At 40.0% G+C, this 144,179-nt stretch overlaps 3 protein-coding genes across 6 annotated transcripts; 2 read left to right on the forward strand and 1 right to left on the reverse strand.

Moving 5' to 3' along the window:
- The first annotated feature begins 7,178 nt into the window (after nucleotides 1–7,178).
- On the forward strand, nucleotides 7,179–28,575 carry COX18 (cytochrome c oxidase assembly factor COX18). Its single transcript, XM_070726387.1, has 6 exons — nucleotides 7,179–8,638; nucleotides 9,376–9,476; nucleotides 10,414–10,577; nucleotides 17,715–17,836; nucleotides 23,263–23,370; nucleotides 25,655–28,575. The coding sequence occupies exons 1-6, from the start codon at nucleotides 8,297–8,299 to the stop codon at nucleotides 25,823–25,825; spliced, it is 1,008 nt and encodes a 335-aa protein (XP_070582488.1). The 5' UTR covers nucleotides 7,179–8,296; the 3' UTR covers nucleotides 25,826–28,575.
- Nucleotides 28,576–34,445: 5,870 nt separating this feature from the next.
- On the reverse strand, nucleotides 34,446–54,629 carry RPIA (ribose 5-phosphate isomerase A). Of its 3 annotated transcripts, XM_070729371.1 has the most exons (10): nucleotides 54,611–54,629; nucleotides 54,374–54,527; nucleotides 53,359–53,419; nucleotides 50,787–50,842; nucleotides 47,478–47,537; nucleotides 45,112–45,176; nucleotides 43,788–43,856; nucleotides 42,023–42,164; nucleotides 37,464–37,563; nucleotides 34,446–35,607 (listed from the first exon to the last, which is right to left on the reverse strand). In XM_070729371.1, exons 2-10 carry the CDS (start codon nucleotides 54,428–54,430, stop codon nucleotides 35,510–35,512), a joined length of 708 nt encoding a protein of 235 aa, XP_070585472.1. In that variant the 5' UTR covers nucleotides 54,431–54,527; nucleotides 54,611–54,629; the 3' UTR covers nucleotides 34,446–35,509. The 3 variants fall into 3 exon arrangements, with proteins under 3 accessions (XP_070585472.1, XP_070585470.1, XP_070585471.1); XM_070729369.1 differs by lacking the exon at nucleotides 54,611–54,629 and having other exon boundaries at nucleotides 54,374–54,575; XM_070729370.1 differs by lacking the exons at nucleotides 50,787–50,842; nucleotides 54,611–54,629 and having other exon boundaries at nucleotides 54,374–54,571.
- Nucleotides 54,630–56,598: 1,969 nt separating this feature from the next.
- On the forward strand, nucleotides 56,599–111,948 carry EIF2AK3 (eukaryotic translation initiation factor 2 alpha kinase 3). 2 transcript variants are annotated; one of them, XM_070729547.1, is made up of 17 exons: nucleotides 56,599–57,215; nucleotides 61,408–61,537; nucleotides 67,643–67,837; nucleotides 73,745–73,875; nucleotides 75,757–75,991; nucleotides 76,211–76,373; nucleotides 89,931–90,068; nucleotides 91,220–91,342; nucleotides 94,056–94,276; nucleotides 95,063–95,163; nucleotides 96,138–96,260; nucleotides 99,768–99,917; nucleotides 103,307–104,066; nucleotides 107,913–108,080; nucleotides 109,438–109,539; nucleotides 110,082–110,144; nucleotides 110,945–111,948. In XM_070729547.1, exons 1-17 carry the CDS (start codon nucleotides 56,911–56,913, stop codon nucleotides 111,119–111,121), a joined length of 3,285 nt encoding a protein of 1,094 aa, XP_070585648.1. In that variant the 5' UTR covers nucleotides 56,599–56,910; the 3' UTR covers nucleotides 111,122–111,948. The 2 variants fall into 2 exon arrangements, with proteins under 2 accessions (XP_070585648.1, XP_070585649.1); XM_070729548.1 differs by lacking the exon at nucleotides 61,408–61,537 and having other exon boundaries at nucleotides 57,157–57,215.
- Nucleotides 111,949–144,179: the final 32,231 nt, after the last annotated feature.

Raw genomic sequence — 144,179 nt, forward strand, 5'->3', positions numbered from 1 at the left:
CCTGCCATGCTCCGAAGGCCATATTAATCGCTGCTGTGTGAAACAGCCTTGTCACCTAGGGTAAGGAGCTAAGTCTCTTCCAATGCCTGCTGCTCCCTGAAACTGGGCAATGTATAGTGGCTTACTAATGTCTCCCCCTATCTGAATCCTTTCCTTGGACCATCCCTTGATCATTCTCCCTAGACTTAAGTAGCTTGATGCCTCCTGGAAGCCACAGTCTTTGGCCAGGAAAGCTAAACCTGCCATTCGGTTGGCCATTGCTGGGCCCCTAGCGAGCCACCCCTTGGAGAATTGAAATGGCGTATTTGAGGTAGCCGGGTTGTAGTTTACAGGGTGTCCAACCACAGTCGGGGTGCCTGTCCACACATCCTGCAAGCTTTCCCGGCCCTTAAATTTACCTAATATTGCTTTATAAACCATGCATAAGGGGGTACAGATTATTTAACTTAACGGTATACAAATAAAACTTTTTCTCATCTATTTCTTTTTCTCCCAATAACTGATATCTTGGCACACCCTAAAATACTATTCCCCAAAACAAAACATCAATATCTGATGAGGCAGAGTGAAATTCAGATAATGATCTATGTTATAATGCACTGGTTCTCAATCTTTTCTACACCATGGACCATCTTTAAAAACCTTTTGTGGCCATGGACAATGGCGCTGACTCCCAAGACTTAAGATTTAAATCATAATGTTTCTTCAAACCTTCATGGAGGACAACATCCACAGACCATACGTTGAGAATCATTCTTATAAGAAATTATATAATACATTGAATAAATGCTAACATCTTCGTGATTATTTAATGACATACCGGTACTTAAAACAGTGTTTTTGACATGGTCAGGTGTGCCGCGAGGCGGCTCGCCCCCCCCCCGCTATTGCCCGCCGCCGCCGCCGCTATTGGCACCCTCCCGCGGGAGGCCGGCAAAGGTTGCTTTGAAAGTCGGCCCCCTCGAGCCCATGGCTTCTCGTCGCTTCCCCGAAAGCTGCGCGTGTGTGTGCGCGCGCACCCCAAAATACCCCCGCGTGCACCCTTTTTCACGGCCGCGCGCTCCTCATCCCCCTGCCAGCCCGCGGGGGGGGCGGGGAGGCGCCGGCAGCAGAAGGGAAAGGAGCCGCGGCCACCCCTGCCTCTCCACGGTGCCTCCAGCCCCCTCGGCCTTTCGGCGCTGCCCCCCGCCCGCCCCCTCTCCTCCTCCGCTGTCTCCTGCCTTTCGGCATGGCTCCTCCCAGACCCGGAACGCACGCCCTGCCCGTCTCACCTTTGCCGAGAGCACTTTCGTCCCGGGCTCTCAGCAAGGGGGTTGCAGGAGAGACGGGGCAGGCGTTTTCTCAGCGGAGGCCAGCGAAGGTGATATTCAATGTCGGGGGCGCGCGGGCGGTTGCGTGCACTCCCTACCCCCCTGCTAGCCGCTCGGAATATTCAAAATAAGAAAAACCTTCGCCGGTGAAGGCTTTTCTTATTTTGAATATTCCGAGCGGCTAGCAGGGGGGTAGGGAGCGCGCGCAACCGCCCGGTCCCCCCCGACATTGAATATCACCTTCGCCAGCCTCCGCTGAGAAGAACGGAGAGAGAACGAGAGTGAGTGAGAGCAACAGACAGCAAGATAGAGAGAAAGTGAGAAAGAGAGAGAGAGAAAGGGGGGAGAGAAAGAGATAGCAAGAGAGAGAACAAGAGAGAGAAAGAGTGTGAGAAAGAAAACGAGAGAGAGAGAGAAAACAAGAGAGAGAAAGTGAGAAAAAGAGAGAGAAAGAGGGAGGGAGAGAAAGAGAGAGAGAGAAAGAACAAGAGAGAAAGAAAGAAAATAAGAGAGAAAAAGAGAGAGCAAGAGAGAAAGCAAGAGAGACAGATAGGGAGAGGAAAGGAGAGAGAGAAATGAGAACAAAAAGGGGAGAAAAAAGGAGAAATGATTGAGGCAGAGAATGAGAGGAGAGAGAAACAAAAGAGAGAGAGAGGAATGATTCTTGAATATCACCTTCGCCAGCCTCCGCTGAGAAGAACGGAGAGAGAACAAGAGTGAGTGAGAGCAACAGACAGCAAGATAGAGAGAAAGTGAGAAAGAGAGAGAAAGAGTGTGAGAAAGAAAACAAGAGAGAGAGAGAGAAAGCAAGAGAGAGAGAGAGAAAACAAGAGAGAGAAAGTGAGAAAAAGAGAGAGAAAGAGGGAGGGAGAGAAAGAGAGAGAGAAAGAACAAGAGAGAGAGAAAGAAAATAAGAGAAAAAGAGAGAGCAAGAGAGAGAGAAAGAAAGCAAGAGAGACAGATAGGGAGAGGAAAGGAGAGAGAGAAATGAGAACAAAAAGGGGAGAACAAAGGAGAAATGATTGAGGCAGAGAATGAGAGGAGAGAGAAACAAAAGAGAGAGAGAGGAGTGATTCTTGAAGCATATGGTAAAAAGCACCCAAATAATAATAAATGCCCCCCAGCCCACACCTGTTTTTGAAAAGAATAAAAGAGAAAAAAACCCAGCCCTCAACTGGTTTTGGAAATGGTTCCAGTGTGTATACACACACACACACATAAGGGGGGGAGAGAGACAGGGATGGAAAAAGAGGAGAAGTGAGAGGGAAAAGGAATGAGGGAAAAAGGGAGGAAGAGACAGAAATGACAAACATGAGAGAGAAAAGGGGGAAAGATAGGAGAAGTACCCAGAAATGAGATATAAATTTGAGTAGGGATGATTGATGATTGACTGTATTTATAAGGGGATGTTACATGGGATTGTATATACGAGGGGGTTATGTATGTATGTATGTATGTATGTATGTATGTATGTATGTATGTATTTATTTGATTTGTGTCATTTTGGTTGGTAGTGTGCCCCAGGATTTTGTAAATGTAAAAAATGTGCCACGGCTCAAAAAACGTTGAAAATCACTGCTCTAAAAGACTATGTTCATGTTATCCCTTGAATAAAGGACATAGTACTGTATATATAAAAACTTGGAAGGAAATATAAAAATATTTTTCAACTATTTTGCATAAATATTATGCATACACCTTTTTTATGCAGGTTTGCATCGATTACTGTATGCTGTATTTTCAATGTCTAATAAAGCACTCAAAAGAAACTTAGTTAAAATTGTTTTTCCATTACCTGGAATGATCATCACTGAATTAACTTATGATGCTAAAATTTGCCTTTCCTTTTGTGTTATTAATCAATATAATTTTCTTCAGTATATGCAGCAATTCACACTACAGTATATGCAGCAATTCAGACTACTGTAATGTTCTCTACATGGGGCTACCTTTTAAAAGTGTTCGGAAACTTCAGATCGTGCAGAATGCAGCTGCGAGAGCAATCATGGGCTTCCCTAAGTATGCCCATGTCACACCAACACTCCGCAGTCTGCATTGGTTGCTGATCGGTTTCCGGTCACAATTCAAAGTGTTGATTATGACCTATAAAGCCCTTCATGGCATCGGACCAGAATATCTCAGGACCGCCTTCTGCCGCACGAATCCCAGCGACCAATTAGGTCCCACAGAATTGGCCTTCTTTGGGTCCCGTTGACTAAACAATGCCGTTTGGTGGGATCCAGGGGAAGAGCCTTCTCTGTGGCAGCCCCGACCCTCTGGAACCAACTCTCCCTAGAGATCAGAGTTGCCCCCACTCTCCTTGCCTTTTGTAAGCTCCTTAAAACCCACCTATGTCATCAGGCATGGAGGAATTGAGATATTTCCTCCCCCTAGACTTATAAATTTTATGCATGGTATGTCTGTGTGTATGATTGGTTTCTTAAATAAGGTTTTTTTTAAATTAACTTAAATATTAGATTTGTTCATATTGTTTTATTGTTGTTGTTAGCCGCCCCGAGTCTGCGGAGAGGGGCGGCATACAAATCTAATAAATAAATAAAATATATAAATAAATACTTTTTACTAATACTGTCATTTCCTTAGTAATCGTCCATCTTATATTTAATATCCTATTAATATCCTCTTGCACTTTTTGCCAAAAGTTCTGCATCACTGGGCATTCCCAGAGCATATGCATAAACACGCATTTATCTTGGCGCCCATGCCAACAGATACCTTTAACGTTCTGCTGAAAATGTGCAAGATGAACGGGTGTGTAATACCACTAATATTTTCCTTCTCATTTCCCTAACTCTTGTATTCTTGATTTTCCTTATATTCTCTTCTGTATTTTCCATCTCTTGCACCTCTACTTTTATCTCATTTTGCCACTATTTAGTCAATCCTTGGATCACATCCTCGTCTGACTTCACTAACATCTTCTATACATATTGCTTGCTTGCGCCTTAGTACCCTCAGTTTTTTCTCTTATTATTTTCTCTAGCTCTATCTCCTCCCTAAATAGTGCTTCTTTATTCTCCCTTTCATTCAGACATTTACATATTGCATTTATTTGTAGCCATCTTCCCTTACCCAGCCATCATTCTATGATTTCTACTTGGCCTCCCATCCTTCTCATATAACTATTCTTAGTTATCCCTCTTGCCTTCAACTCTCCTATACCCCTATTTAAATTTATTTCATTATCTTTATTTATTACATAAATTGATGACATAGAAACATAGAAGATTGACGGCAGAAAAAAACCTCATTATCCATCTAGTCTGCCCTTATACTATTTTTTGTATTTTATTTTAGGATGGATCTATGTTTATCCCAGGCATGTTTAAATTCAGTTACTGTGGATTTACCAACCACGTCTGCTAGAAGTTTGTTCCAAGGATATACTACTCTTTCAGTAAAATAATATTTCTTCATGTTGCTTTTGATCTTTCCCCCAACTAACTTCAGATTGTGTCCCCTTGTTCTTGTGTTCACTTTCCTATTAAAAACATTTCCCTCCTGAACTTTATTTAACCCTTTGACATATTTAAATGTTTCAATCATGTCCCCCCTTTTCCTTCTGTCCTCCAGACTATACAGATTGAGTTCATTAAGTCTTTCCTGATATGTTTTATGCTTAAGACCTTCCACCATTCTTGTAGCCCGTCTTTGGACCCGTTCAATTTTGTCAATATTTTTTCGTAGGTGAGGTCTCCAGAACTGAACACAGTATTCCAAATGTGGTCTCACCAGTGCTCTATATCAGAGGTCCCCAACCGCCGGTCCGCGGACCGGGACCGGGCCGTTGGGGCTTTTCAGCCGGTCCGCGGCGCCAGGGCCCCCTCGGCCTTTCCGCACCACCAGCAGCGCTCCCCCCGCCAGCCAGCCAAGCCCCGCGCCCGCCGGAACCGGCTCCTCGCTCTCCCCCCGCCGCCCGCCGCGTTTGCAGGAGGTGGGGAGGGTTGGGCGGCCCGCCAAGGCCAGGAGGGACGCCGCTGCCCCCCCCCTTCCCTCTCTCCGCCCGCCGCTGCGCCTCCTTGACGCCGAGAGGAAATGCCGGCAAAGGCTTTCCTCAGCGGAGGCCGGCGAAGGTGATATTGAATGTCGGGGGAGAACGGGCGGCTGCACGCGCTCCCTATCTCCCTGCTAGCCCACTCGGAATATTCAAAATAAGAAAAACCTTTGCCAGCGAAGGCTTTTCTTATTTTGAATATTCCGAATGGGCTAGCAGGGGGATAGGGAGCGCGTGCAGCCGCCCGTTCTCCCCCGACATTCAATATCACCTTCGCCGGCCCCGCCTCTCCTGCAAACCCCCTTGCTGAGAGCCCGGGGCGAAAGTGCTCTCGCAAAGGTGAGGCGGGCAGGGCGTGCGCGCGTCATCGCTGAGAAGAACGGAGAGAGAACGAGAGTGAGTGAGAGCAACAGACAGCAAGATAGAGAGAAAGTGAGAAAGAGAGAGTGAGAAAGGGGGGGAGAGAAAGAGATAGCAAGAGAGAGAACAAGAGAGAGAAAGAGCGTGAGAAAGAAAACAAGAAAGAGTGAGAGAGAGAGAAAGCAAAAGAGACAGAAAGAAAACAAGAGAGAGAAAGTGAGAAGAAGAGAGAGAAAGAGGGGGAGAGAGAGAGAAAGAGAGAGGGGGGAGAGAGAGAAAGAGGGAGAGGGAGAAAGAGAGGGAGAGGGGGGAGAGATAGCAAGAGAGGGAGAGAGGGAAAGGGGGAGAGAGGGGGGAGAGAAAGAGAGAGGGAGAGAGAGAGAGGAGATAAAGGAAGAGGAGAGAGAGAAAGGAAGAGAAAGAAAGAAAGAGGGATAGAAAGAGAGAGAGTGAGAGATGCTCAGTGAGCCTTTCTTTGAAGTTGCCTTTCTTTCTTTCTCTTTCTTGCTTTCTTTCTTGCTCTTTTTCTTTCTCTCTTTTACCTTCCCTTCCTCTATTTCTTCTTTTCTTTCTCCTTCCTACCTTCTTCCCTTACTCTCCCCTTTCATAAGTTTCCTTGCTTCCTTCCTCTGTTCCTGTCCCTTCCCCCTTTCTTTCTTTCTTTCTTTCTTTCTTTCCTTCCTTTCCTCCCTCCATTTCTTGCTTTCCTTTTCCTTCCTCCCTTCTTTCCTCCCTCATTCCCTTCTTTCACTCCTTCCTCTCTTACTCTCCCCTTTCACACCTTTCCTTGCTTCCTTTGCACCCTTCTTTTGTTCCTGTCCCTTCCCTCTTTCCTTCCTTCCTTCCCACCCTCCGTCCATTCATTCACCCATTCCTCTCTTGATCGCCCCTTTTACGGCGCCGCTGACAGCTAGCTCCCCCCCCCCCCCACCGGGCCATGGAAAACTGGTCTAGCTTAAAGCCGGTCCCTGGTGCAAAAAAGGTTGGGGACCTCTGCTCTATATGGCCATTTGGTGGACCTGCCCACAAATAAATAAACTTTGGAATAAAATACATAATTGGATAGAGGAAATGACTTAAATTCTTATTTAAAAAAACCTGAAACATTTTTATTAGGCATTATGGATCAGAAGATGGGAAAGAAACAATACTATCTAATGTTACATATTTTGATAGCAGCTAGAATTTCAATAGCACAATATTGGAAAGTAAAGACCTCCCAGATGACTCAATGTTGAATAAAAAAAATTTGGACTGTGCTGAAGCTGACATGATGATGCATAAAATAAATAATAAAGAAGATTCCCAATATTATAAGACATGGAACGACTTTTACAAATGGTTAGAAGCAAGGAAAAAATAAAAATGAAATGTTTACATGGAATAGATAATATTTATGCAAAGAGGAATACATTTTTTATAATTATTAAATTTTTCAGGATAAATTATAAATGACGATATATTAGAAATGTTTTAATATACATATAATTGCTTGAAAGCGGTCGAAATCACAACAAAATACTGAATTGAGTGAATAACCAAAAATATTCTTTTTTTCATATTACCGTCTGTATTAGCCGTTATTATAAGATGTGTTTGATGGAGATGTACCAAATGATTAACCAATTGATACATTTTTTATTTTGTTGTTTGTTTAATTTGTTTTGTACATATGTATGTTGTATTTTCAATGTTTTGTTTTTGTGTTTTGTTTTTAATGTAAATAAATCAATAAAAATATATTTTTTTAAAAAAAATGAAAAGCAGGGAATAAATAACCTTAAACATCCAGATTATAATGGCAACAAAGGTTTATAAATAAAAATGTGCCTAGATCTATAAAGTTTTAAAAAGAGTTCTAACATTGCTATTCATTTGGAAATTATTATGGTTAAACTATTATAACACGATGTATATCTTTTTCTTTTCTGCTTACTTCTGTAATCAAAATGCACACAGGCATAGAAAATAAGGGCTTTTACATTTTAGAAATAGTAATAATTATAATCTAATGTGACTTTATGAAGGGATTCATTTCTTCCTTCTCGCTTATTACATACGATTTTCCTTGAGGATAACGTTCTGCAGTTTGGGGCTGATATAGAGAGGGGGGGTACTACATAATACTGTATACCGCAGAGAGAAAATCATTTTTTTTCTTTCTTGGATGACCTTCCCTGCAATGTCAGCCAGAGGCCTCTTTAAATTTCCCTTTGGAAAAAAATTGTCTTATTTTTGTCCTTTTTAAGAGAAACCCAATCTCTTATTTTGTTTAACTTAATTCTGCAGCCAAATACAATACAATAGCTCATTCTTCATCCAAAGTGACTCCATGTGCAAAAAAGGGGGGGGAGAGAAAAGGAATGCACAGATGCGCACCGCTGAAAACTAGCCGTCAACTATATAATCCTCCACTTCCGCTCACGCAAAGCTCTAAAGATGCCTTCAAAAACTGGAACTTTCAAAAACTACCGCCAGTGTTTCTCAAATCTTTAGGCACACTTTTAAAATGCGCGGGTTTCCATTCCTAGAATTACCCAGCTAGTCCAGCAGAGGCCTTGGCGTTAAAGCTGCTTTTCGTCTGAGGGCATGCGCATTCTTGGCCAGCAAGATGGCGTCTTTTGCTGGAGCTAGAATCGCTGTTAAGGTCGCCTTCGGGCTGCGCTCCCGTTCCTGCCTCGACGTCTTTTGCCGTTGTGGGGGAGCTCGACTGCTTTCTACCCCTGCGCCCGCCGGGGGGGTCGAAGAAAGCCACAGAGACCCTCCCTGGGCTGGGACCTGGTACGAGACGCTGTCTTCGTCGGTACCTGTCGCGACGGTAGAATCGGGGTTGATAGCTCTGCAGGTCGCATCCGGGCTCCCTTGGTGGTCCACGGTGTTGGCAGCTACCGCCATCCTGCGCACTGGCCTAACCCTTCCTCTCACCATCTTCCAGAAGCGCGTCGTCGCCCGCGTGAGTTCTAGAAGGAGGAGTTGCCGGTCAGCCTTCGCAAAGAGGGTTTCTCTTCTCTATAGAATTTGCACGTTTTTGACACCGGGTGATGGTGAATTGTGACAGCATATAAACAGTAAAATTTAGATGAGCAGTCCACATTCTGCTAAGACCTTTAATGTGCTTGTGAAAAAGGTGTGGAAGCACAAAGACCGTGGTGCCTGCATGACCATTAATCCAATTTGGGGGGCAGGGTTGCACCTATGTGGGCATCTTCAGCTTCTGAACTTATAGCGAATAGCATTCACTTTGTCTCATCTAGAAATAGTACCAGATACATGAAGTGATATGTATATACAGATGTGTTGAGATTTATGAAATCTATTTAGTTCAAATAAATTATGTAAGCAAGGTCTCATTAGTCTGAATAAATAGCCGTGTTCTTCCTTTTGTCACCCTTTTTTATTGTGCACAATATTTTTTCTTAGTGTATTCATCCTATTTGTCATTTACCAAAAGTCCTCTAATGCTTCTCATTTTGCCTGTTCATTATTTATACTTTATGATATACACTAAAACTCCCATTGTAAATGAAGATATTCTTAACATAAATTGCATGAAAAATGTCACATGTATAGTGTGGTGTTAACGTGCTGATTTAGAAACTAGAAGAGTGGGCAAAGTATATATCTTTAGAAGACAATATCTGAGAAAATGTGTACTCTATATAATTAAGACTCCTGTGTCTTTTCAGCTAGTTAGAAAAATTGCAGCCTGAAATTGAACAATTAGCCAGACAGCTCCGTTATGAAGTTTCAGTTTCTGCAAAGCAGTACGGTTGGTCTGAAAAACAGGCTAGGTAAGATGTCTATAATAATCACAATAAAATACCAATATATGTTCGTAAGTATTTCATTGGTTTGGTTATCTGAGAGACAAACATTTGTAAGATGCTATGGTATTTGTACAGTAATTCTACTGTAGGTGTCTGGGTTTTGGCTTCCTTTTCTATGTTTTTCTTTCAGCTATTTGTATATTTTCTGATTAGCATTTCATAGAGAATCTAAGTGAACTGTTACTTCTGATCTTATCTCTTTTATTCAAAATATTTTCTTTACACTTCCATTAACTATTTCCAGATATGACATACAATGAACAAAATTTATTTGATGCATTTATTTTCCCAGTTTTTCTGCCAAACAGTTCTCAGAGTCACTCCCATATCAATTACAATTAAAGAATGCAACCCGTTTTCAGGTATACAATATAGAAAGCATCTCTTTTAAGAAAAAGAGGATGAGAAATGAAGAATAAATAAATTTAGTGTCCAGATTTTACAATATCTATTCTTAGTATGATGATCATGAATAAAAATTGAATATCATTACTTCTCTGAATAATTTAAATCTTAGGGGCTTTTTACTGTCACCCTTAAAATGTTTAAAAGCAGGTGGCCATAATGTTATTGAATGAGATCCTACAACTTATTAAAAATGCTGAATAGAATAGACTACAACTGAAAATCAAATGTTTTCCACAGGAGTTACATTTTCAAAAAATAGCCCAAAATTAACAGTTAAAATTCAACAAGGAATAGCTTTAATATAATGTGCTATTCTTTCTTACCTTAGAAATACTGCTAAATTCTAATTCTAAATAATCTCCTTATTGCAACATTTAAAGTCAAAGTAGATTTGACTTGTTATGTACTGAAATTCTGCTAAATTCAATAGAGGTAGCCATTTTAATTCTTGGTCTGCTCTGTTAATCTATCTTTTATTTGTCTTTCCATCCAGGGCATGCTACAGGAAAAATATAAAAAGAATAGTTTCAGAGTTATATATTCGAGATAATTGTCACCCTTTCAAGACAACCCTGATCATATGGGTACAACTTCCAGTATGGGTCTTTGTTTCTGTAGCTTTACGTAATTTAAGTATTGGTAGAGGAGATTCTGAAGGTAAATGTTGTTGTTTTTTTTGGAAAATCTCTATTAATTTTTCTTATATCATTCCCATCACATATTATTTTGAATTACAGATTATACATGTTCTCAGTTAATATTCTGACAGTAAGTTTTGACCGGTTTCATTTCGTTATATACATTGTATTTCATATTTTTAAATTCTAAAATCTATTACTTTCATTAATTTTTCACGGTAACTGTAGGTCGTTTCAATTGTACTGTTGTTTCATATTATGTTGGTTTTATGTTCTCTTTTGAACCCATTCATGCCATTTTTGCCATGTTCTTTTTGATTCTATTATTTTATTTCCCTTAATTGAGTTCGTGAATTCGTCCATCTCTAAACAGGCATATATCTTATCTATAATTAAATCTTCCGTTGGTATCTGATCACTTTTCCAGAGTTGTGCTATCGCAATTCTCGTGGCGGTGTTTATATGTGTTGTGAGGAGCATTGTTTGTTTTGAATAATGTTTTCTCCAAACTCCTAAAAGCATAGCTTCCGGTGTGAGTTCTATTTCCTCTTTCGTAATCTCTGTGAGCCAAGTATGAGTTATTGTCCAAATTTTTTGTATCATGGGGCAGGACCACCACATATGGAAAAACGTACCTCTTTCCTTTTTACACTTCCAACGCGAGTCTGATAATGTTGGGTGGATCTTTGCTAATCTCGCCGGTGGGAGGTACCATCTGTAGAACAATTTGTAATAGTTTTCCTTATATGCTGCCGAAAGGGTTATTTTGGATATTGTGGTCCATGTTCTTTCCCAGTCGGCAATATGGATCGCGTGTTGCAGATTTTTTCCCCACGCTATCATTGGTGTTTTGGTCGTATCTTTTATTCTTTCCTGTTCCAAAAGTATTTGGTATATTCTGATTATTTGTTTGTTTTCATTTCCTATCAGAATCTTATCTAATGGGTTCATAGATTTTTGAATACCGGGTGTTTGATTGTCTTTTTTAAATCTGGATTCTATTTGGGCGTATGTCCACCAATCCATTTTATGATTTAATCTTTCCAGTTCTTGTCTAGATTTGAGTTCCCCGTTTGGGTGTAATATATCTCTGTACTGGATGGTTTTGGCTATGTTGATCAAATTTGGGTAGATGATGGCTTCCATAGTGGAAAGCCATCTTGGAATTTTGTCGTAGTGTTTATTTTTAATTTCGTACCAGGTTTTTAGTAGTGATTTACGGATCAAGTGCCTGTCAAATATAGTTTGTTTTTGCAATTTATCTTTCCATAAATGCGCATGCCAGCCTGTTTGTAAGTCATGGCCTTTTAATACAAGTATTCTCTTATTTTTTAAATTAATCCACTCTTTTATCCAAATTAGGCTTGCCGCTTTATAGTATAATTTTAGATCTGGGAGCCCCAGGCCTCCTCTAATTCTATTATCTTGGAGATACACATATTTTATTCTTGGCCTTTTGTTTTGCCAGATGAATTTGGAGATGATTTTATTGATTTCTTTAAAAAAGTTTGGTTCCAAGTTAATCGGAGCTGTCTGAAAAAGATATAAAAATTTGGGAAGAATATCCATTTTTATTACAGATATTCTGCCTAACATTGATATTTGTAGGTCTTTCCATTTCTCTAAATTTTTTTTGGTATCTTGCAATAATTTGTCATAATTGTCTTTTTTAAGTGTAATTGTTTTGTTTGTTAATATTAATCCTAAGTACTTCATTTTTTTTGTAGTTTGGAGTTTAGTAGTTTCTTCTAATTTCCTAATTTGTCGTATACTCATGTTTTTTGTCATTAACATTGTTTTCTGTTTATTTATTTTTAGACCTGCAAATTCCCCAAAATTTTCAATTTCTTTAATTAGCTCTGGGCCAGAGCTGGTTGGTTCTTCTAAAAAGAACACCAAGTCGTCCGCGTATGCCTGTAATTTATATTCTTCTTTTTTAATTTTAATTCCTTGTATATTTTTATTATTTCTTATCTTATTTAGTAGTAGTTCCTGTGTCAGTATAAATAATAAGGGTGACATTGGGCAGCCTTGGCGGACTCCTTTTTCTATCAAAATTGTTTTTGTAGTGTCTCCGTTTATTATTGCTCTGGCCTTTTGGGTGGTATATATATTTTTGATAATGTTTTCAAATCTGTTACCTAATTTTAATTCTCTAATTAACTCATTTAAGTATTGCCAATTAACATTATTAAATGCCTTCTGGGCATCCAGGAAGACAAGAGCTATTTGCTTTCCTGGATGGGCTTCACCATATTCTAAGACGTCTAAAACTGTCCTGGTGCAGTTGAAAATTTGTCTGGAGGGTAGAAAACCATTTTGGTCTGTGTTGATGATTTTATTTAATATTTCTTTTATTCTGTCTGCTAAGATTACCATAAAGATCTTATAATCCGCGTTAAGCAGAGAAATTGGTCTGTAGTTTTTTATTTTCTGTTTGTCTAACCCCTCCTTTGGTATCATCGTTATGTATGATTCTCTCCAGGATTCTGGAATTTTGGCTTGTTCTAATATTTCATTGTATATCTCCAGTAATATGGGTTCAAATAGATCTTTATTTCCTTTATAGAATTCCCCCGGGAGTCCATCCGGCCCTGGGGTTTTATTGTTTTTTTGTTTTTTTAATGCTAGTTGAATTTCTTGTAAAGTAATTTTTTCATTTAAAATTTGTTTATCGAGTTCTTCAATTTGTATGGTATTATTTTCTTGTATGTATTTAGTAATTTTTACCATTTCGATTGGTTCTTCTTTATATAGGTTGTTGTAATAATCTTGTATTATTTCCTTTTTCTGTTGTTCCATGTGTTGTATTGTTCCGTCTTTATCCTCTAATTGATAAATTAATTTTTCGCTTCTCATTTTTTTGATTTTCTGCGCAAGCCATCTACCTGGTTTGTTAGCTGTTTCAAAGTATTTTTGTTTCGTTTGTTTTAAATTTCTAATAAATTCTTGCTGTTCTAATATATTTATTTTGGATTTAGCTTCCCTTAGTGATATTTGTGTCTGTTTGTTAGTTGGGTTTTGTTGAAGAGTTTTTTCCAGCTTGGCTATTTTATTTACGTAGTGATTATATTCTGCCTTCTCTTCTTTTTGTTTTTTAGCTGTATATGATATAGTAACTCCCCTAGTATATGCTTTCAGTGTGTCCCATAGTATTTGAGTTGAGGTGGGTTGTTTCTTATTTTCCTCTAGAAATAATTTTATTTCTTTGTTTAGCATTTCTGTATATTTTTCATCTCGAAGTAGGTTTGTATTTAATGACCATCTTCTAAATTCTTTCTTTTCCCCCTGCCAAGTGATTGTTATTGGGTTATGGTCAGCCCACGTATTTGGTTCTATGTCAACAGATTTTATTTTTTTGTGCATATTCTTACTTAGCCATACCATATCTATCCTAGAGAAAGAGTTGTGTGGGGCAGAGTAGAATATAAATTGTTTTTCATTTGGATGTATTAATCTCCACATATCTACCAGATCTAGTTCATCCGTCATTTTCTCAAATGTGGTTGGTAGTGTGGCTCTTTTTATTTTACTCTTGGTTTCTATTTTGTAGTCCAGTTTTTGGTTCACTATTCCGTTATAGTCTCCTATTATATATATATTTGTTTGGTTAAATTGTAATAATATTTCATGTATTTTTTTATAAAATTGTTTCAATTCATGATTTGGTGCATATATATTTACTAATAATATTTTCTCTCCTTTGATTTCTACTTCTACTATAATATATCTTCCTTTTGGGTCAGTTTTTATCTCTCTTGGGTTTAATTCTTTTTTCACATATGTGGCTACCCTTCTTTTCTTTTCTTTTTCATCTAGAGAAGTGTATAGCTCTCCCAATTTGGTGTATTCTAAATATTTTTTGTGTGCAAGTTTGATATGTACTTCTTGTAGACATATTATCTGTGCTTTCTGTTTCAGGAGTTTGGAGAAAACCTTTTTTCTTTTCTGGTTGTTGTTGAGTCCATTTATATTTATTGAAATTAGTTTAGTTCCCAGTGGCATTTAGCTTTGAATGGGTAGAAAGAGAATATATAAACAAGAATAAAAGAAAGAGGGCTTTTCCTTCTTGGTTGTTTTTAGTTCCTTTTGTTTGTTTGTTTCTATTTGTCTACTGCTGCTGCTGTTTGAGATCTGGTCTTAGCCCCTTCTTCCTTTTCTCTTTCTTCCCCCGTCTCCCCCGTCCTTCCACCTGTTTGTCAATTTCAATTTCTTCTTCTTTACTAGATTCTAATCTCTCCCCGCTCTCTAACTCTATCTCAGTATTAACCAATTGTTCGTATATTTCTTGTGCTTTTTCAAGGGAGTCCACTTTAACTCTTCTGCCCTCAATATTATCATCATCCCTTCGGGATTAATCCATCTAAATGTGATTTCTTTTTTGTTTAGGACAGAGGCTAGTGTCTTATAATCTCTCCTTCTCTCTCTTACCTTTCTAGGAATTAGCTTTAATATATTTAATTCTTTACCCTTATATGTCATTTTCCTTCCTCTAGATATTGCATATACTCTGTCTCTCATGATCCTTCTGGCGAATCTCAGGTGGATCTCCCTCGGGAGTTGGTGTTTTCGGGCGTAATTAGTGTTAATTCTGTATATTTCATCCAGTTCACTTATTACCTCTTCCCGACTGGTTTGTAATATTCCTGAAATTATGGTTATCATAATCTCCCCTAAGTTTTCATTCTCTGTCTCTATCACATTTTTAAATCTTAAAAAATAAGAAGATCGTTCCAACTCCAGCTGAATCAGGGAGTTTTCGAGTTCCTTATGGGATTCCTTAAGTTTTTGGTCTACCTGTTCAATTTTTTTCTCACTCTGTTCTATTTTCTCTTCCACCTGTATAATTTTTTGTTCATTTTTCTGTGTTGCAAGTTGCACTGTTTCCAGTCTGTTTTCTAACCTAAGGATATCAGTTTTTAACTCTAGGTGGTTATTGGTAATAAGTTCTTGTAATTTCAGCATTGCTTCTTGCATAACTGTCAATGTTTTATTCATATTTTGCATTAGTGAGGAACTTTCTTTCTCTTTTTCTTTCTCTGGATTTAACATATCATCTATTTGTCTTTGTGATGCTGAAGAAGCTAAAGATACTGTATTTGCAGGTGTGGCTGGGGTTGTTTTTTTACCACCTCTGGGCTGGTAATTGGCCATTTATTTTATGATCTGGTTTTGCTTTTCTAAAATATTATATATTCTATTCCATATGACCATAGAAAATATTTATGCACTTTAAAAGTTCTATTACTTTTCTTACAAATGTTAACGTTTTTTACAAGGATACAAATCTTAATTGAATGTAAAATTCTATAATAGTTAATTAATGACTTAATAACTATTTAGTATATTAAATATATCTAAATATCTAAATATAAGTATATCTAAGTATCAGTGTAGTTATAAACAATTAATCTATTAACAATTAATCTAAATATATCTAAGAATCAAGGAAATTATAAACAATTAATATTTTTATGCTATATATATATATATATATATATATATATATATATATATAAAAGTAACACTATATCTATAAGGCTATGTCTAAATCTATACTTATGTAATATCTATGCTATTAATCTATTAATACAGACTTCTATTTTATAGTTTATCTAAACTCTTAATAAATGTAAATGTTTTGTAGTACTGCTTTAAATTATTATGTTTTCTAAAATTCTTTTCTCAGTGACTTACTTTTGTAAAAAAATATTTCTTTTCGGGCTTTATAACATTTTGCTTTTATAGTCCTCTAAACAGTTTACAGAATCAGCATATTGCCCACAACAATCTTGGTCCTCATTTTATCCACCTTAGAAGTATGGAAGGCTGAGTCAACCTTGAGCCAGTGGTGAAATTTGAACTGCTGAACTACAGCTAGCAGTTAGCTGAAATAATCTGCAGTGCTGCACTCTAGCCACTGTGCCACCCTGGTTCATTAAGATTTATTTAGCTTTGCCATTAAATAATTTTTATTCTGAACTTGATTACAGCAAGTATGATTAATTAAAGTTGTATGTCAATTACTGGGTAGTTCACAATAGTCAAATAAAAACATTATAATAAAATAGCAAGTATGATAGATGAAATCTCACTCTTCTTCACTCTAACCAAAGGTTGGTGAAGAGCCAGATTTTCACCAGCCTTCTGAACAACAGCAGAGAGGGGGCATCTAAATATTTCCAGAGTATAGACAATAATATCTGTTCTGCATTCAGGAGCTGGGAGTTCAGGCAGACTCCCAAGTTGTATAGTGCAGTACCGGAGAGAAGTATTAATAATACTTATTAACAACATATTTTTTCAAGTGTTAGTGCATTAGAGTAAAACAATAAGAATTAATCAGCAAAAGCTATTCATTGAATATTATTGACATTTTTTTAAAACCTGGTGCAGCAGAGAGCTTTTCAGAGTGAGCCAATTTGGTGTAGTGGTTAAAGCCTCAGACTCAAAACTGGGAGGACTGGGAGTTCTAATCTCAGTGTGGTTGCAAAGATAGCATGGTAACCTTGAACCAGTCACTTTCTCTCAGTCCTGGGAAGCAGGCAATGGCAAACTACTCCAGAAACCTTGTCAAGAAAACTTCAGGAACTTGTCCAGGCACACATCAGGATCAACACTGATTCAAAAATACTTCCTACCGGTATATGGGCATGAAAATAGGTTGACTCTCAACTCAAACCACCTTAAAGGGGTGTCATTGTGAGAAAGTAGGAGGCAAGAGTAATTATAATTACTCTGTGTGTGAGAGAGAGAGGGAACGAGGCAGGAAGATGAACAACCAGAGATCCAATAATAAATGTCTGTGTCATGTGGCCTACTTATCTTTGAAGCTGCTGAATAATATTTAATATACAAAGCATGTAAGCATAATTATCAGTGAAGTTGTGTAATTTAAAAATCTGACTTTAAAGGAAAAATTGCAATTACTTCTCAACTATTACTTTAGCTTAACCCATTGGTAGATCTAGCTCTAGTGTTTATACATCTAGTTTAGTAGCAGAAAGTCAATATCCAGAATTTGCTTTGCTAGCCCTTTTTACAAAATCTGCTAACAATCATTCCTAGTTTAAATTCACTATCTATTTAATACTAATGTTCTAAAGTATTTGCCATATTTAGAATAAATTATATGCCAATTGTTTGTTTTCAACAGGGCTTTTAATTCAGGAGCAGTTTTCTACAGGAGGCTTACTCTGGTTTAAGGATCTCACTTTACCTGACTCAACTTGGATTTTGCCAATCACTCTTGGACTTCTCAATCTACTGATAGTAGAGGTATTAAGTCTATTGTAAAATCATTGAGTGGATTAGAAGCTGTTTTACACCAAGTTACACAATAGCTTGTAATTTATTTATTCTGTCTATGTAATTCTAATTTAATACAGACTCCCCACAGTTTTCAAAAAACTAGACAAGAAATATTGAAAATAAGCACAATGCCCACAGATAGTACATATAAAATTGGAAACAACCATTTATTAAACAAGTTACAAAGTGCATAGAGGAAAATGCTAAATAAAGTTAGGGCTTGTATTTGCACTCCTATCTTTCAGACCTTGGTGAAATGTCAAGTGCTATCCCAGGAGCACTTTTATATTTATTTTCACTTGGAAATTGGGTGTGTTTGCTTAATTTCAATAATTCCGGACAATATGAATGTTATAAACAAGTGCAATGATGGTGAATGCTGCTGACTATATTGTAATTTTAAGATTCAGATAGCGCCTAAGACATATACATAATGTATTATGCATGACTCAATGATTCTGGGCTACTCATAAAAATCAAATTACAATAAAATTAACCAAATATAAACAAAATAAAGATAGATTATGGCAAGTGTACTGAAACTGTGTGAGAGAATACTTAATAGTATCCATAATTGGATCAAATCAGGTCCTAGTTTTATTATTTTACCTACTATAATAATTCATAGTGTCCCCTCATTTGGTTTTTGTTCACTAGGTATGGGTGTCAATCATTTTAAAATTGGATTGTCACAATGGAAGTTTAAGGATCTGAGTGATATACATAATGCAAAGAACAGTTGATAAGTATTGCAAAATTAGCAAAAGAAATAGTTTGAATTCAAACAAGTGTTCAGCTATCTAGAACTCCCACAGATATATGGTATAATGGCAGGCAATTTATTTTAAATGCACATGAATCTCAGATAATTTGGTTTGATGGAATTCACATCATTTATTTTTTATTTAGAAACAGAAACATGGAAGACTGATGGCAGAAAAAGACCTCATGATCCATCTAGTCTGCCCTTATACTATTTTTTGTATTTTATCTTAGGATGGATATACAGTGATCCCCCAAGTTTCGCGATCTCGATCATTGCTAAACGCTATATCGCGATTTTTCCACCCGATGACGTCACTCCCTTCCTTTCTCATCTTTCTTTCTCTCTCTCGCTTCTTCCTCTCTCACACTCTCTTCCTCCCTCTCTCATCTCTTTCTTTCCTTCTCTCTCTTTCTCTATCTCTCCCCGTCTTGCTCTCGAGCGGCAAGCGAGCAGCCGGGCGGGCGGGCGAACGGGCAAGCGGCAAGCGAGCAGCCGGGCGGGCAGGCGAACGGGCAAGCGGCAAGCGAGCGGCCGGGCGAGCGGGTGACGGGCAAGCGGCAAGCGATCTTGGGGTTTCCCCTTTGCCTGGGCGGCGGGAAGACCCAGGGAAGGTTCCTTCGGCCGCCCACCAGCTGATCTGCTCGGCAGCGCGGCAGCAGCGAGGAGCCGAAGATGGGGTTTCCCCGTTGCCTGGGCAACGGGGAAACCCCATCTTCGGCTCCTCGCTGCTGCTGCGCTGCAAGCGAGCGGCAAGCGAGCAGCCGGGCGGGCGGGCGAACGGGCAAGCGGCAAGCGAGCAGCCGGGCGGGCGGGCGAACGGGCAAGCGGCAAGCGAGCGGCCGGGTGAGCGGGTGACGGGCAAGCGGAAAGCGATCTTGGGGTTTCCCCTTTGCCTGGGCGGCGGGAAGACCCAGGGAAGGTTCCTTCGGCCGCCCACCAGCTGATCTGCTCGGCAGCGCGGCAGCAGCGAGGAGCCGAAGATGGGGTTTCCCCGTTGCCTGGGCAACGGGGAAACCCCATCTTCGGCTCCTCGCTGCTGCCGCGCTGCCGAGCAGATCAGCTGGTGGGCGGCCGAAGGAACCTTCCCTGGGTCTTTCCCGGGTCTTCCCCGCCGCCCACACGCAAACTCCACCATCTGCGCATGTGCGGCCATGGAAAAAGGGGCGCGCATGCGCAGATGGTGTTTTTACTTCCGCACCACTACATCCCGAAATATCGATTATCGCGAGGGGTCTTGGAACGGAACCCTCGCGATAATCGGGGGATCACTGTATGTTTATTCCAGGCATGTTTAAATTCAGTTACTGTGGATTTACCAACCACGTCTGCTGGAAGTTTGTTCCAAGGATCTACTACTCTTTCAGTAAAATAATATTTTCTCATGTTGCTTTTGATCTTTCCCCCAACTAACTTCAGATTGTGTCCCCTTGTTCTTGTGTTCACTTTCCTATTAAAAACAATACCCTCCTGAACCTTATTTAACCCTTTGACATATTTAAATGTTTCCGATCATGTCCCCCTTTTCCTTCTGTCCTCCAGACTATACAGATTGAGTTCATTAAGTCTTTCCTGATACGTTTTATGCTTAAGACCTTCCACCATTCTTGTAGCCTGCCTTTGGACCCGTTTAATTTTGTCAATATCTTTTTATAGATGAGGTCTCCAGAACTGAACACAGTATTCCAAATGTGCACTCACCAGCGCTCTATATAGCGGGATCACAATCTTCCTCTTCCTGCTTGTTATACCTCTAGCTATGCAGCCAAGCATCCCACTTGCTTTTCCTACCGCCCGACCACACTGCTCACCCATTTTGAGACTGTCAGAAATCACTACCCTAAATCCTTCTCTTCTGAAGTTTTTGCTAACACAGAACTGCCAATACATTACTCAGATTGAAGATTCCTTTTCCCCAAGTGCATTATTTTACATTTGGAAACATTAAACTGCAGTTTCCATTGCTTTGACCATTTATCTAGTAAAGCTAAATCATTTACCATATTACAAATGCCTCCAGGAATATCAACCCTATTGCACACTTTATAGTCATCGGCAAATAGGCAAACCTTCCCTACCAAATCTTCCCCTATGTCACTCAGAAACATATTAAAAAGAATAGGACCCAGAACAGACTCTTGTGGCACACCGCTTGTAACCTGTCTCTGCTCAGAATACTCGCCATTAACAATAACTCTCTGATGTCTATGCTTCAGTCAGCTGCAAATCCACTGAACTATCCAGGGATTAAGTCCAATCTTCACTAATTTATCTATCAGCTCTTTATGTGGAACCGTATCAAAGGCTTTGCTGAAGTGCAGATAGGCAATATCCATGGCACCACCTTCATCCAACACCTTTGTGACATAGTCAAAGAAATCAATGAGATTAGTCTGACATGATTTGCCTTCAGTAAAGCCATGCTGATTTGGGTCCAATAAGTTATTGTTTTTTAGATGCTGATTTATCCTCTTTTTGAGTAGAGTCTCCATCATTTTAACTATAACTGATGTCAAGCTAACTGGCCTGTAGTTACCAGCTTTTTCTCTACTGCCCTTCTTGTGGATAGGGATTTAATATATTAACATAACAAACTACTTGGCTATGGGTGGTGCACAAGAATAAAAACAGATAAGGGAAGACCAAGCCAGCAAAAAACAAAAGATTGCTTTATTTCTAATAACAAAGCATTGAGACTCACCTAATACTACCGGTAAAAGAGGAAGGGATTTTTGCTAGTGCTGCTGACTATATTGTAGTTTTAAGATTGGTTCGTTGGTTTATGGAATTCACTTTCAGAAAAGGTTGTGACAGCTGTCAGGATTAGACAGATTCATGGATGCCAAGTATATCGGTGGTTATTGAAACGGATGTCCATGTGCCGCCTCTATGTTGGTTGAGGCAGGCAGGATTCCTTTGAGTACCATTTGTTGGGGGCCAAGGGAAAGGGAGTATCTTGCCTTCTCTTTCTGCTCAAGGTCCCCATGGACAATTGGTGGGCCACTGTGTGACACAGAATGCTGGACTTGATGGGCTTTGGCCTGATTCAGCATGGCTCTTATTTAATTTAATTTAATTTATTAGATTTGTATGCCGCCCCTCTCTGAGACTCGGAACGGCTCACAACAATTAAAAACATCATATACAAATCCAATATTAAAATAGTTTTAAAAACCCCTATTAAAAACAATCATACAACCCAAACACACCATACATACTCAAGACAGCTCAGGAAATGTCAATTCCTCCATGCCTGGCGACATAGATGAGTTTTTAAAAGTTTACAAAAGGTAATGTTCTTATGTTCTTAAGATTCAGATAGCATCTAAGACATAGACAATTAATTAAGAGACTTATTTACTCTAAACCCATATCTAACTATATACTAGATTTTTCTCTTATGTTTTTCTTTCAGATATATGATGCTATCAAGTTAGGAATAGAAGAAGTAACTTCTTTTTAAAAAGTAAATTCTCATAAACCAAGAGCTTTTTATCCCTCCAAGGACGATAGTAGAGTCTGACAATGCAGTTAATGAAACTTCTTCACTGTTATTTGAAAGAAAAGCCAATTTCTATCTTTATAGAAGAAGAAGTTACATCAAAAACCTTAAGCAACACCTATATTTATTGACATGATCTCAACCATGTCAGGCTATATTTTAAAAAAACAGGCTTCAAACTTTTTAATTTTTTAAAAAAATAAGGTATACAACTTTCTGTATCTCATGAAAGCATATTTATAATTCCTGTAAAAAAATGATGCCTATGAGAGCAATCTAATGAAAGACTCTTAATTTCTTTCTTTTTATTTAAATTGTGATAATAACTTACCTGGAATTTACCTGCAGAAGGTGGACTCATATTGACTTGTCCTTGTCACTTATCTCGGTAGTGAAAGGTTTAGTATAAATAAGTTGTTTATTTCCAGATCTCATAGACAAAATTTATCTTAATTTCCAGAGCAGATTGTATGTAAATAGTTGATTTAAATAGCCAGATGATTGCCTATGTAAATTTAATTTGTATACATGCAGTCCATTTCTCATGTGGTTATATTAGGAACTGATTTGGTATGTATGGATATAATTGACAATGGTTATATTTGGTATGTATGGATATAATTGACAATGGTTTATCCATCATGTAGAAATTAACCTTGAGTTCTTAGTCTGAAATAGCCCAGACATTCCAGATCAAAATAATAATTGGCATAAACAAGATAGCCTATTGTGAGACTTCAGAACAAGCGATAAAAAATTCATTCACAGAATACAGAGTAATTTCTTCCCAAAGAAAAATTGTTTAAATTGTTAGCAGGTGTAGTTTTATATGTGCTGAGTAGTTTGATATAAAGAATGTTACTGAGCATATTGGGAAATCTAAAATGTTAATTTTGTGAAAGAACTATTTCTATCATTGTGTTTAATTATCAAAATCTCTCATTCTTGACTTGTAATTCCCTGTCATAAGGCCCTTCATCACATTGCGGAATACTATGAATGTAAAAACTCAACTGTATCAGGTGATAAAATTTAAATATGGAAATAATCAGCTAATTTGTCTAGAACATAATTCAGTAAATATAATTTTAACTGATACTTCTTACTGTTTCTAATTTGCCTTTCTAGATTTTTAGTTTAAGAAAAACTGAACCATCTCGGTTTTGGAAATATGCTACCAACTTTTTTCGAGTGGTCTCTCTGCTAATGATCCCCATTGCGTCAAATGTTCCATCAGTAAGTTTGTTAGCACAGTATATTATTAGCTGCAAAAGTTTTTGCTTCCATTGAACAATCTGATCTGGATGTTCAATGTTGGGAACCCTGGGGAATCTCATTAACAATATTGTTTTTCCTTTGCAAAACCAGCAGTTTGGCAGTTTGATTCCCATTGGCTCAAGGTTGCCTCAGCCTTGGGAGCAATATATTGATTTTGTAAATTGCTTAGAGAGGGCTGTAAAGCACTATGAAGTGGTATATAAATCTAAGTGCTATTGCTATTTTAGTTTGGTATTGCTAGCTTACAAATACTTACAGTGCTGTTTCCTACATTGTGTGATGGCTAGTGGGGATTTAAATTCAAATGTTCCTCTCACTAAATCACATTTTCTATTTACTAAACCCAATGTCCAATTAAGTGTTCTATGTCAGTGTTTCCCAACCTTTTTTGAGCCGCGGCACATTATTCATATTTTCAAAATCCTGGGGAACATTGAAAGGGCGGGGGGGGGGGGGCGGGCTAAAGAAAAGTTTGGACAAAAAACCCCTCTCTCTTCCTCCCTTTCACTCTATTTCTCCCTCTTTCTCTCTTTTCCTTCCTTCCCTTTCTCTCTCCATCCCTCTTTCTTTCTTCCTCTCTTTTTTGCTCTCTTTCTCTCTCCCTCCTACCCTTCCTCTATGTCTTTCTCTCTCCCTTGCTCTCTCTCTCTCTTTCACTGTCTCTCTTGCTATCTCTTTCTTGCTTTTTTCTCTCTTTCTTGCTCTCTCTCTCTCTTTCACTGTCTCTTGCTATATGTCTCTTTCTTTCTCTTTGCCTCTCTTGCTATCTCTCTTTCTCTCTCTCTGTCTCTCTTGCTATGTCTCTCTTTCTTTCTCTTTCTCTCTCTCTCTGCCTCTCTTGCTAAGTCTCTCTTTTTCTCTTGCTATGTCTCTCTTTCTTTTTCTCTCTCTGCCTCTCTTGCTATGTCTCTCTTTCTCTTTCTCTATCTCTCTTTCTCTGCCTCTCTTGCTATGTCTCTCTTTCTCTCTCTCTCTGCCTCTCTTATATGTCTCTCTTTCTTTCTCTCTCTCTCTCAGCTGACTGCAAGCGGGAGCCCTGACGGTGGCAGCTGGACGTGCTGCTGGACACCGTATATGCCAGGCCCGCAGCGCCAGCATGTACGACGTCCAGCAGCACGTCCAACCGCCACCATCAGGGCTCCCGCTTGCAGTCAGCTGAGAGAGAGAGAGAGAGAGCTCCCTCTCGCTGCCGCCTGGAGCTCCCTCTCGCCGCCGCCATCTCCCCGCGACTGCCTGCGGCCGCTGCAGCCACCCACCCCCCGCTCCCACCGCCTGTGCCCTCCCGCCGGGCCACAAAGGACACTTGCCGCCGACGCCAGGGAAGCTCCAGCTGGGCGGGGCGCTGCCGGTGCCTCCGTCCTGGGGCTCCCACTCGCAGCTGTCCCCTGGCTCCTGCCTGATGCCGCGGTTTCTGGCGCTCTCCTGCTGGGCCCCAAAGAAGGAAGGCGGGAAAAAGGCGCGAAGAATGGAGCTCTCCTTCTTCCTGCCTTCCTTCTTTGGGGCCCAGCAGGAGAGCGCCGAAAACCGCGGCATCGAGCAGGAGCCGGGGACAGCTGCGAGCGGGAGCTCCAGGTCGGCACTGGCAGCGCCCCGCCCACCGGCAGCGCCCCGCTTCGCGGCACACCTGGCCATGTCTCGCGGCACACTAGTTGGGAAACGCTGTTCTATGTGTCAGAAACATAGAACAAACATAAGGAAATCATCTAAAATAACACATTAAATCTTGCTGCACATTATTGATGCATATTCTTTTGCCATATAAATGATTTACTTGGAAGAATGTCTTTTTGAGTCAGTCAAGGTAGGATCTAATGTTCATATAAGCTGATTGGTGATAAATAGTTGTGACTTATAATGCTACATAGGAACTCTACAAAAAACAATCTGATATAAATCAGTAATTTTAAATGCTGTGTGTAAACAATGGAGCTCAGTTTTTAAGATGGCTTCCTATGTGGAAATTGCTGGATATTTCAGCCAGACATTCTAAATAGGATATCATGGAACCATGGGTGTTCACTATTCTTCATCCTAATATAAAGCTAAAATTGGAGGGATATAGTACCTTTTTGATCATTCCTAGAATTCCTAGGAAGAAAATGGGATAACACATTATTCAACCTTTTTTTTTTAATTTGTGGATATTTTTTAATGAGATGATGTGACTTGTTGGCAGCAGTACTACTTTTATTCACTTTGTTAAAATTAGTATGTCCTTTTTCCTTTTCTTCTTTTATTTCAGGTACTAGCTTTGTACTGGGTAGCTTCCAGCTTCATGGGCCTTTCACATAACCTTCTACTGCGCTCTCCTGCTTTCTGTAAATTATGCCGTCTCCCTTGGACCAAGTCTGATTCAGATACTCCATACAAAGACATTGCTGCTGCTTTGTATATGAAATATTTCTTTAAGTGAAATACATCTCTGTATTTGAACCAAATGATTTTTTACTATATTAAATTGTATTAGGAAGCTAACTTTGTTGAGTAGAGAAACTTTATATGTCCCCTGCAGATAATTTTTATCAGCAAGTAGGAGACAACAACTTTGAAAAAAATACTAGCTTTCAATTGTGTATGTTTTTAATTTATGTGGAATTTCTGAAATCTTTTTTCTGAAAAATCATTTCTCGTCCGCCAAGGTAATGTAATTGTTTTAATATTATGTATTATTGTTTGTTTCTTAATCATTTGGCAGCTTAAAATACAAACATATTTTTCAGTATGCATATAATATATTCATAAAACCATAAACTGGTTTTCAGATATTTAAGAAGTGTGTTATGAGAGAGAAAAACTCACATCCTAGGTGAGACCCTGACATGTACACTCACATAGGGAGATATCCAGTTGCCAAATAGAAAAGAATTTTAGGGACGGGAATTAACAGTGAAGCTACAAGTAGTCTCCATTCAGAGGATTTCATTGCAATTGACCTTGATTTTGTCCAGACATCCTCTAGAAAACAGTAAGTTTCTTGCACCCACATTAGTCTAGATGACGTGGTTAAATATATATCAATTTTACTTTTATAACAACTATGATGATTTACCTCATTGTATTTAAGAAACATTTATTTAAGTATTTTAGCAGCGGGATATAAATATGCAATTGGAAATCTGAGAATTGGGGAAGACATTATATAAAGGTTTGTATATATCTAAGTTTAAAGAAGACAGATATTTCTTGAGCTACCTTTTTGTTTTCTAACAATGCCAATGATTAACTTGTGATAATTGCCCAGTATCTCTGGCTTTGCACTTTTAGAAACAGCTCTTTTAAGTATGGTTATATTGTTTTAACTGTTCATATACCAATCACCATTTATGTAGAAGAATCTAATGGAACTTTCATTATATTAGCAATGAATGTAAATTTCTAATCATGGGATACATTTTTCAATTTTAAGGAAAAGAAATTTCAACAGCCAAAAACCATTATCCAATCTGCATTAAACAGAAAAATTAAGTGGCATATAACACCTGCTAAATTAGCCAAAATAGACAGGAAATTTACTCCCAAATGCTGGAAGTGCAAAATAGAATTTGGTTCATATTATCATCTATGGTGGAAATGTGATTGGCAAAACTTTTTTGGGAAAAATCTGAAGCTGGTTAAAAGAAATTTTAGGAATCAATATAGAGAAAACCCTGGAATGTTTTCTATTAGCAATACTTCATCAAAAACTAGAAAAAAGTCAGTTAAATTTGGTCATACACATAACGGCAGCCAGGCTGACATACTGGAAAAATGAAATGGTAACACAGGAGGAGGAGATAATAGAGAAAATCACATCATGTGCAGAGATGGACAAACTAGAAATAAAAAACAAGGAAGACTCCGAATTTTATAAATGTTGGGATATGTTTTATTGCTGGTTAGAAAAAAGGTTAAAGTGACCAATGTACATGTAAACTAATAACTATAAAGAGCAATTGCCTGGTGAAAAATTGTATAATGGAAAAATAGAGATTTAAGATTACTTATATAAATTATGGTTATTGTTCTTTTTTTCAAAAGTATTCAACAAATATTTAAAAGAGACATGTAATGTATATATAGTTAGAACCGTTATGCAGATTTGCTTCACATTCATCCAATTTTCTTTTTAAACGTTTTTGTTTTGTAAAAGAAAAACTAAAGTCATCATTTAGCTCTGTATAAACAAGGGGAAATGAATTAGCCCAATACTTTAAAAACCCAGTTATTGATCTGGAACTTTGAAAATGGCATTAGATACATTTCATTCACAAAGAAGGTATATCCAGAATACCTGCTGTTGTGGTGAACATGTTCTTCCATCCTTTTTTGGCTTGTGTGGAATTTAATGCCTTTTGGATGTATTTCTAATTTTCCTATTAAACATCCCTTCACACATATTGAAATAGACAAATGTAACTGGTACAGAGTGTTAAAACATTTTCCAATGACTTGATCAGACTCATGATCAATTCAGCACAATGAATTAACAATTATGGCATAGTGAGGCATATTGTGATGCTTCATCGTAAAAAGGTTTCCCCATTCAAAACGAAGCAGCTAGGATTGTTCCACACTATTCAACATCACAGATACAGCATCAACAAAGCTTTCACTGTACCATAAAGAATTTAACTTCTGGAGATGGATGAAAATACTGCTGTGGCTAAGTTTGCGAAAGCTGATTTATATAGCGGTGTTTAAAAGTTTGTGAATCTTTTTGAGTGTTCAACATTCCTGCATAAATTTGATCTGAACTATGATTTGCACACAAGTCCTAAAACAAAATATTTTTGTTGTTTACTACTTTTTATGTGCAGCTTTTGGTTTGATTACTATTTTATGTATATAAATACGTAATGTATATAAATATATAGTATAAAATGCCAAAATGTCATTTGCATTCAGTGGCAGTGTCTTCTAATTTTAATATAGAAAGCTAAACACTTACAATTGTTTTTGTTAAACATTTCATTACCCAGGTTATAAAACTTCCCATAGTAAAAGTTTTGCTATGTCTCCTGACTATTATCCATTGCAATGGATATTAACTTCTATATTTGCTTATATAGTCTCCATCTATTTGGAACCATATTTATTTTATTTATGTTTATGTGTTTATATCCCACCTTATATTGTTTTTATAAATAACAATGGTATTTATTAAAATTGTTTGCTACCCATTTCACCATGAAGTGAACATATTACCCCTTCCTCTTCTATTTTTCTCACAATCCTGAACATATTACCCCTTCCTCTTCTATTTTTCTCACAATCCTGTGATATGAGTTGAGCTGAGAGCAACTTGCTCAATGTCACCCAGCCAGCATTCATGCCTAAGGAGATATTAGTTTCTTAATTTCTAATTTGGTGCCTTAACCATTAGACTAACTGGCTCTCAAAGAGTGACATTATAACATACTTGTTTCAACCACCCCAAGATTTCACAAACTGTGACAATCCTTTCTGAGGCCTGAAAGATGTCTCTGGTGAATATTTGCCACTATTCTACTGAATTAATAGTCACTGCTATTGCAAACAACTGAATAACACTGCCCACTAAAATTAGCTGTCCTTGTATATCACAGAACTGCAGCCATTGAATTTCATTATGGATTGGTCCCTTGATTTTTGTAAGAAAATATTGTATTACTTTGGTGATATGCTTGCAAATTTTAATTGGTTGCTAGAGATTGACACAGCTGTGCAGTTCTTACTTTGATATAATGCAGCACAAAAACTAATCTGGAAAATTTGTTAAAAGTTTCTTCACAAAAACTTCCTTTTATATCTTCCAGCAAAGTTATTGATTATAATTGGGGAGTGTCTTCAGCATTTCAACATCAAAAGAGAAGAGCAATTTTTATATTGTGAGTTGGAATGTGGAGCACAGTGCATTTAAGTGTAAACAATGATGATCACACATTCTCTGAAATTTACAAATTTTCATTTAATGCAGTTATGCATAAATATGTATCTTATGACATGCTGCTCTCTTAAAAATGCATTAGTGAATTTGTATTCAATTACAAAAAATAATCCATTCAAATAAATTGCTACAATAATGGAGCACCATGAAATGTATTCCTCAATAGGAAAAAAAGCTTTGATTTCTTGGAGTATCAATGCTAGAGCCATAATTTCCACAATACTCAATGATTAATTGAAGTGAATGGTGTGCATGGCTGTGGATCCAGAAAGCCTATGCTTTGAATTTGAGCCTTTCTCCCCACTTGACCCTTAACCTTCTAGATACCGAGACAGCTTACTGACAGCATTACTTGATCAGCCCATGGCTGAAATATTAACTCAATATAATTAATGTTCCTGACTCAGGACGTCATGGATGACTTCACTCAATGGCTTCATATATATGTTAAAATGGAACAGGCAAGAATCTAGATCAGGGGTGTCAAACTATTCATTGAAGGCTGCATCAAGGTTGCGCTTGACCTTGGAGGGGGCAGGTTAGATGTGGCAATCTCAACATCACTTGTGTCGGGGCACTCTGCTAGTGAAAAGGGGCTCCCAATCTCCATTTTGGCTGTGACAGCTCCAGCAACCCTCTGCCAGCGAAAACAGCTTGAGAGTCCTACCTATGGTCCTTGCAGCTATTTTCAGATTGTGATGACCTCCAACCATTTTCCAGTGAAAGCAGCTCAGAAAGGCCAAATACAGTGGTACCTCTACTAATGAACTTAATTCGTTCTGTGACCAGATTCGTAAGTAGAAAAGTTCATAAGAGACAATTTTTCCCATAGGAATCAATGTAAAAGCGAATAATGCGTGCAAACCAATTGGGAAAATCCAAAACTTTAAGGCTTTTTTAAAAGAGCGGCCACTGGAGGAAGCAGCAGGCAAGGTTATTTTGGAAGAGAGATCAGGCAGAGAACGTAGCAGTCAAGGGGCAATTTGAAAGCGATTGGGCAGAGAACACTGCAGCAGGCAAGGGGCATTTTGGAAGCAAGATCGGGCAGAGAACGTAGCAGCAGGCAAGGGGCATTTTGAAGAGAGATCGGGCAGAGAACGTAGCAGCAGGCAAGGGGCATTTTGAAGAGAGATCGGGCAGAGAAGGTAGCAGCAGGCAAGGGGCATTTTTGAAGAGGTCGGGCAGAGAATGTAGCAGCAAGCCAGGGGCAATTTGAAGAGAGATTGGACATAGAGATTGGGTGGCTGCGAAGAGCTCCTTGGACTCGCTTCAAAGTGCCCCTTGCCTGCTGCTACGTTCTTTGCCCAATCTCGCTTCCAAAATGCCCCATACCCGCTACTACATTCGCCACCCATTCTCTCTTCTCCAACGCCTTCGTGCTATGTCATGACGGTAGTAGAAGGGATGGGGGGGGTGGAGACCCTGCACAGCAAAGCCTGGCTCCAGTTCTCTTGCAATCATCAGAGCCTACAAACTTAAAAGCGCTTGTTTGGGCTGCTGCTTGCAGCAGCAGCAGCTGAAAGAGAAGCAAGGGTGCGTAAGTTGAAAATGGTTTGTGAGAAGAGGCAAAAAAACCCATGAATACCCAGTTCATATCTCAAAACGTTTGTACATAGAGGCGTTCGTAAGCAGAGGTACCACTGTACAGTCCTCCTTAGCTATGCTTTTGCTACCAGAGGCATTGTGGATCAGTCCATCGCGGTTTCCAGGGTAGCCCTGCGGGCCAGATGTGGCTCCCAGGCCTTGAGTTTGACAGCCCTGGTCTAGAGCCTTGTGGCACTCAATATGGAGTGAGTGTGCCAAATTCAGTCTCTCATCTCTTCAACATCAATTGAAACTGATGCTGGAGAAAGACATTAAGTACAGTGACTCCCAGATCTAATCCCTATAGGCAGGAAGAATACCATGGCTGATACTTATCTAAAACCACTAAGATCAAGAGCCAGCAAAATCCTGGCTCCATGATTTTATCCAAAACCCTAACCAGAGCCATCTTAGTCCTATGTACTGGCCTGACACCTGTTTGAAAGAGCTTATCAGAATCCAGAATTTTTGAAGCTGTAACCGAATCACTTTCTCAATGACACAGAGAAAAAGTTGTCCAGTGGATACAGTGATGGTTTCTTGAGGAGGGGACAAATCATTCCCTCCCTTAAAGGTGGAAAGGGCATGAATCCTATTAACAAGCCACAAGGGGTATGAATTCACGAATTAACAATCCTGAACGTTCTGCCCACCTACTTAGAAATAAAAGCCACAAAATGTTTTTAATTATTTTTTATCTGTTATAATAAAAAAATGAAATGAAAAACAATTGTAGGGTTAAAATGTATTAAAAATGCAGGAAAATAACTTTTTTGAATTGGGTGCATTAAAAGAATGAAGAACTAAGGATGATCTAACACTTCCATATCTTATTTGTGATATATTCCTAACAATATCAAGCTATTAGAGTAGGATGATGGAGAAAGGAATACCTCTTGAGTTATCCCTCATAACATTTTTTTAAGAAAATCAACATATAATCACATGGCTGGCATTCCAGTACAGTGGAACCCCGACATACGAGCAGCTCTACTTACGAGCTACTCGAGATACGAGCTGGGAGAGTAGAGAAATTTTTGTTCGACTCACGAGCTTCCATTCGGGATACGAGCCGAGAAGAGCCGGCCTGGCTTGCTTTGCTTCCGAGCTGATGCAGAGCCGAATAAAGCGTCACGCCCCTCTGACGCTTTCGGCGGCTTCCGAAGCGATGCTGGGCTCTTTTGCCGCCAAAAGCGTCAGGGGGGCGTGACGCTTTATTTCTCCGAAGCAAAGCAAGCCAGGCCGGCTCTTCTCAGTACAATATCCAGCTCTTGGTGAGTCCTTGGCTTCTGCTGGGGGTGCAGAAGCGGGCGGGGGGGGGCGGCAAAAAAAAAACGCCCGGACAAGCACTTGCTGCGAGGCGGGCAGGGGGGGGGGGCAAAAAAAACACCCGGACAAGCACTTGCTGCAAGAGGCGGGCGGGGGGGGGGCGGCAAAAAAAACTCCCGGACAAGCACTTGCTGCGAGGCGGGCGGGGGGGGGGCAAAAAAAACGCCCGGACAAGAACTTGCTGCGAGAGGCGGGCGGGGGGGGGGCGGCAAAAAAACCGGGGCACTTTCGCTGCGAGTGGCGGGAAAAAATAAGCAACAAAAAATAAGCGGCTTTTCCGCTGCCTCCTAAAGCGGGGAAGTTCGCCAGGAGGCAGCAGAAAAGCCGCGCGTGTCTTTTAAAACATCGGAGCCGGCATGGGGAGGCTCTCAATCAACCCCCGAGTCCGGGTTCGGGGCTCGGAGGCTGATTAAAAGCCTCCCCGTGCCGGCTCTGATGTTTTAAAACACACGCGCGGCGTTTCCGCTGCCTCCTACAGCGGGGAAGTTCGCCAGGAGGCAGCAGAAAAGCCGCGCGTGTCTTTTAAAACATCGGAGCCAGCATGGGGAGGCTCTCAATCAACCCCCGAGTCCGGGTTTGGGGCTCGGAGGCTGATTAAAAGCCTCCCCGTGCCGGCTCTGATGTTTTAAAACACACGCGCGGCGTTTCCGCTGCCTCCTACAGCGGGGGCGTGTGTTTTAAAACATCGGAGCCGGCATGGGGAGGCTCTCAATCAACCCCCGAGTCCGGGTTTGGGGCTCGGAGGCTGATTAAAAGCCTCCCCGTGCCGGCTCTGATGTTTTAAAACACACGCGCGGCGTTTCCGCTGCCTCCTACAGCGGGGGCGTGTGTTTTAAAACATCGGAGCCGGCATGGGGAGGCTCTCAATCAACCCCCGAGTCCGGGTTTGGGGCTCGGAGGCTGATTAAAAGCCTCCCCGTGCCGGCTCTGATGTTTTAAAACACACGCGCGGCGTTTCCGCTGCCTCCTACAGCGGGGGCGTGTGTTTTAAAACATCGGAGCCGGCATGGGGAGGCTCTCAATCAACCCCCGAGTCCGGGTTTGGGGCTCGGAGGCTGATTAAAAGCCTCCCCGTGCCGGCTCTGATGTTTTAAAACACACGCGCGGCGTTTCCGCTGCCTCCTACAGCGGGGGCGTGTGTTTTAAAACATCGGAGCCGGCATGGGGAGGCTCTCAATCAACCCCCGAGTCCGGGTTTGGGGCTCGGAGGCTGATTAAAAGCCTCCCCGTGCCGGCTCTGATGTTTTAAAACACACGCGCGGCGTTTCCGCTGCCTCCTACAGCGGGGGCGTGTGTTTTAAAACATCGGAGCCGGCATGGGGAGGCTCTCAATCAACCCCCGAGTCCGGGTTTGGGGCTCGGAGGCTGATTAAAAGCCTCCCCGTGCCGGCTCTGATGTTTTAAAACACACGCGCGGCTTTTCCGCTGCCTCCTACAGCGGGGGCGTGTGTTTTAAAACATCGGAGCCGGCATGGGGAGGCTCTCAATCAACCCCCGAGTCCGGGTTTGGGGCTCGGAGGCTGATTAAAAGCCTCCCCGTGCCGGCTCTGATGTTTTAAAACACACGCGCGGCGTTTCCGCTGCCTCCTAAAGCGGGGGCGTGTGTTTTAAAACATCGGAGCCGGCACGGGGAGGCTTTTAATCAGCCTCCGAGCCCCAAACCCGGACTCGGGGGTTGATTGAGAGCCTCCCCATGCCGGCTCCGATGTTTTAAAACACACGCCCCCGCTGTAGGAGGCAGCGGAAACGCCGCGCGTGTGTTTTAAAACATCAGAGCCGGCACGGGGAGGCTTTTAATCAGCCTCCGAGCCCCAAACCCGGACTCGGGGGTTGATTGAGAGCCTCCCCATGCTGGCTCCGATGTTTTAAAACACACGCCCCCGCTGTAGGAGGCAGCGGAAACGCCGCGCGTGTGTTTTAAAACATCAGAGCCGGCACGGGGAGGCTTTTAATCAGCCTCCGAGCCCCGAACCCGGACTCGGGGGTTGATTGAGAGCCTCCCCATGCCGGCTCCGATGTTTTAAAAGACACGCGCGGCTTTTCTGCTGCCTCCTGGCGAACTTCCCCGCTTCAGCCGACGTCTTTTCCCCTCAGCCCTCGGGCTTGCACGCATTAATCGCTTTTACATTGTTTCCTATGGGAAACAATGTTTCGACATACGAGCTGTTCGACGTGCGAGCCTCCTTCCGGAACCAATTAAACTCGTAAGTCGGGGTTCCACTGTACTTTATTTAAATGCTACAACAGATGAAGTATCAAGTCATGTTTATGATCAGGCAATCCATTAAGGAATAAAGTATGACTCAATTATGTCACTTATTCTTGCTACATTTATAGTTCATTCAACAAGATTCTAATTTTATCTGTTTAGTTACAGCATCTGCATTAACATGCAAAGATTAACAATTCTCAGCTCTTAATAAGAATTGAACCCCAAAACAGGTCCATAAATAACTGTTTGGTTCCAAGACTGGAATCTTGCTACTAGGAATAAATAATGGAGTACTGAATTTAAACATTAAAATTGTGACTGATAAATACATTGTTCGTATTGGTTTAGCAATCTTTGTGGCAAGACTTCTTCCAAGCTGTTTTGGAAACAGTTGAAAATGTGGCTTCCCCACAGTGTTGATATAAATGAATTCAACTCACTATTGACTGGTGCCAGTGACACTGGCTAGAACAATCTAGTCAGGGTCTATTTTTTACACATTAATTATGGCAACATGTGAACAATTAAGGAGATGCAAAATATAGTAAGTCAATTCTAAGCAGAAATAAAAATTTAACTTAGATTACAAAAATCACCTGAAAAATTAGTTGCATTGTAAAGAATATAACAAAACATTATCTAATTAAAAATGATGATTAAAATGATATTAAAGGCATAAAATATAGAACCAAGAAGATTTCTAGCTGAATACAGCCCTTTCACATAAATATATCTTGCGTTTTTTGGATTGAACCATATCACATATTTTATTTACTTTCTTCCCTCATAATGCACTGTAATCAAAATATTCCAATACTGCACAAAGTAACTTTTTTTGTAAATTATTTATATATAAAAAAATAAAAAGTTTGGAACATTCAAAATGATGATCACTTTTTAAAAAAGGTACATTAAAAATAGATTTGAAGATGACATTCCCTGGACCTTTTTATTCCATTCATTGAGATCCAGACTGAATGCTTTAAGGCAAGTTGCCAGGCTGACATCAGGACGATAATTTTTCAGAAGAGCAAGATAGCAGAGTAGAACTGTGTAATTGTAAGAAGTCAGTGAACTGGCTTCTCACGTACACTAATAGAACCATCTTCCATGCCGAAGTAAACACGCTCTGCCATATTGATGAACAGACCTGTTTCCACCACTCCTAAAACAGAAAAGCTCAATTACTTTTAATTACTGTATTACTAAAATGCTGCACAGTAATTAATATATCTTAAGAATGATATAAAATCAACTGAGATGAAATACAGTGATACCTCGTCTTACAAACGCCTCGTCATACAAACTTTTCGAGATACAAACCCGGGGTTTAAGATTTTTTTGCCTCTTCTTACAAACTATTTTCACCTTACAAACCCACCGCCGCCGCTGGGATGCCCTGCCTCTGGACTTCTGTTGCCAGTGAAGCACCTGTTTTTGCGCTGCTGGGATTCCCCTGAGGCTCCCCACCATGGGAAACCCCACCTCTGGACTTCTGTGTTTTTGTGATGCTGCAGGGGAATCCCAGCAGGGAATCCCAGCAGCGCAAAAACAGGTGCTTCGCTGGCAACGGAAGTCCGGAGGTGGGGTTTCCCAGCGAGGGGAGCCTCAGTGAAATCGCAGCATCGCAAAAACACAGAAGTCCGGAGGTGGGATTTCGAGGACTCGGTGTTTTTACAATACTGCGATTTCACTGATGCTCCCTTCACTGGGAAACCCCACCTCCGGACTTCCGTTGCCAGCAAAGCGCTCATTTTTACGATGCAATATTGCAAAAACACAGAAGTCCAGAGGTGGGGTTTCCCATGGATGGGAGCCTCAAGGGAATCCCAGCCTCGCAAAAACGGGCGCTTCAGCTGGCAAAAGGGGTGAATTTTGGGCTTGCACGCATTAATCGCTTTTCCATTGATTCCTATGGGAAACATTGTTTCGTCTTACAAACTTTTCACGTTAAGAACCTCGTCCCGGAACCAATTAAGTTTGTAAGACAAGATATCACTGTATACTGTAAGCTTCAAAAATGAAAATCCTATATTAAAACACTACATATACCAGGGTAGCATTTCTTATCTCAAGAATTAAGTTGTGTAGACTTCAACTCCCAGAATTCCAAACCGTTACCCCTTGAAGTTGCTGAGTTTGAGAAGTACTGTACCCAGAGGAACTTCTTTTCTACTTGTCTTGGGTGTTCAACAGTCAGAAAGGAGAAGAGTCAAGACAATACATTTCTCTCTTTCAGTAGAGTGCATTGTGAAATCATAGGAGCAAAAGCAAAGTTGATATTTGCCACTATCCTTTTTTTCTATGTAGCTCACTAATTTTTTGACAGGAAAAAAGAAGCAAAAGAAACAAGAAGAACTGGAACCTCGAACTATGAGCAAGAGAAGCCAGATATGGGAGTTGCGAAGATTTCTGATGTCTATTTGAAAATTATGTATGTTATTCACACATTACATGTAATCATGTCTATGTTAGTCATATAAGGATAAGCACAATTAAGTTTTATGCCATGCAACATCCAAACAGTAGACACAGAACATCTAGCAATAAACAGGTTCCCTTACTGCCCAAGTACTTATGAACATCCATAAGGGATCATTTCATAATTATTTAATTCATATTGTAAAAACTATACAACAGCTTTGTCCTATACCAATTATGACTTCAGACATAAGCAAACTGAGAAAATGAGGAAAAATGCTAAATTTTGCATTGCTGACATGACTTATTTTGGTGAAACAATACTGCCACCCGCAGATGCAATACTGTTTATAAATCCTTTATAATGTGCCTTCCGTTGTTTGTTATAATTTGAAAAAAAATCATTTTTTTCTATCAGATTGATATAGGGTTTAGAGAACTAACCCAAAAGATTAAATTTAATCTTTCAAAGTTTCAATTTTGCTCCAGTCTTAACACATTGAACACATAAGGAGTTTGCTTTTAAAAGTACTACAATAATTCAGAGACCTACAAATTAATCCTCTACAGTATTAAATTCAAATGTTGTATGAAGGCTACCTGGTATCATCTTGATTGCGACATTCACTTCATTCCAATTATGAATTTTATCAAATTTCCAGTCCAATAAAAAATTCCCATTGTCTGTCACCACAGGACCCTAACAAGCAAAAGGTAAAAATATTATGCACAAGTTGTTGTTTTTTCCTGAGCTATAAATCCTATCAGACACATTTAAAGTGATCTGCATGTGAATATTTATCTAAAGAGGGTTAACCTGCAAAAGTCATATGCAGATTTGTTAATGTAGTGCTGGGTTGTCAAACTCGCATCATCATGTGACGTATTGGGACGTTCGCTAAACTGGACATGGGTGTGGTCAGTGTTGACTAATATGTTGACTAATATCAATATCAACTTTATTTGATTAGTCAACCGACCATATCAAAGCAAGAAAAAGGACCACATCGGTCATCATAAAACTGTGACTGGTTAAAATACAGTAAAATTGGCTAAAATAGAGGGAATTTGAATAAATAATAAGTTAAAATGCAGTATAATAAGCTAAAATTGAGTAGTAAAACATGAGAATATAACTCGTGCAAAGGATTATATTAAACAAAACTAAGATACTGATATAAAATATTCTTAAGTAAGTTCATCTCCTTTGCATGCCACCCCAATATGTTCTATAAAACGTATTCTCATCTGTACAGCCCTGACTATAAACTTAGCGGTTCTAGAAACTACATATATATTTGTACCCTGAAGAAAAAATGATAATTGTTTATTACAGTCCCAGTATATGATTTTGTCAAGTAGGGGCTGTAAATACTGAGGTCTTACTGAAGAGTATAGTTTACAATTGAGTAGCACATGTGCAATGTCTTCTATTTCTGGTGCACCGCAAATGCATGTTCTCTCAAAATATGGTACTTGGTGGAATCGTCCGTATCTAACCATAGAATCTAACTGCTCAAATCTTGCTCTAGTGAGTGCTGTTCTATGGCATTGGGTCAGACCCATTGTCAGATATTTTTCTAGTTGAAAGGCTCTTTTGTTCTTGGCTAACCATTTCAGTGACCTGCACTTAGAAAGTACCTCCATATCAATTTGTGCATTAACATCTAAAACTCTTTGTTTAAATATTTCCTTGGCCTGATGTCCAGCTGAAAGCAGGTGTTGCATTGAGAAACCGAGATATAGGGTGCTTTGAGAGAGCTGGTTGACCCATGTAGTGGGTTTGGGTGGGCCCATCTGTTCTTCTAAGCACATTTTTGGGAGTCTGTCAGGTTCCATTGGGAGAATCCTCCACCAATAGTTGAAGACTTTAATAACTGTTAAACTGTAGATGGAATGGATGCCAGTTTCAGCTCTTACTGCTGCTGGACATGGGTGTGGTCAGTGCGGGATGCATCCTACCCACAAGTGTGACAGCCCTGATGTAGTGTAACTCCTAGGCAAAAAACAACAGATTGAAAAGCTAATACACAGAATAAGAATAACTATCCTCTTTGCTTATCAGAGTAACAGAGTAGGAAGGGGCTCTGGAGGTCTTCTAGTCCAATTCCCTGATCTACCGGTGATAGTAAGTGGCATGCAGGATCCTCTCTGCAGGCACACAAGCCATTGACCAGCTCAGCTCCATTGCACATGTATAAGTGCCTCCCACCAGCCAGCTGATTTTGGGATTAGAAAAGCTCATGCTTTCTCCTCACTTTCTGCAGCCCATGCTTTCCCAGATCTCTGGAGACTCCACCTCAGTGCTGTTGTTTGGGCACACACTGCTTCCCACTCCCAGCTCCATTTGGGGAAAGAGGCTTCCCCCCACCATTCCAGATCTGTTTGGGGATGGGAGACTTCTCTTCTCTTCTTCTGTTATTTTGGGATGTGAGGCCAAAATGGGGGGGGGGGGGTTGCGCGTGCAGGGGGCAGGACATGCAGGAGGGGCATTTCATTATGTGTGTGGGCATTTGCGCACATGCCACAGTGCGTGCACACTTTTCAGCACCTGAGGAGAAAAAAGGTTTGCCATCCCTGCCAGCATTCCCTCTAAGCTGCGCTATGCGCTATAGCGCACAAAATTTGAGACCTCCGCACAGGAAATTCCAATTCTAGCGCAGAGGTCTCAAATCTCTTTTTCCCCGGCAGATTCTATCGCCAGTAGCCAGAAAAACTTGGAAGCCACAAAGAAGAAAGCTCAACTTACGGTCTCACAACTTTTTGCTGAGGGTGCGAAGAGCAAAAAGTTGCAAGACCGGAAGCTGAGCTTCCTTCTTTCTGGCTTCCACGTTTTCTGGCCACTGGCGATAGAATTAACACATCCGCTGTTCTGTGCTTGGAGGCGGGCGGGCGGGCGGAGCAATATTTGCGCCAGGTGGAAAACTCTATCCGCTCCTTCCCGGTAGCAGCTGGCCTGGCGAAGAGAGAGGACTCGATCCCAGCCTGGCGTTCGCCCCTGTGCCACCAATGGAGCGACTGAGATGCTCTGCTTCTGCCTCTGGGTTGGTGCTGCCTCAGAAGCAGGTGAGGCAGCGTGGGTGCCTGCCACCGACAGAGAGACAGAGAAAGCGAGAGAGAGCGCAACAGAGAGAGAGAGAGAAAGAAAGAGGGAGGGAGAAAGAGTGAGAAAGAAAGCAAGAGAGAGAGAAAAAGGAGAGGAAGGGAGAGAAAGAGAGAGAAATGAGAGAAAAAAGGGGAGAAAAAAGAGAAATGAGAAAATGATTGAGGCAGAGAATGAGAGGAAAGAGAGAGAAACAAAAGAGAAGTGACTTTTGATTTAAAGCATATGGTAAAAAGCACCCAAAGAATAAGAGAGAAAAAACCTCCAGCCCTCACCTGTTTCTGGAAATGGTTCAAGAGTTCACACATACTATAATACAGTACTATGATAAATATTTAAGAAATGAAGATTTTAAAGCATGAATTTATTAATAGTGGTGTTTTTGGTTTTGCTGGTTGTTTTAGTTTTAATAGCAATAGATTTTGGTTTTGTTTTATTATTAATTTCTTTTAATAAAAAATAAGGGATTCCCCCCCCCCCCCATTAATTAGGAAAAAGTTGTATAAGGGTTTTTTGTTTCTTTTAAGAAGAATGTATAAGAAGGAGGAGTAGGCATTACGGCCTATCTGGATTTATAAGAGGATAATGATATTAATTGAAATATAACATAACAAAATAACATAATGGGAAGGGACCTTATTCTGCCCCAGCACCGAACCCCAAATAATTACGCAACAAGTTGTCTTGGGTGACATCTGTGCTCAGGCATGAAAAAGTGCCACTCAGACACTATACTTTTCCACCCACACCGAAAAAAAATTAGAGGGAACATTGATCCCTGCCCTACACCATTCTGGACCTTTGGCTGTCCAATTCCTTCTTAAAAACCTCCGGTAATGGAGCATTCACAATTTCTGGAGGCGAGCTGTTCCATTGGTTAATTGTTCTCACTGACAGGAAATTTCTCTTTGGTTCTAGGTTGTTTCTCTTCTTGATTAGTTTCCATCCATTGTTTCTTGCCCTATCTTCAGGTACGTTGGAAACCCCCCTTTTTTTGTGAAAGCCCTTCAAAGATTGCAACACCCCTATCATAACACTGCTGGTCCTTTCTTTCACTAAATTAGACATACCCAATTCCACAGTTCTTTATATGTCTTTTTGGCACCAGAGAAATTGTTTATCTATTTTTTCAGGCCTTTCAACAGTTTTAGTTCTTATATTTTTGAATGACAATCATATTCTGTTAATGTCTATTTACATTAAAGTTTGATTTTATATTTTTATGTTTTTATTATGTATGGTGTTATTTAGATTATATTTTACTATGTCTTCCTAAAGAATTTGGCCATTGCACAAATTAAACATTTCAAAAATAAAATATCTGAAGGGCATTGAGGTGGCATAGGCTGGTTAAAATTATTCCTAAGATAAAATTCTTGAACTTGGGGAAGTTACAATAGGCTTTTGGTTCCTCAAGAGAATCAACTTTACTTTTTATAGTTGTGGTGTTCCTGCATGATATATTTTGAAGAGAATACATCACTTGCTAGGCATACTACTGTTGCTCAGTTCCCTGTCTTCATTTTCAAAAGTCAAGATGCTATATCCTAGGGGTAGGCAAAGTTGGCTCTTCTATGACATGTGGATTTCAACTCCCAGATTTCCTGAGCTAGCATGATTGGCTCAGGGACTCTGGAAGTTGAAGTCTACAAGTAATAGAAGAGCCAACTTTGCCTACCCATGCTATATCCCTTTCTGCAAATGGAAAGGTTGGAACAATTATCTTGGTCTGAGATCTTTGAAATGTGCTAGTAGAAGCCAGCTAGGAGTGAATACAGTATTTTAAAATTCAATCTCAAGGTTTACAATAAGTGAAAAAACTGGAAGAATAAATATACTATGTGGTAACACTCAATAAATGAAGATCTATGCAAGTATAGATAGCTTCAAGTAGAGCTTTTCCTTGTTTGGCCCATCCTGAATCTCTGCAAAGCTAGTAATTTATTAACAGCAAAGGTTTACCTATCCACCTACTCTGAAAAAGGGGAAAAAAATCAGTAATTGTTTCTGTGCACCAGAACTGTACAAATTATCCACTTCTTAAATATATACCTACAGCTTTATTGACAGCCATTCTCAACTCTGTAACACCTCCATATTTATTGGTCAGAAGCTTAGTGATTGGCACATATGCCATTGGGATGACTTCAATAGGAATCCCCTTCTTCCACTGTTCTCCAAGGTTTTTAGACTTTTTTCTGCAGGAATATGGGTTAAAGGAAGGTGTACATTAATATTATGATCGTAATAACAGCAGGAGTCTGCAAACAAGCTTCAACTTGCTGAGATATCCTGACTCTACTTCTGAAAGCCAGAAAATACAGTAGTCCCTCGCTATACCGCACTTCACCTACTGCGGCACGGGTTTTCAAGAAATATTAATGAGAAAAATCATTCGCGGATCTTCGCTGCTTCGCGGGTTTCTGAGGAAGTCGATCGGCAGATTTAAACAGCCCGCCGAACTCGATCGGCAGGTTTTTCAAAAAATATATATCTAAAATTGTAAATACTGTATTTAAATACTGTTTCTAAAATAAATACTGTGTGGGAAGGGTTTATAAACACTTAAAACAATGAAAACTTACCAAACAATTACAATATAAATACTGAAATAAGTACTATCAGTCGATAAATTCCCCATCGCGGATTTCACCTATCGCGGCCGGGTCTGGAACGTAACACCAGCGATAGGTGAGGGACTACTGTACTGCCTTTAAATAGTACCAACAAATAGAAAGACAAATGCTCAACAGATGATAGATACAATTTCATATTTGTGCAAAACAACATGTCAGCACGAGAACATTTTACATACATAATAAATATGCATGCTTTTATATTGACTATGTTAATATAAAGTATAACGAAGGTCCAATGGCACTTTCAATATACAACCAATCCTAGCATTTATAACATTTGCAGGATCACAATAGGAGCATTTGGCAACTATCTCTCACTTACAAACAGTTGTAGCATCCTGCAATCATCTGATTTCCATCTGTGATCTTCCCAGACAGCTTCCAACAAGCAAACTCAACGGGGAAGCGGAAAGTTACAAGTCACAGTCACTTGATGTCTCACTTAATGATCATGACAAAAAGGGGTTTTTAAACTGGCTCCAGTTATGTAAAGCCTTACTTAATAATTGCACTGCTTAGCAATTTTCCAGTCCAATTGTGATAAGTTGAGTAACTACCAGTAAATGAGATATAATATATACATGTATTTTTGGAGTTATATTTAAGCTCCGGTACTTTTAGAGACCACCAGGAAAAGAGGATATGACTGGCTTCATCCTATATAGGGACCAGTTCAGATGTATATGTATCGAGGCAAGTCTGACATGGCCTAATTGAGAAGAAAATCAACAGAGTACGACCACCTGGTGGTTATAGAAAGTAAAAATACCACATAGGATATACCCAGTGAAGGGCTACCAAACTTTTTACCACCACACTGTGGGCATGGCTTATGCAGGACAGCCTGAATTTTCTTTCCACATCTTTCAGTGCAAATTGGGTGCTCTGAGGGTGGAGCTCCATTTTCGCTACCCCACTGTGTTCCCCCCACCCCGGTCCGGGCAGTAGCCCACCCTTGGATATACCCTATGTAACAATAAGAATTTTACATGCAAATCCTGTTAAAACTTCATACAGGGGGATATAACATAATGCAACATTTCAACCCACAACAGCTTAAGCAAAACTAGACTGGATATTCTATTTTGATATAAATTAATATGAAAACTATTATGAATAATACAGCCCCTTCTGTAGCTTCTTAAAGCAGAAACCACAACAAGGAGTGCTAAATAGTTTTACCTGTAATCAGCAACAACTATGAAGCTTTTTGCACAACCAGCCACTATCTTCTCCTGCGTCAGACAACCCCTGAAGAATAAAAGAACAGCTTGCAAGCCCACACAAACTAAATGGGTTCTAAATTTAAATCCAAACATATTTTATTTTCCTTCATTCACAAGTCATATTAATTCATCATAACATTCACAAAAAGAGAAACAATCACTGAAACCAAATAATAGATTGCATGTAAAACAAGATTAATACATAAAGATGCTTTAATACAATAGGCGACCCCATTAAAAGAAAAGATAATATTTACAAACATAAATATATTTCCACTTAAATTCTGCTGGAGTCAATAGAGATTACTGAGCTGTGCACCTGACATATATTTGTATAATGTGACTTTTTCCCTAAATTTACTCTAATTCTTAATGTTTAAAGATGAACACTGGAAATTGTGTGAGATACAGTTATCTTTAAAAAATTAAATTCTATGCAAATATTTCTGTAAATCTTTTCTCGTTTTAAAGTAAAATAACTTTTCATGCTACTTTCCATCTCATAGCAGCTGAAAGAAATGCTTCAAATTGCTGCTGCTTTGTAGATGTCATTTTAGAACTTTGTTTATAGACATCAGAACAAAAATGCTGATATTTGCAGAAGTTTTATTGGGAGGTGGCAAAACTGGTTACATTTTCAAGTATTCATTTTATTTCAAAATCTGCAGAAAGGGTTGTAATCACACAATGTCAACACATACTGGAATCAGTTGTTTTGATGTCTGCCTTGTCTCAGAAAAGATTTGGTCAGACCTGGGTGTGCCCTGGGATAAGACAATTTTCTTGCATCATTTTTCTCATTCTTTCAATAATCCAGTAAGAGCCGCACGTCAGCAGTAGAACATAGATCCCTTACAACAGCCTTACACATTAATATTTCCCAACTTGTTTGTTTTAATTATATACTCTATGTATCCCTTAAGCAAATATTACAGATTACCTTCAGGAATGAGACATTTAACTTATAAAGCTATATATTTTATCTTTAAGATCAAAACCAATATACACTGCTCAAAAAAATAAAGGGAACACTTAAACAACACAATATAACTCCAAGTAAATCAAACTTCTATGAAATCAAACTGTCCACTTAGGAAGCAACACTGGTTTTCAATTAATTTCACATGCTGTTGTGCACATTCAACTTTGTACAGAACAAATGAGAATAAGAACATTTCATTCATTCAGATCTAGGATGTGTTATTTGAGTGTTCCCTTTATTTATCTACTTATCTATCTTGTACTTTTATGAATGAATACAGAAATAAAATTATTCTTACCCTCCTCCTTTGATAAGACTGAGGTCTGAGTCAACCTCATCAGCTCCATCAATAGCAACATTCAACTACACACAAAAAAAGAACAATTTGTAATACATTTCACAAACACTTCTACTATGAGATCTTTGCAGATTTTTCATTAAGGCAACCCTTTAAATTTGCTTGTCACAGATTTTTTAAAAATTGTATGTGCGCATGTATATATGTATGTATGTCTTGGCATAGTCTGGTAAAGTTGATAGAATCCTGGTGACGTTCTGACCAGGTCCCACTAGTCATCTTCAGGCTGGTGCTTTCGGCTTTGTGCTTGGGCAAACAAAGCGTGGTCTGAGCTGCCGCCCCTCTATAAACCTCATTGAAACGCCACCAGGATTCTATCAACTTCACATGGGAAAAGATCCGAATATGCCAAGACCTACATACCTATACCATGAAAATCTACAAGTAATAGCCAGGCACAATCTTGTTGAATGATTTGCCAGGCCTAAAAGAAAGTAATTCTAGAGTATCAGTTACACCAATTGAGAAACAGGTTCAAGAACATCTAAGAAGAACAGTAAAGCAGAAGTATTATGACAGGCAACAATATGAGAAAGCTACATTAAAATAATAACTGATATTTAAAGAGCAGGCGGTTAGGAAGACCTCTTTATATGGTTCTAAAATGAAAATAATAGGTTCCAGAGAGTCTACCCAAGAATTTTTTTTTTATAAAGGTACATTGTGAAGTTGTTTCATTGGCACATACCTGGTACATTCATTGGGTGGAATGCTTCTGGTTTGGGAGTACTGGTAGCAGCAGCAGCAGCGCAAAGCCCTGCCTACCACCATTTTCTTTTTTAAGCCTCTGCACATGCATAAAGCTTTCTGCACATGTGCAAAGAGTGAAAAAATGTGTGTGAGACGATAGGGTACACACGAGCAAAGGAAACAAATTGTGCCTTTCTGAACTGTTAGGTAGATTTCACCGCTGCATGTATCTGGTTGGAAAGAGTTGTCATCCATGAAAACCTTCCAATGATGACCTTACCCATCCTATCATATGCTGTGACTAGAACTCCTAGTACAGTGGTACCTTGGTTCTCGAACGCTTTGGTTCTCGTACATTTCGGATACCGAACAAAATTTTCTGCAAAAATTTGCTTCGGTATCTGAACAAAAATTCAGATACCGAACAGCCACAGAAAATTTTGTTTATTATCCGAAATACTACAAGATCTGAGGGGACGGGGTGAGACGGAATGGGAGTCGGAATCCGACACTCCCATCCTGGCCGCCCACTTAACAGCCTCCCAGTCTCTAGTCTAAGCGCTCCAAGCTGTAGGAAGGGTGGGGGCGGCTGCAATACCAGCAGCTTCGGGGGGGCTCCTTTCCTCAGTGGTTCATCTTGTTACCTGTAGGCAGCTGCACCAACTTTCTCCGTGACGGCGGTGGCTTTCCTTCAAGCAGCAGCAGCGCCGGGAACATCAGCGGCTTCCCTTCCTCATGTGATGTTCCCGTCGTCGCGGAGAAAGTTGGTGCAGCTGCCTAAAGGTACAAGACAAACCACTGAGGAAAGGAGCCCCCCCCCCCCCGAAACTGCTGGTATTGCAGCCGCCCCCACCCTTCCTACAACTTAATATATAAAATATTACAATTTCTTTCCACTTTACAAGTATTAAGAGTGGGCCTTCTCCGGGTCCCGTCAACGAAACAATGTCGTTTGGCGGGACCCAGGGGAAGAGCCTTCTCTGTGGCGGCCCCGGCCCTCTGGAACCAACTCCCCCCAGAGATCAGAATTGCCCCCATCCTCCTCGCCTTTTATAAGCTCCTTAAAACCCACCTCTGCCGTCAGGCATGGGGGAACTGAGATATTCTTTCCCCATGGGCCTCTACAGTTTATGCATAATATGTCTGTATGTATGTATGTCTGGTTTTTATAATAAGGGGTTTTTAGTTGTTTTATTATTGGATTGCTACATGCTACATACAAATTAATAAATAAATAAATAAATAAATAAATAAATACATGCTGTTTTTATTACTGTTGTTAGCCGCCCCGAGTCCACAGAGAGGGGCGGCATACAAATCCAATAAATAATAATAATAATAATAATAATAATAATAATAATTATGGAGTGGTATATAAGTCTAAATGCTAATGCTATATTTATGTACAAAGTTGTAAATGTTGGTTGAGTCATGGGGTGAGGGAAAACAAGTTATCTTTGAATTAGTTTTGGTCTGACACAGAATCAAGATTTTAAATATTCTTCTATTTTCTTTCCTTCATGCTGATGATTAAATCCACACTAAAATGACTAAAAAGCATTAACTGAGAATTGGACAATGGGAGAAAGAATATACAAATAACCCAACCAACTTACCTCAGGATGTCTGTCCAAGTCACTTAAGGTTAAGCCATTTTGCAGAATCAACTGACGTGCCTACAGGGAAATAAAAGGCAATATTATTTCTCTATATTTACATGTTTCAAACATCTTATTTTTATTCCTATTTTAAAACTGTTTTTAAACCGTCATAGTCTATGGCCAATAAAGAGATTCACTCATAGAATCAAAAACAACAAAACTGCATGTACAGGCATGGGAATACACATATGCATTAGTTGCCATAAAGATTGGTGGGACAATTAAGAGTCAATAATCCTACCAAAACCTATCCCTATAGGTCTTTCCGTTGATGTTGCAGCGAAAAAGGCTGGAAAATAGTAGACCTTCGCTGGGCTCCATGAAATGTAACCCACAACTATTTGCTGGGAGATTCTACAGCAGTGATGTGAACCTTTTTTCCCTTGGATGCCGAAAAAGCATGGGCACGTGCTATCGCATATGCACGAGTGCCCACACACATAATTAAATGCCTGGGGAGGGAAAAACAGCTTCTCTACCCCCCCCCAGAGGCACCCTGGCCTGTTTCCCAACTTCCGGTGGGCTCGTGTTTCTCCCTCCCCAGGCTCCAAAGGCTTCCCTGGAGCCAAGGGAGGGTAAAAATGCCCTCCCCCATCTCCCAGAGGCTCTCTGGGAGCCAAAAATGTCCTCCCAGAGGCTCTGTGTGAGCCAAAAATCAGCTGGTTGACACACACATGCACGTTGGAGCCGACCTAGGGCCTCACGTGCCAGCAGATATGGCTCCGCGTGCTACCTGTGGCACCAGTGCCATAGGTTTGCTATCACTACCCTATGGGATTAAACCTCCATGCAGGGGAGGTGAAGAAAGGAGAGGCACTTCATAGATCCTGAGGAATTCACAATTTCCTCACTGATCCGAAGAAAGCTCTCCTGAACAGCAGCAGGGATGATGGTCATTTTTTTTATCAGTCATAAGCTGGAACAACTGTGACACTAAGATCTTGTGCTGGAACAGTATGTGGACAGAGCAGTGAAACTGGGTGATAAAATTTCCAACTTCTACCTTAGAGACTTAATCTAAGTTTTAAAAGAATGAGCTTCAAACATTAAAAAATCAGCAATTAGATTTATGGAGAAAGATTAAAGACTAAAACTAAAGAGAAAGATTAAAGGTTAGACTAAGAAGCAAAAGAAAAACCTAAAGGATGATTTAAAATATAGAAAGCTTGGAAAAGACAAATACATTGACTATTGTATCAGCCGAAAAGTGACCTTTGGGAGAAACTGCTTTTCTAAATCCAATCTCTAAGCCCTCTGATTGGATGACAATCGGCTGTTTTTTTTCTTTTACACATTGTTGAAGGTTGGAATAGGGAGCATAGGAGACACCTGCTGGAAGAAGATTGCTGTAACATACAGAATTTAAAGCATAGTGAAGAGAGAAAGTAAACAACACCTGGAAACTACTTGACCTTGATTTTATCTTAACAGGCAATTTGGATGCTTGGAAATCTTTATTGAGTTATTTGAATACAGTATTTATAAAGCAAAGCAAAAACACTAAATATTAAAACTTTATTGGAACTGCATATTGAAAAGTAGACTTAAAAGATTTGAAGAAGTCCAGTGGACTAAGTTGGATCTGGACCATCAACAACATGTGACAGATCATTTTATAAACCAAAAGAAGAAAAATAACAGAAGGAAAAATGATAGATAAGACTTTAAACTTTGGATAATTGGTAACGTGGGATTTAGAAAATATAAAGACCAAAAAAATTACAAATTTATAGCATTTAAAGAATAGAAAATTAGGGGACTTGGAGGAATAATCTTGGGATTGACCAACCTTTACTAAGAATAGATTTTTTCCTGGAGTCTTTCGATATTGGGATTTCAGAGGTGTATTAGCTTGTTACAAAATGACTCAGCAGGAGGTAATAAAGTTTTATGAAGAAATGTTAGAAATAATGAATTATAAAAAATTACTAAAAATTGATGGGAATATTTAAAGATAAAGACATGAAAGTAGAAGACTTTCACAACGAGATGATCGGACTGTTCAAAGATAAAGAAGCGAGTACAGAAGATCCTCAACAAATAGGAAAAGATGAACAAAATATTCAGAAGACAGGTGAGAAATCAAAAGGAGTGGTGGAGGAGACAAACTTAAATAAGCTACAGGGAAACAAAAATAATGAAAAGATAATAAAAATAAAGATTAAGAATCCAATAGCTAACTATGTAAGAGCTTCCAATAACAGAGAGAGGAAAAAAGGAAGTTTTACCCCAAATAATGAAAAGGTTATGAATGGGCATCCAAACAATGCAGTAGGATAATAAAAGAGAAATGTAAAAGAATTACCAAAAAACCAATAAATGGTGGGATTCAAAAAAGGATGAGAGATGACAGACAGCGATACAATATTTTATAATACTGGGGTGATATTAAAAATTAGTATAAACAAATAGAAGTATAACAATTTGGAAAAACAGTAACATACAGAAGAAAGTGATAAAGAATCATTTAGAGAGATTAGTACTGTTTAAAGATAAATAGATGAATATGGAAGAACCCCAATAAGTGAGTGGGAAAGTATAAATTGGAAAAATAGTATTAGACATATTGATTTATAAAAGAGTATTTTATAACTAAGAGTTTATTAAGGTTAGAAGTTGGAAGACAAAAACTATGTATACGTAACTGAATTATTATTAACACTGTGTAAAAATGTATAGACACAATCATTACACTGTCCACAAAACATATTGATTGTTAAAGGGAAACTAAAAATAAAACATATGCAAGAGAAAAAGACCCATGCACATAGAGGAAGAGTGTCAAACTGGCAGCCTATGGGCCAGATTCATCACACGCAGGCCACGTCCACCTTGGCTTAAAAAAGGCAAAAAGTCACATGATGCAATCAAGTTTGACATGTGATATAGATTAATTGATCTGTGCGCGATCTACCTGAAGTTTCTGTTTGGGAGACAGAGATGATAATTGCTGATCCAAGAATCCACCAACCTCTCTTAATACTTTCAATTAAGTTTGACAAGGGCCTCCAACTGTGGAATTTCCCTTTCTCTTCAGTACTCTATAAATTTTCCTTCCTGACCCACTACAGAAGAGTGTGTAAGCGACAGAGAGAGCTAAGGACAAAGAAGATGGATGGGATAGCTAGACAAGACTTAGATCATAGGTCTGCTCAAAAGTCAGTCCCTGTGAATTCAATGCAGTTTACAAATCTGAACTGGAATTTCCAAGATGAGAACCGCAAGTGATATACTATCAATAAATTGTTAAAAGGAAGAATTTACCTGAAAAGAGGTAGGTATACAAACTATGTTGAGATTCTCTTTTTTGACTCTCTCAGCTGTAGAAGAAAAATTACTAGATTTACTAAAGATTTAAACCATTAACAATAATCCATACCAATAGATCTCTACTTAAAGGTCTCCATTTAAAAATGCCCAGTACCAGGCTTCATTTTTTTATTTATATCTTGCTACATTAGACAAGAATCCCTGATCAACAGATGGAATAATGAGGAACATATATAAAGCACTTTCAAACAGATACTTAGGTAAGATCAGGTTCTTTGAGATACAGAGACCTGATGAATTTAAAATAGCAGCAAAGGTTATAAGGTACATTTTCTTGTTGTCTGCCCTCCCTTCTTTTCCTCACCCCCTCCCCGGCATCACACACACACACATACACCCTTCTCAATTGAATTGTCAGGAACTAGGTCAGGAGTCAGCAATCTGCGGCTCCTTCATCCCTCTGCTATGGCTCTGTTGCTCAAAATAAGCATCACAACTGCCAATGTGCAACACCCGCCAGTACATGATTTATTGAGCTTTTACTGTAGGCCAACATAGATAAACCCAAGGACATAAAAGTTTCAGAAGAAAAACAATTCAACTACATATGCTAGTTTTGTGGCCGCTCAAGAAATAGTCAAGCACAGGAAGGGTTTGTGGGGGTTTTTCTGTGGGAAATGGGTCCAAATGGCTCTTTTTAGTGTTTAAGGTTGCCCTATATTAGGTAGAAAGCATCATGCCTGGTAACTGTAGATGGAATTGATGATATTTGTGTGCTCAGGTCCAACCTCCTTTGGCTGCTTCAGGTGATTCTTCTTCTTAGACTCCTTAAGGGACCATTTCCTTCTTACCTACCTCCCTAAAGAGAACTTTTAGATAAGATTCCCGATGTTTGTCCTCTGATGTCCCTATATTACATTGTAATTGGCCCCATCACTTATTGTTAGGAAGAATCTCAAAATAGCTCTATTTTGGTAGGTATTTGAGCTCTGGTGGTCTGTGCATGGTTTCCTCTTTTTTGTTTCTTAATTTTATTCTTATTGCTATGTGTTATATGACAATGGAGGAAAGTTATCTAATGTAATCATAAAGACAACGTAAGTGGAAATTATTATTAAATTTCAGAAGCCACAGAAAAAAGCTGAAATAAACTTTTTCCTTATACTAAGAAATATTTTTTCAATTGTGACATTTTGTCAAAATTAATTTAATCAAATATTTTATCAGGAAGTTGGTTCCCTGGTCCTTCTATTCCTGTAAATTCATTCTATAGATAGTGCTTGAGAAATGTTAGCAATTAGGCGTAGGGTTGCCAATGTTAGCATGCGGTAGTCAAATGTGATGTCTTATGTCCACATCTTTGAGCGTCCCAGATAAGGAGTGTCTGGGGGCCATGGGTGGGGAGGCCAGAGAAGGGCATATGCAGGCTGCATAATTATGGGAGGCCAGGGAAAGATCAAGAAGGATGGAGCAGATCATGCACAAGTCATGGGAGACTGGGGGAGAGCCTAGGATGACTGGCACAGGCTGTATGCAGACAGGGGAGAGGGGTGTTGCAGGCAGGAGCAACTTACTGGAGCAACTTGTAACCTTTTCTGTAGCTTCCCCATGCAAATGCCAGTCATGTGACGAATAGTTGCAATGTTTTAATAGCAACCTGGGCATCTGAGCACTTGGATCACAATAATGTGACAGCAGAGATACTATAACGGCCAGAACTTTTAGTGTATCTGATCCATTTTAAGTAATATTATTAATTAAAATTTTTGAAATGAAAAAAAATCTCCAACAATCCTGTAAGTTAGTACAGTATTAGAACAATAACTATCCCATGCAGTAATAATCCAAAAAAGGTCCGAGGAATAACAACTGGAGATTCCAAACTTTCACTACTTACATACGGTCATGTATGAAGAACACTGTAAGTATGATTTTAACAGCAGTGTGGTGCAGTAGTTGTGGATTGGATCCATCTATCCTCCACTAAGTATACTTACATCTGGGCTACTCATTCTCAGTCTAACAACTTCACAGAGTTGTTGCTGTGGAGAAAAATGCCTGAAGAAAGAAGTTCTATGTATATTGCCTTGAATGAAAGGCAGGATAGAAGTCAATTTAATGAAGTATAAACAGGAAAGTTTACTATTCTGAGATCATCTTCAAGAATTCTTTCAAAGCAGGTAATCCAACTGTTTGAATAAGCAAAACAATACTGGTAGGCTTCCACTTACAACAGTTCATTTAGTGACTATTTAAAGTTACAATAGCCCTGAAAAATGTGACATGACATTTTTTTTACAATTTTGACCTATGTAGCATCCCCATGGTCATGCAGGTCACATGATCAGCTTTTACAACCTTTTGACAAGAAAGTTAATGGGGAAGCCAGATTCCCTTAACTATTCGGTTGATAGCTTATCAACCGCAACAATTCACTTAACAATTGTGGAAAGGTCATAAAATGGAGCAAAACTCACTTAACAACAGAAATGATGGGTTGTAAGTTGAAGATCACCTCTAAATACTTATGGCAAAAAAAAAAAAAGAGAGAAGCAGTAATACTTACACAATTTATGTACAGCATGAACAATTGTAGATCCACTTCCAATTCCAAGGACATGATTAGTCTACAAAGGAGCATAAATATTTCAACACAGAAACTGTATTAAACGGCATAAACAGTAGAAAATTTTTAAAACAGTTTTAGTCTGGCTTCTAAATGAGACACAAGCATGTTTCTTATAGGCATATAATATACTGGTTCAGTATAAAAATTCCTCTGTGAACATTCAGGAGGCCAAAAAAAGAATAAACACCAAACCCAAATTTCTGTAAAAGTAAAATAATATCTGAACAGTTGATTAATTAGTTAATTGGATTATATTATGTATTGTATATTTTATATACTGTGAGCCGCCCCGAGTCCTCAGAGAGGGGCGGCATAGAAATCCAATCAATCAATCAATCAATCAATACATACATACATACATACATACGTAAATAAATAAATAAAACTGGTTACAATTTAATCTAATATGTATAGTAATTTGTCTGATAACTGTGTGTGTGCCAAAACATTTTCAAACAATTGTTTTTTTATATAATTGTGCTTTGTGCATTACAAATAAAGCAACATGTGAAGAGTTTGATCAATAACTTATTACTTAATAAGTATCCACAGATTGGAATAATAATACAGTACAATACAATTTAATTTGCAAGGATAATAACTCAAATTACAACTCCAGAAAGATCTAGGGCCATTTTTAGAGCAAATGGAACCACCTAACTAATAATAAGGATCAAAATCCATCAGAGAGTAAGAACTACAAAATCCAATTCCAGACCTTTGCAGGTTGATCTGTTCAGAAGTCTTCAACCAACTTCAGAACAAGTAGCAGTTGTTGTTCGATACCCGTAAGAAAGGGAAAAAAAGCACGCATTTTGGTCTGGGGGGGGGGAGTAATTGCGCTCATCTACAAACGTCAGAATCAGATTGTATAACACTTATTCGATAAAGGCGAAAGTTCCAAAAACAATAGTGAAGAGAAACGTACTCCGTTGTAAAATCCGCTCCTTACCTGCACGTGATTGTTCACCGCAGCCCAGGCGGCCAGCTTTTTGGCTTCTTCGGTCATGTTCTTGCCCCCGTGGCTGCTTCTCGACAACCTCGGCTTCAGCACGCGCCCCTTCTGCAGAACCCTCGACTCGATTCTTCCTTCCGCTGACAACGTCCTATAGAGAAAAGTGAGAGGCTCCGTGCTGTGCCGCATGACGCTGACCCCGCCCGGCAGCCGCCTCTCTCTCTCCCCCCCCACCTCTTGCGATTGCCCCGAAGCACCACCCCGGGACAGTTCGCGATTAAGGCTGCCTGACAAACGCCTACTTCCTTCACTCCTTACGTAAAATTTAGACTACCCCTTACAGCAGTACTGTACATGTATTTCCCAACCATGGCCACTTGAAGATATTTGGACTTCAACTCCCAGAATTCCCCAGCCAGCATTTGCTGGCTGGGGAATTCTGGGAGTTGAAGTCCAGATATCTCCAAGTGGCCAAGGTTGGGAAACACTGCCTTACAGAATTGAGCGTACGTAGTGCGAATTGCATGAGATACTCCCCCCCCCCACCGCCCGCCAAGAAGGGCTGCATCCCAGCATTCAGTTGTTTGGAACGCAAAAACAAGAGATGTATTTCAGTCACAATGAGTATCAGCTGCTAACACGGTTGATAATTTATTATCAATAATGTATTCATACACTTTTTAAAAATACCTTTTTGCCAGATATGAATATATCAAACGTCGCTTCATGTCCGACACCTCTACAATGAAATGTCTTCAATAATTTGGGGGTCGAGGAGATCTCTACATCTCGTGCAAATTTGACCTCTAAAATCCTTCTCTTGGGTTGCGATTTCTGTGATCGGAAATCATTTCTATAAGGAGAAATATTGCTTATATATATATATAGTCCATATAGACAGAGCTTTATTTCAATCTGGGATGAGGGACTGAATTTTTAGGAATGGAATGGAATGAAATGTCCTTTAAATACACAAGAATATAAATCCATGTGTCTCTAGGAGTGGACAGAGATGTGATGGCACATAATTTGTATTCCCTTCTCACATTAGTTCTGGAGTAATGTATTGCGTTTTAACTGTGTGTGTATGTGTAAACGAATGTGTATTTCATACGGCAAAATTACGAGGTGCTATTTATCTTTTTTGAAGGCGGCACAATTATCTCATGTTTATTCATCAAAGATACTGGGTGTAAAACATTTTAACCAAGGGAGAGGAATGCACTACTAAAGACCATCACTGCTGCTATGATTCAAATCGTAGGCAGCAAGGTTGTTTTTAACCTCTTAGGTGTTCCGGTGCTTCACAGGTGCCAATTCAATCCAGTCCTCTATAAAAAAACCCGATAGACTCGGCATCTGGAAAAGCGTCATAGTCATAACATTGGATGAAACCACTGCAGCAGTGTTTCCCAACCTTGGCAACTTGAAGCTATCTGGATTTCAGCTCCCAGAATTCTCCAGCCAGCAAATGCTGGCTGGGGAATTCTGGGAATTTAAGTCCAAATAGCTTCAAGTTGCCAAGGTTGGGAAACACTGCACTACAGGCAGCAATTGAACGAGTCTGGTTCTCCACAAGACCCCCTTGCAAATAAGCTCCAAAAACAAACAAAAATAAGGCATCTGTAAAATAAATAAATATATATAGTATACACATTACAGATGCCTTATTTTTGTTTGTTTTTGGACCTTATATAATATATATTGTTTCATATATATGAAACAATCGATGCAGCATTTAAATGTATCCCCTGGGCATTTCCCAACTCGTTCTGTGGTGCGTCCAGATCAGGTCCGGTTGAACTCGGATCCTCTTTCCTATGTAGAATTAAATTTCTATAAACAGAAATACATATGAACGGTTAAATGTTATGTCGCGGACATTTTTACCGTCTGCAACCCCCATATGATGATTACACAGCCGCTGCTGCCCCTCCCCCCCAGCCCTGCGCTCTGGAGAATACCGACAACACTCAAAATCGGCCACGTAGAAAGCATCGTCGTTGCCCAATCAAGTGGGAAAGGAAAAGAGCAACAACCAATCCCTGCATTCCACCAGCTACTTCCACGTTCTCCAATCAAGAGCGGAAGTCAATCCGCAAAAGTAGTGTTGTTGTTTGATCCAATCATGGAAACCTTAGAGACACGAACCTTTTTATTGGCGGGCAGAAGCCAGAAAGCGTCATTTTCATTGGTTCTGCTTACATGCAGACAACTATCATGTGTTCAACCCCTTTCCCTTCAAAGAGAAAGAAACCCCTCCAAAGTCTGGATAGATAAAATAGCAAAAACTCTGTTAAGTCAAGCAAACTACTAGATTTGTGTACAAGCGCGCCGTTATGTAGCTAACGAGAGACGGGGTTGGTAAACTAATAAAGGAAGTTAGGTTGCAGTTTGCGCATGTGCACTTAATTTCTCAACTGAGGGAAGGAGATTGAATCTTCCTCGGTGGCCATTGGAAGGAGCTGCCTGAAGCCAGGTTGCAGTTTATGCCGTAACGACGTCTTTGAGGCGAGTGGAGGGAGGGCCCCTCCATGCCAGGGCCGCGAGGCCCAAGAGTTCGGCCTGCTCCTTCCGCTGCCATCCTTCGTAACGCCGCCGCCCTGCTGCTCTTCTGGATTTTTTTGCCGCTCTGCGTCCCTCTGAGGGAAGCGGCGGCGTTTTCGGATGCTAATGGCCGGCCCGGATTAGGGCTCAATGGCGCTGCAGCCGCAGCGCTTCCAGCAGTCGGCGATGTGATTGTGGAAGACGATGAGGCCAGTGGCGTGGCCCAGGCCGCATCCTCTGGGGAACAGGAGGAAGAAGCAATGGAGGCTCCCACCCGAAGCGGCAGTTTCAGGTGAGGTGGAAAAGAATTTGGGGTGGGGGTGGGGTTTATGTGAATCTTGTTCTGCGGTTCCCTGGAACCCGCCTTTTCCAACCCGTTGCTTTCTAATGCGGACTTTCTAATGACATGGGAAGATGTCATGTGGACTCAGAAGTGTGGGAGGTGTTGCCAACAATATTTTCGAAGAACCAAGGTCTTTCTCTGGATCCATGGTTCCCAACATGGGACCCACGCCCCACGGGGGGCAATTTCATTTTTCATGGGGGCAATTGGAACCTTGTTTGAACCTAATTAATGGCCTTTTAGGCTTCCTCCGCGTGAGTAATTCACTTTTTGAATAATAACAATTATATGTCATGGGGGGGAGGCCTCGGGATTTTAGAGATGCTTAGATGTGGGGTCCACTGCTCTAGATACACACATGCTTGGTGTTCTACGTTAGCATCCACTGAGATTGCAGTAAGTAAATTGCCCTATGAGCTGCTCCTTAAACCATTTAACATTTGTATAGGGTCACTAATATATCTATTTCATTTCTTCCATGATATAATGTCTATACATAGAGAAAATTGGAATGGAATGCATTTTTTTTGTCATTTTACTCTTCATTCCTTTTTTTTCATGTCAAACTGAGTGTTTTTCTTACTATTGGTCAGCTTTTTGAATATGCAGGGACTAGCAGGTAGAAAAGTGCTATGGGTAATAATTATGCATGTGATTTGCAGTGAATGAATTTTACTGTTTCCTGAGATTTTATAATTTCCTTCCCTCCCTCTTTAAAGTGCCAATTTAGATGAAAGGATCTGCATCTGTTTATACAAGACTCTGGCTCCAAACAGGAATCTATTACTATTCTGTAAAAAATTATTTTGGAGCAACAACTATTAAAATGATATTCAATAACAATAAAATGGATTTTAAGGTTATTTGTGCTGCTATCTGCAAGAACAGAAACAGTATTTAGTAAATCATCTTATTGAAACAGAATATTGTTTCACTCAGCTCAGAAAAGTCAACTGGTAGTAATTATTTATCAAATCTTTCTGAAGGTATCAGAAGTTTTTTAGATTCAAAGCTCTGCCAGTTTCAAAATCCATTGTCATTTGCCATGCTGATTGGGACTGCTGAAGTTAAAATGTGGAAGTTTCTAAATTTCTAAAAACTTATTTATGGGAACATTTAAAATATAATTCCATGGAATAATAGTTTTGATTAAATGGGTTTCCAAATAAAAATTTTAACAAAATTCTGAGGCTGAGAAATACTATGGTATACTGTAATTATATTAAACGTGTCACCTAATATTTTATGGTTAGAGATGGCCTATTGGTTGATTTCCATATGTTTCAAAACTGCTGCCTTTGGGGAAAAGCAAAATATTCAAAATAACTTTGATGTGACCTAATAATGTAGGAATACAGTGTGATATTCTTTCTGGGGTGTATTTAAGCTGACACTACTATTATGTTAATTGCAGTTCTTAGCAGAGATTGGTAATTTCTCAGTTTAGTTACATTTTGCTGTTTATAGTTTTCATGTATTTAGAATTTGCAGAATTCCTTCTGCACTACAGAATTAGTATTGAATTAGTACAGTTAGTACAGAATTCCTTCTTTCTGTTAACAGTATTAGAAAAATTCACTTTGATAGAGTTGCAGAAAATTAAATGGTTCTCTTTTCAACTGCTACATTTTTTCTGGTCTTGATCTTCTGCCTCACATTGTTATTTGGAATACTGTGTATTCAAAAAATGTTACGAATGTGTGTGCATTCACTCTTTAAAAACAGTTCATACTAATAGACCTTAACAATGGGTCCCTTAGTGACTATTCAAAGTAACAACAGATTCAAGATAATGTATATCCCCGAAAATAATACCAAGTCTTTTATTTTTTAAGCACTTAAGCACCAAAATAAGCACTTGGGCTTATTTTTGGGGCGGTCATATTATTTACATGTACAAAAGGCAGCAAGCCCACCAGCCCCACCCACTCCATCCCACCATCTGCTTGCCTGTGGCTGCAATGACCCAACTTCTGAACGCACCCTGGCCTCTGTCTGCCTTGCTGGCTGTCGGTCAAATAGCTGATTGTAGCATCATAGAGGCTCTTCACCTTCCTGATAGCACTGTTTTTGGTTGTCCTCCTGGGCTACTCCTGCCTGATGTGGAGCGAGTTGTCCCAGATCTATGATCTCCACAATGCCTCCCTGCTGCTGCCTCACACAGCCAGTATGAGGCGAGGAGCTGAAGAGCACCAGGGACAGCTCTTAGCTGGAGCCTGAAGCACTGAGTAGACTTTCAGGAAGGTGCTTTGCAGCCTGAAGGTGGCAGCAGGTGAAGTAGCTTGGCTCTACCAGTGGCCACTGGCAAAGGGCTCTGTCAGGCTGGCAACAGAGTGGGTGGCCCTGTGCCTCCCCTTGCTGCTGGTGCCATGCTGTCATGTTTTTGAAAATAAATACAAATTAAATCCTGCAATCTCTTGCTGCCGTGCAAACACGAGCAAAGGCAATAGCAGGTGCGCTTTTTCAGTTCAAAAACATGCTGGGATGTGATCTGAATAAAACCCAGATTGATTTGCTGTTGAAATGCCTTTTGGTTATTTTCTGAAGAAAGGGTGGATCTTCTCTGCATTTCGGCGCCTTTTGCAAGGCAAGAAGCGGACAAGTCCTTTTTAAAATTTTTGATGTGCTAGCTGCTTGTTTGTAGCAACTGGGAACGCTGTGGATGACACCAGCAGCCGGTTGAGGCTTGCTTCTCCCCCCACTCTTTTCTACTCTCCTTCAGCCCAGCCTATTAAACAGTGCCAATTCTGTCATTAGGTGACGACCTCCTCTCACTGTGATTTGTGACTTCTTGCCATCTTTCCCATTGACTTTGTTAATGGGAAGTTGGCTGGGAAGATTGTAAACACTTAATACTTTCACCCAATTCAAGCCATTTCCAGTTTGGTCTTTCCAAGTTCTGAGCCTTAGTTCTTCCAAGATAATGATCACTTTCAGAGATCACTGAGTCAAAAGCGGCTGGCCTTCTCTTGCCCTTTGAAAACTGCATCCACTTCAACTTCCTACACCTCCTATCTCTCCCCATTTCTGCTCTTTTGGCCATTCTGCACAGCACAAGTGAGATGAACATGCCACTATATTCTGCTGCAATCTATCTGCTACCACCACTGTCCTCAATCTAACTTCCTCCTTGACTTCTATAAATGCAGCTGTCATTGTCTTCTTCCTTGACCTCAGCATCTATCATGTCTAATCTACACTGAGCTTGCTACTGTCTCCTCTCCTTGGTGTCCACCACTCCAGGAGTGCTTTCCATGACCCTAGGAGGAGCAGGCTAAGACTGTTAATGTGGGTTGGGCTTATCAGGAGTCCAACTGCAGGGGAAAGGGATGAAAGTCAGAGGTGAGTCTATCACTGACAGTCCAGCGGAGAGAAGGGGAAGCAGATGCAAAGGAGGAGAAAGATGTGCTGAGAAGTAAAGGGGCAAAGTCTGCTGGGGCTGGCATTTGATTTTGCACATCCCCTGTCCATTGAAGTTTGAGTCATAAAGTCTAGCAGATATATTTGAAATTAAACTATGAATGCTCTATTGTACCATAAATACACTGTGATGTACTGTATTTTATGAATAATGCACAAATCTTGATTCTTGCTCTGATTACTTTATCCTCGGAAACAATATGATTAGAATTGTCTTATAATTGTTCAAATAAATTATTTTCTTATGGTATGATTAATAAAATACTAAATTAATAAACTAACATTAATTCTAAACCATTGGAAGTTGCTATCTAGGAAATAAACCTTGAGTACTGCAAACTAGTAGAAAGCACAGAATAACATTAGCATCTAATTTTCATGAATTAAATATGTGATTAAGGCACTAGGGGAAAAAAAATGTCCATTAAGAAAATTGCCACATCCAATTTGTAGCTTTCCATAATTACATGTAGGCTTTTGAAGTTACAAAATGATCCCAAATTAATTTATATGATTGTCAACATTTTTAAGCATCAGTCTGATTTTAGTGGGCAATATCACTGATACTATTGCTTTTTAATTTTTTAAGGGAAAGAAAAAGTTAAGAAGATGACAATAAATCGGAGGAAAAAATAGCTTAATAAATTGAAAAATTGGTTCCAAATTGTTGTTAGGTATATCTTGGATTTTTTGTTCTTATGAACATATTTTTTATTTACAGATCATTAATAATTATAAGTACTTTGGATGGACGGATTGCTGCTTTAGATCCAGAAAACAGTGGTAGAAAACAGTGGGATCTGGACGTGGGATCAGGTTCTCTTGTTTCATCTAGTCTTAGTAAACCAGAGGTAAGATTAGTGTATTTAAATCACTGGTTTTTAGAATTTATAGGGAGGGGTTAATTACACTGTGATATTTTTTTTGCCTCTGTGTTAGTTGGAAGTACCAGTAATGCTGGGAATGTAGATCTCATAGCTAAAAATTCTTGATTGGAAATCTGATAAAATATGCAGGATTGCATGAGAGGTGCAAGGGGAGCAAACAATTTATGGAAGCAATCCCTTCTTTGAGCAGGATCAGGCATAGGAGAGATTACCTACAAAAATCACTTGCCCTCTCCCTTTCCCAGAGCAGAGAGATTGGAGTAGAAAAGATGTCAAGGGAGTAATACAAGTTGTTTCTGCAATGTGCCTGCAGCTCCTAGTCCTGGTCTTCCAACACAATCCCATTGTTTTCAATATGCGGTAAAACAACTATTTATTCCCTGACAATTCCTTTCTCTCCATTCTTTTTTCAAGTGGAAGATGGGAAGAAAAAAGAACAGGTCAGGTGCATGACAACATTATAATGTTTATAATTATAATGGTGATTGCATCACTAAAAGATGCTGTGAATATTGTAAATTGGCTGTAAAGTGATTTTTTCCAGCTTGTTCATAACTTTAAATGAAAAGTAGTTGTTAAGCAAGGAATTAGACAGTGAATTAAGCAAGCTCTGATGCTGTAAATCTGATCTGCTCCAATTTTCTTGATAGTTTGCAAATACTTGTTAAAAAGATATACTGTATGTTTTAACAAACTTTTAAATTGCAAGTCCTCATTTTTATATGAAATATAAGTTATCACTTTTTGTGGAGCTTATTTGGCAAACTTGAAGATAACTTTGCATAATTTGATACTAATATTAATTATGAATTTTCCTTTTATTGACATTGAATAAATTAATATATGCAAGAACTTAAACATAACTTAAATTCCATGGATTAGAATAACTGCATTTATTCTTGCAATAGGAGATGAGGTAATGTTTAAGGACAGATGGAAAGAGGATAATGTTATTTCCATAACTAGTCACCCGTCCTTGCTGATTCCCACATTAGCTCTGTAACACTAATTTATATTAAACAGGAGTAACAGTATTCTTTTCATTTTTAATCTAGATTTCAAGAATTCATAATAAATTTTCAGAGTATGTATGACCAATTGTAACTTTTAAAATTTTTTACAATGAACATTATCAGAAACTTACATGGAACCAATTTGGAGTTCTTTCAAAACTTTATTAAAGTGATTGTGGAAACATAATGTTACACTTAGTCTGTGTGTTGGATATCAAGGTGAATGCCATGATATCTAATCTTGCTTTTCTTAAGAAATATGTGAAAAGATTAAAAGTACTTACAAGCAGGATATGCTTAGATATCCTAATATTTAATGATAATCTTAACCTTAATTAACATCCTTAATGATAATCAGTAATCAGTTTTAAAAATAAACTCTTAATATTTATGCAGTATAAAGTTGTTGTTTTTTTGTATTAAAACTCTTCAGATTTCTTTCTTGACCTCTGCCATTTTGCTTCCTCAGTGGTTCTAATCTTTCCTATTTTAAAATATTGGTTGGGTGATCTGACATTTTTGTGTTTAATTAATTGGTATCAGAATTTTTGTTGCTAAGATTTAGAATGATAAAATATGATGTCATGTGACTGCATCACTTAGCAATGCAATATTGTTATTAAGGATGAAGGGGCAGAATCCCAGGTGAGTGGGTGAAAAAGTGGCAGTTGCTTGACTGTTTCTAACTTCACACCAGTTTTCCCATTGTCTATACTTATGGAAAGCCAGCAAAGAATATCACACCTGCAATCACTTGGCTGAAGCTTTTTGTAATATATGAAATCCCGGAAGGATTTATTGACTTTTGTAAATTTCCTTGATATAGTGCTGTAACCTTGAACAGCTGCTGGATGAATGACTGTAATTTAAAGTTTACCTGTAGAGATACTTATTTTGTAGCATGTTCATTTTTAAGACCTCTGTAGTTTCAGTGAAAAGATATATGCACATACAATGGAATCACGAATATTGCTTGCATGTATTAAAGCATTTAATAATTTTTTTCATCTACCTTTTAAAACTTGCTTTACTTAACAATTAAGTTACATTAATTATTTAGCTTATAGCATTCCTTTCCCAAGTTTGAATTACTGTATTTTTCGGAGTATAAGATGCATCTTAGTTTTGGGGGAGGAAAACAAGGGAAAAAAATTATGCCTCTGCCTCCCAGGAATTTGCCATCCAGCAAACACTACAGATGATATACAGTGTTTGCTGTGTATTTCTGTGCATGTGTAGCTTGACCCATAGAAATAGCAAAGAATTGGAAAAATGTACTTTATTTATTTATTTATTATTTATTTATTTATTTATTTATTTATTGAATTTGTATGCCACTTTATGGCAATATATTAATGCCAGAATGTTTTCTTTAATGTAGTCATACTAACTCCTCCCAATTATTTAAATAGATCTACTCCAAACATGACTAAGTCAGGGTTTAACTAAGCTGCCTTATCTTAATACTAAAACAGGACACTGTTACATTTCAAATTACAGATCTTTAAAATTGATGTGGCTCTCTGGAAATATACATTATTCTCTGCTATTTAAAAGAAGATTCAATAGCACCGGGCCTCTTCAGATTAAGCATTTATTTTAAAATGCTTCTTAATTTTGTTAAGTTTTCTAGAACAATAATCAAGCAGTCTTTAAAAAATGACTAATAATTTGAAACCTCTATAGATATTCTATAATTATTGACTTACCTCTTTGTATCCAGGTTTAGCAGTCTGATTAGCACAAGAAAATAAATGTTTGCCTCTACCTCCCAGCAATTTTCAGTTTTAGCACCTGGCCTGCATGCAGCCTCCTGAATCAATTTAGGCTTGGGAGGCTGATAATCACTTGTGCTAATCAGGCTCTGTTTTGCTGCAAGGAGGTAAATTGCTAGGAAGCAGAGGCCAACGGGTGGAGGTGGGTGGGTGAGGCTACATTCTGTGTATAAGATGCATCCAAGCTTTCACCCTTTTGGGGGGAAAGGTACATCTTATATTCTGAAAAGTACGGTATTTAGATGTTTCATATTTCATTACAACTGTTGCTTCTGTGCCATGCTAAAAATCTTTCATTAGGTAAATGAGATGGTCCCATGCACATAAGTTAATCACAAATAGTTATATCATTATCTATCCTTGGAATTCTGTTGCTTTTATGCTACTTTTGTCTAGGATGAAATTTAGTATCTATAATTTGTTGCATAGGTTTCTTATGATTCATGCTCATACTTCTGCCAGATTTTGTTCCATGTATTACTGAATTACATGTGGCTTTTTAAAAAATCTTTTAGAGCAAGACCTTTCCATGTCTTTGATCCAAAATGCAGTGGATGTCTTGTCTAAGAGCAGCACATTGATTCTTTTTTCTTTGAAAGAGAATGGCTGAGATCTAAGTATTTTGACAAACTGTTCTGTATCTTGCTGCAGGGGCTTATACATTTTATTTTTGAATAACAGGCCCACAAATTAGATATTTGTAATTTGAAAGTGTATTTTAAATCACATATTTTAGCCTTGAATGTGATTTGTAGAAAGACATGGGGTCTGCTATTTTGAAATGCAATAACAAAATCCCAAGTGTACACATATTCAGTTTTGTGTAAGAAACACTTCCTTTGGTGAGAGGATATTTTAGTTTATTCAAAGAAAATTAAAATACTAAACACCAAAATATTTTAAAAGAACAAAATAATTTTGAAAAACAGCAAAAAAGACATTAAAAAGAAAATGTAAGGATATAATACAGCAATGTTGGTTTCCTACGACTTGCATAACAGGCCAAAAGAATGTTAAAATACTAAATCTATTTACAAATTATTAGCCTAGGATTTGTAAACCATATTACAATAAAATATTTAACAAAAAACAATCATGAAATATTATATAAAAATCTAAAGTAGTAAAATAATGTGAACAATAATAAGAGAAAGACAAGATTGAAATTATAAAACACTGTTAACAAACTTTATCATAATCAACTTATTGAAAATTTACCACAGTTTCAATCCCAAATCATTCCTCTTTCCACAAGAAAGTCTTCCTGTTCCATTCTTTTTCTCATAGCCAAGATCAGTAATGGTGAACCTTTTTCTGTGGACTTCTTCTAAGGGAGCACTTATTGCAGCCACCGGGGAAGTAGCAGTGTGAGAATTACTGGTACCAGGCATGAAGGGGTGGGGTTAGCAGGAACAGCAGGCTAGGGTGTCCCTATCTCTCTGCCACAGATTTTTTTCCCCCAGACCAACTCCAAGCAAGCATTGCACAAACTTCTGCAGCTCTTGCGCCATTGCCTGCACTGCTTGCTTGGAGTTGACCTAGAAAGGAAAAAACACAGCCAAATTAGGCCAGACTCGCCCTATGCAGGTCCCTCTGAACGAGTCTCCCTATGGTAGCCTCCTGCTGAACCCAATAGTAATCACTCACCCAAAAGGAGACTGCCCCCTGAGCTCTTCTGAGCCTCGACTCCTCCCTACTTGGAACTGCTTTCCCTCCACCAGTAGTAGAACTCAGCCCTGCCAACTTCTTCACTGCACCCGCCACACAAGTCCCTAGGGCTGTGGCGATTGCCACCTTCCTTTTGCCATTGTTTCTCTCCCTCCCCGCCAGAGGCTTTTTTCCTTTCTAGGCCAACTCCAAACAAGCAGAGTACAAACTTCAGCAACTCTCTTGCTCCCCCCCTGCACCCAGATAATGCCCAGTGGCCCCAGGTAGCGACATCTTGTGCAGAGCTGGTAACAGCATGCAGATAAATGCTTTTTGTGTCCCCAGCTTGTTCATGAGGAAAGAAAAGGCGCTCGGAAGAGATCAGAGGGCAGATTCCTTTGGTTGGGTGATCACTGTTGGGCTGCGGGAAGGCTGTGTAGGGAAACTCGTTCAGAAAGACCTGGATGGGGTGAATCCTGCCTAATTCAGCTGTGATTTTTTTTCCTTTCCTGACCAGCTCCAAGCAAGTGGTACAGGTGGTAGCACAAGAACTGCTTAAGTTTGTGCACCATTTGCTTGGAGTTGGTCTGGAAAGGAAGCTAACCTCTGGTGGGGAGGGATGGAAATGGTGGCCAAAGAAAGACGGCGACAGCTAGCGCCCTGGGGACCCATGTGGCTGGTGGAATGAGCCATAAGTCTATGCTTGAGGTGGTAGGGTCCGAGAGCACTGCCGTCGGCTGGGGAATGGCAGCTCCCAGCAAGGAGTAGCCCAGCAATGGGGTCATCTGCACAGGCAGCCCGCCATACCACCCTGCCCTCACCAGCTGCTGATCCACTGGTGTTCCGAACCACCTGCGGCCACATAAAAACCTTCCGCAGGCAGGGCAGGAGACAAGCCTCAACTTACCTTGCTCTGCTTCCTGAGGAAGCAACCACAGTGATCCTCATACCAGACTAGCTGGGCTGTGTGCATGTGCACTCTGGAAACAAGATCATCTTTCTGGAATGTGTGTATGCAATGAGCAGCTGCTTTTCTGGCTTTTGGCACACTCGTGCAAATGAAAACCTACTGGCAAAGATACCAGAACCCAGAAGAGCAATGGGCAGTGGCTCCACTTGTCACTTCCAGCACGTGTGCTATAAGTTCACTATTATGGGCCTACATCATGTATATAATTACAGTTCACAATACCTCCCATTCCCAGGAAATCGTTTATGATTTTCTAGCAAATCTAAAATTATTTAAATCTCTTTTAAAAAGTGATGAGGCACATTTATAATCTATTGTTATAACTTAACATGCTTTAAAACATTGATTTACATCAAAATTAAGTTTTCAGTCCTTAGATGGTTTATTGAGAAAAGAGCATGTAAAATAGTGAAATAATCTGGCTGAGATAGACACAGATAAACAAGTTAGCTTGGAAGTCAATCTATGATTTCTGTCATAGAATGTAGTTACTCTGAAAAGGAACATGGATCAATGCACAGTTGTGGATATGTATTGGTTAAATAATGTTATGAGTCATTGTGGCATTTTTCTATTGATCTGGATTGTATTTGATTTTAAATCTTTGTGATCATCATTCTTTTTTATTTATTAAAATGTATACTTCTGTTTTAATATTTTGTAGGTATTTGGTAATAAAATGATAATTCCCTCCTTGGATGGAGATCTTTTCCAGTGGGATCGTGATAGAGAGAGCATTGAGGCTGTTCCATTCACTGTTGAATCACTTCTGGAATCATCCTACAGATTTGGGGATGATGTTGTTCTGGTTGGAGGAAAGTCCCGAACAACATATGGACTGAGTTCATGTTCAGGAAAGGTAAAATAATAACAGCTTTGGCAACAGAGTTTTGACATTTAATTTTTATGGGTTTTTAAGATTGTTTTGAAGTACCGTATTTTTCAGTGTACAAGATGACGTTTTTACCCCCCAAAAGAGGGTCAAAAACTGGGTGTTTCCTATATACCGAATGCTGTACCTGGAGAGGGGGAAGGGAGCTGGCGGGACAGCAGTAATAGCCGCAATTGGTGGCAACAGACAGCTGATTGGTGGTATTCCAGGAGATTGATCCAACCGCCAGTCAGAAAGGAAGAAGGAAGGGGGAGATAGTGAAGTTAGTGATCAAAATGGCAGCTCCACCGGAGAAAATGCCAGGCTTAATTTCCAGTGCCTGGAGTGGAGGTTAGTGTGCTCTAATCAGCCTCTGACGACAGCACCGTAGAGGAGCAGTGGGGGAGGGGAGCACCCCCGAGGTGGAGAAGAATGAAAGGCTTTTGGGGAATGCTCCCCCCCCCCCCCCACGATCAGCCGTTCAGACTTCAACTCCTATTCCTGAGCTAGCATGATTGGAGGAGGAATTCTGGGAGTTGGTCCATAAGTCTTAAAGTTGTCAAGTTTGAAGTTTGTAAAAATTGTCCATGGTTGTAAAAGGTATACATGTTTGTAAAAAATATTCTGCTACACTGGTATTTTATTAAATAATATATTACTGCACCATTTGGTTCAGAATATACTTTTTTTCTCCGGTACTGAAAGAGTGGGTCCAGCAATCACATGGGGTTGCTCGCTGTCCAATCCGCATAGGACCGAGCCTAGTCTTTAAAAATCCTGCTGGATCCACCCCTTCCTCAGAATTCGCTCGGTCCTGCAATTTGGCAGGACATGTGGTGGCTCGATCCTCTCAATAACACCTTCCCTCTTTGTTCCTTCTCAATCTCAGCTAAGTACAATTTGCAATTGCCTTTACTTTTAAGCTTGCCTTGTTTGCGCCAGCCTTACTGGGCTCGGTGCCAAGGGAGAAGCCGCGGTGCAGCTACAGCCGTGAATTTTGCAATTGCCTTGCTCGCACTGCTGCTGGATTGTATTTACGATAAATCGGCTAGGATTTACCGGCAAGCTAAAATTAGAGAACAAAAGGATTCCTTTTTCCTCCGGTGGTGTGGGACACTTTAACAAGCGCTCTTGTCTGTCTCCTGGACTTTAGTCACCCCTCCTTTTTACAAAAATGGTGGAGTGGTTTATTTCTGGTGCGAAGGCCCTTAGCGCCCAGTAATTACAGCACTTGCGGATCGCCCATGCGCGTCCCGCCTGGCACCATCAAGTCCACTGCGTGGCCTTGGAGTAGGCTGTGAGACCCTCAGGCTTTTTCTCCCTGGCTAGGCCTCCAAACCAGTGTGCCTTGGTTTACTATTTTAAATTAGTGAGGCCTGCCCCTCTGTACTCACTGGCACAAACTCTGGTACCATCCAGATTGCCTTTGAGCTGCAGACGCTGCTGGGCCTAGGAGCTTGGGCCCCCTTCCTCTTGGGAACGTTGACCATTATAGCTTCTCCCACCATTTTGGCTCAATTTAATTTAATTTGTTCAGGACATGACTTCGTTTCCCAAGAGAGGCACTTCTTCTAAGGGTCCCAGAGAGGTTAGGCCTACTGGCGATGAAATTGACACCATCCCCCAGGCCTCTTCCTCCTCTTCCTCGGGAGCTCCTCCAATGGCTAGACCCACCAGGACTGAGAAGAGACAGGACCAAACTCTTCAAAAGATTCATGAGAGATTGGCTAAACATTTAAAAATGCAGGCCCAAGTGCACATTAGCCCCTCTGACCCTCCAGAGGCTTTTAAATTGCCTCCCTCTGATGTCCCTGTGCTTTCTCTTGATGAGCCAAACCTAAACAGACCCCAACCTAACCTATGGGGCTTAGGTCCAGAGGAGCCAAATATTATGATGGAAGATCCCTCCAAGCCAGATCCAGTCCAGGCCTTCAGGGTATCTCCCTCACTACCTATTACTATTACTAACCTACCTCCAGAGCTTCAAACTATGTATTCTGCTTGATCTCAAGCCATTGATGCCAAGCTCTCGGCTATCAATGTGCCTCCTCACTCTTGTCCCCCTTCACGCGCCCCTAGGCCCGTGAGTTCCTTTTCAACCTACAGAATTCCAGTTCAAGAAGACTCGGATTCCTCTCAGGATGAGAATGATGATATGGACATAGAGGACAAGGATGACCCTTTCCAATGCCTGTCAGAGGATGAGGAATCACAGATCAAGATTCCATCTCCTGCTGCAATATTTTCTTTCCAACTCTTCAAATCTCTTCTATTCAAAGCAAGAGTTGCCCCAGGCTTAGCTGGCCAGGATAAACCATCTGATCCTTCTACAGCTCCACCTGAGGAGAATCTGCCATATTTTATAGAGGAACAGGAAGACAATGAGGTCATCCCCATGCCAAAACTGTTCAAAGATGCTTTGCTCAAACAGTGGGACCATCCATCTTATGGTTTCAATCCCACATCTAAAGACAAGATGTTATGTAAGCTTTCTCCATGTTATTAAGACCTTCTTGTCTATCCTAAAGCTGACAAACCAGTAAAGATTCTACATTCTGCGGCTGCTATGCCTGGTGAAGCAGAAGTATTAAACCCCAAGACAAATGTTTAGAGCAAATTCTCAAAAAGTGTTTCTTCATGGATACCTGGGCTATTAAAAGTGCAGCAGCAGCATCATTCTTTTCTAGAGCCATTCTCTTGTGGCTTCAACAGCTCTAGCAGCATATTCCCCCTGATGATCTTCAGGGTCAACAGGACTTCAATAAAGTTTTTGCAGCAGCCCAATATGTAGCTGACACTACCTTGCAATCATCAAGATTTGCTGCAAAGTCGCTAGCGGCCTCAACAACAGCCAGAAGATTTCTATGGCTTCGCCCCTGGCAGGCGGGAGTGAGGCAGAAATGGCAGCTTGCCATGGGTCCTTTGAAGTGCGACCTTTTATTTGGCGACCTCTTGGACCCCCTTCTCACAGAGAATGCTAACAAAAAGAAAGTTTTGGGGCCCACCAACAAGAAGACCATCAAACCTCAGCCCTTTCGATGTCCCAATCGTCAACAAGATCAGGGCTTCACCTTCCAGAGGAACTCTACTGGGAAGGATGGTGTCTTGCATTGGCATTATCCCATGGGTTCGCCTCTACGCCAGGGATCTCCAATGGCTTCTGTTACCGTTCCAGAGATCGGGGAACAGCAATTCGGCACGCCTCATCATCATTCTGACCACAGTATTAAGGTCCCTTACGTGGTGGACTTCCTCCACTCTGGACAAGGGATCTCCCTTCAGAAGTTCAGAACAATTCACCATCACCACGGATACCAGCCTGACGGACTGGGGGGCCCATGCTCAAGGTTTGATAGCCCAAGGCACGTGGTCAGCGGAGGAGTCATCCAGACCCATCGACTCGCTGGAATTGAGAGCAGTGTGGTTAACCCTCAAACAATTCAAATCACACATCATCAATCAACATGTCCTGATTTTCACGTACAATACAGCTTCAAAGAGCCATATCTGCAGACAAGGGGGTACCATGTCCAAGGCCCTGATGAGGGAAGCCCTGAAACTGGGTCTCTGAGCAGAAAGACATCTTCAGTCCTTATGGGCCAACCACATCTCGGGAGTTCTCAATGTGCAGGCAGACTGGCTCTCCCGGTCAACTCTGGATCCAGGAGAGTGGAGCCTCCATCCGGTTCTATTCCAACAGATCTGCCTCAGATTCAGTCCCCCATCGCTAGACCTATTTGCGACCGCAACCAACACTCAACTCCCTCGATTCTATTCCAGGTTTCCATCCCTGTGAGCGGAGGCAACAAATGCACTCGGAACTCCTTGGCCTCGTGAGCTGCTTTACGCCTTCCCTCCAATACCAATTCTCTCAGATGTGATCCACAAGATCATCCTCGAGAAGGCCCAGGTGATTCTGATAGCCCCTCACTGGCCTCGCCGGCCCTGGGTCGCAAACCTGCAATGTCTGTCCGTCCAGGGCCCCTGGCAATTCCCCATTTTGGAGGATATGTTGCAGCAGGGGGCCTCTCACCATCCAGACCTGGACCTCATCGCTTGGCTATTATCTGGCGCGACCTAGACCTTCGGGGTTACGATCCAGACATGATAGAAGTAATCCTCAAATCCAGAAGAGTTTCTACTAACAGGATCTACGACCATACCTGGTCCAAGTTTCACCAGTGGTGCACAGAGGAAGATCAATCACCCCTGTGTATTCCCATTCACAGAATTGTATCTTTCCTTATGAAAGGCTTTCATCAAAGCCTCTCAACCAGAACCATTCGCCGTCATCTAGCGGCCTTATCTTCGGTCCTAGCAGGGTCTTGCAGACAACCAGTCTGTTCTTTCCCGGAAATCCAAGAATTCCTAAGAGGCATCTCAAACCTCAGGCCTCCCACAGTTCACAGATACTCGTCCTGGGACTTACCACGGGTTCTGCACTCCCTCACCTAGCGCCATACGAACTCCTAAGGTCAGCATCCTTCAGGTACCTATCTTACAAGGTAGCCTTTCTGGTGGTAATAACATCTGCCTGACGCATCTCAGAAATGGCAGCCCTCTCCATTCGACAGGATCTACGCCAGTTCCATATAGACAAAGTACTTCTGCGCCTGGACCCCACCTTTCTACCAAAAGTCAGTTCCATGTTCCACAGATCCCAGGACATTGTGTTGCCTTCATTCTGTTCCAATCAGAACCATCATCTTGCGCTCAGATGGGCCACTCTAGACCTCACCAGAGCTCTACGAATCTATATCCAACGGACGAGACCTGTTCAGAGGTCTGAAGCTTTATTCGTAGTCTACCATCCCAGATCCCTGGGATCCAAGGCATCCTCAACCGTATTAGGTCATTGGATCCGAGGGACAATCTCAATGGCTTATGAGTCAGCTTCCCTCAGCGTACCAAGAGGTATCACGGCACATTCCACAAGAAGTGCAGCCACATCTGCCGCATGGGCAACTCAAACTCCATTGGAGGAAGTCTGCAAAGCAGCTCCTTGGGCCTCTCCAAACTCTTTCATAAGGCACTACAAAATTGACTCTTACGCTTCAGCGGATGCTGCCTTCGGCAGAAGAGTCCTCCAATCCGTTATCTCTCACGATAGCGAACTAATCCCTCCCTAGGGACTCATTGGGTATGTCCCACGTGACTGTTGGACACGCTCTTTCAGTACAGAGAATAGGAGTTGATTGCTTACCTGAATGCCTCTTCTCGTATGCTGAGCGGATACAGCAGTCACTTCCCTCCCTAATTTCTTTCTAACCATGGTTATATCTTTTAACCTGTTTCTTCCTATCAAGAGAGTAGAGCATTATTTGAGCCACCACCTTTGAGCCTAAGTCTACGGATTCGCGAATTCTGGGGAAGGGGCAGATCCAGCAGGCTTTTTAATGACTAGGCTCGGTCCTATGCGGATTGGACAGCGAGCAACCCCACGTGACTGCTGTACCCGCTCAGCGTACGAGAAGAGGCGTTCAGGTAAGCAATCAACACCTATTCTAGTTTTCCACCTCTAAAATCTAGGTTTGTCTTATATTCTGAAAAATACGGTAGTTTATAGCCAGCCTATCTAGCTTGCCTTTTGCCAGTTTCAGTCATATTAGAAATTGCAGGTTAAATTTATTTCATATAATTCAGTAACTACCAATATGATTTGTATTAAAAACACAAAATATTTTCTCTCAAATGTATTGAGGCATGTGTACGTGAGTGCTTTAATTTTAGAATTTTCTTCAAATGAAGTTCCATTTATGTAATACTTGGGGAATACATTTTTATTTTTTGAATTGAATTATAAAAATGGAATAGAACATGATTTCTACTTTATTAATAAAAATATCAACAATGAAGGGAAAGCCTGTTGAATTAAATATTTCCTTCTGGCCCCAGGTAAAATATATATGTTCAGCAATAGGCTGTCGTCGCTGGGATGATGATGGGCTAGAGCAGGAAGATATTCTTCTTCTCCATAGAACTCAGAAAACTGTTCGTGCTGTTGGGCCCCGCAGCGGCAATGAAAAGTATGTATAATGTAGTAGTAAGTCTTAATTAATTAATCTTTTCTGTGATTTCTGCCCATGATATACTTCCATCTCAAGGTCAGTATAGATAGTCCTTGACTTATGACCACAGTTGGGGCCAAAATTTCTGTTGCTAAGCAATACAATTGTTAAATGAATGTTGCCCTATTTCATGCTGAAGTTGTTAAATTAGTAGCATAACTGTTAAGTGAACCTGACTTCCACATTGACTTCACTTGTTAGAAAGTTGCAAAAGGTGATTACATTACTCTGGGACACTGCAACCATCATAAATGCATGCCAGTTGCCAAGTGTCTGAATTTTGATCACATCACCGTAGTGCCATTGTAACTTCAAATGATCATTAAATGAATGGTTGTAAATCATGGATTATCTATATTGGATATAGATAATCTGCAATTATCTAAAAGATACTTAGTTCTGGCCCATGGGGCCATCGTGGAAACAGTGAAGGACTGGGCCTCTGCCAGTTCTCGGGAGAACTGCACGCGGCCTTTCTGAGCTCCGTTTTCAATGGCAGAGTGGTAGCAAAACAAACTACTAGCAAAAGTGGCACTTGATCACAAAGCAGGAAGCATCGAGAAATGTTTCCTCTTTTACATTTGTGCAACCAAGAAGGGACAGGAAAGATGAAAGGAAAAGAGAGAAAAAGGAAGATGGGAGGCAAGCAAGGAAGGGAAAAAAAGGGAGGGAGGGAGGAAGGAAGATTATAATGAGAGGGAGATAGAATCTGAAGGAAATCCTACCTTAGCACTTGACCACCAGCAGCCCTGCTACCCTTTCGTCATCCCCTTGTCTCCTACTGACCTCTCCTGGTGGTCTCCCATCCTATCGCTAAGGAGAGGATGCTTTGGTTACAAAGCTAGGTCTTCCCACGTGGCGAGGAAGTGGCCTCAGAGGCCTCCCTCTGACCCACACACTTTGCCCTTCCGCATACACTATGAGAACCTGGCCAAGGAGAGCGAGAACAGTAGCAGAGGAGTCGAGGAGGAGGTAAGTGTAGCTGCGCACTTCCCTAGGGAAACCGGCTGGGCTAGGCTGTGGGGGTCATGGTGCTCTGGCATCTTCAGGGCCAGGTTGGGCATGCACTCTGCTGCCTAGGGCTCTAGACAGCCTGTGCCACTGTCCAGGGGTCCACATGGCCTGAAAGGGACAGTGAGGCTGTTCTGGAGGACAAGGGTTTGGCAATGTCCCTGGTCTCACCTCCCTCTGCTGGAAACAGTTGATCCCCCCCCCCCCGCCCTGCCCAGGCCATCACAGATTGCCACCCGACATGAGTGAAATCAAGCTAGCCTTGCCCTCCCTGGACATGCTCCCCCACCCCCCAAAGTCAAACAACTCTGATGCGGCTCAATGAAATCAAGTTTTATAGCTCTGTTCTAAGGCTAGAGAAGATTATTTAGCAGAAAGCATAATCACTTTCCCCTCAATTTTCTTTTAATTTCCACCATAGCAACATCATTTAATAATGGAAAGGCTTTATAATGTATCTAGATGTCTTATGTAAATACAGAAGGACAGTCGGTTGGAAATTATGTAAAGAAGTGAATGTAAGAAGTGAATATTAACTTATGTATCAAAATATAACTTTCTTGTTTTATAATTAACAAATGGCATATTTCCTCCTGGAAAAAAAATCCTGCAAAGATAAGACAGATGTTGAGGCATTGTTCTTTTTTATCAAGCTTATAGATTTTCTCCCTTAATTCAGTTTTTTAGTTCATAGTAATACATTAGAGATTAGTATACCAAACTAGTATTACTATGTTTCTGAATGTTAGGATGTATTATTTCAGAAACATTATGGTATTTATAAAGATAGAACTGATATGGTATCACAGTCTTACCCTTTTTTTAAAGGTGGAATTTTAGCGTTGGTCATTTTGAACTACGTTATCTCCCGAAGACTGAAACAAGGGTAGGATTTCTTGAAGGGAATATGAAATCAAATATTAACAAAGAAGATTCTAAAATTATTTCGGAAGTAGAAGAACAGGAAGCTACAATGAAGGACACAGTGATAAAGGTTTCAGTAGCTGACTGGAAGGTTATGGCATTTAATAAGAAGGAAGGACATCTGGAATGGGAATACCAGGTACTAAAGATGGGAAATATGTTAACACTGATTAGAAATATAATGTTACCAAAACATTTTTCATTTTCTTTTAGTATTGTGGAATTTAACTTTTAACTTTTTTAAACAATTGCCTTAAGTACAAAATGTTCCTAGTATTTGTAAAAACCTATGCATTAAAAGCTAATGTGTCACATTTATTAGATGTATTTTTAAAATAATGATTTGTTTTATTTTCAGTTCTGCAATCCAGTTGCTTCTGCTTGGTTGGTGAAAGATGGCAAAGTAATTCCAATCAGTCTCTTTGATGACACGAGCTATACCTCCAATAATAATAACTTAGAGGATGAAGAAGATCTTGTGGAAGCTGCTCGAGGAGCTACTGAATCCAGTGTTTATTTAGGTATGCTGGCTACTTAAAATATGGCATCATTTTTTGTCCCAGTCTCTACAGATAACTTCTGTATTTTGTTTATGTTTTTATGTTGTTTCTTTGTTTATATCGATTATGATTTTTTTCAAGAGAAAAAAAATAATTTGAATCTGATCTATGCTCTTAATGTATTTTGCATTAATAGTTTATTTATTTAATTAGATTTCTATGCCGCCCTACTCAACTGACTCAGTGTGGCTTACAACAGAATAAATACAAATACAAAAACATGTAAGAAATCTAACATTAAAATCTAAAAAATCTAAAATCCCATTTTTCCCAAAAACACAATCATCCACATTCATGTAACTGGATTTAGCCATTCACAACACCGGCCGGAGTTAGTTCTGGACATTCACGGCTCTCCGTGCCTGCCAGCAAAGATGGGTCTTCAGGGCCTTGCGAAAGGCCAGGAAGGTGAGGGTGGTATGAATCTCTGGAGGGAGTTGGTTACAAAGAGCCAGAGCTGCCACAGAGGAAGGCTCTTGCCCCTAGGTCCTGCCAGATGACATTGCCTGGCCGATGGGACCCGGAGAAGGCCCTATAGGAGAAGGCCAACGATAGCTTGCACTGCTGCATTTTGCACTATTTGCAGTCTCTGAACGGTCTTCAAAGGTAGCCCCATGTTGAGAGCATTGCAATCAAGTGATAAGAGCGTGAGTGACCGTGAGAATTGACTCCCTGTCCAAATAGGGCTGCAACTGATGCAACAACCGCACCTGTGCGAACACCCCTCTCGCCACAGCCAAGAGATGGTCTCCTAAGCTCAGCTGCGGATCGAGGAGGATGCCCAAATAGCGTCCCTCTCTGAGAGGGGCAAAAGTTCCAGGGTAATGGATGGACAGGTGGGATTGTCCTTGGGTGGCAAAACCCACAGCCATTCTGTCTTGTTGGGGTTGAGTCTAAGCCTATTAACGCCAATCCAAACCCTCACAGTGTGGAGCACCGACACATTACTTCCATTGTCTCACCAGTTGACACAGGATGGAGATATAAAACATATTGACGTTGGATGATATCACCCAGCGGTTTTATGTAGATATTAAACAGTAGGGGTGAGAGGAGCAACCCCTGAGAAAGCCCACAGGGAGGGACCTAGGAGTCGATCTCTGGCCTCCTGCCAATACCAACTGCGACCAACCAGGGAGGTAGGCAAGCCACTGTAAAATGATGCCTCGGATTCCCAACTCCTCTGGCCGGTGCAGAAGGATACCATGCTCGATGGTATCAAAAGCCGCTGAGAAGTCAAGAAGCACCAGGATAGAGGAGTGACCCCTATCCCGGGCCCGCCAGAGATCATCTATCAGTGCGATCAAAGCAGTTTCAGTGCTGTAGCAGACTGCTGAGGGCTCAGTTGCTACTTCGTATATACAATATAACCAGTATTTTGTGTACAGTGATCCCTCGATTATTGCGAGGGTTCCGTTCCAAGACCCCTCGCGATAATCGATTTTTTGCGATGTAGGGTTGCGGAAGTAAAAACACCATCTGCGCATGCATGTCCTTTTTTCATGGCCGCACATGCGCAGATGGTGGAGTTTGCGTGGGCGGCGGGGAAGACCCAGGGAAGGTTCCTTTGGCCGCCCAGCAGCTGATCTGCTCGGCAGCGCAGCAGCAGCGAGCAGACGAAGATCGGGGTTTCCCCTTTGCGTGGGTGGCGGGGAAACCCCGATCTTCGTCTGCTCGCTGCTGCTGCGGCCGCCCAGCAGCTGATCTGCTCGGCAGCGCAGCAGCAGTGAGCAGACGAAGATCGGGGTTTCCCCGCCGCCCACGCAAAGGGGAAACCCCGATTTGGCTCCTCGCTGCTGCCCGCGCTGCCGAGCAGATCAGCTGCTGGGCAGCCGAAGGAACCTTCCCTGGGTCTTCCTCGCTGATGCCCCCGCTCGCCAGCAAGAGGGGGAGAGATAGAGAAAGAGAGAGAAGGAAAGAAAGAGATGAGAGAGGGAGGAAGAGAGTGTGAGAGAGGAAGAAGCAAGATAGAGAAAGAGAGAGAGAAAGAAAGATGAGAAAGGAAGGAAGAGAGTGACGTCATCGGGTGGGAAAAATCGCGATATAGCGTTTCGCGAAGAACGAGATCGCGAAAATCGAGGGATCACTGTATTGAGAAAAGATTGATATACTTATTTTAAAATATAGTTTTTGCATATTTATCCAGTAATAAATTATATTGCATATAATGAGATTACATTTCTTTTAAATGGTGAAAGAGCAAGCTGCTGTTTTTAAATTATAAGTATAGATTATAGTTATAGCTTTTATTTTATGGCCTATTCCTTAAACTTTTGAAACAGGCATGAATTCAGGCATGATCTCTGAAACAATCATATGAGCCTTCCAAAAAGAAACAATATTTGAAATTAAAAAGTTAAATGATATTATTGTTTTTAATATTCTGACATATTTTCTAAAGTACTATCCAGGTTTAATCATATAAAAACTTGGGGTATAGACATTGGGGATTGTTGATTGTAGACCCTTCAATCTCTAATCTGATTATGCTCCCACTGCGTACTTTGCTTGGGTAAAATTAACTTTTTTTTCTTAAGTGTGTCATTTGACTGCTTGGATGTGGAAATATAGTTATGTCTATGTTTAAATTATTTTGTGCTTTCTGCTATTCTGTATTTCCATAAATGCTTTACTGTTGACTCTACAGTAAAAATATATCTAGATTCAGATATCACATTAAATCATAATGTGATTTGTTTGGATTGTGATTTAGTCAAAACATTATTCTGTTTTTTCTTTCTATTTTGATTTTTATTCAAAGAAAGTTAAAATATAAAACTTAGAAAAGAAAAAAACATTTTAAAAGGCTAATATCTAGACACGTATTATCTTTCCTAATTGTATACTGATTAATACATTATTATAATATTGTTCCCACCCTCTGCTAACCCCCCTCCCTTTTATTAAACTACTAAATCTATTCATAAAATTTTGACCTGCCATTTATATAATATATTAATGGCAAAAGAGTTAACATTAAACAACACAAGGTTAAAGTTTTAAAACCCTGTCTTAACAAATTGTTATTGTAATCGATTCATAGCAAATTTATCACAGCATCCTATCTATCCCAATCATTCCGAGAGTTGGTTTCCAATTAGGTGTGATCTATTCTCCTGTGCACTGCTTGGGGAGTCCAAGCATAGGTTAATTCTGTCTGATTGGCCAGAGAATGAATTGTAAAATTTCTTGGCCACACCTCCTCTGCTTGGCTGAAACTCCACTCAGTGGGCCTGGAGACATGAATTTCCCAACTCACTAAAACCCAGGAAATAGCTCAGAAGAATTGGCAATGGCACAAAATTAAATGGGGCAATAAGGCTTTCTCTTTGAAGCACCACCTCAGCGCGGCTTGCCATTTCCTAGTGCCAACAGCCAGAAGCACCATCAGAGTCCCCTCCTGCATTGCAGAGGGGACGAAGTCTATACAGTGGCTAGACCATTCCACATGGCTTTGCAGAAGATTCAGCAGGGCTCCGCTTCTCCTCCATTGCATCTATTGACCGAGGCTTTAGTTTCAGAAGGCTGGAAAGATCCATGCGAGCGCTTCAAAACCATGTTGCCAGTTTTGTGCTATTCTATTTACTTATAACCATTTGCTGATTTTGCACCATTTTCTACTGGTCAAGTGCGTCACAAGCCGTGTTGTCTGTTTGGCACCTATCTACTATCTTGGCTTCACAATAAGTAGTATTATTCCATGGATTTAGCTTGTCAACCCTTTTGGGATCATTATTGAACATTGATATAGATAGTTCTTTTGCATGGAGATTCTTCTCAGGCTTGGGATTTGCCTCAGTTGTAATGAGGCTATCAGCAATTCTTAGCTGTTTGAGTCTTTCAAAATAGTGGATCATTCCAGACCTCAGAGCAGAAATTCTGCTATGTCTTCTCCCAGACATCAAAGAACAGAAGCCTATGAGTCTAGCAAGGCCAGATCTTCTTCAAAGAGGCCATCCATATAAGGCTAAAGATTTGAGGAAAATCTCATCAGCCTCTAACAAAGATGCCAACAGAAGGCAGACAGCTTTGGAAAAGCAGTTTTTGAAGGCCGCAAAACAGGCATAGTCTACCAAGGCCCCCAGTTTTCCTGTGGGAAGGTCTAAGTTCATTACTCCTTTGGAAAAGGAGCTACCTTCTTAGGGTCTAGAGAAGGACCAGTTAACCTAGTCTCCTAATATTACTACAGTGGCGCAGTCTTTTCTACCTACTTTCTACCAAGAAGAATTAGATTCCTTCCCATGCCAAGCTCCTGTTAGGTTGAACCCCCCTTAGATGGACTTCAGTGCCATCAGCTACCTTCATTCCTACAGTGGCAGGACTCCGCCTTGAGGATTTGGCTCCTCACATTTCTCATGAGCTGTGCAGCATTATTCCTCAATCAATTTCACATGGAGGCTGCTTTATACCCATCGGGTCCTTGCCATTCAGCGAGCATACACCAGCAATTGCACATTGATAGAGAATGTTCAAGAGCAGCATTTCTCACCTCATTCCCTCTATAGTGATGTTTCCATGGTGGTGGATGAAGAGGTAGTTGACTATGAGTTTTCTTAGGATGAGGGTCTCCGCCGACAAGTCTCTATTCCCAACTTGTTTAAGACTTTGTTTTTTTCAAGGCCAAAACCATGGCAAATATGGGAATAGGCAGTGGTTTGTCTGACGCATCTACAATTCCTCTGGACCCAAGTGTGCTCATTTTTACCGAGCCGGTCACTGCTCAGTAGGCGATTCCTTCTCCCAAGCTTTCTATAGACATTAGACAAAGGCTGTGGAACCAGCCTGGCTCCATTACTGCCCCCAATGGGATGGACAGGAAGTAGTACATTGTGGATCAGGAACTGCAGAAGATATAAGACCCTCCAGGAACATGGAAAAGAGCTATTTTCTACCTATTTGAACCATTGGGGAGCAGTAATAAATACCGAGACCTGTCATGTATTTTTCTCCTAGGAACACAGGGTCAGCATGAGGGACATGGTGGTTCGTATCAAGTTCCTATGGCTAGTGTCATTGATCCTTCTCAGTTGTTAGGGGAAATGATCTCATGCCTGGCAGTCGTGCCTTAGGCATGATTACATTCCTGGGCCCTGCAATGGCTCCTGCTGCCAAGTCAACGAGCAGGAACCAGCAGTTCTAACATGTATCAGGGTTCTGCAGAATGTACTCCAATCACTGGACTGTTGGTCATCAGCAGCATTGGAGCAAGGGTGTCCAGGGAACCTACCTGTATGGTTGTAACCTCGGATGCCAGCCTTTTCTATTAGGGAGCCCACTTGAGCTCCCGGGTGACCCAGGGACAGTGGTCCTTGGTGGAACGTTGCAACAATACTAACTGGTTGGAGTTAAGAGTGGCACATCTGGCACTACGCTGCTTTCAGGAGGCACTCTCGGGTCATCACGTTTTATTGGGGGGGGGTTTTGGTTTTTTTTAAAATATACTTTATTTACATATATAATAAAAAGGAAATAAGGGAAGGTAAGGCGAGGAAGAAAAACTGGGGTAGGACGGAAGAAGGGAAATGGGGGGATACAAAGTCAAACATTTATGGTAACACATTGTAATATATATAAGTTATCATGCATATATTTCCTAGAAGGAATATAATACAGTGATCCCCCGGGTATTGCGATCCCGATCATTGCGAAACGGCTATATGGCGATTTTTGAACCCGGAAGTAAAAACACCATCTGCGCATGTGCGCCCTTTTTTTCTATGGGCACGCATGCGTAGATGGTGCCGGGCAGATCAGCTGCTGGGCGGCTTCCCTGGGTCTTCCCCCTCTTGCTGGCGGGAGGGCGAAGCCCCCCCCCAGCACCTGCTCGCCCGCCGTTCGCCCGCCGTTCGCCCGGCTCACCCGCCCTTCGCCCGGGTTGGGGGCTCGGGGGTTGCTGGAAAGCCCACCCAGGCCAGCTCCGATCTTTTAAAACAGGTGCGCCGCTTCTCCGCTGACTCCTGGCGAACTTCCCCGCTTTAGGAGTCAGCGGAGAAGCGGCGCGCCTGTTTTAAAAGATCGGAGCCGGCCTGGGGGGGCTTTCCAGCAACCCCCGAGCCCGGGTTGGGGGCTCGGGGGTTGCTGGAAAGCCCGCCCAGGCCGGCTCCGGTCTTTTAAAACAGGCGCGCCGCTTCTCCGCTGACTCCTGGCGAACTTCCCCGCTTTAGGAGTCAGCGGAGAAGCCGCGCGCCTGTTTTAAAAGATCGGAGCCGGCCTGGGCGGGCGAGGAAGAGACAGAAAGGGGGCGAAATTGCGTTTTTGGTTGCTTGCTAATAACGGGCAGTTCACCTTCAACTCGTTCCTCCTTCCAAAAAACCAGAGCTGCCCTTCGGCTAGCGTGAGGCTGTATTTGCACAGCGAGCTAGAAACGAAGCCCTCAAGAGTTTGAAGCACGTGAGATACCAGCCTCTCTTACTGACAACTGCAGAACGTGGGCGTGGGCGGCGGGGAAACCCCAATCTTCGGCTCCTTGCTGCTGGGAAGTAAAAACACCATCTGCGCATGAGCAGATGGTGTTTTTACTTCCGCAGCGCTACTTCGCGAAAACCCGCTCATTGCGGGGGGTCCTGGAACGGAACCCTCGCAATGATCGGGGGATCACTGTATTTCTTAGTTTCTTAATCGTTATATGTATACATTAAATCATATTTTTAACAAAAATGTTATATTTCCTAATGACTATAAACGTACAGTAAGTAGCAAGTAAATAAGGAAAATGAAAAGTTGTTTGTTTTTTTTAAATTATAGTGGTAAGGGAAGAGGAGGGAAAAGAAAAGAGAAGGGGAGAAAAGAAAAATCTGCGTTTAGCGCAGACGTTTTTAGGGACGACTTTTGTCTGGAAGTAGTATGGGGAGTATATGAATAATATGATAAGTAGGTATAGGAGTTAGTTATGTTGGTGAAAGTTGTTAGTATTATAATGTATATATTAAGTTGGTTGAAAGACAGATAAAAAGAGATAGGGTATGAATTTTATTGCAAATTTAATTGGTTTTTGGTGCTCAATTTTTAAATTGGTTTGAAGTTGATTTAAGTGCTCGAAAGTGCATTTAGTCGTTTAGTGGAATAAAGATTTTACAATAAGTAATTTTTTTTTTTTTTTGAGAAACCCATTTATACCAATTTTCCCATATTTCATAGTATTCTGAATCTTTATTATTTTGTGCTTCCATTGCTGTTTTAGACATTTCAGCGCATTCTATGATTTTTGCAATTATTACGAAAAAAGAAGGTATTTGATCACATTTCCAAAGGGAGGCATACGATATTCTAGCTGCTGTTATAATTTGTAAGATGAGATATTTTTGTGCTTTAGTAAGGTTTTGCCTAAATATGCCTAAAAGGTAAAGCTCAGGTTTAAGTGGCAATTTAATTGACATGACTTGGTCAATTAGATTTTGAATTGTTGTCCAATATTTTTGTGCAAGTGGGCATGTCCACCATGTGTGGTAATATGTTCCCGGTTTAGTTTTGCATTTCCAACAAGTCGGTGAAAAGTTGGGGAACATTTTGGATATTCTTGCTGGGGGCAAATGCCATCGATAAAACATTTTCATTTGGTTCTCTTTATAAGACATTGCCGTTGTCATTTTGTAGTTTAATGTCCATGTTTTCTCTCACTCGATTAGGTTAATCGTATACCCAAAATTCTGAGCCCAGGCTATCATGCAACATTTCACTTGTTCTTCAGGATTTTCTTGTATTAGTAAATAATTATATAGTTTTCAAATCATTTTTGTAGAGGGGCCAAAAAGAATCATGTCTATTACATTGTCATTTTGGAATCCAAATTGTTTTTTGTGTTGCTCGTATTTTAATTTAATTTGTAAGTATGTTAGCCAATCTATGTTAATTCCTTGGTCGTTCAATTGTTGTTTGGGTATGAGAGCATCTTATTTGTCGAGTAACTGTTGGTATCTCAAAATTTTGGTGTGGGAGAAAAGGTTAGGAAAAATTAGTAATTCATTGGGAGATATCCATTTTGATATCGAAGTATAGTAATTTTTTTTTATAGTAAACCAAATTGTTATTAGAGTTTTACGCAAGTAATGATTTTTAAAGTATTTGGGTATTTTGTGATAATCTGTTGTTAAAAAAGCGTGCCACCCAGCAAGAAGATCGAAACCTTCTAGAGTTAGGAGTCTTGTATTTTTGAGAGTGATCCAATCTTTTATCATTGTTAGGATTGTGGCTTGGTAGTAAATATAGAAATCCGGAAGTCCAAGTCCGCCCCTGGATCGATGATCCTGAAGGTTTTTCAGTTTTATTCTGTCCTTCTTCTTTGCCCAAATAAATTTCTTTATTTGTTTGTGCAAAGTGTTAAAGAAAGATTACTTCAGATTTATTGGGGCAACTTGAAATAGATAGAGAAACCTTGGAAGAATGTTTGATTTTATAGCAAATATTTTCCCCATAATGGATAAATTTAGTTTCGACCATCTATTGAAATCTTGTTGTATTTTTTTAAGAAGTCGTTCATAATTATCCTTTTTAATCGTAGCATAATTTGAGGTCATCCAAATTCCTAAGTATTTAATTTTTTTTTGTAGTTTTAATTCTAATTAGTTCTTCCAAGGAAAGTATATCTTTTGGTATCATGTTTTTTGTCAAAATTTGAGTTTTGTTCTTATTAATTTGCAGACCAGATATTTCACCAAATTTATGTATTTCATCAAATAGAATGGGTGCTGTTTGTATGGGATCTTGTAAGATAAATACAATGTCGTCCGCAAAGGCCTGTAATTTGTAATGTTCTTTCTTAATCGTGATACCGTGAATTTGTGGGTTGTTTCTTATAGTTTTCAGAAATGTTTCTATGGCCAGAATAAAAATGAGTGGAGCCAGGGGGCACCCTTGGCGCACACCTTTGGTTATAGAGATTGTGTCTGTGATATCGTTATTGAAAAGGATTTTGACCGATTGAGTAGTATAAATGGTTTTAATTAAATTGAGAAATTTGGGGCCGAAATTCATGTATTCAATTTGATTTATAAGGTAATGTCGAAAGCTTTTTTAAGATCCATGAATATTAGTGCAATTGTTTTATCATAGTTTTTATCGTAATATTCCAAGGTATTCAGTATGATTCTTGTATTTGTAGAGATGTTTCTTGCCGGTAGGAATCCGTTTTGGTCGGGGTGAATAATTTTGTTTAATATATTTTTTAGCCTGTCCGCGATTATAGATGTAAATATTTTATAGTCAGTATTGAGTAGTGCGATTGGTCTATAATTCTCCAGAAGGTGTCTATTTTGGGTATCCTTGGGGATAAGAGTTATGTAGGTTTCAGACCAGGACCTAGGTAATTTTGCATGTAGGAGTGCGTTATTATAAATGTCTAGAAGTATAGGTGCCATTGTATCGATATGGTATTTATAAAATTCGGATGGGATTCCGTCTGGTCCTGGGGTTTTATTGGTTTTTTGTTTATTTATTGCAGCCTCAATATCTGAGATGGAGATTGACTTGTTCAGGAGTGTTCTTTGATCATCTGTTATCATGGTTTTTTGTTCATTTGTTTGTAAATATTTCAATAGTAAATCGGCATCCAGATTTGAGGCTTTATAGAGTTGTTGGTAATAATTTTGGATAATTTGTTTTTTATCGGAGTTAGTCGTTTTTAAGTGTCCGGAGGGGTCAGCTAAAGAATCTATGTTTCTATCAGATTTTTGGTGGGCTAGCTTGAGTGATAGCCAGCGTCCTGGTTTGTTGGCGAATTCGAAGTGTGTTTGTTTTGCGTTCTTAATTTTTTGGGCGATGTGTTGTTGTGTTATTAGATTTATTTCATGTTTAATCGTTTTTGTTTCTAATAGTTTTATTGTTGATGCATGTAAATCAGCAGAGAGGAAACTGTTCCAAGAACCTAATAAGTGAGGCAGGGTCCTTGGATCTATCAATAGAGAGGCATTTGTTATCCCTGTGGGCAGAAGACATATCCAGGATCTCCAACACACAGGTGGACTGGTTGAGCAGGACAACCATAGATCAGCCTGAATGGTGTCTGCATCCAGAATTATATCGGCAACTAAAACCCTTGTGTGAACCTTTTTGCCAGCCCATCAAACACACAACTTACGAAGTTCTTTGCATGGTTTTGGCCACCTGGTGTGGGGGGGACCAATGCCTTTCGCTGCCCTTGGCCTCCCAGGCTTTTATATGCCTTTCCTCTGATCCCCCTCATTCTGAGGATCATCAGAAAGATCCTGTTAGAGGAGGTGGATGTTTTCCTAATGATGCCTCACTGGCCCAGGTTTGTGGTCCTGGTGAGTTTATCCATATCTTGTCCCTGGAAGATTGCCCAGGATAGGCTCTCCTTCAGCCAAGGGCTTGTGCAACATCCAGAGACCCAATGGCTTCAGTTAGCCATTTGGTACTTCAAAGGGAGATCCTACAGAGAGACCATTTCTCTGCTGAGTAATTTTGATTATCCAGGCTTCTCGGCGAGACTCGACTAACAAAATATGCAACCTGGTCCAGTGTTCCCTCTAATTTTTTGGGACTGGGCGGCACAGAAATAATAATAAAATTTCCCTCTCGGCTTCTGGGCAGGTTTGGAAAACTCTGAGTTGATGATGATTTTTAAGTGAGCAATTGCTCACTGCTCAGCTTAGAGGGAACGATGACCTGGTCCACCTTTTGCGCTGGTGCACAAAGGAGGAACTGGTTTCCACGTTGCCATCAGTTCCAAATGTCTTAGACTTTTTTCAGGAGGGCCTTGATAAAGGATTGTCAGCTAATACCCTCCGCAGACAAGTGGCTGCTCTAGCCATTATCCTGGGTGGTGCTTAGTTTTTTAAAGGGGTTGCTAACTTGCCAAGGTACATAATACCCTACCTGAAACCTGTCCCTAATCCCACATGCCCTTATGTTTTCCCTGTTCGAGCTGTTAGGGTCTACCAGCCTCAGACTACTGACCTTTACAGTAAGGTGGCCTTTCTCGTAGCTACCACATCACCTAGGAGAATTTCCAGGTTGGCGGCCCTCTCCATGCAGGCAGACTTGTGTGTCTTTCATTCCAACAGAGGTGTCCTCAGACTGTATCCAACATTCATGCCCAATTTCACAGAGCACAGGAGGTTATCTTACTAGATTTCTACCAAATCCCAGACACCCTCAAGAGCGGAGATGACATACATTAGATGTCTGCAAAGCCCCTCTGAATATATCAATAGAACAGCTACTATCTGGAGAACTGAATCCTTATTTGTGCCATTTCAACCAACTTCCGTGGGCAAGAAAGTGATGCCTTTTACCACTGGGTGCTGGATCAAGGCATGTATTGCATTGGCCTATGAGTATCAGGCCAGACCTTCTTCCGGGCCACATCATGGCCATTCAATCAAAAGCTGCTTGGGACATGCAGGCATAAATTTGAGACATCTATTGTGAATACCTGAGAAGACTTTATAATGTTATGGGGTTTCTTACATGCCTTTGGTACTGGGTAACTGAAATCAATGCAAAGCCCAAGGAAATCAGAAGATAATGAACACCTCTTGGAATGAAATATAATAACCAAAGTTAGAAAACTAGTCTCAAGTCATGGATAATCATCTAAAACAGTGTTTCCCAACCTTTTTTGAGTCGCGGCACATTATTCATATTTTCAAAATCCCGGGGAACACTGAAAGGGGGGGGCGGGGCGGGGGGGAGGGCTAAAGAAAAGTTTGGACAAAAAAACCCTCTCTCTTCCTCCCTTTCGCTCTATTTCTCCCTCTTTCTCTTTTCCTTCCTTCCCTTCTTTCTCTCTCTCCATCCCTCTTTCTTTCTTTCTCTCTTTTTTGCTCTCTTTCTCTCTCCCTCCTTCCCTTCCTCTATGTCTTTCTCTCTCCTTTGCTCTCTCTCTCTCTCTGTCTCTCTTGCTATCTCTTTCTTGCTTTTCTCTCTCTCTTGCTCTCTCTCTCTCTTTCACTGTCTTGCTATATGTCTCTTTCTTTCTCTTTGCCTCTCTTGCTATCTCTCTTTCTTTCTCTTTCTCTCTTTCTCTCTCTCTGTCTCTCTTGCTATGTCTCTCTTTCTTTCTCTTTCTCTCTCTCTCTGTGCCTCTTGCTAAGTCTCTCTTTTTCTCTTGCTATGTCTCTCTTTCTTTTTCTCTCTCTCTGCCTCTCTTGCTATGTCTCTCTTTCTCTGCCTCTCTTTCTTGCTCTGTCTCTCTCTCTCTGCCTCTCTTGCTATGTCTCTCTTTCTCTCTCTCTCTTTCTCTGCCTCTCTTTCTTGCTCTGTCTCTTTCTCTGCCTCTCTTGCTATGTCTCTCTTTCTCTCTCTCTCTGCCTCTCTTATATGTCTCTCTTTCTTTCTCTCTCTCAGCTGACTGCAAGCGGGAGCCCTGACGGCGGCAGCTGGACGTGCTGCTGGACACCGTATATGCCAGGCCCGCAGCGCCAGCATGTACGACGTCTAGCAGCACGTCCAACCGCCACCGTCAGGGCTCCCGCTTGCAGTCAGCTGAGAGAGAGAGAGAGAGCGCTCCCTCTCGCCGCCGCCATCTCCCCACGACTGCCTGCGGCCACTGCGGCCGCCCCCGCCCCCCGCTCCCATCGCCAGTGCCCTCCCACCGGGCCACAAAGGAAACTTGCCGTCGACGCAGGAGAAGCTCCAGCTGGGCGGGGCGCTGCCGGGACTTCCGTCTTGGGGCTCCCGCTCGCAGCTGTCAACCGGCTCCTGCTCGATGCCGCGGTTTTTGGCGCTCTCCTGCTGGGTCCCAAAGAAGGAAGGCGGGGAAAAGGCGCGAAGAATAAAGCTCTCCTTCTTCCTGCCTTCCTTCTTTGGCGCCCAGCAGGAGAGCGCCGAAAACCGCGGCATCGAGCAGGAGGCGGAGGACAGCTGCGAGCGGGAGCCCCAAGACGGAAGTACCGGCAGCGCCCCGCCCAGCTGGAGCTTAGCGGCACACCTGGCCATGTCTCGCGGCACACCGGTGTGCCGCGGCACACCGGTTGGGAAACGCTGATCTAAAACATACAGTATATCTAAGCGTACCCAAGAATGATTGAAAAGCAAACTTTGGATTGTCCTGATCTGAATCAAATAGAACATGGAAAAAGCTGAAGCTTACGATTAGGAAAAGGAACTCATGAAACATAAGATTAGTGGGACAGGGTTCCTCAAGAAGAGTTTTGACTATAGAGAAGTATAGAAGACTTATTCATAACTACAGAAAGTGCCTGATTACAATTATTGCCTGAAAAGGATATCTATAAAATACCAATAATTGTGTCCATTTTCATTTTATATTCATACATTGAAAGCAAAATATCTGTTGCATGGCCAATGAATATGATCAGTTTTGCAACAAATTGGGAAATGGAAAGGTAGCGTCTACATACATTTGGTAGCATCTGTACTTATACAGTATTAATTTTTAATGAAATGGTCTCAGCTATTGAGAATACTGTATACAATTATTAGTTCACTACTGGTTTTTTAAAAAAAAATTCTGTCGGGAATATATACATTCTGTTTTGAAATTTAAAGAATGAAACTTATCAATCCTGTAAAACTATTAACTGCTGATTTTATGTGCAGGAATGTATGGAGGTCAGCTGTATCTGCAGTCATCCGTTAGAATTTCTGAAAAATTCTCTACTAACCCTAAAGCTTTGGAATCCAGAAATGATAATGCTGTTATGCATTTGCCTATGATCAAGTGGAAGCCTTTGATTCGTAAGTAACTTATCAGATTTTTAATTTTTTTCAAAAATGAAGGATGGAGTATAATTTTTGATAAAAAATTATGAATGATGTTTAGCGGTTGGAAAATTTCTTTATGGTTTTTAAGATATCACATTACATACTGAAACATTGATGTATCTCATAGTTTACTAACTTTATAAAAGTAACATTTGGACATCCCTCTGCTATTATGTGTAGCACTATGCTATAGAACAGTGATGGCAAACCTTTAGACACTGAGTGGTCAAATTCCAACCATGTGCATGCACAGATGAAAGGCATATGTGCAAACATGAATGCATGCATGTGCTGACATGCACACCTGCACCTGCAGATATGCACACATGTATAGCAGAGACCCAAAGACAGACTGGCCTTGGAAGGTGGGGCATCTCAACATGAGTAGCATGCACCTTTTTTCCCAAGAAAGCTCACCTTTCTTTTGTGAGCTTCTGTTTCATTGTTTATAGGGAAACAGAAGCTCACAAAGGAAATGCTACAGAGATCTGACCTGGGGCGATGGCACATGTACCCACAAAGGACTGCATGTCACCCCTGGCACGCATGCCACAGGTTTGCCATCACGGTTATAGTGCTATCAGGAAAAAAAGCAATACTGTTTTCTATTGATAAAAACTATAATAATATTTTTTTAATATTCTTTCAGTAATAAGTATGGTTCAACTTTTTTCTGAACAAATTGCCTTGATAAATATATTGGAATTTGCATTTGGAAGCTTGTATATGAGATATAATGATGACATCAACAATATATGAATTCCATATCATATACCATATGATTAATCATCCAATAATTCATTTAATATTATTAATATTAACATAGAATTATGGGTTTTATAACACATTAAAAACAGATATTGTGGCATAGTTGTGTACATTCTCAAAATTTTTGGATAGTTAAAATATTAACAACTTGTTAATATTTTCCAACTCTTTGTGATCCTTTATAACAGACAAAAATGTTTTCTAAAAGATAACTTCAATTCTTATAATGGTTTTGAAAAGTGCATAAATAAGAATATAAAAAAGAGATAATTTTAATCTTAATCCTTATTGAATTAATATTGATAAAACTTAAAATTGTTCTAAGAGTAGTTATAAAAAGTGTGCTTTCTTTTTAGATTCTCCATCAAGAACACCAGTGCTGGTAGGATCTGATGAATTTGATAAATGTCTCAGCAATGACAAGTTTTCTCATGAAGAATATAGCAATGGTGCTCTGTCAGTTCTGCAATATCCATATGGTATGTGAATTGTGCTTTATTTTTAACTATTGCTTCAAAAGATTGTTGCATTTACATTAGGATCTATGCTTTCATTAATTTAAACAAAACCACAATACTGATACTTCTGTAGAATTGTTATTGGCCTATTTGGTAAACTATGTTTTTAGATAAATTAATGATGTTTTATATTCACTAAATAACTTGGAATAGGGAGATTTGTTTCAAAAGAACACTGGCTTTAGGATAATGTCCAAAAGAAGACAAAAATATTTTAGCAAAGAAAACCAAAACAAAATACAATGAAAAATCTTTTATAATGTAGACCTTTCCTGTCTTGTCTACATAAAATTGCCAACATCAGGTGAGATTATTTGGAACTTGCCCCCTCCTTTTTTCTACCTGAGTGTCCACATAATTAAAATCAATTCCTATCCTATATATATATATATAATATATATATGCTTGGTTAAACATACTTCTCAAAATTATACTTAAAAAAAGGTTTTTCAAATTGATTAAAGTAAGGCATCCCATTTACAGAATTAATTGACCTATCTCTGTATAACAATCATCTCTCTCACATACCAGCCATAATTATACAGAAGTGGGCAGGTATATACATATAAATTCATGCATGCTTTCCAGCTGTATTCCAAGAGAAATAGTAAAACGGGGAAAATAAGATTGTGATTGGAAAAAGAAAAATTGATAGTTTTACTGAGAAATAAAGAGAAAAGAATTTTAAAAAATCCTAGATGGATGTGAAGCAAGAGAAAGAAATAATTGGGTGCAGGAAAAAAAATATTAAAAAAAATTCTAAGAAAAAAGTTCTCCAAGAAACAACCCTTTCTGAGGTAATCTTCAAAAGATCCTGATGAATAGCAATGATATTTACTACATTTGCACCTCCTACTCATTGTTTATAACAACAATTTTTAATTAAAAAAAAACTTTAGAGGACCACACAACATGGGTTTTGTAATATTGTTTTTGACAAATAGTGTGGAATCAGATTTAGTTATCACCTTCCCAGCTGCTTTTTACATGACATAGGTATATAAAATAGGTAGTAGTAAAACATTACTCGGTATTCCTAAAGCAGGATAAGTTTGAAGAAACTAAGTAAGAATGTAAAAAAATTACCTTATTTTTTGGAGTATAAGATGCACCTTTTTACCACCCAAAAGAGGGTGAAAACCTGGGTGCATCTTATACATCAAATGTAGTCCCACCCAGCTACCCCAACCCTTTGGTCTCTGCCTACCAGCAATTTACTCCTCACAGTAAACAGCAGGCAAGCCATGCTAAAATGTTGCATGGAGGCAAATTGCTGAAGGGATCAGATCATGCTGAAACTGGCTGTTTGTTTTTTGCTGCAAGGAGGTAGGTCAATAACTATAAATGCCTATACAATGTTCAAATTATCAGACTTATTTTTTAAAGACCGCTTTATTATTAACTTAACAAAATGAAGAAGCTTTTTAAAATAAATGCTTGAAGAGGCCCAGTGTTATTGTATCTTCTTTTAAATAGCAGAGAATACTTCCAGAAAGCCACATCAATTTTAAAGATCTATAAAACTATAATCTGAAATGTAACAGTGTCCTGTTTAGTATTAAGATAAAGCAGCTAAATCTTCTCTTACTCATGTTTGGAATAGATCTATTTAAATAATTGGCAGGAATTAGTGTGATTACATTTAAGAAAACATTCTGGCATTAATATACTGCCATAATATACATTTCTCCAATTCTTTGCTATTTCTATGGGATAGTCACACATGCACAGAAATACACAGCCTTTGTTTGCTCTTTGGTAAATTACTGAGAGGCAGAAGTCTTTTTTCCTTGTTTTCCTCCCCCCAAACTAAAGTGTGTCTTATACTCTGAAAAAAAGTATGCACAATCATATGTTTGTTTGTTTGTTTGGACTTGTACGGCGCCCCTCTCCGTGGACTCGAGGCGGCTCACAACATACTGTATACCAAAATACATAACAATAGTTTGTCCAATTAACATGCTAAAAAAAAAAGAATTCTTAAAATTCTAATTTAAAACATTCATTCACATTCACAATAATCATGCTAACATTTGTTGGGCAGGGGAAGGTCTAATGTCCCCAGGCCTGACAGCAAAGATGTGCTTTTAGATTCTTTCGGAAGGCAAGGAGGGTGGGAGCAGTGCGAATCTCCAGGGGGAGCTGATTCCAGAGGGCCAGGGGGCCCCACAGAAAAGGCTCTTCCTCTACAATTTAAATTTACAATTTAAACCCACTAAAATTGGATAGTTAAACAAAAAAGAGAGAGAAAAGTGGCCAGGTTATATTTCATGCAAAATGTTTATTTTAACTGCCAGAAAAGTATTTCTATGTAGCCCGTGTGAAGCTGAGGTAAAATTATCCATTCTCCCAGTTAGGTTATTTTATCCTTTCAAAGATCCTTATAAAACAGAAGACAAGATAATGTTCTTAATTTATGTTCAACTCTTTTGTTCATAATGGATGGTAACTGTCATTATGCAGCAACGCTGGAGGAAAAAAAATCTAATATTTCCTATATCTCCAATAATATCTATTCCCAATGTTCAGTTTTGGACATCTCACATTCCAGCTTGAGTACTATGTTGAGGTTCTCCAAAGTGTGGCTCTGTTGGGATACTGCAGAATGTGGCAAATAATATGATTTAAATGGGTTTTAGAAAAAAATTAAAGATATTCACTATTTTAATTATAGATAATGGCTATTTTTTGCCATACTACACACGAGAGAGGAATAGACGAAGCACACAGATAACTGTAAGATTTTCGGACAATATGAATTCAAAGACCATCCGAAAAAAAGATCCAGTTCTACTTCTCCACTGGTGGAAAGAAATTGCTAGTACCATCTTATTCTGTATTATGGCCACAACTTTCATTGTGCGCAGGCTTTTCCAATCTGATGCTCATAACCGGGTAAGTAAAGGATTCTAGAAATAAAAGTACACATATTTCCTTTATAAAAAAACTTTGAATTTCCTTTATTAACTTGCTAATCATCAGTATTAAAATAAATATTTCAGATCAAATGTGATTGTCTGCTTCATCTTTTAGTGCAATAAAAGTAACATTTAGATTTATAAACAAGATTTCTAAATTATTAATATATTTAAATCATGTTCTATATTTTTAGTGTTTTCACACAATCACACTGTATAGCCAGAAGCCAAACATTGAAAACATTTTCACTAGTTCTGCAACTTTCACTTTTTAAATTCACATCAGAATAGCTGAGAATATCTGAAATGTATAAGCTGTTCTGTTTTGAAGGACTGTAATAAATAAACAACAAAGTCAATGCAAATACTTAAAATATATGCAAAACACTAACAATACCTGTAAACATAAATTATATTCACATTTATTCCTTTGGTACTGGAAATTCGCTCCAAACTGATTCCAAAATATCCCTGAAACAGGCAGTTTTCAGCTTTTCTATGGAAATATATTGTGAGAAATTTTCTAATAAAGGGAACTGTCACAGAAAATGCCTATTTTGAGACTCTTCCCTTTCTTTGGGAGAAAATCTTCAGCAGCCATTCTCTCCAGTGAGATTGAATAGGTGGTAGAAACTGTGATGTTTTTTGTGATATCTTATTTACCTGCATCCTTTAGAAATCCAGAACACAAATCTGAAATTAGATAATTTTTCCAATTAATATTTCATTCTAATTGACTTACGGTATTTGTTTTGTTTTTCAGCATCGGAAGGAATCTGAAACTCAGTGTCAGACAGATAATAAAAATGAAGAAACCAAAGATAACAGCAGAGATGACCTTAAGAATTCTGGATATGTGTCAAGGTAAAAGTAGTCATTCTTCTTTGACAAAGTGCATTCATTGCAGTAGCCTTTGAAAAATAAACATTGATAGTTAATTTGTTTTAGTTTGTGTTAAAAGTAGTGGGTATATTTAATGTCGGAGGAGTATTCTACTAGCATTATTTCCAAATTCATTTCTCTTAAATGTATAGTATCTCCAACCCATCTTCGTTGCTACTTTTTAACAAGAGTAATAGAAGAAATAGTAAAAAGTTTGGTTATACTTGTTAATGTGAGATAAATTACTGGGTGGGATTATAAAACCTTTAGAGGCAACTGCTATTTCAATTATGTGTTATTGATATGGTTTTTCTATGGTTTTCTGTGATGCATTTTCTTACACTTCAAAAATAACTTAAGTGGAAGAAAGTATTGTATTAACATAATAATGGAAATATTAATAAAGCAGGATTTTACATACAAATGATTAATTTTATGTTTCTTTACATTTATTAATGGAATTTCAAATAAAATATGAAACAGTTTTAAAAATAAACTCATAAAGATTGCTAAGTAACAACAATTAAAAAACACAATAAAACCCAATAAAAAAGCTTGTGCTTTCATGCTTATCATTACTGATAGCCAGAGCCTCTATACTGACTTATCTGTCAATCCACAATACAAACTTAATGTGCAGCATACATTAAGAAATCACTAGTCTCTTAGTAGACCAGTTTAAATATATATATTCGTTTGAACTGAAAATGTAAGAAACAATATAATTCAGGCTTCTTTTAATCTGCCATGTTGATCAAGGAGTGGCTAATTTTCTTCAGAAGCAAATGTAGAAGACAAACAGTTCCCCAATTATTGGCATTATGCTGAATGTCTGCTCACATACAATGACCAGACAACTAACAACTTAAATATGTAAATCATTAAATAAAAGCCTATGTTAAAATAGTAGCATGCAAGTACAGGAAATATCAATTTACTTCTGTGTTTTCTTGCAGGTATCTGACAGATTTTGAACCAATCCAGTGTCTTGGTCATGGAGGTTTTGGAGTCGTATTTGAAGCCAGAAACAAAGTTGATGATTGTAACTATGCTATTAAAAGAATTCGTCTTCCAAATAGGTAACTACATACCTTTCTGGTTGCCTTCATATTCTACTCTAGATGTGGAGCCAAGGTTGATTGTTGTTGTTTTAGAACCATTTTATTCAATGGCTGGGAAGTTTATTCTCTTGGAACTTTGTATAAATGTTAATTCCTAAACTATTTTTTTAATTACAAAGTGAACCACAGTCAAGAATATTTTTGTTTGAAACATTTTATGTTGGATTAATTGCAATTTTTTTCCTATTGGAAAAGGAAGCTTGAGTTCTTCAACTTTCAATCAAAAGGGTTCAGTCCTGAAATTATAATCATATTTATAAAAGTTCTAATAAAATGTTGAGTTGAATAAGAAAATAGACTACAGTGGAACCCCGACTTACGAGTTTAATTGGTTCCGGAAGGAGGCTCGCACGTCGAACAGCTCGTATGTCGAAACATTGTTTCCCATAGGAAACAATGTAAAAGCGATTAATGCGTGCAAGCCCGAGGGCTGAGGGGAAAAGACGTCGGCTGAAGCGGGGAAGTTCGCCAGGAGGCAGCAGAAAAGCCGCGCGTGTGTTTTAAAACATCGGAGCCGGCATGTGGAGGCTTTTAATCAGCCTCCGAGCCCCGAACCCGGACTCGGGGGTTGATTGAGAGCCTCCCCATGCCGGCTCCGATGTTTTAAAAGACACGCGCGGCTTTTCTGCTGCCTCCTGGCGAACTTCCCCACTTTAGGAGGCAGCGGAAAAGCCGCGCGTGTGTTTTAAAACATCGGAGCCGGCATGGGGAGGCTTTTAATCAGCCCCCGAGCCCCGAACCCGGACTCGGGGGTTGATTGAGAGCCTCCCCATGCCGGCTCCGATGTTTTAAAACACACGCGCGGCTTTTCTGCTGCCTCCTGGCGAACTTCCCCACTTTAGGAGGCAGCGGAAAAGCCGCGCGTGTGTTTTAAAACATCGGAGCCGGCATGGGGAGGCTTTTAATCAGCCCCCGAGCCCCGAACCCGGACTCGGGGGTGGATTGAGAGCCTCCCCATGCCGGCTCCGATGTTTTAAAACACACGCGCGGCTTTTCTGCTGCCTCCTGGCGAACTTCCCCACTTTAGGAGGCAGCGGAAAAGCCGCGCGTGTGTTTTAAAACATCGGAGCCGGCATGGGGAGGCTTTTAATCAGCCCCCGAGCCCCGAACCCGGACTCGGGGGTGGATTGAGAGCCTCCCCATGCCGGCTCCGATGTTTTAAAACACACGCGCGGCTTTTCTGCTGCCTCCTGGCGAACTTCCCCACTTTAGGAGGCAGCGGAAAAGCCGCGCGTGTGTTTTAAAACATCGGAGCCGGCATGGGGAGGCTTTTAATCAGCCCCCGAGCCCCGAACCCGGACTCGGGGGTTGATTGAGAGCCTCCCCATGCCGGCTCCGATGTTTTAAAACACACGCGCGGCTTTTCTGCTGCCTCCTGGCGAACTTCCCCACTTTAGGAGGCAGCGGAAAAGCCGCGCGTGTGTTTTAAAACATCGGAGCCGGCATGGGGAGGCTTTTAATCAGCCCCCGAGCCCCGAACCCGGACTCGGGGGTTGATTGAGAGCCTCCCCATGCCGGCTCCGATGTTTTAAAACACACGCGCGGCTTTTCTGCTGCCTCCTGGCGAACTTCCCCACTTTAGGAGGCAGCGGAAAAGCCGCGCGTGTGTTTTAAAACATCGGAGCCGGCATGGGGAGGCTTTTAATCAGCCCCCGAGCCCCGAACCCGGACTCGGGGGTTGATTGAGAGCCTCCCCATGCCGGCTCCGATGTTTTAAAACACACGCGCGGCTTTTCTGCTGCCTCCTGGCGAACTTCCCCACTTTAGGAGGCAGCGGAAAAGCCGCGCGTGTGTTTTAAAACATCGGAGCCGGCATGGGGAGGCTTTTAATCAGCCTCCGAGCCCCGAACCCGGACTCGGGGGTTGATTGAGAGCCTCCCCATGCCGGCTCCGATGTTTTAAAACACACGCGCGGCTTTTCTGCTGCCTCCTGGCGAACTTCCCCGCTTTAGGAGGCAGCGGAAAAGCCGCGCGTGTGTTTTAAAACATCGGAGCCGGCATGGGGAGGCTTTTAATCAGCCTCCGAGCCCCGAACCCGGACTCGGGGGTTGATTGAGAGCCTCCCCATGCCGGCTCCGATGTTTTAAAACACACGCGCGGCTTTTCTGCTGCCTCCTGGCGAACTTCCCCACTTTAGGAGGCAGTGGAAAAGCCGCGCGTGTGTTTTAAAACATCGGAGCCGGCATGGGGAGGCTTTTAATCAGCCTCCGAGCCCCGAACCCGGACTCGGGGGTTGATTGAGAGCCTCCCCATGCCGGCTCCGATGTTTTAAAAGACGCGCGCGGCTTTTCTGCTGCCTCCTGGCGAACTTCCCCACTTTAGGAGGCAGCGGAAAAGCCGCTTATTTTTTCTTGCTTATTTTTTCCCGCCACTCGCAGCGAAAGTGCCCCGGTTTTTTTGCCGCCCCCCCCCCACCCGCCTTGCAGCAAGTGCTTGTCCGGGCGTGTTTTTTTGCCACCCCCCCCCCCGCCCGCCTTGCAGCAAGTGCTTGTCCGGGCGTTTTTTTTGCCACCCCCCCCCCCCCGCCCGCCTTGTAGCAAGTGCTTGTCCGGGCGTTTTTTTTGCCCCCCCCCCGCCCGCCTCGCAGCAAGTGCTTGTCCGGGCGTTTTTTTTGCCCCCTCCCCCCGCCCGCCTCTCGCAGCAAGTGCTTGTCCGGGCATTTTTTTTGCCCCCTCCCCCCCGCCCGCCTCGCAGCAAGTGCTTGTCCGGGCGGTTTTTTTTGCCGCCCCCCCCCCCCCGCCCGCCTCGCAGCAAGTGCTTGTCCGGGTGTTTTTTTTTCCCCCGCCCGCCTCTCGCAGCAAGTGCTTGTCCGGGCGTTTTTTTTGCCCCCCCCCCCCCCGCCCGCCTCTCGCAGCAAGTGCTTGTCCGGGCGGTTTTTTTGCCCCCCCCCCCCCCGCCCGCCTCGCAGCAAGTGCTTGTCCGGGCGTTTTTTTTGCCGCCCCCCCCCCCGCCCGCTTCTGCACCCCCAGCAGAAGCCAAGGACTCACCAAGAGCTGGATACTGAGAAGAGCCGGCCTGGCTTGCTTTGCTTCCGAGCTGATGCAGAGCCGAATAAAGCGTCACGCCCCCCTGACGCTTTTGGCGGCAAAAGAGCCCAGCATCGCTTCGGAAGCCGCCGAAAGCGTCAGAGGGGCGTGACGCTTTATTCGGCTCTGCATCAGCTCGGAAGCAAAGCAAGCCAGGCCGGCTCTTCTCGGCTCGTATCCCGAATGGAAGCTCGTGAGTCGAACAAAAATTTCTCTACTCTCCCAGCTCGTATCTCGAGTAGCTCGTAAGTAGAGCTGCTCGTATGTCGGGGTTCCACTGTATTTGAATTAATTACTGAGTAGGACGTACAATTTACATGTAAGGAAATTAAAGAAAATATATTTTTCCACATGAAAAGGCTATGGAAGGTAATATTTGACCAATTTACCCTGCATAAATCTTTTGTCTTTGTTTTTGTTGCGTTACCTCAAATTTTAGGGAGCTGGCACGTGAAAAAGTTATGCGTGAAGTTAAAGCATTAGCAAAACTTGAACACCCTTCTATTGTCCGATATTTTAATGCTTGGTTAGAAACACCACCTGAAAGCTGGCAAGAAAGAATGGATGAGCTGTTGTTGAAAGACGAGAGGTATTTACCTTAGTTTTTAGAAAATGTATAAGTTCATTAAAGGACTCTGGAAATAATGGTTGCGTTCACAAATCTTGTTAAATCAAAAAAAAAATTAGAATAGTATCTATGTAGGAATCAAGACCTAATCAGAATATAATGTAGCCATTTCAATAAAACTGAGAATTTGTGGCTCTATTTTAATGCCTGGATTGTAGATCAGATGGAACTCTCTTTATTAGTCCATTATTGCTTCATGAGTTCAGCAAGGTATAAAAGTCAGGATATACATTATTGAATAACTGGTATGTTTGTGTGTATGTCTTGTTTTTAAATAAGGGGTTTTAGATATTTTTTAAATATATTAGATTTGTTATTGTACATTGTTTTTATTATTGCTGTGAGCTGCCCCGAGTCTACGGAGAGGGGCAGCATACAAATCTAAATAATAATAATAATAATAATAATAATAATCAGCAAGAACTGAAGGACCAAATACTTGCTCATGCAGGGTCCAATGTAGAGTGAAAGAGACTGCCAACCTTAAAAAACATAAGCAAGAAACGACTTGTCCCACTGATGGAAGACATTAACTCTGCACTTGCAACTTTCAATGTAACTTCAATTGAAGAATTGAATCAGCTTGCCTACAGCTGTGATAGTGACTGAAGAACTAGGGTTACTGCAACAGAAACCAATTGGAAAACCAACTGGAAAACCAAAATGGAAAATCCGACTAGAACTGAAAATCAAAAGCTTGAGATCAGATGCAAGTAATTTGAAGAACATTAAGGAGCAGAAACTGAACAATCAAAAGATCAAAGACTATTTGACAAAAAAGTACTGGCTTAGTACAACAAAAATTGAGGAAGCTCTGGAAATTGTAATGCAGCAGATAACAGCATCAGCCAGAAAAATTGAGCGATATGAAGCTAGGATCACCCAGTACAGGCAGAATCAAACATTTCAATCCAACCAGAGGCAGTTCTACCAGAACCTGCATCAGCAAACAGATAAGAAAATGGAAAAGCCAGAGGTGAAAATAACGACAAAGTTCTGGAAAGATCTCTGGGAGGTCGAAAAGGACTATAACAGGACTGCTGGGTGGATAAAGGAGTTTGAGAAGGAATTCTCAGGGAGCAATATGCAGCAGCTGGAGATAACACCTGAAATGATTGCAGAAAGAGTGAAGAGGGTAAAGAACTGGACATCCCCTGGCACTGATCAGGTGCATGGTTTTTGGCTGAAATACCTGACCAGCCTGCATGCAAAAATGGCCGAATTGTTCAACAAAATGCTGCAGACAGGAAATATTAGTGAATGGCTTACAACTGGCAGAACATATTTAATACAGAAAGACACAGCGAAAGGAGCCATACCAGGAAACTACAGGCCAATAACATGTTTACCGACCAACTCAAACTGCTGACAGGTATCATAGCTGACAGAATTCAGGACTACCTAGAAGAAAATGACATCATGCCAGTGGAGCAAAAGGGCAATAAAAGACGAAGTAGAGGTACGAAAGACCAGCTTCTAATTGATAAAATTATTTCGGAGAACTGTAAGAACAGGAAAACAAACCTATACATGACCTGGATTGACTACAAGAAAGCCTTTGACTCATTGACACACAGCTGGATCATAAAATCCCTGGAAGTCATTGGAGTCAATGAAAACATCAGGAAATTCATAGAAAAGGCGATGAAATATTGGAAGACTGAGCTTTTTGTTGGGAATGAAAGCTATGGACTGATCAACATCAGAAGGGGCATCTTCCAGAGGAACTCTATTTGTGCCTTTATAGGTCTAGTATAGTTTGGCAGTTGAGATTGAATGTACAAACTTCTCATTTTTGCTTAGTCTTTCTATGTTTTAAAAAGTGTTAAAAATTTACATGCATTTTCAGAAATGCATTTTCTGTTGCATAAAATTTCTGGCACAGGTTTTAAAGCAGTAAACTACCCCAAAATTCACAGAATGCAGATTTTGTCAGGAATGTACCTTTTGTTCAAAGATGCAAGCATGGTAAACTTATAAGAATTTAAATTCAAAGATGCAGTCGCTTAGCAATCAGGAAGGCTGAGATGGTGATTGTGCACCTCACAGGCAAGCTCCATTATGGCATACGTTGAGGGATACCTATAATGCATATTTTTAAAATGATTCAAAGTAAGTAAGACTGTATTTGTACATAAATAGATGGAGAACTGTAAGAAAAACATCTAGTGGTCCATCAAGTCTGCCCTATGAGAAGTTGTTTCTTTGTTTTTCTTTTATACCATTATTATTATTATTATTATTATTATTATTATTATTATTATTATTATGTTTAAACTCAGTTACTGATAAATGACCCACTACCTCCTCTGAAAGTTGGGCCCAAGCTTCTCCTACTTTTTTTGTGAAGTAACTTTTTTACTTTTGAAGTTTTCTTCTGTCATTATGAGATTATGCCCTCTGTTCTTGACTATTGCTTAATAATATTGTTTAAGCATGTGATTTCTTAATATTGTTTAAGCCTAGATTTTTGGGGTTTGTTAGATGTCTCTCCAAGGGTGAAAAGAAATAACTACAATTGTACAAATTTATTTAAACTAAAAAAACTCGAACACTTGCATTATCAACCCTTTACACTTTTATAATGATAGAGACTGAAAGAGTATTGCTTGGAAGCATCTGGAAGTGGATTGACCCATACGATATTCTTTCATTTAGCAGTTACGAGATATGTCAAATTTGTTTGAGAAATGATAAATAATTTATGAGATTGTTAAGAGTTTTAAATAGCATTTCCTACTATAATAAATTAATAAATGATGCTAGAAACCATAGGAGGAGGAAGGAAGCCACATCATCTGCTCCCTTCTGCTCAGGTAAGTAGGACTATAGGATGATTTGAAATAAATTACTGTCTTAGAAAAAAATCTTGAAATGTTCCTGTTAAAATGTTCAGAACAATCTTTTGTAAGGTCCTTTATACTCTGAATGTTGTAAATTGTTTAGTAGGATATGCCCAATTTGAAAAAAAAAATTGAAAAGGTTGCCAAACCTTACCAAATACAACTCACCCTGTACGGCTAATTAAACAACCATACTCTTGTTTAAACTTCTGTATAACACCAAAAAGATCCTGGTATTTTATGGAGGCATCTTGTTAAACTCTTTTTAAAGCATTGGCATTTTTTTCAAGTTGTAACCGAAGGGTGCAAAATGTCATGACTGCTTGAATGAATAGCAGAGAGTTTCTGGGCTCATGCAGTGTCCAAAGCATTCGAAATCATTTTTGAAGCATGCATATCCTAATTCATAGACATGGTAAAAACTTCGTATTTTTGCTTTTTGGGAAACATAATAAGATTAATTTAAGTTTGTAATGTTATCTTTTGCTTTTTTTAATATATTTAAAGTATTGATTGGCCACTCAGTTCTCCCAGTCCAATGGAAATGCCATCGTTTAAAATTAAAAGAGAACCATTCTCTACTGAGGAAAACATTGAAATCATTGCTACATCTGTAGAAAAGAAGACTCTGCTTTCCGTAGGAATACCTTGTGACCAGTCAGATTCATCAGAGAATAAATTTTCTCCTTTGGAGTTTTCTGCTATCAAGGACAGAGATTTGAGCCAATTGGCAAGTGCACAAGATAATTTCATTCATAGCTGTGATACGGTAGGCAATTCTGTTGATAATGATCCTGTACATTCCTTTGAAGTTTATCTTCCAGCTAAATCAGTAGTAAGGTTGAGAGAGCGAACATCTTCTTCTATTATATTTGAAGACTCTGGTTGTGACAATTCTTCCAATAAAGGGGATAATGTTACTGGTTTGCTTCATGATAGCCATTTTGCAGATAAAGCAACAAGCACAAGGGAATCCAATAATAGAAACTCGTCTTCAACAAGCTCTTTATCTATTTCTCCACCAAGACCAACAACCTTAAGTTTGGACTGCTCTAACAACTCTGTTCAAAAACTTTTACCTAAAACTCCAAAAGTGTATCTTTATATTCAGATGCAACTTTGTAGGAAAGAAAACCTTAAAGATTGGATGAACCGAAGATGTACAATAGAGGAAAGAGAAAGAACCGAGTGCCTTGTGATATTCCTGCAAATAGCTGAAGCTGTTCAGTTCCTGCACTGTAAAGGATTAATGCATCGGGATCTCAAGGTTAGTACTGAGTATAATTATTTATCTCCTTGGACTAAGTTATTTAATTATACTTATGTATTTGAAAAGCATGTTCATATTCATAAAATTAATTGTTCATAGTTGTATGTTAAGAAGGATGCCAGGAAAAATCTAGACCATTTATTATTATACAATTATTATTGATTAGTAATCTTCCAGTTACAGTGTGAACCTAAAGTAAATTATATAATAATAATTTATTAAGCATATATCCTGCCAACTCTCAATGACTCTGGGCAATCCATCAAAGCAATTTTAATAAAGCATTAAAAACTAAAAAAACCTATATATAGTATAAAAATGTACTGTACAAAAATTACTCATGAGTATATACTGTCATAAAATATAAATAGAAATTATTCAGATGAAATATAATCCCCAAATAAATAAATTTGGTATTGCAGCCATAGGTTGTAACATAAAATGTGCCATAAAATAATTAAATAACTGAAGTAGAAAAACTTTAAAATAAATAAAATAAAGTAATGAAAAGAGTACAGATATCCCTCAATGTAACAACCATTCAGTTAGTGACCATTCACAGTTACTGAAAAATGTGACTTATAACCAGGTCCACACTTAGTACTGACAACCGTATTCTCACAGTCATGTGATCAAAATATGTTTACTTGACAGCAGCATATACAGATAGTCCTCAGGTTATGACCATAGTTGACCCAAAATTTATGTTGCTAAGTGAAACATTTGTTAAGTGAGTTTGCTCCATGTAAGATCTTTCTTGCCACAGTTAAGTGAATCAGTGTATTTGTTAAGTTAATAATATGATTGTTAAGTGAATTTGATTTCCCCTTGACTTTGCTTGTCAGAAGGTTGCAAAAGCTGATCACATGCAAGGTCATAAATGTGAGTCAGCTACCAAGCATCGGAATTTCGATTATGTGAGCATGGGGATATTGCAATGAAAAGCGATCATAGGTTACTTTTTTCAGTGTTGTTGTAATTTTAAACAGTCACTAAATGAAGAGTTACAAGTCAAGGACAACCTGCATTTACAATGACTGCAACATCCCAGGATAATGTCATCATGATTTATGAGCATTCCTAGCCAGATTCTAGCAAGCAAAGTCAATAGGAAAAATCACATTTTCTTTAAAACATCATGATTCACTTAATTGCGGTGATTGTAATCATAGCAAAAAGGTCATAAAAATTATGTGATTCATTTAAGAAGGGAAATTCTGATCTCAATATTCGTGGTAAGTCAAAGACTACCTGTATTAGGTATTTTTTAAAAACTTACAGCAAAATAAAGCCCAGGCTACAGCTAACAACTTAAAGTATGGGATCCCCTTCTAAGTTTAAAAGACAGCTGAGTAAATGTACTAATTTGTTGCTGAGAGTAGAAAATATATTTGCAAGATTATACAGTTTTTAAAGATAGTTGAGTTAGCACACCATCAGTAATTTGCCCCTAATCTTGTTGAACACAAGGCTGCAGAGGATGTAATGGATAATGTCCTTTGCTTGACCAACACCACAAGGACAGAGAGCAATAATCTTTTCTTAAAATATATTAACTTCAGGGGCTACCAAAATATGCACAGAGTACACAGTACATTTAGCAATGTTAGTACTGAATTGTTATTTTAGTTACATTAAATAATACTATTTGAGATTTTTGCTGAAGAGCTAAGAGTTGAGGTCACTGAGGACATACTTTAAAAATGTTTTATTTAATGTTGTTTCCTTTAGTATTTTGAAGCTACTTTTCATCTCCTTCGTCCTAGGTTGTAATGTTTTGTCAGTTAAGTTGACAAAACCTTTTCCAGAGGATATTTCAGGCAGCTCCAAAGCAATCAGGAGTGACTTGCATTCCTAAGAATTAGGTCACAGATTTTCTCTTTTCCTTATTGCCCCTTTTGTAGTAGCAGGTTCTCATCACTAAGAACTGCCTTGAAAATTCAGATTGGGAAGTGATATATTTTTCAAAATGTGGAAATAGACTAAAAGGCCTGATTCTTCTTTCATGAGCTTCATAGCAAATACAATCTAGCTGAGGAACCTAAGGAAAATGAAAAAAAAAACTTTAATATTGGGCTTTTATTTTAACCCCTCAAATTGTAGTGAATTGGAACTTTCTGAATATTGCCCTCTTTGGGCCCATTTAGAGAGAAATAAATCTTAGAATCCAAGGGATCCTTGTTTTTAGTTTTGAAACCTAGTCATAAACTGAAAGTTGCTACACATATCTGGTTGTTAATAACGGTAAGTGATTTAATTTTAATCCAGACTCACATGAAAAATTTACTGTACATTGTGGAACAACCCAAATTTGTAGATAGTATGGATGTTCTATGGGAAAATATGGACCAAAGAAGAATATTCAGTTGATTTTTTAAAGGAAGTTTTATTTGTATTTCAAGTATGATTCTACTTCATAAGATATACAATTGAAACTTGTATTACAAAAGATTATGGTCCTGAAGCATTTGCAGCTTCTCAGTTACCAGGAATATTAGAATGTTTAAAAGATACAACCAATGAATCAGTTTTATATAAAATTCTGAAAACGTTATTTTTCATGTCTGAATTGTGGAACAAAAGAATTGTAATTCCATTTCTGAAAATCTGGTGATCCAGATTTTATATAATAGGAGAAGTATTTCTTGTAATTCAAGAACAAAGTTAATCTAAAAATGTTTTTTTGTTGGACCCCCTGAGAGTATGTCTTAAAAACTCTGGCCGCCATTTTCTCCCTGTGTAGTAGTGTTTGTAAGAAATTTCAGAGCTCTTTAATTCATGTTTAGTCAATACATCATTGGTTTCATTTGGTTTGAAGTCATATGTTAATACTGTTTTAAAAATAATTATGAATATGTAAATATAAAGTTAAATTATTTTCCTGAAATATGGAATTTGTAATTTTATCAAGACCTCTTACTCTGTCAGCAAAGAGGATACATTTACATAAGTGGAAAGATACTATAATATACAACATATGGTATTTTTAAAATTACATAATTATTTTATATATTTTTGTTGATGATTTTTAATATTGTACATCACAGTTAATGTGAATTCTAATAATATGATATTGTGAATTACAGATTGAAAGTCACATTTAATACAACACAAAATACAATTGTTACGATTTTAGCATATGCACAATTGAGGCTAGAAGGCACACTTGCAGTTTTGAAGTTTAGATATTATTATGTGATTTTGAACGATCTGAATCTATGGTAGATTTTTTTTAAACTTTACATAACATCTTTGTTTCTTCATTAACCATAAATTTAAATTATAAGTATATTCTCTTTATCCTTTACTTAATAATTGATTGATATGCATATAAAATTTATGTCTAGAATTTTTCATTGTCTAATTCTATTGAACATATTTTTATGGAAATATGACTTGGAATAGTGCAATTTCAAATAATTCATCTACTTCGTGGGATTCATTAACCACACTGATTGAAACCTACCTGTATTTCATCGATGAAATAAACTTTGTAAAGTTTTAGGCAAAGACAACATAGGAGGATTAGGGATAAAAGGATAGTTTTATATAGACCCCTGCTACTTACTGCTACTACTAGCTAGTGGCCTGTTTATTATTTTGTAAATGGGCTGCCATCTTTTATTTTGGAAGAACGTCCTACAACATGATACAATTGATTCCTCAAGTTTGTTTTCAAAACACATGTTTTATACTTCAGAAGGAAAGAAGGATTTCTTCCACAGGTATTGTAAAAACTAATAAATTGGAAAATGTAATGATACAATTTCATATGATACAAAGTATATTATTAATGCTTTTATTGTATTGTAATTTTCTTTGTGTTCATTTATTTCTATACAGCCTTCCAACATTTTTTTTACAATGGATAATATAGTAAAAGTTGGAGATTTTGGACTTGTAACTGCAATGGACCATGATGAGGAAGAAGAATCTGTTTTAGCACCAATTCCAGCTTATGACAGACACACAGGGCAAGTTGGGACCAAACTCTATATGAGTCCAGAACAGGTATGCTTTTTATCTAATTTGTAGGATTCTCATAATGCTATTTCATAAATTAAAGAATAAATGTTGGCACAGTTATTGAGTATATATCAAGTATGAGTCAGAAAGTTCCATTTTGAATTTTGCCCCATCGACAAATAATATTTCTGATTGAATGATATTTTATGACTTATTAGAAAGTGTTAATAAGGAATAACTTATTCAGAGGAATTTTATTTTAATTGCTAAATAGTTTTGTGTTTTCATGATGTTATTCCCTCATTTAAGATTTAAATGGCATTTATTAAAGTTTTGGTGGATTTTATTTTTACTCCAGTATTCCAGTACATTTTACTTCAGTTATAAAAATAACATCAGTATTTTGATACTTATACTGCAAAGTGTTTTAGATGGCATTGAATGTATAACATGCAACATACAAAAACCAATGCTGCAGTATGAGAGTTCTCGTCCAGCATGCCAGGCAGTTAGATCTTTCCAGACACTCAATTTTATCTTCACTGCCAAAATTCCTACCCTAATTTGTAACCAGCTCTTTTAATTTTTGATTTTTTGTTTCTTTTTCTTTCCCTGGTAATAATTTGTTTTCAAAACTAGCAAGCTTGAAGTTCCTCCAGATATGTCAATGGCTCTCTATTGTTTTTGTGCAACTTAATATTTTTTATGCTTTTGTTAGCTAATATTTTTGAGATTTTAGAAAATCATTGTTTTATTGATAAATGTTTTTGAAGAACATAAATGAGTTAAATGAATATACCATAATTCCTTAGAACAGTGATGGCTAACTGAGTGCCCAAAACATGCGCATGTGCGTGCACTCCCAAAATGCAATACGCAGGCTGCCCCTGTACATGCTCCCCCACGCATATGTGTGTGGGCCACACGTGCCCTGCACACAGGTAGCTGAAATCTGAAGATCAGCTGGTCAGTGGGAGGTATGCACACATGTGTGACAGCTGATCTTGGGTGACGGCTCACGTGCTGCAAAAAGGGCTCTGCATGCCATTTCTGGCATGCTTTGCCATCACAGCTCTAGAACATTGGAATGAAATATACATGTTTGCTGTTATGAGCTAAATGCATCATTTTACAAATGCACACAATGTCTAGTCTTGATTATTTGGGACATTGTTAGCTTGTTCATAAGATTTTATTTAGTTTTGATAACCATGTTCCAAATATCTTACTATTTAACTGTTAATAATATTTATTAACATGAATTTATTTGACCTTATTTGATACAAAATACTATCTTATTTTGGTTAAATATTAAAATTTTGGGCAGAAATATTAGTGGGAAATAAAAATATAGCCTGATGGTTCAACTTTTTATTGTTGTTTCTCATTTTAAATTTTACAGATTTATGGAAATGCTTATTCACACAAAGTCGATATATTTTCCTTAGGACTGATCTTGTTTGAGCTCCTTTACCCTTTCAGTACTCAAATGGAGAGAGTCAGGGTAGGTAATGAATTATACTTTAGCAATAAACCGAAAATTATTAATTTACCATTAAGTATAAACAAAGAATAAATATTATATTAGCTATGATTCTAGTATTCCTTTAGAGAAGCTATTTTCTTTAAAAGTTCAGGAGTATATTTTAAATCAGTGCCTTGTCAAATATATACTTGATCAGAAATTGGGGGTTATTTTTATTTTTTTAAGTATGATTTTGGGGGCGCATACAATTACTAAGTGAATAGAAATAATATATTGGGCTCAGAACAGTATCAGGATAGGCACTTGCACAAGAATAAAAACTTGTAATAAAATGTTTCTATAATCTAAAAGAAGTAGATACGAATTAAATTACAAAGGAAGGGTCATTAACATAATTATGTGATGTTACAACTGAAAGAAATTAAAACACTCTGATTATGAAATTTTAGTATATTCACTCTCATAAAAATAAAATATTGTCCTCGGTAGGAAGTGGGGCTGAAACATGTGTAATTTCTATTTCAATACAAATAACTTATTCTTTTAAAATGTTTTTACAGATTTTAAGTGAAGTAAGAAACTTGACGTTTCCATCACTGTTCATTAAGGAATATGCAGAGGAGGTATATCAGAATTTAAATTTACAGTTTAGACATTTGCATTTATTTTGTTATTAAAAATCATAAGCCTCCTTGGTAAATTGTACTATTAATCTGCTATGCTTGATCTTCTCCTTCATGATTTAAACCATTAACTGAGGAAATTAAATTTGGATCCAAGAGATAATGAATGTGTCCTTGATGTCATTGCAAGACTTCATTTGAAACACACACACCATCCCAATTTCTACTTTTCTAGGCACAGTTGGTGACAGTTTTATCATTCTGGAAAAGGGGAAATTCAGTCTGTTCCCCCACCCCCCAAACTTTATAATTTGAACTTGTTTCTAAACTTAGTTTAAACAATATAAATGATATTTGTACACTTTTCCATCTAAAGCCAATTAGCCAGCTATATACTATAGACTCTAAAATAAAACCACACTGCCCACCTCTCCAATATGTGCGTGCGTCTTTGTGCTGATTGTTTATTAAGACACAGATACTTGAAATGTTGCATTTGAAGGTCCTCCTCTGGTTTTCTTGCCATCTAAACTGATACAGATAATGCTTTGCAGATATGCTGTCTAATGTTAGCATACAGTATTCTAATTCTCGTATATTTTAGTGCCAGAAAGTATTTACTTTAAGTTACGAGATAAAACAGGTCAGACTGAGACACAATCTATTCATAACTGTTGTGCAGAAATTTGTTTTGTCATTGCCTGGAAAAAGTATTTACTTTGTAATAAGGGAACAGCAGTTAGACAACGATATCAATTGAAAAAATTTCACCATCTGAAATAATGTTTTTAATGTTTTAGCATGAGATGGTAGAGCACATGCTCTCCCCAAGTCCCACAGAAAGACCAGAGGCTGCAGAAATTATTGAAAATCCTCTCTTTGAAGATTTGGAATTCCTTATAAAACCAGTGCTCAGGCAACGATCCCGGACAATGAGTTCATCTGGAGTCAAGCATTCAAGATCGCTGAGTAAATAATTTGGCACAAATACAGGGACCTTGCAGTTTAAATGGCCATTTAAAACATTCCTGCATTATTCATATTTAAGCTTCATTTTTTGTTATCTGATTCTTGCACAACACTATTACCAAATAAAACTAAGAACTGAATACTGTCAGTCTTTTTGAAGAGAATACTTTTTACTTCAAAACCTGGCCGGATTTAATAATAGTACATTATTTTGCAATTGAATCTTGTACAAATGATGCTTATTATGTAAATAAAACTAAATTCTGTATTTTTATAAAAACAGTGCCTTCTAACACCAATATATAAGCCTTTATTCCTTTATATTAAAAAAAATGAAGATGATCTGAAAGGAAGCTAGAAGAGTAAATTCAGTTTTGTCTCTGGTAACATACAAAGTGAAAATTGTTTTACTGTCAGTTGCCAGGTTTAGAGCAATAGTGAGATAGGCTTCTTTTCAGAGAAATTAATTGAAGAAAATGTTAGATTGAATGAAAAACATGTTGATTGAAACAAAACAAAACACTGTGTTGGATACAGTTTTGAATTGTGCCAGAACCAAATGAAGCATTTTTTTTCCTTTTTGTAATTTCAGGAGTATATGCTTAATATAATCTTGATATAAAAATTTGTAGTAATCAAGTCTTACACATTTCTCAGTTAAAATGTCTTTGTTTAATAATGCCTTTTACAATGTAAATATGTTTATTTTTATTTATAAAATTGGAAAAACAATCCATTTGGGTTGGTAGTGTACAGCATGCACTTAAAGTAATAAGTGCATTAAACTACTGTGACTTTTTTCAAGTCTGATTTAATAAAATCATTTTTATTTCGATATAACTGTGTTGTCTTTCAAGATTGAATAAAAATATCTTAATTAGGTCATTTCATCCCCATTTGCTTTCCGGCATCCTGCTAACTTTCCTACCTTTCTTCCCTGCTGCATACTTGCTTCTTTTTAACACAACGATGGCGAACTTATGGCACAGGTGGCACGCAGAGCCGTATCTGCTGGCACACAAGCCCTTGCCCTAGCTTAGCTCCAATGTGCATGTGTGTGCCTGCCATCTGATTTTTGGCTCATACAGAGGCTCTGGGAGGGCATTTTTGGCTTCCAGAAAGCCTCCAGGGTGATGGGGGAGGTGTTTTTAACCCTCCCCCGACTCCAGGGAAGCCTGGGGAGGGCAAAACACAAGCCTATGGGGCCCACCAGAAGTTGAAAAACAGGCCATTTCTGGCCTCCAGAGGGCCTCTGGAGGGCAGGGGAAGCTGTTTTCACCCTCCCCAGGCATTGATTTATGGGAGTGGGCACTCACACATGCACGATAGCACACGCTCACACTCTTTCGCCACCTGAGGGTAAAAAGGTTGAAAGAAAAGTTATCAAATATTTATTTATATATGTTTGCTTAAAATACAAACCAGTAGTTTATGTTAAAACAGGTTTTACTGTATGCACATTCAGTGGTAGAGTGTCTTCCTGACTTTTCAAAATCAGATGGCTCCCACCAAATCATCAGTGTGATTTGAAAAAGAAAGTAGATCAAGGGAAAATCAAAATGATTTATTGTATATATATTGTATATATTGCCTGCTTTTGTGTGTGTTACCTATTTGCCCATTTTTTAAAAAACAAATGATGTATTTACATTCTCTTTTTTTCAAGATTATCCTCTGCAAATTAATATGGCGATTCTCAAAGGCTTGGGATGTGACTCTTACGTCTTTTCTATTTTGTCCCTTTACTCCAAAATGCTAACACCTACTAAGTTCAAACTTCAGAAAGTTACATTCTGCACAAGGTTGTAAAAGAGCTAGGATGTCTGAAATAGGCATATTCTATCTGGCTGCAAAACTTCAGAGAATGACAAAATGGTAGCAAAGTATTTTCTGTAGGTTTTTGTTGCCAATTTTTAATTTACTTATTTACTTATTTCTTTGTCAGAACCATGGTATGCCTTGTCTATAAAACAATATACTTAAATATTTGAGGGGAATTTTCCCATAGTGATGCAATCAGAAATGGAGGAAAAAGTAGGCAGCATTGTAAATAAAACACAAGATGACTGGAATAGAAAGCATTTTAAATGTAAAAACCATTTTAGTTCTTTTTTTAAATATATAAAAATAGTTTATTAAATATAAAGAATTTAAAAAGGGGGGAGGGGAAATGGGGGGAAGGGGAAAAGGGGAGGATACACAATAAGGGGAAATCTTATATTGTACATAATTTTAGTTCTTAATTATTTATTAATTTAAACCAGGAAGTATTTCTGATGGACAACAAAATAAAAGAGTCAAGCCAGAGATTCCTTTTAAATATCTAAGTGAACATGGAATTAAGGTATTAAAATAAAGCTCAGTTGTGGATGCACTCAAAGATATGTATAGAGAAAACCAACTGAAGTTATTCCATTATTAATAATATTTTCCAGTTAAGCTTATCTCAATATAAGAAGGAAGATTTGTTAAAATATTTATATGGATGCTGTGTGGAAGTTACCCCCCCCCCACCCCATAAAATGAGTCTACTAGAATACATACACAACCTCAGCGTTTTGAGACAGCTATCGCAGCCTTTATGCTGTTATTTTTGACCTTAGCCACTTAGGACATGTGGACTAACCTCCAGAATTTCTGGAGTTTGAAGTCCACAAAGTTTTAAAGTTGCCATGGTTGAGAAACAATGCTTTATACCAGTGGATTGGGGGTCACTACAACATGAGGAACTGTATTAAGGAGTTGTGACATTAGAAAGGTTGAGAACCACTGCGTTATACCTTTAGTGGCTCTTTTCCCCAAAACCAAACTTGTTTTTGATCCCTGTTTGGAGGGATGATTCCCTGTGCGTTGAAAAATCAAAACCAATAAGATTGTGGTCGTTGTCACTGACTGAGAGTTTGTGCAGTCTACTGCCAAGTAATTCAATATGGTATGGAAGCATTAATTTAAGATTGCAAGACAGTGTGATCTGGTGTTGATCATAGATATTCATTCAAATGATCAAAGATACACTAGTATCTATCATTGTCATTCATCTATACACATACATTATTTCCAAATACTTGATATTTGAAAGCATATTATCCCTGACTTAGATAAAATACAGCTATTATGCCTTAAAACCATTGATAACATTAACCTGAAATTCAAAGGACGGGGCAAAACTACTTCTAGCAACTGTTCTATATTTGTACAAGTTCAGCTTGTGCTAGGTTGAGAAGCTTTTCCTTTAATCTCTTAAATCAGTTTTTATTCTGTTTTATTGGATAACTTATAGTCTGAATATTAGGACAAACCTTTCCCTACACTTTACATAATTTTGTGCATACTTTTATTTATTTTTTCCCAAGCAAGAAGTTCCATTTTTTTGACATTTGCCATCTTCCCAATTTTATAATATTCTTGTTTGAGATACAAATATCAGAATTATATACCATCAATTTTGTAAATGTATTTGAAACAAAGATATGAATAAACATTACAATTTTGTTATTAATTTCATAAGATTCTTGGTTTTCTGGTTATGCTTTTCAGAGTAATTCTTCAATGGATTGTTTTCCCTGAGTTTTCCTTTAACCCAATCCAAAAAAGTTCCTGGTTAGTTTCTTTTAGCCAAGACTTTGTTTATATACAGTGATCCCTCGATTTTCGCGATCTCGTTCTTCGCGAAACGCTATATCGCGATTTTTCCACCCGATGACGTCACTCCTTTCCTTTCTCATCTTTCTTTCTCTCTCTCTTTCTCTATCTTGCTTCTTCCTCTCTCACACTCTCTTCCTCCCTCTCTCATCTCTTTCTTTCCTTCTCTCTCTTTCTCTATCTCTCCCCCTCTTGCTGGCGGGCGGCGGGCGGGCGCATCAGCGAGGAGCCGGGGTTTCCCCTTTGCGTGGGCGGCGGGGAAACCCCGATCTTCGTCTGATCGCTGCTGCTGCAGGCAGGCAGGCGGCGGACAAGCGGCGGGCGGACAAGCGAGGTGGCGGGCAGGCAAGCGGCGGACAAGCGGCAGGCAGGCGGCGGACAAGCGGCGGGCAGGTGGGCAGGCAGGCGGCGGACAAGTGGCGGGCGCGGCAGCAGCGAGGAGCCGAAGATCGGGGTTTCCCCTTTGTGTGGGCGGCGGGGAAACCCGGATCTTCAGCTCCTCGCTGCTGCGGCGCTGCCGAGCAGATCAGCTGCTGGGCGGCGGAAGGAACCTTCCCTGGGTCTTCCCAGGTGCGGAAGTAAAAACACCATCTGCGCATGCGCGGCCATGGAAAAAAGGGTGCGCATGCGCAGATGGTGTTTTTACTTCCGCACCACTATATTGCGAAAAATCGAGTATCGCGAGGGGTCTTGGAACGTAACCCTCGCGATACTCGAGGGATCACTGTATATGATTTTTTTTTCCTGTCCCAGGATGCATTATTTTGTTTTTCATTTACATTGAAGCACATTCTTTCAGACTGCAGGAATTGTTTTGTAGGCTCTTCCTTGGGATAACTTCCTTAATTTAATTTAATTCCATCCTTTTGTTGGAATTCCATCCAAAGCAATACCACTTGTTTGCTGTGTTCCACAGGGCTCAGTATCCAATACTCTACATTAAGTCACTGGGTAAACTTTTCTGTCAGCATGGGATGAGATATCAATATGCTGGTAAAAAGAGCTGTGGTGTAAAGATATACCATATTTTTCAGAGTATAAGACGCGCCTTTTTCTTCCCTAAAAGAGACTGATAATTTAGGCATGTCTTATACTCTGAATGTAGCTTACCCCCCCGCCCGTACTAACCAGGCTTGCAAGCTCTTTCATTGTTACTCTCTCAAAATAAAGTTTTTTTAAAGCCCTAACTAGCAGATAAAATAATGTGCTGACTAAGGACGCTAGCCAGATGAATACCTGGTAAGCAGATTCTTTTCCCTATTTTCCTCCCCCAAAACTAAGATGAGTCTTATACTCTGGTGCGTCTTATACTCCAAAAATACGGTATGTATGTAGGAAGGGAGATTATTGTAGATTTGACAGAACAAAAAGCCATATATATAAGTGTGTGTGTGTGTGTGTGTGTGTGTGTAAAACATATCTTCCTGATAATATTTATTTATTTATTTATTTATTTATTTAGATTTGTATGCCGCCACTCTCCGCAGACTCGGGGCGGCTCACAACAAAGTGAAAAAACAATTTACAACAAATCTAAATTTCTACTAAAAACATTTTAAAAACCCCATTTTCTAAACACACATACATACACACATACCATTCATAAATTGTATATGCCCGGGGGAGATGTCTCAGTTCACCCATGCCTGACGACACAGGTGGGTCTTAAGGAGCTTCCGAAAGGCAAGGAGAGTAGGGGCAGTTCTAATCTCCGGGGAGAGTTGGTTCCAGAGGGTCTGGGCCGCCACGGAGAAGGCTCTTCCCCTGGGGCCCGCCAACCGACATTGTTTAGTTGACGGGACCCGGAGAAGGCCCACTCTGTGGGACCTAATCGGTCGCTGGGATTCATGCGGCAGCAGGCGGTCTCGGAGATATTCTGGTCCAGTGCCATGAAGGGCTTTAAAGGTCATAACCAACACTTTGAATTGTGACTGGAAGTTGATCGGCAACCAATGCAGACTGCGGAGTGTTGGTGAAACATGGGCATACTTAGGTAGGCCCATGACTGCTCTCGCAGCTGCATTCTGCACGATCTGAAGTTTCCGAACACTTTTCAAAGGTAGCCTCATGTAGCCCCATGTAGAGAGCATTACAGTAGTCAAACCTCAAGGTGATGAGGGCATGAGTGACTGTGAGCAGTGAGTCCCGGTCCAGATAGGGTCGCAAACGCCCCCCTCGCCACAGCTGAAAGATGGTTCTCTAATGTGAGCTGTGGATCGAGGAGGACGCCCAAGTTGCGAACCCTCTCCGAGGGGGTCAATAATTCCCCCCCCCAGGGTAATGGAAGGACAGATGGAATTGTCCTTGGAAGGCAAAACCCACAGCCACTCCGTCTTATCCGGGTTGAGTTTGAGTCTGTTGACACCCATCCAGGCCCCAACAGCCTCCAGACACCGGCACATCACTTCCACTGCTTCGTTGACTGGACATGGGGTGGAGATGTAAAGCTGGGTATCATCAGCGTACTGATGATACCTCACCCCATGCCCTTGGATGATCTCACCCAGCGGTTTCATGTAGATATTGAATAGCAGGGGGGAGCGGACCGATCCCTGAGGCACCCCACAAGGGAGAGACCTCGGAGTCGACCTCTGACCCCCCACTAACACCGACTGTGACCGACCGGAGAGGTAGGAGGAGAACCACTGAAGTACAGTGCCTCCCATCCCCAACCCCTCCAGCCGGTGCAGAAGGATACCATGGTCGATGGTATTGAAAGCCGCTGAGAGGTCAAGAAGCACCAGGACAGAGGATAAACCCCTGTCCCGGGCCCACCAGAGATCATCCATCAACACGACCAAAGCAGTTTCCGTGCTGTAACAGGGCCTGAAACCCGACTGCTGGGGACCTAGATAATCGGCTTCTTCCAAGGATCGCTGGAGCTGGAGTGCCACCACCTTCTCGACAACCTTCCCCATAAAGGGAAGGTTGGAGACTGGCCGGTAGTTATTAAGTACGGCTGGGTCCAGGGAAGGCTTCTTGAGGAGGGGGCGCACGAGCGCCTCTTTATAGGATGATGGGAAGGATCCCCTCCCCAAGGAAGCGTTGATAATCTCCTGGACCCAGCTCCGTGTCACCTCTCTGCTGGCCGAAACCAGCCAGGAGGGACACGGATCCAGTAAACAGGTGGCGGAACTCACAGCTCCAATGGCCTTGTCCACTTCATCAGGTGTCACCAGATCAAACTCTTCCCAGACAGGTGGACAAGTACGTGCCCCAGTCACCTCAACTGACTCGTTGTCAGCCAACTCTGTTTTCCAATTGGAGTCGAGGTCCGCCCGGATCTGAGCGATTTTATCAGCGAAAAACATATTAAAATCCTCGGCACTACTCTGTAAGGGCTCCCCAACTCCCCTCTGATTAGGAAGGGAGCGGGTCACCCTAAACAGAGCGGCCGGGCGGGATTCCGCTGATGCAATCAAGGCGGCATGATACGCGCATCTTGCCGCCTTGAGCGCCACTTTGTAAGTCTTAATAAAAGCTCTTACAAGTGTTCGATCAGATTCAGACTTACTCTTCTTCCATCGCTTCTCTAGACGTCTCTTCTGGCGTTTCAACTCCCGGAGCTCCTCGTTGAACCATGGAGCTCTACGGGGTCTAGCGCCACGGAGAGGTCGCAAAGGCGCAATCCGATCAAGAGCCTCCGCTGCAGCCTTGTTCCAGGCTTCCGCAAGAGACTCCGCCGAACTGTGGACGAGTGCATCTGGAATAACCCCAAGCGCCGTCTGAAAGCCCTCTGGGTCCATCAGGCGTCTGGGGCGGAACATCTTAATTGGTTCCGCCTCCCTGCGGGGAAGGATTGGAGCCTGGAAGTCAAGCCGTAGTAGAAAATGGTCTGACCATGACAAAGGCAACACTTCTAAGCCCCTTAGTCTCAGACCATTGCTCAGAGAGGAATACCATGTCGGGTGCGTGTCCTCCCTCATGAGTCGGACCCTGTATTACTTGAGTCAGGTCCATGGCTGTCATGGTGGCCATGAACTCCTGTGCCAGTCCAGAGGCTTCGCCGAGTGACGGCAGATTGAAGTCCCCCAAGACAATAAGTCTGGGGAACTCCACCGCCAACCCGGCTACCTCCTCGAGCAGCACAGGCAGGGCTTTTGACACGCAGCTGGGAGGCAGGTACGTGAGAAACAAGCCCACCTGAACCCCTAAGTCCAACTTCATCAAGAGAGACTCACAACCCACAATCTTTGGAGCAATGAGTCCACGTAGGCAAAGGCACTCCCTGGCTATAATAGCCACTCCTCCCCCCCTTCCCTGGGGTCGAGGTTGATGCCATATCTGAAACCCAGCTGGGCAAATTTCAGAGAGAGGAACTCCTCCCTCTGGGCCCAGCCAGGTTTCAGTAATACATGCCAGGTCGGCCTCCTCATCCAGGATTAAATCCCGGATGAGGAGAGCTTTATTTACCACCGACCTGGCATTAAGCAGCAGCAACCTGAGCCCAGGGCCAGAATTACACTCATCACCAGTACCCAAGATTGAGCTCACAGAGCCAGAACAAGGGACCGTTATTAAGCAACGGTCCCTCGTTCCCCTGGAACGGCTAACTCTGTGGCCCCCGCCATATCTGCCTCGCCCCAGCAAATATTTTTATATAAGTTAGAAGTGCTCCAACTCTGGAGGTTTTAAAGAAGAGATTGGATACCATTCATCTGAAGAAATAGTTTCCTGCTTGAGCAGAGAGTTGGAAGGAAATCCAAGGTTCCTATTATTCTATTACACCAAAAGAACGTATAAATTGTGAACTAGATCTGCAACCCTGTCCATAACTAAGAATGATAAACACTCAGTCCCTGAAGTTCCATACACCCAAATCCACTCAGTTTTGCCAAGGTATAGTTGAAATATGTTGTATCTCATCTAGATTCCTACAGCTTCCAAGTATCATGTGAAGGCAGAGACACCATCACTCATGTAATATATGAGAGACTCATTACATGCAAGGCAAGATAGTTCAAGTTGTGACTTCCCATAATTGAAATGATTATGGGGTACAGCTCATGAAAACCCCAAATTCACATTTCAGAAAATTAGAATATCACACACAATAAAACAAGGATTGTACATAGAACAATATTGGATCTCTGAAAAGTATAAGCGTGCATGGTTTGGGTCCCTTTTGCAGGAATTACTACCTCAATGTGGTGTGGCATGGAAGCTATTAGTCTGTGGCATTGCTGTGGTGTTATGAAAGACCAGAATGTTTCAATAACAATCTTCAGCTCTTCTGCATTGTCCAGTCTCATGTTTCATCTTTTTCTTGACAATGCATTGATTCTCTGGGATTCAGGTCAGGTGAGTTTGCTGGCCAATCATGCACAGTAATCCCACCATCATTGAAACAGGTTTTGGTGCTTTCGGCAGTGTGAGCAGGTGCCAAGTTCTGCTGGAAAATGATGTCAGCATCCCCATAAAGCTTGCGGGTCTTTCTTTCTTTCTTTCTTTCTTTCTTTCTTTCTTTCTTTCTTTCTTTCTTTCTTTCTTTCTTTCTTTGTCAGTGCAGACCCTTATTGAGCCATTAGGTTTCATGGGGGTTACAATTGGTGTTTCCCGGGTCACGTGGTCAACAGGTTCAAGGACTCCCTGGGCAATCAGTCTGTCTAGCTGTTCATTGACCTTAGGGCGGAGCACTAGGGGGGCCCTGTGGGGCTTGAGCCTAATCGGGGTTATGCTAGGATCTAGGTTAAATGATATGGGTTTGCCCTTATATTTACCTAACTTTCTAGCGAAAACAGTATGGAAATCAGATGTTAAAGTGTCCAGCTTGCCTCCAGAGAGATGACTCAGCCCTGTGAGTTTGATGTCCAGGGTTTCAGTCATTTGATGCCTGAGAGGATTTGTCTTGGTCCATCGGCAACCGTTAGTGGAAAGGTGCCATTGAAATTTTTTAATTGAATGGTTGATTTCACTCTGCCCAGTTTGCAGTGCTCGGCAACTTTGGATTGGAGCATTGACCAGGAGCTGGATTCAATGTCCATTGGTGCTACTAAATTCTGAGCCATCCTTTAGGTTTGTGGCCACACTATGTGAGGAAGAGAGCCCTCTTATTATCCAGCAAGTCTTGGAAGTTGTTCGCCTCCAGGAACATGCAAAATCAGGATATATAGGTGTGCAATTCCTCCGTCTCTGGATTGAAGAATGCTGGAGCTGGAGATGTTTGGGTTGTCATTCTTAAGGTTGGATGGGCAAGTTGAGGTTCATTTCAAGATGGTTGCGGATGCCATGAGATGCCTTTATGGTTTTTCTTCTAACTCCTTCATCACCAGTTTTATATTTGCACGTAAATCAGGAAGCGAGTCACAGCAACAGTTCGGCACTTTATTTTCTTCTAGCTTTAGCTAATATGGATTTGCCTGCAGCTTCAGGGAAACAGCGTTTAGGGGCTTGCCTAGAACCTGTCAGCCACTGGCAATCGTTAAAACAAATACCACATGATTAGCCAATCAGCAGCCATTATGCAAATAAATCTACGTGAATCTGTACATAACAGTATTTATGTATTTACCTGTAAAGTACTGCAATATTTTCCATTAATTTGTCATTGAAGTTGCTTGAGAATGCCAGTTGAATTTCCACATCTATGACCACTAGATGTTGCTGAAGGTCCAAAAATCCCTGCACACAAACATCTCTTTTCCACAGTTACCCAAACTGCTGGGGATGGGTTGCTGGGGGGTTTCCCCCCTTGAATTAATGTGAAATTGAACAATCGTACTTTAGATTGCATTATCAACTCTACTATATGGTATGCTACAAGGAGGACCTGTTTTATCAATTTTTGGCTATATAAAAATGAGATTTTGTTTCTGATAGTAGAATATTATTGCCATCTATGCCAGAAAAATACAGTGATACCTTGTCTTACAAACTTAATTGGTTCCGGGACGAGGTTCTTAAGGTGAAAAGTTTGTAAGACAAAACAATGTTTCCCATAGGAATCAATGGAAAAGCAATTAATGCGTGCAAGCCCAAAATTCAAACCCTGAAGCACCCGTTTTTGCACTGCTGGGATTCCCCTGAGGCTCCCCTCCATGGGAAACCCCACCTCCGGACTTCTGTGTTTTTGTGATGCTGCAATTTCACTGAGGCTCCCCTTGCTGGGAAACCCCACCTCTCAAGCTCAACCCGGATAAGATGGAGTGGCTGTGGGTTTTGCCTCCCAAGGACAATTCCATCTGTCCATCCATCACCCTGGGGGGGGGGGGAGTCACTAAGCCCCTCAGAGAGGGTTCGCAACTTGGGCGTCCTCCTCGATCCACAGCTCACCTTAGAGAAACATCTTTCAGCTGTGGCGAGGGGGGCGTTTGCCCAGGTTCGCCTGGTGCACCAGTTGCGGCCCTATTTGGACCGGGAGTCACTGCTCACAGTCACTCATGCCCTCATCACCTCGAGGCTCGACTACTGTAATGCTCTCTACATGGGGCTACCTTTGAAAAGTGTTCGGAAACTTCAGATCGTGCAGAATGCAGCTGCGAGAGCTATCATGGGCTTTCCTAAATTTGCCCATGTCACACCAACACTCCGCAGTCTGCACTGGTTGCCGATCAGTTTCCGGTCACAATTCAAAGTGTTGGTTATGACCTATAAAGCCCTTCATGGCACTGGACCAGAATATCTCCGGGACCGCCTTCTGCCACACAAATCCCAGCGACCAGTTAGGTCCCACAGAGTTGGCCTTCTCCGGGTCCCGTCAACTAAACAATGTCATTTGGCGGGACCCAGGGGAAGAGCCTTCTCTGTGGCGGCCCCGAGCCTTTGGAACCAGCTCCTCCCAGATATCAGAGTTGCCCCCACCCTCCTAGCCTTTCGTAAGCTCCTTAAAACCCACCTCTGTCGTCAGGCATGGGGGAATTGACATGTTCCTTCCCCCTAGGCTTATAAAATTTATGCATGGTACGCTAGTGTGTATGATTGGTTTTAACTTGTGGGGTTTTTAAAATTAATTTAAATATTGGATTTTCTTACATTGTATTGCTATTGCTGTGAGCCACCCCGAGTCTGCGGAGAGGGGCGGCATACAAATCTGATTAAACTTAAACTTAAACTCTGAACTTCTGTTGCCAGCAAAGCGCCCATTTTTTGCGCTGCTGGGATTCTCCTGCTGGGATTCTCCTGCAGCATCACAAAAACACGGAAGTCCGGAGATGGGATTCCCCGTGGAGGGGAGCCTCAGGGGAATCCCAGCAGCGCAAAAATGGGTGCTTTGCTGGCAACAGAAGTCCGGAGGTCGGGCATCCCAGCGGTGGTGATGGGTTTGTAAGGTGAAAATAGTTTGTAAGAAGAGGCAAAAAAATCTTAAACCCCATGTTTGTATCTCAAAAAGTTTGTATGATGAGGCGTTTGTAAGACGAGGTATCACTACTGTATTGCCTAATCATCTTCAACAGTTGCAGCAACATATTTCCAGGCCAATTGGTGTAAATTTAACCATTTTTACAAATCCAAACAAAGTGTCTGCTATATTATTTTACTCAATTCTGCAAATCATTTTCAGTTTTCATGGTCAGAAGATATGAACAAAACACTTATAAGTACAATCTGTATTTAGTTCACCCTAAGTGGCTGTGTTGTTCCATTGCTATTGGCCTCCCTTCTTTTTTCCTTAAAAAGGAAAAACAGTTTTATTAAATATTGTGCACTTCTGATCTACATCTTGTATTCTTATAGACATCAGGAATATTTAAAACTTTTTCATTACAAGCACTGAACATATCTTTTCTATTTTTTCCAACATAACCCATGAGGCCTCAGGGGTATTTACACTCTCAATTCAACAGGCTTTTTTGATCATAGGAACGTGCTAAGAAAAAAATAGTATATTATATATATATTTATTATATTGATATTGATAAATTAGCATTATTATCAATGCTTAGCAACGTGCTAAGAAAAAATATTTTACTACATGTTTTAGACAAGAAACAGACATGTATGTTAACCCCAGTTAAAGATAACACTTTCCCAAATGCTATGGGTAAAATAAGATTGACAATTAAGGCAGATTCATTATCTGCTACTTGCAGGATTGCTTTGCTTAGAAACGTACTTTCTATTTCTGCTGTTTTATGAATTATAACTTTGGCACATAGTTCTAAGTCTCCAATGTCTTGCTGCAGCTGCTTTATTATCAAAGTCATTTTTTTCTGCATGTATTAAAATTAAGAGTATCCTTTGTTATTCTAGCATAGGATTTGAGTCAGTCAAAAGTTATTTGAGTCTGGTAATTATGGATAAAAGAGAAAACTGAGCTGTTGAAACTGTTTAATTCAGAGAAAGGAAAAAGCTTCTTTTCTTCACTATTCATATTCTGAAATGAATCTCCTTATTAAAGTATAGGAAGTGGCAGCTTAGATTGTTGAAACAACTGTCTATGAAGACTCTCACTCATCCAGGTCATATTGGTCCCAAGGGTGCTTTATAAAAGACAAGTGGACTTTCTTTGAAGACGTTTTACTTTTTATCCAATAACTTCATCGTTTCTGACTGAATGTGGGAGTGGAAGAATTTTTATATACAGTATAATACATATTTATGTATATAAATCCTTCCATTCTCCACCATTTAGTCAGAACTGAAGAACCTTGGATGAGAAGCGAAACGTAGGTTGCCTTTTGAACTGGGACAGCCTAAAACAGAGGTAGGCAAAGTTGGCTCTTCTATGACATGTGGACTTCAACTCCCAGAATTCCTGAGCTGGCATGATTGGCTCGGGAATTCTGGGAATTGAAGTCCACAAGTCATAGAAGAGCCAACTTTGCCTACCCCTGACCTAAACCAACTGGAACTCTCATCCTGCAACTTAGGTGTAATGCTACGAAAATACAGATTCCCAAAGATGTAGCCGCTTATGCTTATATTAATGTAGACACCTTGATTACCACAATTTTCAACAAAACTAGCCACAAGGGATTAGCTCTCTTATGCTAAATAAACACATTATGGCTTATTTATGTTTTATCTATTGTTTATTTAAAAGGCATAACCTGAAAAATTATCTGTAGATTACTGATCCTAACGAAAGTCTACAGCACAGTAGCACTGTCAATTTCCTTATACTGTTCAAATCAATGCCCTTGGTTGTTGGGTTTTTTCCCAAATAAATATATTAACAAAAACAAGTTATAACAACAACATAAATATACAAATAATTGAAATATAAACAGTTGTGCTTGGTTTACAAACATTCTTCCAGTTGTCCTGAGCCATGCCAAAATTTTGGTAGTAGGTATCCTATATTGTTTGTGGAGCTGCAATAAAAATATATATAAGAGATATTTTAGCATGTTCAGATTCTGAAATAATTATGTGACAAGAACAAAAGTTATGTTCTATACAGGAAACAAAAGTTTTTTACTCATTTTGTAATTTATTTATGGACTCATAGTCAAGGGTGTAACAGTTGGCTGACAAACCGGCCCTGTCACTAAGAGTATGACTTATAACTATTTTGAACAAGGAATCGATGAAATATTTTACATTATATGTTTAAATTTAATTTGTACCATAATGACTGCAGCTATCAAGTAGAACTCTGTGCACCTTTTTAAGGTGCTGTATTCACTGCTATTGGAGTCTGTGTGGATATTTCAGGAGAAAGAGATGGTATCGGCTTCACTGTAGTGCAGAAAGTTGACACAGGATTTTGAGTTTTCCGGTTTAACCTCTTTAAGAAGATGTTGTAGTTATCCATATATTCTGATGCCCAGGGGTCACTGAAAGGAAGAGTATAGTTAAGTTTTAACAAATTGGAATTACAGTATTTAAAAAACAAATATTTGGCTATACACTGTAGTCTTATTTTTCTAGCTATATAGGCACATCAAAGAACTGTAAATACTTCTTTTCAGGTGGTGGTTTTGGGTGGAATTCCCTTGTCTGCAGACTTGCCAAAGATCCAGTTTATTGCTAGAACTGATGTGCATAATTTGTGCTGTCTTTTGGTGCTAGGAACCGTTTTAATAAGGATTCAAGGACTGCATCATTTATTTATTAGATATAAATATGCAAAGTTACTTTTATAACTTTGTAGGCGGGGGGGCTACTGCCCGGATGAGGTGGAGGACAGCAGTAGGGTAGCGAAAATGGAGCTCCACCCCGAGAACCCATTTTGCACTGAAAGATGCTACAAGAAAGTGCAGGGGGTCCTGCATAAGTCACACCCACAGTGTGATAGTAAAAGGTTTGGTAGCCCTTCTCTGTGTATAGGTAATTTAAGGTAGTGAACATACATAATTCTGCTTTGTCCTGTTATTTCATCTATTTTAAGATATTATTGCTCTCCTATGTCTTGGATGTTATTACAAAAAAGAAAGAAATCCTCAGAGAGGGACAGCATACAAATCCAATAAATAAATAAATAAAATCTTTCGGCGGTGGGGAGGAGGGCGTTTGCCCAGGTTCGCCTGGTGCACCAGTTGCGGCCCTATTTGGACAGTCGCTCATTCCCTCATCACCTCAAGGTTTTATTTATTTAATTTATTTATTAATAGAGTTGAAAGGGACCGTTAGGTCATCGAGTCCAACCCCCTGCCTGAGCAGGAAACCCTACAGCACCCCAGCCAAATGGAAGTCCAATCTCCTCTTGAAGGTGTCCAGAGTTGGGGAGTTCACCACCTCCCCTGGCAGGCAGTTCCATTGGTTGATCGCTCTGACCGTCAGGAAGTTCTTCCTTATTTCCAGGTTGAATCTCTCCTTGGTCAGCTTCCAACCATTGTTCCTCATCCGGCCCTCTGGTGCCCTGGGGAATAAAGAGACCCCCTCCTCACCGTGGCAACCCCTCAAGTATCTGTAAACTGCTATCATGTCCCCTCTAGACCTTCTTTTTTCTAGGCTGTCCATGCCCAGTTCTCTCAATCGATTATTGCAACGCTCTCTACATGGGGCTACCTTTGAAAAGTGTTCGGAAACTTCAGATTGTGCAAAACGCAGCCGTGAGAGCCGTTGTGGGGCTTCCAAGATTCGCCCATGTTTCTTCAACACTCTGTGGCTTGCATTGACTGCCAATCAGTTTCTGGTCACAATTCAAAGTGTTGGTCATGATCTTTAAACCCCTACATGGCAATGGACCAGATTACCTCCGAAACTGCCTGCTACCGCACGAATCCCAGCGACCAATAAGGTCCCACAGAGTTGGCCTTCTCCGGGTCCCGTCAACTAAACAATGTCGTTTGGCGGGCCCCAGGGGAAGAGCCTTCTCTGTGGCAGCCCCTGCTCTCTGGAACCAACTCCCCCCGGAGATTAGAACTGCCCCTACCCTCCCTGTCATTCGTAAACTACTCAAGATTCACTTATGCCACCAGGCATGGGGGAGTTAAGATATTCCTTCCCCCTAGGCCATTACAATTATGCATGGTAAGTTTGTGTGTATGTTTGGTTTTATAATAAGGGTTTTTAGTTGTTTTATTAATTGGATTGTTACATGCTGTTTTTATCATTGTTGTTAGCCGCCCCGAGTCTGCGGAGAGGGGCGGCATACAAATCCAATAAATAATAAATAAATAATAATAAAATAAATAAAAAGAAACAGGATTTTTGTTGTTTTACATTCAGCAGAAATGTAGGGTATAGTGTGACCTCTGTATGTAGTGATGATTTTGGTTACTGTTTAGCTGGTTCACATAAAAAAATGTAGATTGAGAATTCCTTGAATTAAACAGATGCTGTGGCCAGGAATGTAAATGTTACTAATCCAAAGCACTGCCCTTTTACCTTTAGCCTCTTCCTACCATCAAATCCAGACAAAAATGCTCACTTATGGTAGTAGCCATCATTGAAAACGAAGTTGGAGAAATTCCGATTTGCTTGATAAAAGCCACTACGGACAGGAGACCAATTTTTATAATCTCTTTGATAAGTACTTGCATCAGTACGGGTGACAAAATCTGTTAAAAGAGCACATATGGAACAAACATTTTCAGTCATTGTGTTTTTGTGTTTCTTTGGGAAAGGTGGACATTTCCATAATTATTGGAATATTTTCATAATTATCGATATCCTAACAACTGCATGTTAGGATATCTATGGAGTCTATGGAGAGGGGCGGCATACAAATCTAATAAATAAATAAATTTGACCAAATTTAACTAACCTGCCTGAAAAATAGAAGATCCCAAATGTAATTTCTTAATTTCTTTAAGTTGTGCTTCATTAGCTCGATGCATTTCTAACATAAATTGTTGATAATTGTTCCAATTCTGCCCCAATTCTTGCTTGATGCAAGGAGTACCTATGCTTCCAGGAAAAAGAAAATCCCACATTGTAATATAAATATATATAATATTTGTTTTCATAGATTTTCACAGGTATATGTATGTAGATTGTTCTGAGTTCGGGTTTTTCCCCGTGTAATATTTTGAATGTCTATGCGACGTTTCGGTGAAATCACATTTACCATCATCAGGCTGAAGTTGTAAGCTTCATGCTGCTGTAAATATATTTACTATATATTACAACTTACAACTTACAACTTCAGCCTGATGATGGTGAATGTGATTTCACCAAAACGTTGTATAGACATTCAAAATATTACACGGGGCAAAACCCGAACTCAGAACAATCTACATATATATAATATTGTATATTATATCCATTGTATCCAAAAGATCATTGTGGAACCAACTACATTCAGAAAATGTCTTACAAATTATTTTTAATAATATTTGAACAATGTATATAATTATTAAAATATAATACTATACTGATAAAGCTATAGGGATAGGGTACATTTCAGAATAGGTAACTCTGAGCTGGAGTGATGGTCTTCAAACAGTGAATTTCTATTTGAGGTTATATCCCTGGATATTGATTTAGGTGGTGGGCAGATTTATTCACAAACAAGTGTAGGTGTGGATTCTGATTACATGATGTCTTCATTGGTTTTCATCTTAAGACGATACAATGTGTGTAGCCCACAGAAAGAAACAATGCAGATGGCCTTTTCCATTTCCCCCTTTCCCCCATAACTTTAGAGTGTTCCCTCCTTTGCTTGCTTGTTAATTATCTTGCATTTAATTAACCATTCTTTCAGTGCTTTTTGGAGTAGGATGATGGAATGACCTTCATGCTGCCATTTGAGAATGTAACAAAAAACCAGGCCAACTTAGCCAATACTTGAGTCCATGAACTTCTTTAGTTCCCAGCTGCCTTCAGCAGAGTAGTACTTAATTTTTGGAAATATCTTTGATCCAGGCCATTCATTGTACTGAATGACATTCATATGTGGAGAGAAAATTCAGGTATCAGAGTTAACTAAGAAAAATAACAAATTAAATAAAATAAATTTTAGTGAAAATAGAAGCAGTAATTATAATTATACCTGTATGTTTATGGAAAAGCTAACAGTCCAAAAATGTTGTAACAGTTAATGATATGAATAAAACTTGGAGAAATACATTATTGTAGCCTTATGTATTTGTGAAGACTTCTATTTTTGGGTTTCTTCCCATGAAAACCCTTAGTGATCATTATTTGTGTTTTATTTACACAGTGTTGCTTTTTCTACAATACATCGTTGTGTTTTAACATACTTCATAGAAGGAATAACTTGAAGATTTTCTGAAGTTAGAAGACTTATTGGTAAATTAAACCAGTAAATTGCTTAGGAAATAAGCTTAGGAAAAACATTGCTCAGGTTTCATAGAATTTAAGAGATTGCATAGCAAGGCTATCATTTTTGAAATTCTCTGGCTGAAAACTAATAAGAAACATTAATGTCCTGAAACTAATCAATCAAGCAGCATTCCCAAAGATATTTCATTTAATGGATAAAGCAGTCAGATAAACATTCTGAAGGAAAATAAAATTTGAGAAAAATAGAAAATATCGCAAAACCCCTTTTCTTGAATTCAATAAAGTTACCCAGCCTTCGAATAGATGAAGGAACTGCAAGTTGAGCGCCCCAAATATATTTAAAGTAATCAATAACATTTAGCAAAATCCTAATTCCCACATTGTGGGGAATAGAGGTTGCCTCAGTCACCAGAAGTAATGATGGTCTCATAAAATGCTTTTCAATTCACTGAAAAATAGTATTCCAAATGAACAATTATATGGAAGGTTATCATTCTAACATTTTGTATAAAAACCCTGGATGAATGTTTAACATATTCATATGCTGCAATGTCCTGCATGTCAATGACTACTTCAGCTTCAACCGCAACAACACAAGAGGACGCAACAAATTAAAACTTAATATTAATCGCTCCAAGCTTGACTGTAAAAAATATGACTTTAGCAATCGAGTTGTCGAAGCGTGGAACTCATTACCAGACTCAGTAGTGTCAACCCCTAACCCCCAACATTTCTCCCTTAGACTATCCATGATTGACCCCTCCAGGTTCCTAAGAGGTCAGTAAGGGGCGTAAATAAGTGTACTAGTGTGCCTTTCGTCCCCTGTCCAATTGTCTCTCCTTATCTCATATATCATATATCTTTTCTCCCTTTCATATATCTTCTCCTCTATTTTTATATCTTTTCTTTATATATAATACTTCATGTCTATTCTCTTCAATATGTATTGTGTATTGTACAAAATAAATAAATAAATAAATAAATAAATAAATAAATAAATAAATTCACTTAGGCACAGGTAGTCCGCATTTTACAACCACAACTGATCCCCAAATTTCTATTACTAAGTGAGACAGTTGTTTAATGACATTTGTCTCATTACATGATATTTCTTATCACTTTTTTTTTAATGTAACAAGGTTGTTAAGTGAATCTGGCTTCCCTTCCCCTGATTTTGCTTGTCAGAAGGTCACAAAAAGTGATTGCAGGACTCCAGGACACTGCAACTGTCATAAATACATGACAATAGCCAAGCATCTGTATTTTGATCACACACCTGTGGGGATATTGCAGTGGTCATAAATGTGAATAACAGTCATAAGCCACTTTTCCAATGCCATAATAACTTTAGAGGATCATTAAATTAATGGTTGGTAATTCAAGGATTACCTTTTTGTTCAGAGTACAGTATAAGGTGCACCGGAGTATAAGACGCACCTTAGTTTTGGGGGAGAAAAATAGGGGACAAAATAATCTGCCTACCAGGTATTCATCTGGTTAGACTAGTTTTATCGCCTGGTTGGGAATAAAAACAGTTTCTAAAATACTTCATTTCTCTCTCTCTCTCTTCAGAGAAGCAATGAGAAATTCAGGCAAAGGGAAGATGTCTCCCCTAGCAAAGCACAGAAGATGGCTTTAGGCATTAGCACCTTGTAAGGGCTGAAAAAAAGGCAAAACATTGTTGGCTAGCAAGGCACGAAAGATTGCTTCACTGTTAGTTAGGGCTGAAAAAAAGCTCTGCTGATTGTTGGAGGGAGCAGCAATGAAAGAAGCAGGCAAAGGTAAGATCGCTTAGCTAGCAAAGCATGGAAAATTGCATTAGCACCTCGTTAGGGCTAAAAATAAAAGCTTAGTAAAAGCTACATTCAGAGTATAAGAAGTACCCAAATTTTCAACCTCCTTTGGGGGAGGGAAGGTCTGTCTTATACTCTGAAAAATACAGTACCTGTATTGCCTGTAGACTAAACTAGATCAATTAAGGAAGTACAGTGGTACCTCTACCTACAAACGCCTCTACTTACGAACTTTTCTAGATAAAAACCGGGTGTTCAAGCTTTTTTTGCCTCTTCTCAAGAACCATTTTCTACACAAATCCACACCTCCAAAACTGTAACCGGAAAAAGCAGAGAGTAGCCACCGTGAGGCCTCTCTAGGAATCTCCTGGAAGGAAACAGGGCCAGAAAAGAGGGGAGAAGTCTCCATAGGGCCTCTCTAGGAATCTCCCGGGAGGAAACAGGGCCTCCACCCACCCTGTGGTTTTCCCAATCGCATACATTATTTGCTTCTACATTGATTCCTATGGGAAAAATAGCTTCTTCTTACAAACTTTTCTACTTAAGAACCTGGTCTCGGAACGAATTAAGTTCATAAGTAGAGGTATCACTTCTCAACTTCATAGGAATTTAAATGGGTCATCTGATTTGGTAATTATAATATCACATAATATTGACTGTAACTGCATATGAACCTCCCCTTTTTAAAAAAGCAAAGAATTAAAGTTCAGTTGTTTGACTCTTGCGGTGAAGGATGGATCCTTTTTACCTGACATGGCACATGCTTCTCTCTGAGGAGCTATGCTCTCTACCTCCTTTTTCTGGGATGCAGTTGGCTCTGGAGGAAAGCAAAACTTTTCTTGATCTCTCTCTACTTGCTGGAAAGCTAGAGGGGCTGCTTGGCTGCTTGGCAAGCTCTCATCTGTTTTTACAGGATAAGGTGGTTCTATCTCTCGACACTTCGGTTCCGCAGCATATTTCATAGCTTCCTTCTCAGATGGTCTTTCAAACTCCTTCTTTTTTAGCTGAGCTTCCAGTTGCAGTTTCTGAAAAATCAAATTACAAAAGCAACCAATGCAGATGAAGATTTTTTTTTTTAACCTGCAGAATAAGGAACACTTTAAAAATTGAAGTGTGGCCTTTGTAGCAATCTGATAGGGCAGCCTTCCCTAATTTGCCACCTTTCAAATAATATTATCAGATGTATGATGTTGAACTGATCTTTTTTATAGACATTCCCCCCCTTTATCTGCTCTATTTCTGAAGGGAATACTATAACTTTTTACACAAAAGGTTTTGCTGCCAGATCAAATGGATTCTACCTCCCTGGCAGTAATGAGCAGCCAAAATTTTTACTGCCACACTGTGGGTGTGGCTTATTTTGTGGGTGGGGCTTGATGGTCATGTGACTGGGTAGGAGTGGCTTGCCGGCCATGTAACCAGGTGGGAGTGACTTGAATGATCATCATCATTCAAGTGAACTGTTAAGTCCTCGACTCACCAATGTCGCTTGCTGCTTTGACAATTTGCTTCGCATTTCCCACCCTCAACCTTCTGCCCCCCCGCCTCAGGCTGGATAGCTAGGCGAACAGGTGCCAATCAACTGTTGAGAAAAGATGGGGGAGGAAAAGGATCCCCCGCAATTCCTGCCAGTGCTGGTCTCCCTGCCGCATTCCGAGAAGGAGGAGGAGGACGGGAGGGGGGGATTTAAAAATATTGGAAAGCTGAGGGAGAGTTACAAGATTATTATTGCTGCACCATGTCTTTAATCTCAGCTTCGCAAGGGGAAAAAGATCGCAGCCCAGATTGCTTTGGTGTGGCTCGACTCTCCTTTTTTCCCCTGCTGTTGTGCTCTCCTCGCTTTTTTCCTCCTTCCTCCTTCTTGGCCTCAGGAGGTGGCTGCATGACACTGGAGGAGAGCCAGGCAGGAGAGAGGGAGGCTCGTTCAAGGCCAGGAAGGAGGAAAGGGGGGAAAAGCAAGGCGCACACAGCAGCAGCAGGAGGGGGAAGAAAAGAGAGCCGAGCCCAGACTGATAATCCAGGAAGTGACTGCCACCAGTCAGCTTGAGCTGTGCACGCAGATTCATTTCAGCCGGTGGAACTGTGTTCCACCCTATCCTGCCTTCTGCACACCCCTGCTCCTGGACATTGAAATTCTATTGTGCTAACCCTAACCCTTCAAGAAGACTGAATAATATCCTATGTATATATTTTAAATTTTTTTGCCTAGTTTTGTCTATGAATCTGACTTTTTTGTCGCTGATGTAAAGCATTTAAGGTAAAAACACAGAGACACAGTTTATGCTGGCAACAATATGATGATAATAATATTCTCTTTTATCTTTTAAAAATATTTTATACTTGGCTGTCCTCTTATTTTTAAACATCTTGTTGATTATTTGGGGTTATTGTTGTATTTTGTCTTTGATATAAATAAACCTTGAAATTAACTATCAGTTTTATGCTACGTGAGAGTTCTTCTCTTCAATTATTTCTGCCTACCTGATACATTGGAGCAGAATGTGTCCCAAATCCCTTCTATTAAATGTTGTAATTTTAGAGGATCAAGGAAATGTGCTTTCTCTAATTATTGGAAAAGCATCTCCTCAGAAATATGGATAGTATCCCTTTTCCTGGGGTTCTGGAAGACCCTTAAAATCTTCCTTTGTCCCCAGGCTTGAGGTTAATGTGTATTGGCTTAAGGGGCAGTTGTGTTTTTATTATTGTAGTTATTTTTATTCCGGGCTTTCTTGTTTTGTTTATATTTTTAATTGATTATGCATGGATTAGATTTTGTAATCTGCTCAGAATCTGACAAAGTGAATGGTCATAACAAATTTAACGAAAGCAATAAACAATCCAACATATAATATACTGGCTCAAGGTTGACTTAGCCTTTAATCTTTCCGAGGTGGGTAAAATGAGGACCCAGATTGTTGGGGGCAATATGCTGACTCTATTAACTGCTTAGAAAAGGTTGTAAAGCATGAAACAGTATAAGTCTAAATGATATTGCTATTGTTAATATGTGAAGGATACTGAGTTGGAGAAAACCATTACAGAACATCAATATTCCATACAGGAAGATATGTTTCTCTTTTTCCAAATGTATGAAAGTTTTCTAAAATTGACAAAACCTTTGAGGAGAAATGTAGAAAATTGGACAACTTTGAAATAAGAAATTTATATTGATATAATATTTGATGTCTGAAAGCTAAAATCAAGCATGACTAACCATGTAGATAATCGGTAATTATATAATTAATGTTAGTTCCAAAAAATAATCAAGGACAATGAACATTAAGGAATAATTAATTAATAAAAATATTGCATACTTTTGAAAAATCCATCATAGATAGCTGATTATCGAACTCTTCATATGGTTTATAATCCGTCATATATAAAGTCTTGTACATGCTCTTTTTTACTGGTGGCTAAAGTAGGAAAGAAAAATTAATGTATTAAGGCTTGTGTAATTAGATTACCTAATAAATCAGTAGAATGGAGAAAATTTGATAACACACAATAGTGAATTTCAAAAGACTTTGGAAATGGTAGGACATAATATGCTGTATACAAAAACCCCCAGTCTAAACGTAAACAAGCCATCTGCATTATATATTTAAGTGCAATATCAATGTAGAATCCATATTAATGGAATGGAGATCAGTAATAATTTATAATTTGAAGCAGAGCAAGAGTAAAAGAAAATATTTTCCCCCAAAAATCACATTTTATTAAATATTAAAGCAAAGGAATCTATAATTGCTTGTGCCCAAATATTCATTAGAAACAATTTTTTCTTATTTTAATACATTCCATTAATTACTTTTATTTTGATCAGCCTTTTGTCAACTACATTCTGCCCTTCATACAGTACCGTACAGATATTGAATTTAAACCATCATAAGTTTAAAGACAGGGAGAGAGGGAAGGAGGGAGGAGGGGAGAGAGAGAGAGAAAATAAGCAAAAATAGATCCTTGTTTTAGCTCTGAAATTACCAGAATCAAATATCAGGTTTTTAGTAAGTCCCATTGGATAACATATAAAATTGAAACATTGTTAAATTAGCAATGGGATACAATGCAAATAAATGTATTGTCTTAATGAAATCTAGTAGAACTGCATTTGAAATGGGATTTTTTTAAAAAAAATATAAACTTCCAAGCTTTCTCCTGAATAGAAAATCTAGTCATTCAATCCACCTAAGCAGCTACTTTATCTTAAATAAGCTTTGAGCATATTAAAAGAAAACGAAAGAGAGGAAAGAGAAAAGGAAAGGGAAAGGGAAAGGGAAAGGAAAGGAAGGAAAGAATAAAAGAAGTAAAGGATTTGTAGGAAAAACTTCACACAAATTCATGCCTCACCCTGGAAAGGGAAATTCGCTGCATGATATCTGTCATGTTGCATCGATTGTCTGGCAAAAAAAAAAGGTCAACTAAATTAATATATTGCCTCCCAGATGGTTCCAGAGTATCTTATAAACTTTACACAAGAGATATATTTGAACATAAGCTTTCTTTGAACATGATAAGAAGTTTGGGGCATGTTTTCAACTGTATAAAACAGAGAGAAACTTCTCTTCATATGAAAGATAGAATCCTCATTGGAGGAGGTTATTCTGATTTTTATATATTTTTAAACATCAACGGCATGGTTATGAAAATAACACCTTAAACATTAATTAGAGGTATTAAGGCAAAAACTTTCCAAGAGTCACGTAAAGCACTATCTGAAATTGCAGATAGACACAAAGATAAATAAAAAGAAACAAGTCAACAATAAAAATCTTATTTTGCATCTCTTAAAAACAAAATAGAGACATAAAAGCAGAATTGTAACATCCTACGCAGCTTCTACTCCGGCAATCTCACACTACCCATCAGAGCCTACAAAACTTTTGCCAGACCCATCCTTGAATATAGTTCATCTGTCTGGAACCCATACTACATCTCGGACATTAACACCCTCGAAAATGTCCAAAGATACTTCATCAGAAGAGCCCTTCACTCCTCCACTCGGAACAGAATACTCTACAAAACTAGACTCACTATCCTGGGTCTAGAAAGCTTAAAACTACGATGCCTAGAACACGATCTAAGTATTGCCCACAAGACCATATGCTGCAACGTTCTACCTGTCAATGACTACTTCAACTTCAACCACAACAACACAAGAGCACGCAACAGATTCAAACTTAATATTAACCACTCCAAACTTGACAGTAAAAAATATGACTTCAGCAATCAAGTTGGCAAAGCATGGAACTCATTACCTGACTCAATAGTGTCAACCCCTAACTCCCAACATTTTCCCCTTAGACTATCCACGATTGACCTCTCCAGGTTCCTAAGAGGTCGGTAAGGGGCATGCATAAGTGCACTAGTATGCCTTCTGTCCCCTGTCCAATTGTCTCTCCTTTATCTCATATATCTTTTCTTCCTTTCATATATCTTCTCCTCTATTTTTATATCTTTTCTCCTATCCTTTTCTTTATATATATTACTACTTGTCTATTCTCTTCAATGTGTATTGGACAAAATAAATAAACAAACAAATAAAATAAAAAATAAAACATAATTCAAAGCAGATACGGTCTGCGAATGAAAAAAATGTACACTATGATTTAAATGTCTGGTTTTTCTCAGTATAAGATGCACCTTTTTCCTCCTATAAGAGGCTGAAAATTTGGGTATGACTTATACTCTGAATGTAGGTTTTACTAAGCTTTTATTTTTAGCCCTAATGAGATATTAACGCGATCTTCCATGCTTTGCTAGCTAAGCGATTTTCCCTTTGCCTGCTTTTTTCATTACTGCTCCGTCCGGCAATCAGCTGAGCCTTTTTTCAGTCCTGCTTAACTTCTGTGCTTTGCTAGCAAAGCAATCTTCCCTTTGCCTGCTTTTCTCATTGTTTTTCTCTGAAGAAGTGTTTTAGAAACTGTTTTTTATCCCCAACCAGGGGATAAAAAGCAAGCAGGTGCGCTCAAACCCAGCAAACTAATATGCTGAAGTTGACCAGACTAAAGACTAGGCAGATGAATGTCTGGTAGGCAGATTATTTTGTCCCTATTTTCCTCCCCAAAAACTAAAGTGTGTCTTATACTTTAGTGCTTCCTATACTCTGAAAAATATGGTATTTCATTTATTGCGTTGTTGAAGGTATATCTTGCTGTATAATTTTAGCCACCCTATTCCTCTGTATGGTTTCATATCCTGAATAATCACATCTCATAATTACCTTTTAATACAGCCAATTTGGAATCATGCATATCTAGTTATTCCTAAAACATATAATTCAATTTACTTAATTTCCTCTTTAATAGTTTCCTAAGTTCTTGTTACATTTATGTTCCTAATTAAAAATCAGTATTTCTCTTTCAATAAAGCCAGCATCTATTGATTGGATTTCTTATAAATTTGTTCTTGTTAGTTCGTCATCTCAAAATCTACTTATGTAAGTTTAATATTTTTCAGGGCAAAATCAAGGGTGGGGTTCAGCCAATTCGGATTGGTTCAGACAAACCCAAGCTTGCCCACCCGCCCAAGCGCAATCCCATCCTATAGCGCTGTGTTATTAACATTGCATGTGTAGGTATGCACACATGCAAAAATATCACGTCTTACATAATTGCCATGTTTTCATCATGTGTGTGTGTGCAAGGTGTGTGTGAGAGAATGTGCATGCTCACATTTTCAATTCTGGACGAAATGTATCCAGCCCTACATATAGCGAATTATATAAAGTACTGTGCAATTTTTGTCTCATTTACTAGGGTGGGAGTGCTTAACATCCTTTAAACAAAGGATGCCGGGGGCGTGTCCCATAGCACCATTTATTTTATTTTTATTTTTATTTATTATTAGATTTGTATGCCACCCCTCTCCGAAGACTCAGGGCGGCTAACAACAATGAAAAGACAATGAAAACAAATCTAATATTAAAAATAATCTTTAAAAACCCAATTTAAAGAACCACTCATACAAACAAGCATACCATGTATAAATTCTATAAGCCTAAGGGAAGTGAAATTTCAATTCTCCCATGCCTGACGACAGAGGTGGGTTTTAAGGAGTTTGCGAAAGGCAAGGAGGGTGCGGGCAACTCTGATATCTGGGGGGAGCTGGTTCCAGAGGGTCGGGGCCGCCACAGAGAAGGTTCTTCTCCTGGGTCCCACCAAACGACATTGCTTAGTCGATGGGACCCGGAGAAGGCCAACTCCGTGGGACCTAATTTATGTCATTCTAAGAATTGGCAGAACCCCAAATTGTAACTTTGTAAATTTGAAAGCTTTAAAGTAGCAAAAACTGTGCTTCGGAATAGAGTTCTAAATACCTATTTACCTATTAAGAGTCCTTAAACTCTTACCTCCAGAGGTAGGACATTGATGGTGCCACCCTTAGTATAAGTTTAAGATCAACCTTCAAACTGCCAGACACAGAATATCTCACTTAAATGTGTTTTCTCTAACACTATGATAGGCATGGATCTGAAGATGGATCATCAGTGATGCAAATGAATGGGAGGGGGGGACTGCACATATTTGGAGATTACTAAGGTGGGGAAGGTCAATTATTGCATCTTAGCTTCTGTGCCTTCTCATAAGTGAAGCAAATTTGCTCTAATTCTTTTCAGGGCATCCTTTCCCTTTTTGCATTATAAATTAGAGTTCAGCCTTTGTTTTTGTTTTTTTACTAACCTTCTGAACATTCTGCAATGATAAAATGACGGATTTACTTCCCTGACCAGAAGAGTTATAACCCCTTAAAATAGTGAAAATGGAATATAAAATTGTTAGAGAAAGCAATTTGTGAATTCCTCGCGCAAGTGAATCTCTCACTACATCATGTGGAACTGAAATCAGCAGAATTATAATGTGTTGCATGGCTACTTACTTATGCCACCCAAAATAAAGAGCTATTAGGATACCTTTGAGCAGAGGTTGTGACACTTGCTGTTCAGGCATCGTTGCAGTGCTGTTTGAATGGAGTCTATTAGGCCCCAAGAGTGAAGTAGAGACTGTTTCCAGGGAAGCAGAATTTTTCACCTTTATGACACATTGGAACCTCAGCACATTCTGAAGTCTGTATCTCCCTCTTCAAGGATCCAGATTGTTGGGGTCCCCTTGATCAGCATTCTAATTTATTTATTAATGTATTTATTAGATTTGTATGCCGTACCTCTCTGGAGACTCGGAGGGGCTCACAACAACAAAACAGTACAAATCCAATGATTAAAACAATTTAAAAACCCTTAATATAAAAAGCAACCATACATCTCATATAGACCATGCATAAAACAGAAATGGTCCAGGGGAATCAATTTCCCCAAGCCTGACGACAGAGGTGGGTTTTAAGGAGTTTGCGAAAGGCTAGGAGGATGGGAGAAATCCTAATCTCAGGGGGGGGGGGGAGTTGATTCCAGAGGGTTGAGGCTGCCACAGAGAAGGCTCTTTCCCTTGGTCCCGCCAGATGACATTGTTTCGTCGACGGGACCTGGATAAGGCCAACTCTGTGGGACCTATCCGGTCACTGGGATTCATGCAGCAGAAGGTGGTCTCGGAGATATTCTGGTCCGATGCCATGAAGGGCTTTATAGATCATAACCAACACTTTGAATTGTGACCAGAAACTGATCGGCAACCAATGCAGACTGCGGAGTGTTGGTGTAATATGGGCATACCTGGGGAAGCCCATGATAGCTCTCGCAGCTGCATTCTGCATGATCTGAAGTTTCCGAACACTCTTCAAAGGTAGCCCCATGTAGAGAGTATTACAGTAGTCGAACCTCGAGGTGATGAGGGCATTAGTGACTGTGAGCAGTGACTCCCGGTCCAGATAGGGCCGCAACTTATGTTCCGGGGTAGCGGCGAGAAGATGGAGGATTCGCTGCTCCTCTGAGACAACGTCAAAATTCATCAAAAAATGAGTCAATCCAGATCAGATGCTGTCTGATTCCTTCTGGTTTGTCAGCCTTTTCGAGCTGGGAACCCAGAAACCGAATGCTGCTGTGTGTGTTACGTGGCGCTGGGGACAAAATAGCCTTGAGAAACTGCTGGGGGTGATCAGCTGGGGAGCGGAAGATGGCGTCTGCTCCTACCCGATGCCGAGACGGAGAGGAAAGAAACGCGAGGCACCAGGAAGTGAGAGTGACTGGGGCCGTAGCGATGGGATGACAGAAGAGATGGAGGAGTCGAGTGGACGGAGCGGAGACCACCGTCGAGACTGGGACGTGCCTGCCTGTGCCTGCCTGTTTTGTGAGACCGAGGAAGCCGAGGACGCCGAGGGTGCGGTTGGTTGCCGGCGCCGGAGGTCGTTTGGGAAGAGCGGAGGAGTTGGGAATGTCATCTGGTGGACAAGGAGTGGCAGCTTAATCCCCTGTATGGCACCAGTGAGTGAGAGTCGCTGGTGCCGAGGGGGGATGAAGGGAGTGGCGTTGAAGTTCAAGGGAAGGAGACTGAGGCGAGTTGGGGGCTGTCATGTGGAGCTGAGGCCATTGGCTGAGATTGGACTAAAAAGAACAGAGTGGATATGGCTGGGGGAGCGTGAACAGTGGAAACTGGATTGTCGAACTTTGAGGGTGTTGGTAGATGTTAACATCGTCGCTTTGTCGTCTCCCCCCCCCCTCTTCCTCCCCCTGCTCCCATTTCTCATTTCCTGTATTCCCTATTGCATTACACTGAAGAACTGCGCCCCTGGTGGATGGCTCTATAACTACAACAGACTTAATGAAGGATTTTACTAAAGACATTATTATCATCCTGTTCTGGATTGGCTGATTGACTGATGAATTTTAATTTACCTATTTATTCAAGAACTGGTTTTATATTAATTGATTCTATTTATATAATTGTCTCAGATTAATTTTATAACTGACTGGTTAACCTTTTTAATTAATTAACTATTTTTTAATTTTTATACATTTTTTAACTAATTTATTGGGGGGTAATTTTAGTGATGGATATTTGGGATCAGATGGAAGGTATATATGAAATGAATCGAATGAATGGTGGGACTAACTTGCAGGATGGGTGGGGTATGGATGAGGTAAATGGTAATTGCAATTTTTATAATATGAATGGGTGGGGTGAGTGGGACGGTATGTATGGGAACAATAGGGTCAGTATGAATGCAGAATTTAGCCTACTTTGCGGTAGAGAGACAGGAGGGATGGGGGTATCTTTCTCTGGGGTGACAGAGGGCCAGAATATTCCGGTCCTGCTGGGGAGAGGTAGATATGGCGGGAGTCACGGGGCTAGCCGTTCTGGAGGAAAAAGAGATCGCTGCTTAATAGCGATCCCTTGTTCCGGTCCCGTGAGCTCAAACCGGAGCCCTGGTGACGAGTGTAATCCGGGCCCTGGGCTCAAGCTGCTGCTACTCAATGCCAGATCGGTCGTGAATAAAGCTCTCCTCATCCGGGATCTGGTGCTTCTTGACCTCTCAGCGGCTTTCGATACCATCGACCATGGTATCCTTCTGCGCCGACTGGAGGGGTTGGGAGTGGGAGGCACTGTTCTTCAGTGGTTCTCCTCCTACCTCTCCGGTCGGTCGCAGTCAGTGTTAGTGGGGGGTCAGAGGTCGACCTCTAGGTTTCTCCCTTGTGGGGTACCTCAGGGGTCGGTCCTCTCCCCCCTGCTATTTAATATCTACATGAAACCGCTGGGTGAGATCATCCAAGGGCATGGGGTGAGGTATCATCAATATGCGGATGATGCCCAGTTGTACATCTCCACCCCATGTCCAGTCAGCGAAGCAGTGGAAATGACGTGCCGGTGCCTGGAGGCTGTTGGGGACTGGATGGGTGTCAACAAACTCAAACTCAATCCAGACAAGACGGAGTGGCTTTGGGTGTTGCCTCCCAAGGACAATTCCATCTGTCCGTCCATTACCCTGGGGGGGGAACTACTGACCCCCTCAGAGAGGGTGCGCAACTTGGGCGTCCTCCTCGACCCACAGCTGACATTGGAACATCATCTTTCGGCTGTGGCGAGGAGGGCGTTTGCCCAGGTTTGCCTGGTGCACCAGTTGCAGCCCTATTTGGACAGGGAGTCATTGCTCACAGTCACTCATGTCCTTATCACCTCAAGGTTCGATTACTGCAACGCTCTCTACATAGGGCTACCTCTGAAAAGTGTTCGGAAACTCCAAATCGTGCAGAACGCAGCCGCGAGAGCCATCGTGGGGCTTCCCAGATTCGCCCACGTTTCTACAACACTCCGTGGCCTGCATTGGCTGCCGATCAGTTTCCGGTCACAATTCAAAGTGTTGGTCATGACCTTTAAAGCCCTACATGGCATTGGAACAGAATACCTCCGGAACCGCCTGCTACCGCACGAATCCCAGCGGCCGATAAGGTCCCACAGAGTTGGCCTTCTCCTGGTCCCGTCGACTAAACAATGTCGTCTGGCGGGCCCCAGGGGAAGAGCCTTCTCTGTGGCGGTCCCGGCCCTCTGGAATCAACTCCCCCCGGAGATTAGAACTGCTCCCACCCTCCTTGTCTTCCGTAAACTACTTAAGACCCATCTATACCGCCAGGCATGGGGGATTTGAGACACCTTTCCCCCAGGCTTATTATAATTTATGTTTGGTATGTATGCGCTGTTTGGTTTTTTAAATTGATAGGGTTTTTAGTTTTTTCTTAATATTAGATTTGTGCCTGTACAATATTGTTTTATCGCTTGTTGTGAGCCGCCCCGAGTCTTTGGAGAGGGGCGGCATACAAATCTAATAAATTATTATTGTTATTATTATTATTATTATTATTATTATTATTATTATTATTATTATAACTGGTGCACCAGGCGAACCTAGGCAAACGCCCTACTCGCCACAGCTGAAAGATGGTTCTCTAATGTTAGCTGTGGATCGAGAAGGATGCCCAAGTTGCGGACCCTCTTTGAGGGGGTCAGTAATTCCCCCCCTCAGGTAATGGATGGACAGATGGCATTGTCCTTGGGGGGCAAAACCCACAGCCACTCCGTCTTATTAGGGTTGAGTTTGAGTCTGTTGACACCCATCCAGACCCTAACAGTCTCCAGGCACCAGCACATCAATTCCACTGCTTCGTTGACTGGACATAGGCTTCTTCTTGGGCAAGCAAGAATTTCACCCAGCATAAGTAATTATTTATGAACTTCTTCTTCAGGAGACAACTGTTCTTTGGGACAAGGAGCAGCAGAGGTGCCAAGGAGGCAATGGGAGGGTGGGGAAAAGTTGCTCCTGCCAGTTTCCCACAAAGAAATTCAATGAAGAAGCTGAATGGAAATATATTTGAAAATGATGATCCAATGGGACATAGGTTGTTCAGTATGTTTTAAAATGTTGAAATTGAGCTGCTCCTGGATAAATAAGAATTTCGGATAAATCATTACCACTCATAATCACGTTTAATATCTCTTATAAAATGCAGTCCAAAATTCTTAGTAAAAAATAACATTACATTAAGGAATGATATATGATTTTCTCACTCTGGATTTTATTTCAAAATTTATTTACAGTATTTATTAATTCCTCCTACTAGAATTCAGGGACGTCACAATTTAATGTGCTTATATGCTATTAAAAGATAGAAATCTCAACACAACCCTTCTCTCAATATATTTAGAAATAAAATATAAAGACATAAATATAAATATTGATTATATAGGTATACATATAAACATACTGTAAATGTATTAAATTTTATATACCACCAAAATACAAAAGTTAAACTCTCACGCTCATGCTAATATAAATTAAATGTGAAATCTTTTCTAGCATAGTATAGGGAAGCTAAATCAACAGTTGATTTTTTTTCTTCCCTAAATATAAAACTCTACTAACACTAAAATGATTACAATCTACTTCCTCCTTAATCCAGCTAATACTCTTGGGGAAACCCTCAGGCTTAGGATTTAAGTGTTCATGCAATTAATTAGGAACACCCCAGTCTTCAACCAAAAACACCCAATAAAGAAGCTGGTTTCCTTTTTCTACTCTTCCTGTCTTCCAGAGTATGGCCTAAATTCCTATGCTAACAAAACAGATTTTTTAAAATCCCTTGCTTAGCACCAGATTCTGAAGACAAAAACAACCATGA

The sequence above is a fragment of the Erythrolamprus reginae genome, chromosome Z (assembly GCF_031021105.1).
Source record: "Erythrolamprus reginae isolate rEryReg1 chromosome Z, rEryReg1.hap1, whole genome shotgun sequence".
Taxonomy (NCBI): Eukaryota; Metazoa; Chordata; class Lepidosauria; order Squamata; family Dipsadidae; genus Erythrolamprus; species Erythrolamprus reginae.

What these genes read in the sequence shown, in the direction of transcription:
- COX18 (XM_070726387.1), top strand. Translation starts at nt 8,297, where the DNA reads ATGGCGTCTTTTGCTGGAGCTAGAATCGCTGTTAAGGTCGCCTTCGGG. An exon ending in TGGTCTGAAAAACAGGCTAG is followed by an intron (nt 9,477 to 10,413) that starts GTAAGATGTCTA and finishes CTTTCCATCCAG; the next exon opens with GGCATGCTACAGGAAAAATA. An exon ending in TCAATCTACTGATAGTAGAG is followed by an intron (nt 17,837 to 23,262) that starts GTATTAAGTCTA and finishes TTGCCTTTCTAG; the next exon opens with ATTTTTAGTTTAAGAAAAAC.
- RPIA (XM_070729369.1), bottom strand. Translation starts at nt 54,565, where the DNA reads ATGCGGCACAGCACGGAGCCTCTCACTTTTCTCTATAGGACGTTGTCA. An exon ending in TCATGCTGTACATAAATTGT is followed by an intron (nt 50,843 to 53,358) that starts GTAAGTATTACT and finishes TTTCTTCTACAG; the next exon opens with CTGAGAGAGTCAAAAAAGAG. An exon ending in ACTTGGACAGACATCCTGAG is followed by an intron (nt 45,177 to 47,477) that starts GTAAGTTGGTTG and finishes TTTTGTGTGTAG; the next exon opens with TTGAATGTTGCTATTGATGG.
- EIF2AK3 (XM_070729547.1), top strand. Translation starts at nt 56,911, where the DNA reads ATGCCAGGGCCGCGAGGCCCAAGAGTTCGGCCTGCTCCTTCCGCTGCC. An exon ending in CAAGTGGAAGCCTTTGATTC is followed by an intron (nt 90,069 to 91,219) that starts GTAAGTAACTTA and finishes CTTTCTTTTTAG; the next exon opens with ATTCTCCATCAAGAACACCA. An exon ending in CTGTTGTTGAAAGACGAGAG is followed by an intron (nt 99,918 to 103,306) that starts GTATTTACCTTA and finishes ATATATTTAAAG; the next exon opens with TATTGATTGGCCACTCAGTT.